The sequence below is a fragment of the Triticum urartu genome, chromosome 3A (genome assembly GCF_056163025.1).
Source record: "Triticum urartu cultivar PI428250 chromosome 3A, HENAU_Tu73, whole genome shotgun sequence".
NCBI lineage: Eukaryota > Viridiplantae > Streptophyta > Magnoliopsida > Poales > Poaceae > Triticum > Triticum urartu.
The window spans coordinates 65,887,024-66,031,202 of record NC_141875.1 but is presented as its reverse complement, the minus strand read 5'-3'; the positions used below and the strand labels follow the sequence as shown (position 1 = coordinate 66,031,202).

At 46.6% G+C, this 144,179-nt stretch overlaps 3 protein-coding genes and 1 long non-coding RNA gene across 9 annotated transcripts; 1 reads left to right on the top strand and 3 right to left on the bottom strand.

Annotated features, from left to right (window-relative positions):
- Positions 1-37,318: 37,318 nt before the first annotated feature.
- LOC147978593 (uncharacterized) lies at positions 37,319-40,375 on the bottom strand. The gene is made up of 3 exons (XR_015618200.1): positions 40,241-40,375; positions 38,915-38,982; positions 37,319-37,599 (listed from the first exon to the last, which is right to left on the bottom strand). It is a non-coding gene; the product is annotated as an uncharacterized LOC147978593 (long non-coding RNA).
- A 1,412-nt stretch (positions 40,376-41,787) lies between these two features.
- LOC125542894 (Cyclin/Brf1-like TBP-binding protein) lies at positions 41,788-52,396 on the top strand. The gene is made up of 20 exons (XM_048706119.2): positions 41,788-42,108; positions 42,947-43,098; positions 43,271-43,352; positions 43,439-43,514; positions 43,603-43,688; positions 43,764-43,840; positions 44,736-44,792; positions 44,863-44,975; positions 46,953-47,032; positions 47,106-47,192; positions 47,347-47,427; positions 48,549-48,686; positions 48,765-48,953; positions 50,552-50,636; positions 50,753-50,811; positions 50,929-51,009; positions 51,226-51,300; positions 51,391-51,474; positions 51,681-51,728; positions 51,967-52,396. The coding sequence occupies exons 2-20, from the start codon at positions 43,034-43,036 to the stop codon at positions 52,150-52,152; spliced, it is 1,749 nt and encodes a 582-aa protein (XP_048562076.1). The 5' UTR covers positions 41,788-42,108; positions 42,947-43,033; the 3' UTR covers positions 52,153-52,396.
- A 1,667-nt stretch (positions 52,397-54,063) lies between these two features.
- On the bottom strand, positions 54,064-59,055 carry LOC125542893 (Tetratricopeptide repeat (TPR)-like superfamily protein). The gene is made up of 2 exons (XM_048706118.2): positions 57,465-59,055; positions 54,064-56,897 (listed from the first exon to the last, which is right to left on the bottom strand). Exon 2 carries the CDS (start codon positions 56,854-56,856, stop codon positions 54,193-54,195), a length of 2,664 nt encoding a protein of 887 aa, XP_048562075.1. The 5' UTR covers positions 56,857-56,897; positions 57,465-59,055; the 3' UTR covers positions 54,064-54,192.
- A 136-nt stretch (positions 59,056-59,191) lies between these two features.
- LOC125542891 (Protein kinase superfamily protein) lies at positions 59,192-66,766 on the bottom strand. 6 transcript variants are annotated; one of them, XM_048706114.2, is made up of 16 exons: positions 66,319-66,766; positions 65,477-65,587; positions 65,313-65,405; positions 64,586-65,242; positions 64,376-64,441; positions 64,206-64,304; positions 63,997-64,116; positions 63,712-63,915; positions 63,550-63,633; positions 63,371-63,445; positions 63,184-63,288; positions 62,699-63,070; positions 62,221-62,487; positions 60,673-61,071; positions 60,337-60,580; positions 59,192-60,264 (listed from the first exon to the last, which is right to left on the bottom strand). In XM_048706114.2, the coding sequence occupies exons 1-16, from the start codon at positions 66,374-66,376 to the stop codon at positions 59,628-59,630; spliced, it is 3,591 nt and encodes a 1,196-aa protein (XP_048562071.2). In that variant the 5' UTR covers positions 66,377-66,766; the 3' UTR covers positions 59,192-59,627. The 6 variants fall into 6 exon arrangements, with proteins under 6 accessions (XP_048562071.2, XP_048562069.2, XP_048562072.2 ...); XM_048706112.2 differs by having other exon boundaries at positions 64,568-65,242; positions 66,319-66,765; XM_048706115.2 differs by having other exon boundaries at positions 64,206-64,301; positions 66,319-66,765.
- Positions 66,767-144,179: the final 77,413 nt, after the last annotated feature.

Below are 144,179 nucleotides of genomic sequence, written 5' to 3'. Positions count from 1 at the left end.
CCGGTGGTGTACCGGGATGTGCAACGATGCATGAGTGACTTGTATGAAAGAATTATGAACGGTGGCTTTGCCACAAATACGATGTCAACTACATGATCATGCAAGCGATATGTCAATGATGAAGCGTGTCATACTAAAGGAACGATGGAAAGTTGCATGGCAATATATCTCGGAATGGCTATGGAAATGTCATAATAGGTAGGTATGGTGGCTGTTTTGAGGAAGGTATATGGTGTGTTTATGGTACCGGCGAAAGTTGCACGATACTAGAGAGGCTAGCAATGGTGGAAGGGTGAGAGTGCGTATAATCCATGGACTCAACATTAGTCATAAAGAACTCACATACTTATTGCAAAAATATATTAGTTATCGAAATAAAGTATTACGCGCATGCTCCTAGGGGGATAGATTTGTAGGAAAAGACCATCACTCGTCCCCGACCGCCACTCATAAGGAAGACAATCAATAAATAAATCATGCTCCGACTTCATCACATAACGGTTCACCATACGTGCATGCTACGAGAATCACAAACTTCAACACAAGTATTTCTCAAATTCACAACTACTCAACTAGCATGACTCTCATATCACCATCTCCATATCTCAAAACAATTGTCAACTATCAAACTTCTCATAGTATTCAATGCACTTATATGAAAGTTTTTATTATTGCCATGTTGTTCTAAAGGACCCTCAAAGTAATATAAGTGAAGCATGAGAGAACAATAGTTTCTATAAAACAAATCCACCACCGTGCTCTAAAAGATATAAATGAAGTACTAGAGCAAAAACTATATAGCTCAAAAGATATAAGTGAAGCACATAGAGTATTCTAATAAATTTCAATTCATGTGAGTCTCTCTCAAAAGGTGTGTACAGCAAGGATGATTGTGGTAAACTAGAAATCAAGGACTCAAATCATACAAGACGCTCCAAGCAAAGAACATATCATGTGGTGAATAAAAATATAGCTCCAAGTAAGGTTACCGATAGACAAAGACGAAAGAGGGGATGCCTTCCGGGGCATCCCCAAGCTTAGGCTTTTTGATGTCCTTGGATTTAAACTTGGGGTGCCATGGGAATCCCCAAGATTAGGCTCTTTCCACTCTTTGTTCCATAATCCATCAAATCTTTACCCAAAACTTGAAAACTTCACAACACAAAACTCAAAATAGAAAATCTCGCGAGCTCCGTTAGCGAAAGAAAACAAAACACCACTTCAAGGTATTGTAATGAACTCATTATTTATTTATATTGGTGTTAAACCTACTGTATTACAACTTCTCTATGGTTTATAAACTCTTTTACTAGCCATAGATTCATCAAAATAAACAAACAACACAAGAAAAACAGAATCTGTCCAAAACATAATAGTCTGTAGTAATCTGTAGCTAACGCAAGTTCTGGAACCCCAAAAATTCTAAAATAAATTTATGGACGTGAGTAATTTATCTATTAGTCATATGCAAAAAGAATTAACTAAATATCACCTTCCAAATAAAAATGGCAGCGATTCTCGTGAGCGCTAAAGTTTCTGTTTTCTATAGTAAGATGAAAAAGACTTTCCCCAAGTCTTCCCAACGGTTCTACTTGGCACAAACACTAATTAAACACAAAAAACACAACCAAAAAAGATGCTAGAAAAATTATTTATTACTAAACATGATCAAAAATCAAAGAATAAAAATAAAATTGGGTTGCCTCCCAACAAGCGCTATCGTTTAACGCCCCTAGCTAGGCATAAAAGCGAAGATAGATCTAGGTATTGCCATCTTTGGTAGGCAATTCTTCAATGAGACACCTATAATTCTTAGGAGTTTCTTCCTTTTTATTAATTATCAAACTCCTAGGCACAAAATCAAGAAAATCATTTGTAACAAACGGTTCCTTAATGATAGCGAAAAGATTAGGATGAACACTTATTGATTTTAAATCCGCAGTTTCCTTACTAGAGGAATCACCCTTATTTTTAGGAACATAAACAAGCTTGGCAATTTTAGTAGGAGGATTTGGAGTATTTTTAACGGAATAAAAAGCGGATCCCAAGTTGGTGATAATTCCCTCAAGTTTATCGATTCTAGTAGAATCTTGATCTATTCTTTCATTAACTATGGGTTCTTTTCCCTTAAAAAATTTCAAAGTAACTCCCACCTTAGATCCATACTAGGTAATTTGGTTGTGGATATTTTTATCCAAATTTTCAATCAACTCTATAGTAGCAACTTTATTCTCAATAATTTCAAGCCTTTGCATCACATGTTCCAAAGTTAACATAGTTCCATTAACCAAAAGAGGTGGTGGGCCAAACAAATCTATCATAGCATTATAAGAATCGAAAGTATGGCTACCCAAGAAATTTCCTCCGGTAATGGTATCAAGAATATATCTATTCCAAGGTGGGATGCCTACATAAAAATTGCGGAGAAGAACGGAAGTAGATTGCTTCCTGATAGATCTATTTTGAGCATTGCAAATTCTATACCAAGCATCTTTTAGATTTTCTCCCTCCCTTTGTTTAAAATTAAGGACTTAATTCTCAGGAGACAACGGAGAAGATAAAGGACTAGCCATAATGACGAAGCAAGCGAAAAAGAGGAAAATAGAGAAAGAGAAGGGGAACGGAGAGAGAGGGCGAATAAAACGGTAAGGGTGAAGTGGGGAAGAGGAAAATGAGAGGCAAATGGCAAATAATGTAATGTGAGGGATAAGAATTTGTGATGGGTACTTGGTATGTCTTGACTTGGCTTAGATCTCCCCGGCAACGGCGCTAGAAATGGGTCGTTGTCGGGGGTCAAATCTTGACTTGACTTGGAGCGAATCTCCCCGGCAACGGCGCCAGAAATCCTTCTTGCTACCTCTTGAGCACTGCGTTGGTTTTCCCTTGAAGAGGAAAGGGTGATGCAGCAAAGTAGCGTAAGTATTTCCCTCGGTTTTTGAGAACCAAGGTATCAATCCAGTAGGAGATCACGCTCAAGTCCCATGCACCTACACAAACAAATAAGAACCTCGCAACCAACGCGATAAAGGGGTTGTCAAGCCCTTCACGGTCACTTACGAGAGTGAGATCTAATAGATATGATAAGATAATATTTTTGGTATTTTTATGATAAAGATGCAAAGTAAAATAAATGGCAAAGGAAACAACTAAGTATTGGAAGATTAATATGATGGAAGATAGACCCGGGGGCCATAGGTTTCACTAGTGGCTTCTCTCAAGAGCATAAGTATTACGGTGGGTAAATGAATTACTGTCGAGCAATTGATAGAATTGAGCATAGTTATGAGAATATCTAGGTATAATCATGTATATAGGCATCACGTCCGAGACAAGTAGACTGAAATGATTCTGCATCTACTACTATTACTCCACACATCGACCACTATCCAGCATGCATATAGAGTATTAAGTTCATAAGAACAGAGTAATGCTTTAAGGAAGATGACATGATGTAGAGGGATAAACTCATGCAATATGATATAAACCCCATCTTTTTATCCTCGATGGCAACAATACAATACGTATCGGTTCCCTTTCTGTCACTGGGATCGAACACCGCAAGTTTGAACCCAAAGTTAAGCACTTCTCCCATTACAAGAAAGATCAATCTAGTAGGCCAAACCAAACTGATAATTCGAAGAGACTTGCAAAGATAAACCAATCATACATAAAAGAATTCAGAGGAGAATCAAATACTGTTCATAGATAATCTGGATCGTAAACCCACAAATTCATCGGATCTCGACAAACACACCGCAAAAGAAGATCACACCGAATAGATCTCCAAGAAAATCGAGGAGAACTTTGTATTGAGATCCAAAGAGAGAGAAGAAGCCTTCTAGCTAATAACTATGGACCCGTAGGTCTGAAGTAAACTACTCACACATCACCGGAGAGACCATGGAGTTGATGTAGAGGCCCTCCGTGATCAATGCCCCCTCCGGCGGAGCTCCGGAAAAGGCCCCAAGATGGGATCCCTCGAGTACAGAAGGTTGCGGTGGTGGAATTAGGTTTTCATGGTGCTCCTGGATGTTTGGGGGTATGTGGATATATATAGGAGGAAGAAGTACGTCGGTGGAGCAACAGAGGGCCCACGAGGGTGGAGGGCGCGCCCATGGGGGTAGGCGCACCCCCTGCCTTGTGCGTTCCTCCCTTGTTTCTTGACGGCCACTCCAAGTCTCCTGGATCACGTTTGTTGAGAAAATCACGTTCCCGAAGGTTTCATTCCATTTGGACTCCGTTTGATATTCCTTTTCTTCGAAACCCTAAAATAGGCAAAAAAACAACAATTTGGGTTGGGCCTCCGATTAATAGGTTAGTCCCAAAAATGATATAGAAGTGTAAAATAAAGCCCATTAACATCCAAAATAGATAATATAATAGCATGGAGCAATCAAAAATTATAGATACGTTGGAGACGTATCAGACACGGTAATATTTGAACATCACACACTGTGCAGTACTGAAGTAAACAAGGCAAGGACATGCTTAATACATCAACCGTACAAATCATAGCCGTTGCAAGTGGTATTGGTAAGATTTAGCTGGTTAGATCTTACCTGTCAAGTCCTGGGGGTAGTCGCTGGGGCACTTCATCTGGGCTAGAGCCTGCACCATGTCGGCGGCAGCGGCGGAGGCGAGGTGTTCCTCCGGGTCAACGCGCACAACGACCATCGCGCCATGGACCGCCATCAGCTCCAGGTAGTGGGGATTTGGAGGTATGAGGATGTTTCGCAGGTGCCATTTAAGCAATCTGGCCAGAGCCGTGATAGAGATCGGTGGGTTACCTGACTGGATCCGAGCAGAATGTAGATGTGGTTGAAGTTGTGGTTACGGTGGCGGCGGTTTGAGATGCCGGTAGGGGGAGGCGCGAGGGGGGCATACTGAGGATGGGTATGTGGTTGGAGGAATAAATTCTAAAATTGTGTGCCTAATGAAAATTTTGCTAAGAAACTTGAAACTTGGGCAGAGGAAACACACAACATAGACGAAGCACGTAAAATACTCGTGTGCGAGAAAAAAGAAAGTTGGTGGATCCCGTCTCCAAAAAAATGTACACGTGTAGTTGATTTTTTCGGTCAATGGTACACCTGCTTTATTAGGAAACATCGCGTAGGTAACTGACTTATGGATCATCAATGCAAAAAAACATAGACGGGTACATCATAGAAACAATGTGTTTTGTGATCTTCTAATGATTAACACAAAAAAACGCACACGGGCACACATGCTAATCAACACTCAAAGCCCTCAAAGGATGCTCTTACCGACATTGTATGTTAATACTACAAACTTAAAGTACTACTGGTAATTTGCTCTAATACTACAAGCTTAAACTACTTCTCACATGCTGCCATCGGAGCATGCTGGCCAGGCGCCGGCGTTCTCCTTCCCGGCCTTGTAGGCGGCAGCCCACCGTGCTTCGATCTCCGCCAAGCTCTCCTCACCATGGCATGCGGCCTCTTTTTTCTTGCGGCGACGGGACTCTCTTTTCTTGACTGCTTTCTGCCTTTTCCACTCCTTCTGTGCGGCTTTGGCCGCCTCTAGATCCACCACCCATTCGGCCATGGCAGCCCCAAAGTCCGCCCATGTAACTGTCTGGCCACCCACGGCGATGAACTCGGTGCAGCGAGATGCCATTGCTTCCTTACCATGTGTGTGGTCGCAGGCGGCGAGGAACGCGGCGCGACAAGATGCCATTGCTTCCTTACCAGTTACTATGTGTCGTGGTGCCATGGACGACGCCTGGAGAGAGCTCTGGGACAGAGGGGCCGGGCAGCCATACAGTGCGGTGGTATTCAAGAGCTCAACGACAAACAACAACGGAAATTTGGCTTCCCTTACAATTTTGCCCATTCATTATCGCATACGATTCATCTCCGTTGCTTCCGGAAACAGTGTGCGCTGAGCCTATTATGTGTTGCGTTATGATTGGCTGGAACCCCAGCCACGCAGATCGCGCGTGTGCATCGTAGGATGCGCCGCGATCGAACGATAATCCACGTCCCTCACATCACATCCGTGCACCTGTAGTTGGATTGGATTTATATGCGCTAAATGCCTAGAAAATGCACATAATCCCCTAAATATGGTAAATGAGCCCGGAAAGTGCCAAATTTGAACACGGTGATTTCCAAGGTGTATGTTTGTCGTAGAAAAAATCCAGGGCAAAGGACGAAGAAAATTTGGATTCCCCTTCAATCTTGGTGATTTCACTCTCGAAAGCATGGAACTTCTTTGGTGATGGTTCGATTTATGAAGGGCGTGCATGATGACATAAGCCAAACCTTCTCAATTTTTTACCAGGGCATGGTGAGGTCATACCATGGCACACCATGCCAGGCGTCATGTTTTTAAGCATTTATTTCATTTTTTCTATAGTTGAAAACCCAATAAACAAACGTTTGTGGTTGACTATTGCCACACATTTCATCGAAATATCTATCCCTTCCTTGTAAAAGGCATGGGAATTTACTAAATGACACGAGTATGGTTTTCCAGGCCGTTCTTGTGCACCCTTTCATGCAACAATTGTTTGAACTTGAATTATGTGCATTAATGCCTAGGAAATGCACATAATCCCCTAAATATGGCAAATGAACCCGGAAAAATGCCAAATTTGAACACGGTGATTTGTAGGTTGTATGTTCATTGTATAAAAAAAACTCGTGGACAAAGGACAAAGGAAATTTTGATCCCCTTCAATCTTGGTGATTTCCCCCTCGAAACCATGAAACTTCCTCGACGATGGTTTGATTTATGAAAGGCGTGCATCACGACATAAGGAAAACATTCTCCAATTTTTATCAAGGCATGGTGAGGCCATACCATGGCACCACGCCAGGCATCATGTTTTCCAACCATGTGTTTTATTTTTTGTATAGTTGTTAACCCAGTAAACGACGCGTTTATGGTTGACTATTGCCATAAATTTCCTTGAAATATCTGCCCATTCCTTGTAAAAGGCATGAGCATGTACTAAATAACACGAGCATGGTTTTTCAGACCGTTCTTGTGCACCTTTTCATGCATCGATTGTTCAAATTTGAATTATGTCCATTAATGCCTAGAAAATGCACATAATCCCATAAATATGGTAAATGAGCCCGGAAAAATGTCAAATTTGAACACGTTGCATTTGAGGCGGTATGTTGATCGTTGGATAAAAAGTGAATGACAAATTAGGATGGAAATTTGGATTCCCCTTCAATCTTGGGGAATTCCCTCTCGAAAGCATGGAACTTCCTCAGTGATGGTTCGATTTATGAAGGGCGTGCATGACGACATAAGCCAAACATTCTCAAATTTTTACCAGGGCATGGTGAGGTCATACCATGGCACCATGCCAGGCGTCATGTTTTTCAAGCATTTATTTCATTTTTTCTATAGTTGAAAGCCCAACAAACAAACATTTTGGTTGACTATTGCCACACATTTCATCAAAATATATGTCAATTCCTTGTAAAAGGCATGAGAATTTACTAAATGGCACGAGCATGGTTTTCCAGGCTGTTCTTGTGCACCCTTTCATGCACCGATTGTTTAAACTTGAATTATGTGCATTAATGCCTAGGAAATGCACATAACCCCCTAAATATGGCAAATGAAGCCGGAAAAGTGCCAAATTTGAACACGGTGATTTGCAGGTTGTATGTTCATCATAGAAAAAAAACTCGTGGACAAAGGACAAAGGAAATTTGGACCCCCCCTTCAATCTTGATGATTTTCCCCTCGAAACCATGAAACTTCCTCGATGATGGTTCGATTTATGAAAGGCGTGCATGACGTCATTTTTACCAGGGCACGGTGAGGCCATACCATGGCACCACACCAGGCATCATGTTTTCCAAGCATGTATTTCATTTTTGTATAACCCAGTAAACGACGCGTTTATGGTTGGCTATTGCCACACATTTCCTTGAAATATCTGCCCATTCCTTGTAGAAGGCATGAGAATGTACTAAATAGCACGAGCATGGTTTTGCAGACCGTTCTTGTGCACCTTTTCATGCACCGATTGTTTGAATTTGAATTATGTGCATAGTTAATGCCTAGAAAATGCACATAATCCCCTAAATATGGTAAATGAGTTTAGAAAAATGTCAAATTTGAACACGTTGCATTTGAGGCGGTATGTTGATCGTTGGAAAAAAACTGAATGACAAACAAGGACGGAAATTTGGATTCCCCTTCAATCTTGGTGATTTCCCTCTCGAAAGCATTGAACTTCCTCGGTGATGGTTCGATTTATGAAGGGCGTGCATGACGACATAAATCAAACCTTCTCGTCTTTTAACCAGGGCACGATGAGGCCATACCATGGCACCATGCTAGGCGTCATATTTTTCAAGCACGTATTTCATTGTTCTATACTCGATAACCCAGTAAATGACGCGTTTGTGGTTGACTATTGCCACACATTCCATTAAAATCTTTGCCCATTCCTTGTAAAAGGCTTGAGAAATTACTAAATACCACGAGTATGGTTTTTCTAGACTGTTCTTGTGCACCTTTTCAAGCACCAATTGTTTGAATTTGAATTATGTGTATTAATGCCTATAAAATGCACATAATCCCCTAAATATTGTAAATGAATCCAGAAAAGTGTCAAATTTGAACACGGTGATTAGCAGGGTTTATGTTCATCGTAGAAAAAACTCATGGATGAAGGACAAAGAAAATTTGGATTCCCATTCAATCTCGATGATTTACTATCGCACACGATTCATCTCTGTCGCCTCTGCGAGCCATGTGTGTTCACTCACACATGCAAAAGGAAAAAAACCTCGACCACTTCGTCCCCACTCACTTGCCGCGGACTCCTCCACAACTCTGCACCCTAAGCTCGACGGCTGTTGGCGGCGGGCGTAGGTCGCACTCCAAACGGCACGGGATTTCACCCCTACCGCTTTCTGCCATCTATCTGCACCGACATTCTAGACTCTGATCGACTAGGGTTTTCTGTGGGATTGGACCGGGGATTTTTCTCATAGAGAAGATAATCAACTTAGTGAAATATTCACTCATCTCTTATCGCAGTCCGTCCGTCGCTGTTAATCAACCGGCAGAAATCGCCGTGGGATCATTTTTATTCTAGCTGATTCGTGGGTGTTCATTCATGTGTCCACAGTGCGAGCACAAATCAGCCAACTATGGTCGTGGCCAGTCGGAAACGAAGTTCTATCTCACCATTCAGGATGACTTCAGGGAGCGCTCGGTATGTTCAATCTCAACCTACCACAATCGGCATGGCCTAAATTTGTGAACATATACCGTCTGTTGCTACATTATCTATACATTTGCATCAAATCTTTGTTACATTATGTAAGTGCATCTAGTGCCACCCCTAGTTGGTTTTGGAGTATTGACGACAAACCTGGTTGAGGGACTAATGTGTTTGTGAGAATTACAGGATAACACAGGTAGTAGTCCCTCATTGATTCGGTTTATCTATCGGAGATGACCCCTAAAAATGTATGAAGACAATGGTGGTATGTGAAGATATTCACATTGAAGACTCTGACAAGAGAAGACATTGCGTGAAGACTATGGGGCGCGAAGACTTAGTTGTTTCGTTGTCTCCTTTTCTTCTTTGTTGAGTCATAGGAACCACCGTACTGTTAAGTGGGGTCCAAGTGAACAAAGTCAGAGTGACTGAAGTGATGCTCAACCAAAATCCTATGTCTTCGAGCGAAGACAATGAGAGCAAATCTTATCCAGAGCTGGATGAGTCAGCTTTGCTTGTAGCCCAAGTAAAGTTGCCGCGTGTGTTTGAAATCTGACCGTTGGAACACGTGTCAGTTCCTTAGTGACCCAGGGTCATTTCGGACAAATCAGGTCGGGTTGCCTAGTGGCTATAAATAGCCCACCCCCTACAACCATAAATGGTTGGCTGCTCAGAGTTAGTGTATGACTTTTGTCGTTTGAGAGCAACCCACCTCGAAGCCTTTGAGAGAGAATTCCTTGCGAGGATAAAGCCCTAACCACCCAGAGCCAAAGAGTGTTAGGCATCACTGAAGTCTTCCTGTCTGTGTGATCTAAAGACTTATTACACTTAAGGACTGTGAATCCTCCAGCCGGTTAGGTGTCGCATTCTGAGCATCCAAGAGTCATTGTGGATCGCCGGTGAACGAAGTCTGTGAAGGTTTGGGAGTCTACCTTGAAGACTTACCAGAGTGATTGGGCGAGGACTGGGTGTCCTTAGCTCAAGGGGAATAAGGTGAAGACGCGGTCTTCTGAGTTGAATCTCAACCTCCCTAACCAGACGTACAGTTGTTACAGCAACTGGAACTGGTCCAACAAATCATTGTCTTCAACGAGTCACTGGTTTCGTCCTTCCCATTCCTTTACTTACTGTTGGCCCTGGTGAAGTCATTGTATGATTGCATTATCTTTTGTCTTCACTGAGTAACTGATTGTTCTGATTGGCTTCACACTATCTTCCTACCTGGTCTATACTGCCTAGCTGCTATTAGTCATTGTGCTTTCACTTCATTGAATATTTGACTATGGCTTGCTTAGTGTAGTCTACCTTCCACTGCATGGTAATAGGTTTATTTCTATCGTTTGTCTTCGAAACTTCCATGTTTTGAAGACTTTCATAAAAATCGCCTATTCACCCCCCCCCCCTCTAGTCGATCACTAGCACTTTCAATTGGTATCAGAGCAAGGTACTCCCTTATTCTGTGTGATTCGGTTTAACCACCTGGAGTTTTAGCTATGTCGACTGCAGGGATAATTAAAGTCTCCGCTGCGTGCCCCGTCTTCGATGGAACTGAATATCCCTACTGGAAGAATAAGATACGCATGCATCTTGAAGCCATTGATGTCGACCTCTGGTATGTCGTCAAGAATGGCATTCCCAAGGCTGGTGAAGGTGTCACCGCTGCTGATGTCAAGAAGTTCGTTCAACTGGATTCAACTGCCAAGAACATCATCTGTGGTCATCTGACCAAAGGACGGTATGGCTGTGTGAGTGCTCTGGAAACATCCAAGCAAGTATGGGACTGGCTCTCCAAGGTCAACGAAGGTGTCTCAACCCAGAGAGATCAAAGAATCAGTGTCCTTCACAACCTCTTCAACCGCTTCAAGAGAAACGACAATGAGAATGTCCAGCTCACGTTTGACCGCCTCACTGACATCACAAATGAGCTTCGAGCTCTCGGCGCTACTGAGATCACCAAGCATGAAATCGTCAAGACACTCCTGAGATCACTTGACACCTCGTTTGACACCCTAGCCCTGATGATTCAAGAATGTCCTGACTTCAAGACACTCGATACGTCCGACATACTTGAAAAGCTCAACACACATGAGTTTCAGCTTTCTGAGAAAAGAGACATCTACGGTCCCAACTATGGGTGAACTCGCACCTTGAAGGCAAAAGCTGTTTCCTCGTCTGATGAAGAATCTGACTGCAGTTCTGATGATCCTGAAGACATTGGAAGGGAGCTTTCTATGCTTGTGAAGAAGTTCCAGAGATTCACCAAGAAGAAAGACTTCAGAAAGTCTTCACAATCCAGATCAAGAAATGATGAAGCTTCTGCTCATGACTACAAGAAGAGAACATGCCACAAGTGCAAGAAACCTAGTCACTACATCTCTGAGTGTCCGCAGTGGGACAATGAGAACAACAAGAAGAAGAAGAGCAAGGAGTATGATTCTGACGACAAGAAGAAGAAGAAATACTCAAAGTCTTCTTCCAAGTCTTCCTCAAAGTCTTCATCACACAAGAAGAGCTCATCTAGCAAGGCCCGCGCGTTTTTCGGCAAGGAAATGGATTCAGAGGACGAGTCTGCTTCTGAGGAGGCAGAGGTGGAGTCTGAGGAGGGGTCCAATTCTGGCGTTGCAAGTCTGGCTACAGCCTACGTTGCCAAGTCCATCTTCAACACTGAAGACAATGACTCCGTCACCAACGCCGATGCTAATGACAAGGACAACTCCACTCCCACCTACTGCTTCATGGCACGCGGTGCCAAGGTAAACTCACACGCCACTCACTATCAAACATCAAGTGAAGATGACTCCGATTGTGATTCCAAACCCAGCTACAAAACACTTGCTAAAATTGCAACCGAACAACAGAAAGCTATGGAACATATTCAAAAACTATTAGACAAAAGCGATGACCAGTTAGACGCTGAAATGACTCGATCTCAGTCCTTAATTGAAGACATAAAAAATCTTCATGTTAAGTATGAGGAACTTGAAAGTCGTCATGAAACGCTCTCAACAACTCATGAAAAGCTTTCCTATGATTATCTTCAAAGGAAGCAAGATCTTGAGAAATTGAGAGCGGCTCATGAAGATCTTCAAAAGGAAAACGAGTCACTTCGCGCCAAACAGATCAGTTCCACTCAGGAAGGATTTGAACCACCATGTCTTAAATGCATTGAGCATGATAACGCTACTTCTGTTGCTAAATGTTCTACTGCTGCTACTGTTGCAATATCTTCAACTGCTGATGTGGTAACTAACCCCTCTACTGAGGATGCCACTGCTATTGCTGATGAGAATGCTAGGTTGAAGACATTGCTTGAAACAGGGATGTTCAAAAGTCTCAAAGGGCATCAGACACTATGTGATGTCCTCAAAAGGCAGATCCTAAACCGAAACCCTAGGAAAGAGGGTGTTGGGTTCGAAAGGAAAATGAATGCTGATGGCTCTTACTGGAAACCTGAGCAGTACCCCAAAACCACATGGGTTGCTGCAAAGGAACCTTCAGCAGATCCATCCATCCTATCTGGCTTCACTTGTGCTAATCCCATTGTTATTGATGAATCCTTTGATGCAAACTATAAACTATTTAAGAATCAGAATGGTGAAGTGTTTGCCAGGTATATTGGTACTAACTGCAGGAATGGGCCGCCTATGAAGAAAGTTTGGGTGCCGAAAAGATGTTTGGAGAATCTTCCTGTGAATGTTGTCATGAGACCACACATGAAGAAGACAAACCCCAGACCACATGCTTCATACGGTCCAAAGGTTTCATACAGACAGAGGACTCACCTGAGTCGCACTAACGCAAATGTTTTGCAGGGAAACCTTACTCAGGCCTATGAATATGAGCGTGTTTCATCAAACCGCCATGTTCATAAGACCAAGAACTACTCTGCTTATTCTTATGAGTACTATTGTCCACCTGCAAGACTTTTTGCTAGGGCTCTAAAGCCAAAGTTCTCAGATGCTGCACTTAGACTCATTGCTTCGAAGCCACCCTTGAAGATGTGGGTGACTAAGAAAGCTCAACTCTCTTTTGCAGGGAAAGGTCTCCAGCCGAAAACCAAAATTGTCTGAAGCTATTGCTGGGGACCTTAAACATCTTGTAGGGCGCAAGATCAAATGCCCAAATGGTCTTATTATGTATTTTGTTCCTGAGTCGCTTGCTACTTGCCCTATCAGTCCTAACCTTGATCTAAGCTTTCATAATCCACTTGCTCATCAAATGTTTATGCTTCACAATTCTCTTCGTGAAGCCTATCCCCCTAACTGCACTGTAGGGTACGACACCAGCTGCTTCAGAATGGATTATTGATAGTGGGTGTACTAATCACATGACTGGCAAGCGAAGTCTTCTTATGGACTCAACCTTACGTCCATCTGACAAAAGTCACATCACATTTGCTGACACTGGTAAAAGCAAGGTATTGGGTCTAGGTAGAGTTGCAATCTCAAGGGATCAACATATGGATAAAGTCATGCTTGTTGAATCCCTTGGTTTCAACTTAATGTCTGTCTCAATGCTTTGTGATTTAAACATGATTGTGATGTTTGGAAAATATCGTTGCCTTGTTCTAATGGAATCTAACAAGTCTCTAGTTTTTGAAGGGTATCGGAAAGATGATTTGTACGTGGTAGATTTCTCAGCAGGACCACAACTTGCCGTATGTCTTCTAGCAAAAGCTTCAGAATGCTGGCTCTGGCATCGGAGGCTAGGGCATGCTGGCATGAGGAACTTGCACACTCTTGCAAGAAAGAAGCATGTCATAGGCATCGAGGGTGTCAAGTTCAAGAAGGATCACTTATGCGGTGCCTGTGAAGCAGGAAGATGACGAGGGCCAAGCATCCCTCGCAGACAATCATGATAACGACTCAACCCTTCGAACTGCTCCACATGGACCTTTTCGGTCCCACTCATTACTCAACTCTTACTACTACTGCTTGTCTCTATGGCTTTGTCATTGTTGATGATTATTCAAGATATACTTGGGTGCATATAATCCTCTACAAGACTGAACTGCAGGATGTCTTCAGACGCTTCGCCAATTGAGCCATGAACAACTATGGCATCAAGATAAAGCACATCAGAAGTGACAATGGCACTGAATTCAAGAACACTGGCCTAGATACGTATCTTGATACTTTGGGCATCACACATGAATTCTCAGCTCCGTACACGTCGTAGCAGAATGGCGTCATGGAACGCAAGAACAGAACACTTATTGAGATGGCCCGGACGATGCTTGATGAATACAAGACTCTAAGAAAATTCTATCCTAAAGCCATTGATACTGCATGCCATATAATCAACCATGTTTATCTTCACAAGCTTCTCAACAAGACATCCTATGAGCTCCTTACTGGCAAGAAGCCAAATGTCAGTTACTTCAGAGTATTTGGTGTCAGGTGCTGGATCAAGGATCCACACACACTTCAAAATTTGCACCGAAAGCACATGAAGGTTTTATGCTTGGATACGGAAAGGACTCGCACTCCTACAGAGTCTTCAACCTCTTTCACTATAAAGTGGTTGAAACTCTGGATGTGCGGTTCGATGAGACTAACGGCTCGCAAAGAGAGCACCTGCCAAATGTGCTAGATGAAGTTCCATCCAGTGAATCAATCAAACTTATGGGAACTGGAGAAATCATACCATCTGAAGCTCAGCCTGAAGAGGAACTTATCATCTCCGCACCTGATCAACCTGAAGACAATGCTCAGCCTGAAGACAATCCTTCTAACGATGACAATGATCAGCAAGAGCAAAATCTTCGTCCTGTACATCCTCGTGTTGCAAATGAAGTACAGATTGAGAGAATAATTAATAGCATCAATGCACCAGGTCCACTCACTCGTTCAAGGGCAACACAGTTAGCAAATTTCTGTGGGCACTTCGCATTCGTCTCAATATCTGAACCCAAGAAAGTTGATGAAGCCTTCATGGAACCTGAATGGATTCAAGCTATGCAAGAAGAGCTTCAACAGTTTGAGCTAAATAATGTATGGGAACTGGTTAAGCGTCCTGATCCTCGTAAGCACAATATAATAGGCACTAAATGGATATATCGCAACAAGCAAGATGAGCATGGTCAAGTTGTCAGAAACAAAGCTCGTCTCGTTGCTCAAGGATACACTCAAGTTGAAGGGATTGACTTCGATGAAACATTTGCTCCTGTGGCTAGGCTTGAAGCCATACGCATACTGCTGGCCTATGCAAATCATCATAACATTCTTCTGCATCAAATGGATGTGAAGAGCGCTTTTCTCAATGGCAAGATTGAAGAAGAAGTGTATGTTGCACAACCGCCTGGCTTTGAAGATCCAAAACATCCTGACATGGTGTACAAGCTCAACAAGGCACTGTATGGCCTCAAACAAGCCCCTCGGGCTTGGTATGACACACTCAAAGACTTCCTGAAGAGCAAAGGCTTCAAACCTGGTTCCCTCGACCCCACTCTCTTCACGAAGACATATGATGGTGAACTGTTTGTGTGCCAAATATATGTGGATGACATTATCTTCGGCTGCACGAATCAGAAATACAGTGATGAGTTTGGATACATGATGCAAGAGCAATATCAGATGTCCATGATGGGAGAGTTGAAGTTCTTCCTTGGTCTTCAAATATGTCAGCAACGCAACGGCATCTTTATATCTCAAGAGAAATACCTCAAAGATTGCCTGAAGAAATTTGGGATGCAAGATTGCAAAGGCTTCACGACGCCAATGCCAGCCAAACATCATCTGGGTCCCGACGACAATGGTAAAGAGTTTGATCAAAAGGTATACCTCTCCATGATTGGTTCCTTGCTTTATTTATGTGCATCTAGGCCAGATATCATGCTTAGTGTTTGCATGTGTGCCCGGTTCCAAGCGGCACCAAAGGAATCGCATCACTTAGCTGTGAAGCGAATTCTCAGATATTTGGCTCACACCCCAACACTAGGATTATGGTATCCAAAGGGCTCAGAGTTTGATCTAGTTGGATTCTCGGATGTTGACTATGCTGGTGACAAGGTGGATCGCAAGTCTACATTAGGCACATGTCATTTTCTGGGACGATCACTTGTATGTTGGTCTTCAAAGAAGGAGAACTGTGTATCTCTCTCCACTGCTGAATCTGAATACATTGCTGCTGGATCTTGCTGCACTCAGATTCTATGGATGAAGCAAACACTCAAAGACTATGGCATTCATCTGAAGCAAGTGTCGCTCTACTACGACAACGAAAGCGCCATCAAGATTGCCAACAACCCAGTTCAGCACTCGAAGACAAAGCACATTGAAATTCGTCATCACTTTCTCAGAGATCATGTTATGAAGGAAGATATTGATATCATACACATCAACACTGAAGAGCAATTGGCAGATATCTTCACCAAGCCCTTGGATGAGAAGAGGTTTTGCAAGTTACGGTGTGAGCTAAATATCTTGGAATCCTCAAATGTCTTGTGATTAGGCACACATCCTAACACTTAAGCATGTTGATGACATAGATGTGCAACACATGAAGTAAAGTATATCTTCAATCAATGAAGACTTACATTCTGAGTGTGAATACATTAACGTGGAATTTGACTTCGGAGTGCCACGATAATTGTGCCCCGTGTCTGGGTCTAATACTTCCTATACGGTGGGTAACGCCACCACCAAATTCTTCTGTTTGAAGTGTTTTACTCATGGCGTTACATTTGCTATGTCTTCACATTTGGTTTGTCCTCAATTACAACTTGTCTTCATGATTATCTTCACTATGTTGATTTGATTGTCTTTTGATATATACATATTAGTGTTCTGTCCTCTACAGCATTCACTTATAGCTACGTCTTCCTTTTTGAATCTTTTGAACTAAGTGAATGTGATCGGACCCTAATCTCTCTATGCTTTCTATCTCAAACTCTATCTGTCCAAATCATATGCATTCTATTGAAACTGTCGAATGTCTTCTCTGCGTCCTTGTCAGCAGAAGATACAGAGACAAACATTAAGTCTGTTTTAAATGCTCTATCCTTATTGCCTGAAATCCGGAGAAGCCGGAACGACCATCCGATAGTTCGGGCGGGCGTGGGAACGTGGGACAACTCCGAGTATGTTGCATGCTTGCCACGTGTCCCTCAGATGTGAACCGCCAGGGGCACCTGCGTAATTACGCTGTGCCACATACTTCCTTATAAATACATGTCCCATGCGGTCAAGAAAACCTTCTTCCGCCTCTCCACCTCGTCAAAACCCTAGCGCCACCGCTAGCTCTCGACGACGCTGGCGACGAATCGCTTAGCTGCCGCGACTTCACCGACGCCGTCCTCACGCCGGCCGCGGTCATCGTCCTCTCCGCCGCCGCCGTAGGTGTCCTCTGTCGCCAAGTTAGGGCACAGTGGATTGAACTGCTCGGTGTCCTACTCTTCCCATCTAGCAGTTCATCGTGTGGTAAATAAAACTATCTTTTTACCATCTTTTTGATCCTAAAAGATTCATCCTGTTTACCAAAAGTGGTTTCTGCCTACTCAATGTTAGATCTATCCTATCTGCTTCTCATATAATGCATAGTATATTCACTTAAGCTTCATAACGAGTTAGATTCCTCACTTGTACCTATTCCTAGATTCGTACAAATCGGGAACCAACTTCAAACACATAAGTGAATGTCTTCGCACCATGAGGTCAATGTCTTCAAACTGATTTATCTTCAAAGTCTTCTAAGAATGCATATGACCTCTCCCCTTCCCTCGCATCTCTAATGCTGTCACAGGTACATGTCTGCGGGAGAATCCCTTGGTTCTCATAGTCTGCATTCGTTTGCAGAATTCTTACAGCATCACATTAACTCTCCCGAAGCCAGTTCCTGTTTGACCAGCAAGCGGAAGCCTTTGAAGCCTTTGAACGTGTTGAAGCCATTCAGTTTGAAGTTCATGGCTACAGAGAAATCCGCAAGGAAGGGCGGCAGACAGCGTCGAGGGGGAACATCAAGAGATCTGCCTGATGACCTCTCAGAGCTGTACAAGACAGATCCAGAATAGGATTACAATCAGCGCAAGACACGAATCCAATGGATTCGAAGATATTGGGCCGAACAATGGTTTAAATACAAGTTTGTGACCCAGGAGTATGCTGAGAAGAATGCCATCAAGAGTCCTTGGGGTGACATTCTCTTCCGAAGCCTTCCACCCAAGACCAGATCTGAAGCTATTACTCAGGGTTTCTATCCCTGTATGGTCCGTGGACCACAGCCTGAAAATGCCGACCCATCATCACTGCTCTGGTGTCGTGACGATAATCTCTTCAAGCGCAACTTCCAGCACACAAAGGCATCGGCCAAGGAAAACAAGAAGTCATTGGGACTAGACTTCAACCCTGATCCTTCTGCTCCCCGGGCTGACGGCACATGCGATGCTGAACCCAATATCATCGAACCTTTCTACAACCTTGATGGCCTTATCACTCACATTTCTTTTCAAGGTGCCAAAGTGGATCATTCTAATGATGATGCCGACACTGATGAAGCCCCAGCTCCTACTCCAAAACCGTAGAAGCAAAAGAAGGCTAAAGCTTCAAAGTCAGCTCCTCCTCCAAAAGCTTCACGTGCGAAGCCACTAGCTACTGCACCTCTTGAAGACAGTGTGCAGTCTGAAGATCTATCACGTATCTCCAAGAAGACGGAGATGAAAAAGAATACTGATCAGGCATTGACCCCTGCTGCCATTCTGCGAGATGAACACATTGATCTGTCCAGTGATGAAGATCTTGCAGATGATGCTCTTGAGCAACTGATTAAGAGCAAGGAAGAAGCGGAAATCTTTAATGATTTTCCTCTCTTTGACGTGACAATCATCCACAACTTCATTGATGAGTGGTTTGAAACCCCCAATCTCAGCTTTGAAGATCTGCAACTTCCAATTGGCCTCAGCGTCTCTTTCACTGGCGCCATTGCTTCTGAGCTAGCTCTAGCTCAGCGCATCGTTGAACTGAAGCACAAGATCAACTATGAGAAAGCTCAGTTCAAGAAGCACATGGCAAAGCTCAGCGTGCAAGATGTCAAAAACTTCAAGGTTATGCTGCACGAGCTCAAGGAAGCTTTTCTCAAGAAACGAGAAGAAGCTAAAGGTTCTCGTGAGCGCATGAAGAGTCTGGCTGACAAGTGCGTGCAAGCCTACAATGAAGCTGAGAAGTGCAAGGCTCTTGGGCGTCCTGGCATCGACCCCAGAATGGCTGCAAAGAAGAAGAAGAAGCCATCGACTGACAAATCTGCTCCTTCAAGGCGGGAAGAACCTCGCATTGTCTTCCCAAGCAGCATGTCCGGCTCGAAGCCAAAGGTCAAGTCAACCGCTTCAGAACTGAAGAAGACAGGGCCTGCTGAGGCTGAAGCCAGAAAGAGGAAAAATCCTGAAGCTTCTGATGTCGCTCCCTCCAAGAAGAAGCGCAAAACTAAGAAAGATCGGGCTGCTCCCACAGAGCCCCTTGTTGTCAAGCCCATCTCGGTTGCTCGTCCTGACTCTTCGCATCAAGAACGACGGATGGTAGTTCGTGAGCCTGCTTCTACAGAGTCTCCTGAAGCTGAAGACATTCCAGCAGTTGACCCCACCGCTGCTGAAGACATTGGTCACCATGACAATGTTGAAGATGATGTAGTTCTTCCTCAGATCGAGCACAACTTGGTATCATCGCCTGTTCTCACGAACAGCGAACTCATCAGCATTAGTCGTCCTCTGACGCCAATTGCTCAGGATGCATCATGGGCTGATCACCCACAACAACAAGACACCCCGAGTACTCCCCAACAACAAGTCATCCCACCAGTGCAAGAAGAAGAAGATGACTTTGAGGCCCAGCCAACTCCATCTCCACAGGCGTCGCCAGCATTACGCAGGCTTCGCAAAGGACCAAGGCCCTAAGTCCCTCTTTCAAGCGTTCCAGAAGGAGAAGTGCACCACCGATCTGTTGCACATCAGGTGTTCCCAGAAGCCACTCCTACTATGAATGACTCCAAGTCTGAAGCTAAAGTTGCTGAAGACAATCCGGCTGCATCAGCCGAAGAAAAACAAGCAAAAGAATGTGTCCCTACTCCCCCATCACTGAAGAAGCTGTTCCTGAAGTGAATGTGTCGGTGCCCGACCCTCCAGCTCCTCAAGTGGAGGTTGAGAATCCTGAGGCTACCACCACTAACACCACTGAAGCCAATGACATGGTCATGGCTGAAGACAATGTGGAGCCTGCACCAAACACTGTGCCAGAAGCCAATGAAGCCAATAATGCACTTGCAACAGATGTGCAGCCTGACGCCTCTGTTGATACCACCGCTCCTGTTCCGCCACCAAGGCCACATACTATCGAGCAAGCATACAACTATGTCCAGCTTATCACTGTCAAATGGCCTCTTCTTGTTCCTCCACCTGCTGCTGATCCCCAATTTAACTATCACGTCGAGCGCAGGCCTCAGGTTCAGAAGCCAATGCCAAGGCTGCCTAGGTTTCCAGACACTGCATCTGCACCCGGATCATTCAATATCAATGGCTTTAAAGCACACAACACCTTGTTTAATAGCGCAAAGAACCCCTACTCTAAGGCAAGAATTTCTTCTGATCGGTTCTGGAGCTATCAGCAGCGCAGTTATTACTCATGCATCTTATACAATCAAGGTCGCATTTTTCCACATATGCGTCTTGACACTGAAGCCATAACTGGTCTGCCCTGTTTGGAAGAAGCGCTGGATTGCTTCAGAGAGTCTGGCTTGTTGCAGTTCGTCACTGACAAGGAGCACTGGAACGAAGAATTGCTGCTCCAATTCTATGCCACTCTCCATATTCGTGGCTACAACAGGGATCCGAACACTTGGGTCCTTGAGTGGATGACAGGCAATGTTCATCATGAAGCCAAAGCCTTTGATGTCATTGAGCTCACTGGCCTGCCCACTCCAGGTGATCTTTATGAACCTGGTTGTCAGCTTCATGGTGCTGCTATGGAAAGCATTTTTCACAAGCCTGAACCCAACATGATTCAGATGCTTAGCATGATGAAGCCTTTGCCTCCCGATGCTGAATATCCTAAGGAGTTCTTTGTTGAAGACCTTGAGTATCTGCCACGTACTATCTATCACATTATAAGGCGAACTCTCTGGCCCATCAAAGGACATTCTCCACATGCAAAGCTTGAAGGTGCAATGAAGACTTTGGTCTTCCATATTCTTCACGGCAAAAGCTTCAATGCACAAGACTTCTTCATCCGCCAACTTGCTACATCAGGATCTGATCTCTTTGGCTTGAAGTTTTACGCTCCATGGATTATGCGTCTGATTAAACTACACTTAGTTGTCACCTATCAGCCCTCTACTCGCAATCATCTGATTTTTCTGCCTGACATCGATAGGTCAGTTGAAGCCATTTATCTAGAGCCTGCCAAGGAGCCCCTTAGTCTTCAAAATGCTGATAATCAAAGCTTCTCACAACACATTGAAGGAGTCCCAGCAGTCACTCGTATTTATCCTCTGGCTGGTACTACCCGTGCACCTCATCGTGCCCTCACCGAAGCCACTGAAAGCACCATTGCACAACGGCCTAAGAAGCGATCTCGTGTTCTCAATGACCGAGAGCTTCTGGTTTCCCTTCATCAGAAACAGGATAAGCATCATGACTGGCTGAAGCGCCAAATGAAAAGCCTCTTGGTGGACGTAAACAGGATTCGCAACCTTGCCACCAAGAATGCCTTTGTCGCCCATGAAACTTGTCGGTGTACATGGAAAGGGCCGACACTTATGTGTTCTGAAGATGATCTTCAAGATGATGGCTTCTTTGAACGCTTCAAGTTTGAATCAACACCTCCGAGAAGGACTGTGCTGCGGTGTACTCCGTCTCTTGAAGACTCTGAGTTCTCCTCCTCTGCTGCAACAATGAATGCACGTGTCATTGATGATGAAGACGATGCTACTTCCCCACCTTCAGCGCGAATCGACACTGCACCAAGTTCGTCTGCACTGCCAACCAACACCGACGACCCTGCTGCTTCACCAACTCCTCATGGGAACGAGTAGGTGCTCTATGTCTTCAAACCTTTTTGGTCCTTACTGACAAAAGGGGGAGAAGCATATGAGTTTGATAGTCTTCAAGCGGGTCCATATGGGCGGTGGTTTTATATTTTGCCTAGTGTTTACAACTCTCGCTTTTTGATACATTTGGTTTTTTGAGTTGTAACACTTAAACTCAATGGTCGTCTGCTACTTATTTGCTATTCTGTTATGCGATGATAAATTCCGCATGTGCGATGATAACTTCCGCACTTAGGTCATTCTGCAGACGTCCATTTTTCATTATGCATGTCATTATCTTCACATACTTTTCATGCATGATGAATTGTCGTCATAAGTTGAAGAGGATCTCCACAAGTACAACCTGCCATGTGCATTTGCATTCCAAAAGCAAATTACTTATATGCACATCTTCAGGGGGAGCCTTTGCCACTTATGACGACAATACCTAAATCCTTTACATTTCACATACTTTTATCCCCGTTGAAAACTTCAACCAGTTTGTCATCAATCACCAAAAAGGGGGAGATTGTAAGTGCATCTAGTGCCACCCCTAGTTGGTTTTGGAGTATTGACGACAAACCTGGTTGAGGGACTAATGTGTTTGTGAGAATTACAGGATAACACAGGTAGTAGTCCCTCATTGATTCGATTTATCTATCGGAGATGACCCCTAAAAATGTATGAAGACTATGACAAGAGAAGACATTGCGTGAAGACTATGGGGCGCGAAGACTTAGTTGTTTCGTTGTCTCCTTTTCTTCTTTGTTGAGTCATAGGAACCACCGTACTGTTAAGTGGGGTCCAAGTGAACAAAGTCAGAGTGACTGAAGTGATGCTCAACCAAAATCCTATGTCTTCGAGCGAAGACAATGAGAGCAAATCTTATCCAGAGCTGGATGAGTCAGCTTTGCTTGTAGCCCAAGTAAAGTTGCCACGTGTGTTTGAAATCTGACCTTTTGAACACATGTTAGTTCCTTAGTGACCCAGGGTCATTTCGGACAAATCAGGTCGGGTTGCCTAGTGGCTATAAATAGCCCAGCCCCTACAACCATAAACGGTTGGCTGCTCAGAGTTAGTGTACGGCTTTTGTCGTTTGAGAGCAACCCACCTCGAAGCCTTTGAGAGAGAATTCCTTGTGAGGATAAAGCCCTAACCACCCAGAGCCAAACAGTGTTAGGCATCACTGAGTTCTTCCTGTCTGTGTGATCTGAAGACTTATTACACTTGAGGACTGTGAATCCTCCAGTCGGTTAGGTGTCGCGTTCTGAGCATCCAAGAGTCATTGTGGATCGCCGGTGAACGAAGTCTGTGAAGGTTTGGGAGTCTACCTTGAAGACTTACCAGAGTGATTGGGCGAGGACTGGGTGTCCTTAGCTCAAGGGGAATAAGGTGAAGACGCGGTCTTCTGAGTTGAATCTCAGCCTCCCTAACCACATGTACAGTTGTCACAGCAACTGGAACTGGTCCAACAAATCATTGTCTTCAACGAGTCACTGGTTTCGTCCTTCCCATTCCTTTACTTACTGTTGGCCCTGGTGAAGTCATTGTATGATTGCATTATCTTTTGTCTTCACTGAGTAACTGATTGTTCTGCTTGGCTTCACACTATCTTCCTACCTGATCTATACTGCCTAGCTGCTATTAGTCATTGTGCTTTCACTTCATTGAATACTTGACTATGGCTTGCTTAGTGTAATCCACCTTCCGCTGCATGGTAATAGGTTTATTTCTATCATTTGTCTTCGAAACTTCCATGTTTTGAAGACTTTCATAAAAATCGCCTATTCACCCCCCCCTCTAGTCGATCACTAGCACTTTCACATTATCTATTTTTAATTCTATATTTTTGTACTTTGCTTTCATCTATATATTGATCTGTTCTATCAGTTACTCTCATATTTGCATCTTTCTCTGTTATTTCAATATATCAAATTTACGGTCTTAATTTTCATTTCAAGCAGTACATCCCTTTCTTTGCAAGAACATGAGTAGAAGAAAATCTTGGGCTTTACTTTGTTGATGACTCCTAGGATGTCATATTGACAACGCAACATGGATTTACAATGACGGTTAGCGTAAAACTTTATAAAGATGATCACTCCTATTTTAAAGCTTAATGTGGACCTTTGGAGAAAAATGTCTAAGTGTTATGAACTGAAAGCTGGCAATAAAATTCTAGTGTGTGCACCATAGCCTAGTCTAATTAACATGGATGTTTACTTTCCCAACGTCATTAGCCGATCAAAGTCTGATCGAGGTTAGTGTCCTTTCAACTTTCTCCATGTTGTCATATTACTTAGCAAAATCGGGGTATTTGTTCTGACTAATTGTTCACTATTTAAGCAACCAATTGTGATTTCATATTCTGACTCCGTTCCTAGGCAGTAACAAATTCTATTTACCAATTTATGCGCACTATATATTCGTCTGCCATGTTCTGAATAAATAATACCTTTCCACCTTTTAAGCAGGATATGTTGGATGCATAGTGAACAATCTGTATGTTACTAAGCGTGCCAAATTTCACTAGAAGGACTTGAAGCATGTCATAAACTTTGTTGATAATATGACAGAGATAGCACAACGTATGAACGATGGATTTTGGATGGGATTAATTAGACCTATGGTGCACACACTGAACAAGACCAATTGTGTGCACAAAACGCTGGTAATTTTTTTATTTTAATGTTGATACTCATAAACTATATATATCTTCAACGATATGTTACAATTGGTTTTTATTCTACATGTCAACATAAATTACCCCTGTAGCAATTCCTGGATCGATTTCCCGGCGTGGTCGAATTACACTTGTGTCTACTAATAATGCCAAAGTGATTGCAAGGTACTGCATTTCCCGCAGAAATGGAACCATTCAAATTAACAAGTTCTCGCTTCTTGTGGCAATGCATCTATATTGGAAAATTGGAGACATTGTTCTACTCATGCTCTATCAAGGCACATGAGGGCTCTTCCTTTTCATTAACGAGATGTCGAGTCGCCATGATCAAGCTGCTTCAAGTGGATAGTTGTGGTTGTTGGTCCTCAACCTCTTAAAATATGCTAGCTGTTACTATATGTGTTAAGTATGTAGATATGGACCATATGGTTGTTGGCTCTTAGCCTCTTAAAATGTGATAGTTGTTATTATGTTAAGTATGTAGATATGGACCATATGGTTGTCAAAACCGTGTTACGAAGATCCTCCTTTTGTCGAATAGTGTAACCACTATATATATGTTACTCAAATGTTGTTACCTAAGTTCATAAATTTTCATGGAAAATATTAGTATCATACACAATTCACTGAGTTTAAGCGTGTGCCCGATGTCCAAAAGGCATTTGCATATTAATTGTCCATATTGCAAATTCACACACATGTTAACATAAGGAAACATATGTGTAACATATTAATCATCGTGCATGAGTACTCGCAGACGCATCATGTGCGATACTCCTAGCCACCACAAGCAACTAATTAGCATTTTTCAAAGTTTTTTGTACACACAGAATCGCACACGGAGTAACTGTATTGACCGTCTGTGTTGTAATTTCTCATCGCAAACAGTTCATCCGAGTCGGCTGTTTGCCACATATCACACACATCTTGTTTACACGACTCGTTTGTGTTCTTTTAGCTCATCGCAAACAGTTCATCCATGTGAACTGTATGCCGCATATCACGCACATCTTGTTAAGATGAACCGTTTTTGTTGTGTTCCCTAATCGAAAACAGTTCGTCCGAGTGAACCGTATGCCGTATATCGCACACACATTGATATGGCTGCCAGTTTCTGTTGTTCTACCTCATCGCAAACAGTTCGAATGGATTAACCGTGTGTCCTGCATCGCACACACATTGATACGGCTGCCCGTTTTTATTGTCCTTCCTCATCGCAAACAGTTTGAATGAATTAACCGTGTGCCCTGCATCGCACATGTAACTAAAATCTGAACCGTGCTTGATGGCTCTGTCATCGCAAACGTTTTGTACCTTTTTTGACAGTTTTCTACACCACCGTTTGCGATTATTGCATCACACACATTTTCGGCAAAGAAGCTCTGATCGTAGTGTTGCGTTAGCAGTATCCTGCAGTAGTGCATGGTCAAAATCACAACCGGTATTAGGTCAGAAAATAAACTGTCGGATGTGCACATGCAGTAAGGTAGCAGTCGATAACCTAGCTCCAGCTTTGAGAAAAAATGGCAAGAGGAGGATACGACACCGCTGTTGCTGACCCATGGTTGTTGTTTCCCGACCTGCTAGCACTACAGGAATCAGCTATTTTGCCGTCTGCCACGGCGGACGGCAAAGACCTTTGCCGTCAGCCGCGGACGGCAAAAGGCTCCAGCAAAGTAGGCTACGGTAAACAGCTACTTTGCCGTCTGCTTCCTGGCGGCTGACGGCAAAGGCCCTTTGCCGTCTGCGGCGGACGGCAAAGAGAGCGGACGGCAATAATTGCGCTGTCAGTCCGTTAAGTGGCTAATGGCAGGCCTTTGCCGTCCGCCACTGACGGCAAAATTTCTAGTGTCTTTGTCGTCCGCTGTATGATGTCATCTACATGTCACTACATGGCAGGTTCTTTGCCGTCTGCCACTGATGGCAAAGTCTTTGTCGTCTGCCACTGTAGGCAAACTGACCAAATGGGTCAGCTCCCAGGAAGCACAGCTGGATGCCACGTGTGAGATTCCCTTTGAATAGGCTGAGGTTGGATCCACCCTTTTTAGGCTCGTCAGCATTGTACCGAGGCTTCGGATTATGCAAATGACGATTTTTGGCTTCGTAGTGCGCTGTTATGAAGTTTGCCGCCTCCTCTGTGATGAATGCCTCAGCCAACGATGCTTCAATTCTACGTTTATTTTTACATTTTTCTCAAAGCGTCTTCTGCATCCTCTCAGTTGGGTAGCACCAACGATTTTGCACGGGCCCCCCCAATCTTGCCTCGGTCGGGAGATGCAAAATCAAATGCTCCATTGGATTAAAGAAGCCCGGTGGAAAGATCTTCTCTAACTTGCAGATCAACTCCGGCGCCAACTCTTCCATTTCTTCTAGCACGCCAGGCGATAGTTCTTTCGCACAAAGAAAACAGAAGAAATAGCTGAGTTCTGCCAGTACTAGCCATTCATCCTCAGAGATGAAGCCACGCAACATCACCGGCATTACCCGCTCAATCCATATGTGCCAATCATGACTCTTGAGACCAAATATCTTCAGTTTATCAAGATTCGCTCCCCTCTTTAGATTCGCTGCATACCCATCGGGGAACATCAACTGCTGTTTCACCCACAAGAGAATTTCCCTCATAGCTGGCCTTCCAAGATTGAACCATGCCTTTGGCTTCGTCCAGTTCTGCTTTCCTTTCGGTTCTTTCATGTTTTGTAACGACCTATCACATAGCGCCTCCAGATCGACTCTAGCCTTAGTATTATCCTTTGACTTCCCATCTATGCCGAACAATGTACCAAAAAGTGCCTCGGCGATATTCTTCTCAGTGTGCATCACGTCGATGTTGTGTGGGCAAAGGAGGTCTTTGAAGTAAGGCAGATCCCATAAGCATGTTTTGTGAGTCCATGCGTGCTTAATATTATACCCCTTGAAGTACCCTGGACGTTGTGGATCTGGCTCGAGAGCGTTTAACTGATCCAGGGTCTGTTGGCCTATCAATGCAGGTGGTGCAGAGTTTTTGACAACTCTACCCCTGATGAAGTTTTTCTTGTCTTTCCTGAACTTATGGCGAGGATCCAGGAACTGTCTATGCATGTCGAAGCAAGAAAACTTGCGACCGGCCTGAAGCCAACGAAACTCAAGAGCTCCCTTGCATGTGGGGCACGGGAACCTTCCATGCACACACCAGCCAACGAATAGCGCATACGCCGGCAAGTCATGCGTCGAGTACATGTACCAGACACGCATTATGAAGTTCCGTTTGCTAAAGGCGTCGTATGTCTTGAACCCATTATCCCAGGCTTCTTGCAATTCGTCCTTAAGCGGCTGCATGTACACATTCATATTTTTGCCCGGATAGTTGGGTCCTGGAATTATCAACGTCAGGAAAATGTTCTTTCTTTGCATAATCTGTCCGGGGGGGAGATTGAGTGGAAAGACAAATACGGGCCAACAACTGTATTGGGCTGCCGTCATACCAAACACACTGAACCCATCCGTGCTGATGCCGACTCGAGGATGCCTCGGATCTGCCGCTTTGTCAGCATGTAATTCATCAAACTTTTTCCACGCAACACCATCCGATGCGTGTACCATCATCAGATTCCCATCTGCATCTAGTTCGGTTCTTTTGCCTGTTTTGTGCCATGTCATCTGTCTGGCCGTCTCTTCGACCATGAAAAGATGTTGAAGTCTTGGTACGATTGGCATATACCGAAGAACACTAACGGGGATTTTGGTCTGTGTCTTCTCACCCATACCGTTGTCTACCACAATATACCTAGAAGACTTGCAAATGGGACAATAGTTCAAGTCCGCATAGTCAAGCCTAAATAAGGCACATCCTTTCTCACAGGCATGTATCTTCTCATAGGGCATCTTCAGTGCACGGAGGATTTTGTCCGACTGGTATAGGTTTGCAGGCATTACATGGCCTTTGGGTAGAAAGCATCCAAATACTGTCATAATTGCGTCATAGCATTCTCTGCCCAAGTTGAACTGAGCCTTCAGAGCCATTACTTGTGAGATGGCATCCAACTGACAAAGCTCAGTGTGCTCGTGGAGCGGACGTTTCGAAGACTCCAACATTTCATTGAAGGCCTTTGCAGATTCCTCCATCTCCTCGTCCGAATCCCGAGCATCATCATAGCCTTGCACCATGTTTTCCATCCCGGTACCATGCTTGTCGGTGCGACGACGATCCACCTCAGCTCGGTCACGTTGGGCAGACTCACCATGAAATGTCCACACCGTATAATCGGGCGTAAAACCACTCTTCTGCAGGTGTTTGCCCATTTCAGCCTCTGTCTTCTTTCCCAATTGCCGCACCGGAAACAGGGGCACCAGGTTTTCTTTTGGCCATTTGCAAATGCGGCTTGCACAAACCCCTTAGTTTTTGTGAACCATTCAGCGCTCCATTTGTTCTGACCAGTGTGACCGGTATACATCCAAGCACGGTCACTCATCTTGACTTTCAGAGCTACTGGACACACAACAATTATATATGTAATTCACCATGTATATATTCATTAGTTGATCTACTTTGTCAATTTTATTACGTCCATGCAACCTACACTCTAATAGGTAATGATAGGTCCTAATCCCACCCGTGTATGTGTAGATTGGGTTCATTTTCCCATGCTATGCTCCGGATCCGACGCAAAATTTCGGCAGCACCTCCCCGCTGTTCTCCTGATACACGTCTCTGCAATAAACAGAGAGGATGTGTACCCGGAGAACAACAGGGGAGGCACTGACAAAATATATGCGTCGGATCCGGAGCAAAGCATATGGGAAAACGAACCCAATCTACACATACTCGGGCTGTCCATGGATAGCGTTGGACAATTCGAAAGAATCAAGGTTATAAATATGCAAATGCATGCATATTTATAACTATGACGCTTTGAACGGGAGACACATATTGGTTACGCATACTGATGATTCAAGACACATATATAGCTAGCTATCAAGTTTCATCGGAATAGATCAAATAATTAATGGGGGAGGAGGACTTGTCATTTGTGCTCACCCACGAACGAAGGGGCAGAGCTCGTCAAACGCACGGCGAGGTCGTCGAACACCAAACCTTGCAGCGATGAAACAACTGCACATTTAAAACTACACGATCAACACAATTATATATGATGTTTTTCATAACAAAATCGCAAAATATATGACCTAACTAATAATTCACAAATATATGACCCCGTCGGCCTCTAGAAGGCCAAAGAACACCTTTTCGGGAGGTGTCGGTGGTCGGGTGTCCTGTCGGTGTCGGGGTGCTGTTTCGGGGTCGGGGGGTCGGGGTGTCGTGTCGATGTCGGGGTAGTGCCGTGTCGGTGTCGGGGTGTTGTTTCGGGGTCGGGGTGTGGTGTCAAAGTCAGGGTGTCGGGTCAGGCTCGGGGTCGGGGTGTCGGGTCAGGCTCGGGGGGTCGGGGGGTCGGGGTGTCGGGGTCGGGGTGTCAGGGTCGGGGTGTCGGGTCAGGCTCGGGGGGTCGGGGGGTCGGGGTGTCGGGGTCGGGGTGTCAGGGTCGGGGTCGGGGTCGGGGTGTCGGGGTCGGGGTCGGGGTGTCGGGTCAGGCCCGGGGTCGGGGTGTCGGGGTCGGGGTCGGGGTCTCGGGGTCGGGGTGTCGGGTCGGGGTGCCGGGTCGGGGTCGGGGTGCCGTGTCGGTGTCGGGGTCAGGGTGTCGGGTCAGGCCCGGGGTCGGGGTCTCGGGGTCGGGGTGTCGGGTTGGGTGCCGGGTCGGGGTCGGGGTCTCGGGGTCGGGGTGTCGGGTCAGGCTCGGGGTCGGGGTCTCGGGGTCGGGGTGTCTGGTCGGGGTGCCGGGTCGGGGTCGGGGTGCCGTGTCGGTGTCGGGGTAAGGGTGGGTGTGGTGTCAGGGTGTCGGTGTCGGGGTGTCGTGTCGGTGTCGGGGTCGGGGTCTCGGGGTCGGGGTGTCGGGTCGGGGTCGGGGTGCCGTGTCGATGTCGGGGTCGGGGTGTCGGGTCAGGCTCGGGGTCGGGGTGTCGGGGTCGGGGTCGGGGTTGGGGTGTCGGGGTCGGGGTCGGGGTCGGGGTTGGGGTGTCGGGGTCGGGGTCTAAGGGTCGGGGTGTCGTGTCGGGGTGCCGGGTCGGGGTGCCGTGTCGGGTCGGGGTTTTTTCCTCTTTTTTCCTTTTCTTCTTCTTCCTATTCTTCCTTTTCTTCCTTTTTTCCTTCTTCTTCTTCTTCTTCTTCCTCCTTTCCTTTTTCCTCTTCTTCTTCTCCTCCTCTCCTCTTTTTTCTTCTTCTTCTTCCTCTTCTTCTTTTTTCTTCTCCTCCTCCTCTTCTTCTTCTTCCTTTCCTTTTTCCTCTTCTTCTTCTCCTCCTCTCCTCTTTTTCTCTTCTTCTTCTTCTTTCCTCAAACTAAACTAAACCTAAAACTAAAACTAAAACTAAATCTAAACTAAACATAAACCTAAAACTAATAAAACAGAAAAAAAAAGGAAAAACTAAATCTAAACCTAAAACTAAACTAAAACTAAACCTAAAACTAAACTAAAACTAAACCTAAAACTAAAACTAAATCTAAACTAAAACTAAAAAGGAAAAAACAGAAAAAAGGAGGGGGGCTCACCTGGGGCAGGGCCGGTGGAGGAGGGGGGCGGGGCGGTGGAGGAGGCCCCCGGTGGAGGAGCTGGCCGGGGCGCGGGGGCGGCCTATGGCGGCAAGGGGCCGGGCCCGGGACGGTGGGGCGCGGGGGGGCCGGGGCGCCGGGGCAGCGGGGGGCCGGGGCGGGGGGGCGACGGGGCGGTGGGGCGGCGAGGGGCCGGGGCGGGGGGGGCGACGGGGGCGGCGGGGGCGACGGGTGGTGGGGCGACGGCGCCAGGCGGCAGTGGCGACGGGGCGGTGGGGCGGCGGGTGGTGGGGCGACCAGGAGGCGGCGAGTGGTGGGGGCGGCGGCGCGCGGCGGGAGGCGGCGGCGGTGGGGTGGGAAGTGGTGGCGGGGCGCGTCGGCGAGGAGAGAACAGAGAGTAACAGGCGGGGGGTACGGGCCGTTAGGTAGTGTCCTCTTTCCCGTCCGCCCTTTTGCCTCTTTGCTGTCTGCTGGCAAACGGCAAAGAGGTGGGCCTTAAGTTTTTTTCCAAACGGGCGGGGGGTGGGGGCCACCTCTCTCTTTGCCGTCTGCCAGCGGACGGCAAAGACGGCAAAGAGCTCGCGGACGGCAAAGAGCCTCTTTGCCGTCTGCCATTTCTTTGCCGTCTGCTTTTGGGTAGCTGATGGCAAAGAGCTTCTTTGTCGTCCGCTAGCTGACGGCAAAGAGCTGGCAGATGGCAAAGTAGCTGATTCCAGTAGTGTAGCCGCACTGCTCCGGCTCCACGACCGCCGTTTATGTCTTTGTGACGCCCCCAATTTGACCGTACACTAATCATACACACAACTCTACAAATAAAATAAGTCATACAAGCATCATATTACAAGCCAGGGGCCTCGAGAGCTCAAATACAAGAGCTCGATCATAGACGAGTCAGCGAAAGCAACAATATCTGAGTACAAACATAAGTTAAACAAGTTTGCCTTAAGAAGGCTAGCACAAACTGGGATACAGATCGAAAGAGGCGCAGGCCTCCTGCCTGGGATCCTCTTAAACTACTCCTGGTCATCGTCAGCGGGCTGCACGTAGTAGTAGCCACCTCCGGTGTAGTAGGAGTCGTCGGCAACGGTGGCGTCTGGATCCTGGGCTCCAACATCTGGTTGCGACAACCAGGTAGAAGGGAAAGGGGGGAAAGAGGGAGAAAAGCAACCATGAGTACTCATTCAAAGTACTCGCAAGCAATGAGCTACACTACATATGTATGCATTGGTATCAAATGGAATAAGGGTATCATATGTGGACTGAACTGCAGAATGCCGGAATAAGAGGGGGATAGCTAATCCTTTCGAAGAATACGCTTCTGGTAACCTCCATCTTGCAGCAAGAGAAGAGAGTAGATGGTAAGTTCACCAAGTAGCATCGTGTAGCATAATCCTAACTGATGATCCTCCCCTCGTCGCCCTGTGAGAGAGTGATCACCGGTTGTATCTGGCACTTGGAAGGGTGTGTTTCATTAAGTATCCGGTTCTAGTTGTCATAAGGTCAAGGTACAACTCCGGGTCGTCCTTTTACCGAGGGACGCAGCTATTCGAATAGATCAACTTCCCTGCAGGGGTGCACCACATTTCCCAACACGCTCGATCCCCTTTGTCCGAACACACTTTTCTGGGTCATGCCCGGCCTCGGAAGATCAACACGTCGCAGCCCTACCTAGGCACAACAGAGAGGTCAGCACGCCGGTCTAAATCCTATGGCGCAGGGGTCTGGGCCCATCGCCCATTGCACACCTGCACGTTGCGTACGCGGCCGGTGAGCAGACCTAGCAACCTCCATTACAAAGGAAGTTGCGTTACGCGGTCCAACCCGGCGCGCGCCGCTCAGTCGCTGACGTCATGAAGGCTTCGGTTGATACCACGACGTCGAGTGCCCATAACTGTCCCCGCGTAGATGGTTAGTGCGTATAAGCCAGTGGCCAGACTCAGATCAAATACCAAGATCTCATTAAGCATGTTTAAGTATCCGCGAACGCCGACCAGGGCCAGGCCCACCTCTCTCCTAGGTGGTCTCAACCTGCCATGTCGCTCCGCCACAAAGTAGCAGTCGGGGGCCGTCGGGAACTCAGGCCCACCACTACCTGGATGGAGCCACCTGCCCCTTCAGCCCCCATCTCCGAACAGTACCACAGGTAATGTAACAGTGTAAAGTATATAGTATATGCCCGTGATCACCTCCCGAAGTGATCACGGCCCAGTAGTATAGCTTGGCAGACGGACAAGAGTGTAGGGCCACTGATGGAACACTAGCATCCTATACTAAGTAGTAGGATAGCAGATAAAGGTAACAACAGTAGTAGCAAGGACATGCTATGCAGCAGTATAGGATTAACTAAAAGCAGTAACATGCTACACTAATCTAATGCAAGCAGTATAGAGAAGAATAGGCGATATCTGGTGATCAAGGGGGGGGCTTGCCTGGTTGCTCTGGCAAGAAGGAAGGGTCGTCAACTCCGTAGTCGAACTGGGGGTCGCCGGCAGTCTCGGGGTCTACCGAAAAGAAGTAACGGAGGGGAAACACAATAAATAACAGAGCAATCAAAGCATCACAAAGTGTAACATGGCATTAGCGGTGTTAGAGGTGACCTAACATAGTAGTAGGTGCTACTGACGAAGGGGGAAAACATCCGGGAAAGTATTACCGATGTTTGACGTTTTTGGGCAGATGAAACGGAGGTGGATTGTTGCATGTTCGCTATGCTAGGGATGTGTGGTGAACGAACAGACTGCATATTCGGATTCGTCTCGTCGTTCTGAACAACTTTCATGTATAAAGTTTTTCCATCCGAGTTACGGATTATTTTATATTAATTTTAAAGTTTTTTAAAACATTTTCTAAATATTCTGGAATTTATATTAATTTCGAAATTTAAAAGGAAAATTGTTAGATGCACCCGGTGCAGTGCACCCGGCAGTGCATAGTCAGCAGTTGACTGGTCCACGTTGACCAGTCAAAGGGGCGTCGGGGCCCACCTGTCATAGACTGCTAGTTAATAGCTTTTAGTTAAAAGGATTTAATTAACAGGGGGGTCCCACATGTCATACCCAGTGACTAAACTGACATGGTTATTTATTTTAATTAAACACGTGGGGCCCGTATGTGAGTGGGGGTTAGTAGGTGGGTTAGGGCCTTAATGGCCAATTAGGCCGGTGGGTTAACTCCGGTGGCCAGAGGCCACGGCGGAGGGCGGAAGTGGCAAAGGGGGGGGCGCTGGCGGCCTCCGCTTGAGCCAATAGCAGCGGCGGGGCAGTGGCGGCCCGGGTGGGCACCGCCGGCCGGAGGCGGATGCCGCCGCAAGCGGTGGGGCGCGGCTGGGGGCGATAGGAGGAGCGGGCGGAGGTGGGACGCAGGGTGCCAGCGGAAGCGACGGCAGTGGGTGCGGGAGGGGTGAGCACGGCCACGGCGCCAGCGGCGCGTGCAAGGAGCAAGCTCCGGGTGCGGGAAGTAGCTAGGGGAGTTGGTCGATGGTGCGACCAACGACGCGCTGGGCGCTGGCAGGCATGACAAGCTGTAGGCGACGGCGGCGGCTAAAGCAGCAGTGCAGCAGAAGCAACTAGAGGCAAGGCGGAGCACGAGCACGCGGGTGGCGCACGGTCGGGCGCGCACGGGGCTAGTGTAGATGGCTCCAGGGTTTGGCTGCAGGTGGCTGGGCCACGCGGGCGCGGACGCATAGCTTCGGCCATGGCGGAAACAGCGTGGGGAGCGAGTGTTGGAAATATGCCCTTGAGGCAATAATAAAAGGATTATTATTATATTTCCTTGTTCATGATAATTGTCTTTTATTCATGCTATAATTGTGTTATCCGGAAATCGTAATACATGTGTGAATACTTAGACACCAACATGTCCCTAGTAAGCCTCTAGTTGACTAGCTCGTTGATCAACAGATAGTCATGGTTTCCTGACTATGGACATTGGGTGTCATTGATAACGAGATCACATCATTAGGAGAATGATGTGATGGACAAGACCCAATCCTAAACATAGCACAAGATCGTATAGTTCGTTTGCTAGAGTTTTCCAATGTCAAGTATCTTTTCCTTAGACCATGAGATCGTGTAACTCCCGGATACCGTAGGAGTGCTCTGGGTGTACCAAACGTCACAACGTAACTGGGTGACTATAAAGGTATACTACGGGTATCTTTGAAAGTGTCTGTTGGGTTGACACGGATCAAGACTGGGATTTGTCACTCCGTATGACGGAGAGGTATCTCTGGGCCCACTCGGTAATGCATCATCACAATGAGCTCAAAGTGACCAAGTGTCTGGTCACGGGATCATGCATTACGGTACGAGTAAAGTGACTTGCCGGTAACGAGATTGAACGAGGTATTGGGATACCGACGATCGAATCTCGGGCAAGTAACGTACCGATTGACAAAGGGAATTCTATACGGGGTTGCTTGAATCCTTGACATCGTGGTTCATCCGATGAGATCATCGAGGAGCATGTGGGAGCCAACATGGGTATCTAGATCCCGCTGTTGGTTATTGACCGGAGAGCCTTCTCGGTCATGTCTACATGTCTCCCAAACCCATAGGGTCTACACACTTAAGGTTCGGTGACGCTAGGGTTGTTAGGAAGACTTGTATGTGATTACCTAATGTTGTTCGGAGTCCCGGATGAGATCCCGGACGTCACGAGGAGTTCTGGAATGGTCCGTAGGTAAAGATTTATATATGGGAAGTTGTCATACGATCGCCGGAAAGGTTCGGGGGCATATCGGTATTGTACTGGGGCCACCGGAGGGGTTCCGGGGGTCCACCGGGAGGGGCCACCTCTTCCGGGGGGCCTTATGGGCTGTATGGAGAAGGGAACCAGCCCAAGTGGGCTGGGGCGCCACACCCCCTAGGGCCCATGCGCCTAGGGTTGGGGGGGGGGGAAACCCTAAGGGGGGCGCCCCCTTGCTTGGGGGGCAAGCCCTCCTCCCCTTGGCCGCCGCCCCCCTAGGAGATTGCATCTCCTAGGGCCGACGCCCCCCTAGGCCCCCTATATATAGTGGGGGAGGAAGGGCTTCACACCCCATGCCTTTGGTGCCTCCCTCTCCCTCTCCAACACCTCCTCCTCCTCCATAGAGCTTGGCGAAGCCCTGTCAGAGTACTGCAGCTCCACCACCACCACGCCGTCGTGCTGCTGCTGGAGCCATCTTCCTCAACCTCTCCTTCCCCCTTGCTGGATCAAGGAGGAGACGTCACACTGACCGTACGTGTGTTGAACGCGGAGGTGCCGTCCGTTCGGCGCTAGGATCTCCGGTGATTTGGATCACGTCGAGTACGACTTCCTCATCCCCGTTCTTTGAACGCTTCCGCGCGTGATCTACAAAGGTATGTAGATGCAATCCAATCACTCGTTGCTAGATGAACTCATAGATGGATCTTGGTGAAACCGTAGGAAATTTTTTGTTTTCTGCAACGTTCCCCAACACATCTATGATAAGGGGCTCTCCGGGAGAAGTAGGTACGAGAACCTAGAGTCAGATTTAGTAAATCATTTAACCCGAATAGAAGAGAGATCAGAGTCCTAGAGTATAGATGAGGAGTAAAAGATCCCAATACCACCCAGATGGCGACATGGGCCCGTAAGGCACACAACCATGTTAGTAAAAAGTTTTGTAATGTCTAGACTCGACTTCAGCCAAGGAGTGTGGAAGGCGGATTCCTACAGGCAGCCGGCTCTGATACCAACTTGTGACGCCCCCAATTTGACCGTACACTAATCATACACGCAAACGTGTACGATCAAGATCAGGGACTCACGGGAAGATATCACAACACAACTCTACAAATAAAATAAGTCATACAAGGATCATATTACAAGCCAGGGGCCTCGAGGGCTCGAATACAAGAGCTCGATCATAGACGAGTCAGCGAAAGCAACAATATCTGAGTACAGACATAAGTTAAAAAAGTTTGCCTTAAGAAGGCTAGCACAAACTGGGATACAGATCGAAAGAGGCGCAGGCCTCCTGCCTGGGATCCTCTTAAACTACTCCTGGCCGTCGTCAGCGGGCTGCACGTAGTAGTAGGCACCTCCGGTGTAGTAGGAGTCGTCGGCAACGGTGGCGTCTGGATCCTGGGCTCCAACATCTGGTTGCGACAACCAGGTAGAAGGGAAAGGGGGGAAAGAGGGAGAAAAGCAATTGTGAGTACTCATCCAAAGTACTCGCAAGCAATGAGCTACACTACATATGTATGCATTGGTATCAAATGGAATAAGGGTATCATATGTGGACCGAACTGCAGAATGCCGGAATAAGAGGGGGATAGCTAATCCTTTCGAAGACTACGCTTCTGGTAACCTCCATCTTGCAGCAGGAGAAGAGAGTAGATGGTAAGTTCACCAAGTAGCATCGTGTAGCATAATCCTAACCGATGATCCTCCCCTCGTCGCCCTATGAGAGAGCGATCACCGGGTGTATCTGGCACTTGGAAGGGTGTGTTTTATTAAGTATCCAGTTCTAGTTGTCATAAGGTCAAGGTACAACTCCGGGTCGTCCTTTTACCGAGGGACACGGCTATTCAAATAGATCAACTTCCCTCCGGGGGTGCACCACATTTCCCAACACGCTCGATCCCCTTTGTCCGGACACACTTTTCTGGGTCATGCCCGGCCTCGGAAGATCAACACGTCGCAGCCCTACCTAGGCACAACAGAGAGGTCAGCATGCCGGTCTAAATCCTATGGCGCAGGGGTCTGGGCCCATCGCCCATTGCACACCTGCACGTTGCGTACGCGGCCGGTGAGCAGACCTAGCAACCTCCATTACAAAGGAAGTTGCGTTACGCGGTCCAACCCGGCGCGCGCCGCTCAGTCGCTGACGTCATGAAGGCTTCGGTTGATACCACGACGTCGAGTGCCCATAACTGTCCCCGCGTAGATGGTTAGTGCGTATAAGCCAGTGGCCAGACTCAGATCAAATACCAAGATCTCATTAAGCATGTTTAAGTATCCGCGAACGCCGACCAGGGCCAGGCCCACCTCTCTCCTAGGTGGTCTCAACCTGCCATGTCGCTCCGCCACAAACTAGCAGTCTGGGGCCGTCGGGAACTCAGGCCCACCACTACCTAGATGGAGCCATCTGCCCCTTCAGCCCCCATCTCCGAACAGTACCACAGGTAATGTAACAGTGTAAAGTATATATTATATGCCCGTGATCCCCTCCCGAAGTGATCACGGCCCAGTAGTATAGCTTGGCAGACAGACAAGAGTGTAGGGCCACTGATGGAACACTAGCATCCTATACTAAGTAGTAGGATAGCAGGTAAAGGTAACAACAGTAGTAGTAAGGACAGGCTATGCAGCAGTATAGGATTAACTGGAAGCAGTAACATGCTACACTAATCTAATGCAAGCAGTATAGAGAAGAATAGGCGATATCTGGTGATCAAGGGGGGGGCTTGCCTGGTTGCTCTGGCAAGAAGGGTCATCAACTCCGTAGTCGAACTGGGGGTCGCCGGCAGTCTCGGGGTCTACCGGAAAGAAGTAACGGAGGGGGAACACAATAAATAACAGAGCAATCAAAGCATCACAAAGTGTAACATGGCATTAGCGGTGTTAGAGGTGACCTAACATAGTAGTAGGTGCTACTGACGAAGGGGGAAAACATCCGGGAAAGTATTACCGATGTTTGACGTTTTTGGGCAGATGAAACGGAGGTGGATTGTTGCATGTTCGCTATGCTAGGGATGTGTGGTGAACGAACAGACTGCATATTCGGATTCGTCTCGTCGTTCTGAACAACTTTCATGTATAAAGTTTTTCCATCCGAGTTACGGATTATTTTATATTAATTTTAAAGTTTTTTAAAACATTTTCTAAATATTCTGGAATTTATATTAATTTCGAAATTTAAAAGGAAAATTGTTAGATGCACCCGGTGCAGTGCACCCGGCAGTGCATAGTCAGCAGTTGACTGGTCCACGTTGACCAGTCAAAGGGGCGTCGGGGCCCACCTGTCATAGACTGCTAGTTAATAGCTTTTAGTTAAAAGGATTTAATTAACAGGGGGGTCCCACATGTCATACCCAGTGACTAAACTGACATGGTTATTTATTTTAATTAAACACGTGGGGCCCGTATGTGAGTGGGGGTTAGTAGGTGGGTTAGGGCCTTAATGGCCAATTAGGCCGGTGGGTTAACTCCGGTGGCCAGAGGCCACGGCGGAGGGCGGAAGTGGCAAAGGGGGGGGGCGCTGGCGGCCTCCGCTTGAGCCAATAGCAGTGGCGGGGCAGTGGCGGCCCGGGTGGGCACCGCCGGCCGGAGGCGGATGCCGCCGCAAGCGGTGGGGCGCGGCTACGGGCAACCGGAGGAGCGGGCGGAGGTGGGACGCAGGGTGCCGGCGGAAGCGACGGAAGTGGGTGCGGGAGGGGTGAGCACGGCCACGGCGCCAGCGGCGCGCGCAAGGAGCAAGCTCCGGGTGCGGGAAGTAGCTAGGGGAGTTGGTCGATGGTGCGACCAACGACGCGCTGGGCGCTGGCAGACACGACAAGCTGTAGGCGACGGCGGCGGCTAAAGCAGCAGTGCAGCAGAAGCAACTAGAGGCAAGGCGGAGCGCGAGCACGCGGGCGGCGCACGGTCGGGCGTGCACGGGGCTCGTGTAGATGGCTCCAGGTGGCTGGGCCACGCGGGCGCGGACGCAGAGCTTCGGCCATGGCGGAAACAGCGTGGGGAGCGAGCTACGAGGAAGAAGGAGAGGCGCGAGGAGAGGGGAAAGTAGCCGGAGCTCACGGGGAAGGCACAAGGAGGCCCGGCGTGGGCTTAGGAGCAGCAGAGGCACCGGAATCGTCGGGGATCGCCGGCGGCCGTCGAGGAAGAAGACGGTCGGATCCGGCGTGGTGGTGGTCCCCGACTCCGATGGCTTGGCGTAGAGGACGTAGTCGAGGGCAGCGCGTCTCCTGGGCATAGCTTTGCGGTGCACGGTGGCCGGAGACCACATGGACGACGACGTTCATGGCAGCGACAACGGCGGGTGGCTGCGCGTGGAAGAAAACGGCGCGAGGAGGAAGAAGTGGAGAGGCTAGGGTTCGCAGGGCATCGAGGGGAGTCAAGTAGGAGGCCAAGGGCGCTGGATGCATGCCGCGTGGCGATCCCCAACCATGGACGAGCTCTTTGTGTCCACGAGGTGCGGTGAACAGAGAGGTAAGGGATGAAGGGCATTGATGGGCTGGTCCGGCTCCTGTAGTCGCGGGCCGTAAGTGCTAGTAGTTTTCTCTTTTACTTTTTTTACCTTTTCTTTTATGTATTTTCCTACTGTTTTGTATTTATTTGAGCGAGCAAACGAATTTTGTTACAGATGAAACTTGGCACATAAATACAAGACATTGCTATGAGCTGGCACAACAAGTTTTAATTTATTTTGAAAAGTGAAAATATTTATTTAATTGAAATTGGATCAATTAAAAGTTGTTGGTACAATTTTAAATAGGTTAAGGGCGTTTTAATAATTCAAATAATATTTGGTTTGTTCATGAAAATTTGTTAGTGAATTCTTACAACCCAATGGACATTTTTAATTTTTTTTATGAAACTATAATTTGAATTTGTATTTGAACTTACTTTGAAGCAAGTGAGGTTTAGCGAATTTTTAATTACGATGACCTGGCATCATTAACACGGGTTTACTGTAGCTTAACTATCGGGGTGTCACAGTCTTGCTCCAGATCGAGGACGAGCTCCTTTCCCCCTTCTGTGTCCATTCTTCCTCCGGCCGCTCCCCTACATTCACGCATAGACATCACGGCGGCCACTGCTCCCTCCCCCCTCGTCTGTACAGAGCTCCCTTCGCCCTCCACCCAGCCTCAATAGGTCCGGCGTGGGTGGGTACGCCGGACACCAGATTCGGTATATACGCGAGCTGCAGCGCCCCGATCCAGCCGAGTGGCATGGCACACGTCCCCAACTTGCAGCGCCGACATGAGAAGGGCGGAGCCGCAGAGGTGGCCGGCGCGAGGTGTAGTGGAAGCGGCGGACACAAAGGGGATATGGATGAAATGCGTGGAAGGGGTAGATAGCGACAAACGCCAATAGTTTTGCGATTGAGACTCCCCGACCAGATGGTACCAGGTCCACGCGTGCGGTGATTCGCGGCGGGATCGAGCGGCCAGGAGCTGACCGCTCGTTCCGTCTAAATAGTGCGTATGCACTTTTTAGATTTCAGGTTGTTTAAATTAAGGGTAATTTTTTGCAAAAACTGCCACCGCTGATCTGGATCTAACGGCTCTGGTGGCGTTCGGCGGGATCACATCCCAGCGAACGTTCGCCGGATAGCATTTCCCAAAACCAAAGCTGAGCTCTCGTAGAAACCTCGATGAACCCTCGGCCCTCGCCGCTCCACCATTCCGTGTTCCTCCTCCCTTGCCCCGGCCTGGCGGCCGCTCCTGCCTCTCTCCACACCTCCGTGCTGCCGCCCGGCGCTCCTCCCCGCCTCCCGCTTCTGCCCAACCTCCCGTCCGACGCGCCACTTCCCTGGAGTTGTGCTGCCGCCGATCCCAACCCTAGACGCCCCCCTCCACTGAAGCAGCGCCGCCGCCGCCGCCCACGCCCCTGACGCCGCCCTCTACCTGCTGCGCCGCCACGCAGCCTCCACACCGAGGCGTGTAAGGATATTCTCATTCTTACTTTTTGGCCGCTCTAAGATTGGATGTGTTGTGTGTAAAGAATACAATTTGGTTGGTTCTTTTGCTTTTCACTAACTGGACTGTGTTTGCCGATCTTGGAATTAGAGAGATTTAAAATTTAATTAGTGGTGTGTGTTAGAATGCAACTAGCACTACTTTATTGGATTCAAATGCCTTGCATCATGTTGTCAACCATAGATGTGTCCTCTAATTCTGCTGATGCATCCACATTTTGAGTTGACGAGGCTGCTCTTGCTCTGGTGCCATTGCTCCTGAGCCACCACGACTTGTGGGGGACAAGCCAATAAAGCTGCTCGATGCTGTCCTAAGAAGTGTTACTACACATACTACTACTGCGTTGGGACTAGGGGATTCACGCGGACCATTGGTCAGGACGCTGTTGCCAGCGGTGTAACTATGTGCTTTCAAAGATCTCAACACTTTTTTTGAGTTGAAAGTTTAGTTTAGTTTCATTGTTGTAACTTCATGGTCGATTTTGAATAGGGAGTTAAACTTCAGTGTGTTGAATTTTAGTCTTCCCACACTGAACATTTAATCCTAGAAATCAAAAGTAGTGCTTGAATGTTTTGATATTTGTTCGGACTGGAATACAGCCTGTCCTGCTCCCGTGTTTGACCTCCAGAGTAAGTGCACACACAGTTCAGAAGCAGGTCGCCCCTCGCATGCTAGTTGTAATGCTCCAACTGTAAAATGTGTTGTTAGATTGGAACTGGATAGAAAAATAATCCAAATCGAAGTATGCTATTCCTTGTATTTACTTCACAATCTGAATAGATTCCTTTTTTTGCTTTTGAAGGTTGAAGACCACATTCCTTGTAATCCTCTTATTTGAAGGCTAATTGGAGTTGGATCATTCTCCTAGGTCCACTACTTCTGTTCACCAATGGTTTACTGTACTCACTGTGCTGATTATTGCCCATACATAAAGGATCCTGACAAAGGATATATGTGAGATCCTCTTTCCTGTTCTTTCTTTGTTATTCTTATTGCATCTGAAATCAGGCCGTATAATTGTTTGTGTACATGATTTTGTTGATCAGCCTGTTACTTTCTTGCTTAATAGATTTCTATTAAGCAGCTTCAGCGGTTGTTCATGTGTCTTGTCATGTTTGATGGTCAGATGTTGTGGGACATGTGGAAAGGTTCTTGATCAGGAGATTTACACCGATGAGCCTACTTTTGTCAAGGACAGTTCCGGAGCGGTTGGTCTTATTATTGTGCTTCTCATTATTCACTTCCTTAATTTATCTGTGTAGTTTGTGAGGTTGACTTTCTTGGATGTGTACAGAGCAGGCTGGCTGGAAACATACTGAGCAGCATCGAAAGTGGGAGTTCACTATCCCATGAAAGGACTTTAATGAAAGGTATGGCTTTTAGGGCACTCCTTTGTTGTATTGAACTATTGATTGTTCTTCCCACTTTGTGAATTAAGCCTGTGATTTATTTCCGTAGGGAGAGACGAGATTTGGCAGATTGTCACTAGCTTACATGTTGGTGGTGGAGATACTATCATTGATATGGCTCATAAATTTTATACAGTATGGATTTTTGTTATCACTCAGTAATAGTTATGAAAAATTATGAGAATGATATTTCTTTTTGTTGAAGTGTAGCTAGCTGTGGACCATAATTTTACAAGGGGCCGTCGAACAACTCATGTTGCAGCAGCTTGTCTTTACATTGCCTGCCGGTACGCTATCACCTAATTAACAGTTTGTCTCTTGTTGCTTTATTGTAAGCCTTCCTATCCATTTTGCCCTTTTTCATATATGACCCTGTCCTCCCCCATTTTTGGTGGGGCTAGGAATCTTCCTTAGTTTATTAGTCATTGATTGCTTCATGACGCAAGTCTAATTTCCTCTAAAAAACTGCAAAACCATCTTTACTATATGGTTTTTAAAAATCGCAATACAGTATTGGCGCATTATGTTTTACTTTCATTCTATATCTCTGGTTTCTTACTAGAAAATTAGATGCTTGATCTAGATAAACTTCTGTCCTGGTGAGTTCGTAAAACAACAAGCGAGAAAACCAAGAGACAAGCGCCTAAGCTGTATGAACCTATGGGACAACCAAGCTTCTTCTATAGACATGCACGGCGAACCCATGCCTCTCAGATATACATTCTATATAGTAAGGAGTGGTCTACTATCAAGACTGTTTCCTAAATTCTTGAGTTCAGAGCTCTTCTGAGTAGCCCAGTGATGTTAGTTTTTGTTTGTTTACTATTCTTAAAATACTTCCTGCAAATGGAAATACCTATCCTCAAATACGTGCTAGTAATAAATTAACTTGGTCATCTATCTATGTATAAAAAAAGGGCATCTACAGCGTCCACATGAAACGGATATTACTACTTACTAGACTAGGTATATTCTGTGGGTGTATAAATGGACTTATTATATGTGCAGCAAGCACTATCACTACACGTCATGATTTATTGCTGTGCTGAAAAAGTCTTGTTTCCCTTTTATGTTCTTTGTGGTTCACCGAAATCTGCTCTCTTTAAGCCAATGATTGTCACTTGGTTTCAGCAAACTATATGGTTAGTACTTACATCCATGCTTAATTGCTTCTCTTGTCAGGCAAAGTAAAAAGGCTTATCTCCTTATCGATTTCTCGGACTATTTGAAGATTAGCGTGTAAGTGAACCATTCTCTTGCCATTTATCTTGTAATCTGTAGTAAAAAGGCTCATCTATTTTTTTTTCAGTTATGTCCTAGGTGCTGTTTTTCTGCAACTTTGCCAAGTTTTGCTACTTGCAGAACATCCAATTGTTCAGAAACTCATAGATCCTAGCCTTTTCATCCATCGTTTTACAGAACGTAAGTTAATCATATATTTCTATGTACCTCTTTATTTAGTTGAGATTTTTTCTTTTGTTCCATAGATGTACACTCTTGTTCTACACATGAATTCATTTTTTCGTCTTTCTCAAGCCTGCCTGCCTCTCCATGTTTCTGCTAACTACCCCAATACTGGTCTGGTTTTTGTTGGTTCAGTTTTTGCATGAATTCTAATTCCAAACAACATAATCTCATGAGTACTTGACAAATCATATCAAAAAGTCTAAAAATGAGTTCCCCCTTCTATTGTAACTGTGCTATTTCTTTTTAGTATCTTAGACTAAATTATATTGTTCCTAGATTCCGAATCATACTTCAACCCTTGTTTTTAAAGATATGTTTCTCCTTTGAGCTTTCCTCCGGGATCTCATTCATCTTCCAACTCTTCTTCTAGGCACAATAAACTTGCTGGAACTGTGGCCCTTGCTTCTTCCTTCCTTTCACTAATAGTCCGACTCAAATCTCCTGACCACTAGATTACCGTTGCTTCCGCTGCACCCTCTCGATATGACTGGCTTCGTATAAATGGGCGCAGTGACTCTCCTGCCGTCGAGATCTGCCCCTGATTTGGGGGTTTGGATTTGCATGTGAGAGCCTAATTGATGCAGAAAAGTTATGTTCTTTTGTTGCAAGATCACTTCGATTTCGTATGAATGAGGCATCACCCTGTCTTGATTCCAGTGCAGTAGTTTGTTGGGAAATGCCTCAATTGAGAGTTTCTTGGACTTGTGGAGTTCCTTACCTGAATTTTCTAATTGTCATCCTATGATCCATCTAAGCTCCTAGCAGCACCGTGGCCACAACTTTCACAGTGACATGGAAGCATGCGGGAGTAGGTGGCTACAGGAGCGGGGCATCTACTGTATATCCAATGCCGGAACAACAATTAGACGCTGGCTCTGCAGTAGCAGTTAAAAGAAGAGAAGGGGGGTAAAACTAGCATATTATTTAGTAAGGATATATATATTTAGTGCGGAACGAGATTGTCTTAGTTAGGAAGACAAATATATGGTCTGTTAGGGAAGTTGAGATTTTATTCATTATATTCTGAGGCGTCAAGTTGAGTCTACTATATATAAGGGACACAATCGCCATGTACCAAGGAATGTGAATAAACCAGTAAAGATCTAATCCACATCCGACGTACTCTCCCTCTCATCTCCAGCGCCATGGCCGCACAACCCTTAGTCGTTTGATCCATGCCCGCAGCGTACGGATGAACCTCTGTCCTGGACTCTCCCAGTCATTGGACCGCTATCCACTATAATACTGAGAAAACTCATGACATGGGGTCTAGTGGAAGGCCGGCGGGGCCAGTGGCACCTCTGTTTAGATGGTGACAGCAAGAGATCTGTGGGAAATGAAGATCTGTGTAAGAGGAAATGTTTTTGTCACTGAAATGTGCGGCCCATTGCACAGTACATGGGATACGCTTACAAGGATCCCGTGAGCGCCATGTTAGACTGCAGCCAGGGTGCTTTAGGGCAAGGGATAAACGGTACTGAGGCTTAGAAGGGGCCAAAGACTCTTCATGGATAGTTGAGGGGCAAAACTAGACTTTTGCTACTTAATACTGCATGGCTTACTGGTCAATTGTTCAGTTGTACCGTATGCCATTGCATGAAAAGAAGAAATTTACTGCATCTTATGGTGTGAAGAGAAAAGGCTACACAAAATAAGAGCTAGTGACATGCTAATGACAGAGAATATCTGTCCTCGGCTGTATATGTAGATTTAATGTTAATAGGCTACAGAGGCTATGAAGTATGTGTAATCAAAAGTTGGTCAAATGCGAGCTAATACGGCTCTTGAATGAGCTTTTCCTTGCCCACATGGGTGTTTTTGCTTGTAAGCACGATTAGATGGACAACTGCACCTCTTGGCAAGAAAATTAACCATGTTTTTATTTATTTGTTTGTTTATGTTTTTGTTCTAATTAACTGGTTTTGTCTGCAGGTTTACTTGGGAAAAGGGACAATGCTGTCTCAGACACAGCTTTACGCATCGTAGCTAGCATGAAGCGAGACTGGATGCAGGTTAGCATCTTCTCCCTTTTAGTTTTGTTTAAGGTTCCTTTGTAAGATTGTAATAGTTTGTCACGTGTTGCAGACTGGGAGGAAGCCAAGTGGATTATGTGGTGCAGCATTATATATTGCTGCACTTTCACATGGCTATAATTATACCAAGTCAAATATTGTAAGCTCAGATGCTCAGGACAGATCTACTTATTCGAGAATTGTGTTCTAAATGGCTTCCTTTTTGTTAATCAGCATTTATTGTGTAAATCCATTACTTTTATGCACAATGTGGGCTTGAATATGATTTGACACATTTGTGCTATGTTTGTCAGGTTGCGGTTGTGCATGTATGTGAGGCAACACTAACTAAGCGCTTGATAGAGTTTGAAAATACAGATTCTGGCAGCTTAACGGTATGTATATGCTTTTCTTGAAGTTGACTAATGGGGCTGTGTATTCATCCGATGACTTCAGTTTCACTAGATATTAGTCACTTCTCCCAAGTCCACACCCTTTGGCAAAGATCAATCCAATTAGGTCGCTCCCCTCACTTCTATAAAACCATGTTCCACAGAATACAAAGAGAAAAAACATACATCTAAGCTGGATAAAAAAATTCTAAACTTTACAAGAAAAACAAGTACCTAGGTTAACCCCTAAAAAACACTGAAACAAATAGAACTAAAAATTGCATTAAATGTTCACAGAAAGTGCATATTACTTGCGCACTGCAATTTAGGCTTAGTACTATGAAGTTAACAAAAATTAGGCAACTGAAAAGTGAAATTTAGCAAAATTGTTATTTGATGTTGCTACACTGAATGGTCAGCGATCAGTCGGTGCAAATTGTTTGGTTATCACTATCTTGTGGAAGTCGTTATTAAGCTGTCCATTCTGAAGCATACCAAGTGATTATCATCCAGCAGTGAGTGGGGCAAGAATTGGACTGTGTGTGATATCACTAAAGCAAATAATCTTTACTTTTTAGCCTTTCAGACAGCAAATTATAGGTGATAATATTTTTACTTCCTTTGTTCCAAAATATAAGGTGTATTAATTTTTCAAAAGTCAAACATCTCTCTGTTTGACCAAGATTGTAGAAAACTATATCAAAATTTTCAATACCAAATAGATAAGCTATGAAAATATGTTTCACGATGAATCTAATGATACTGATTTGGTATTCTAGGTATCAATATTTTTCTCTCTTTTTTTGTGATGAGATATTGATATTTTTCTCAATGAACTTCCTCAAACACAGATAAGTTTGACTTCTCAAAATATCAACACACCTTATGTTTGGAATGGAGGGAGTATCTGCTAGAGCATTGGGGCATGCCATTTCATGTCGCTACCTTCTCTTGTCACATCTACTACAAATGTATCATTATCTGTCTTGACCTTGGATATCATGCCAAGATAAATTATGCTATACTGTAAATGAAAATGGCCCCTGAGGATTGGGGCAGGAACTGCTCACTTTTTTTTTAACATACAACATATTCATAAGCACTTCTTCACGCCCCTTTGCTAGATTGAAGATTTTTTGGCAAAGGCTGATGAAGAGCCTGTTTCAAAATTTTCACCCATATCTGGAGAAGTCCTCTGCAAGCACAAGGATAAAGCTGTTGAGCATTTTGCTCATGGACTTTGTGAGAAGTGCTACAACAAAGTAATACACATTTACTATGCTTATAATGCATTGGTTTTGATACTCCATTCGCCATTGACACATGACTTGATTGTTCAGTTTACTAAACTGTCGGGTGGACTGGAGGGTGGTGCTGACCCTCCAGCTTTCCAACGAGCTGAAAAACAAAGACTGGAAGCTGCTAAGAAGGCTGAGGAAGCTGCTGCTAATAAGGAAGCAATGTTAGGAGAGTCAATTTGTGAGATACAGAATTCTGATGCTGAACATAACATCACGAGCACTACAGAGGTAATAATCTGTCCTGAACTTACTCAAACTTGTGCTTCATACCCTATGTACTCAACAAATCAAGAGGCGCTACTACAGTGCACCTTCTCTGCCTTCACTCATCTGGGACATCACTGATGAGGCAGCCCGTCCTTTGGGAGATGGACTTTAGGTGAGAAGAAGATGGTGCTGTTTCTTAGTGGGGTGGAAGAAAGCATCACTGGTACTGGATTCTTGCAAGATGAGGAAGATCTGTAGTGGCGTTGACCTCTCCTTGTTCCCCTGCTTCTTCATCGGCTCATTCTGCTTGCCAAACAGCCCGGGTTCCAGTCTGGCTTAGACCTAACCCCATTTGGGTTGGCCACACACGACAGACAACTAACCATTTCCATTTTTCTGAACTCAACTCATGCAAAATGGTTAACCCATGGCTTGCCTTGGAACCCTTGGCTTACATGTTAGTGGTACTCTAGTTCTCTAAGCAATGTAGGACTATTCTCCCAAATGTGCTCATGCATGCACGCATCACTAGTAGGCTGCATCTGGGCCCTTATTCCAACTGGGGCAGGTTGTAACACAAAGCTCACAAGATAGGGGCAAATAGTCTACTTATCCGAACAGACTCATGACATGCGGCCTAGAAGAAGCCAGTAGTTTTATATTGAATCAGGGGAAATAAGAAACTTTGGTAGTGGCTTTGTCCCCACCATTTTTATGTCACCCATGTTGCTAGTCAAGAGGGAGCTACGCCCGCTGCGGCCCCGAGATCCCACTATCCCAGTGAGGATCGTATCTAAGAACTGCTGCTGCTGTTGGGATCAGGTTGACAGGCTGACATCGGTTTGTGGCTGCTACATGGCAAAACAACTATGCAACCAGGGTAGTTTTAGGACACGGGTTATTTGTATTGGTTTTGAAGTTGATTGTGTTAGTTAGTCAGTTGTATAGTTGTGGGTGAAACTTATACTTATGTGATAATTCAGGGGTTTAAAATGCACTGATTCCATTTATCCAATATTTTGTTGTGTAGCTGTAATGCGTAACTACATATGGAATTGTTATACTATCCGTTTTATAATAATTTTGCAACATTGCTGCATGGTTATTTCCAAGGTTCTTAAAACTTCCAAGTTCCATCTTTATTTTATTAGTCTAGTTTTTATAGTACACTCCTCATTTCAGATTGGGTGTCCACAGCGAGGTGTTAAATTACTCTCAGATTTTTCCTTGCATCTGGTATCACAAGTTTGCAATAACACTGTTTTCTGCAAGTGTTCTGATATGTAGTGCCAATTTAGCTTCTCTTATTTTTTCAACAAAGTTACATGCTGCCTCATCTGTTGCACTTGAAGGACGTGAAAGACAAAAATATACTCGTTAATTCTGTTGGGCACGGTACCAGACTACCAATCATGCTGTGATATCTTCTGATGGAATATTTGAACTGCAAAATGTACCTGTATTGCTTATAGTTTTATTGCATTGTGATGTATGCCTATACCATGTATATTACCTCTTCACCGCATCTGCGTTAGCTCTTTCTTTTATTATCCACTATGTGTGTTGTGTGCCCTATATATACTTGTTTTTGAAAATTCAGTTTGCCTTGTTTCAAGCAGGATTCAGTTGGAGATAAATCTGCAACAATTGGTTCTGGGGAAATTGGAAAGGATTATGTAGCTTCAAAAGATCCTGAAGTTGGAGGTTTGTTAGTTGTAACATGCAATAGTAATTTCAGTTCAGTACCAGGCCACTTTTGGGTTCATATTGTCAAGTTGATTGTTGCTGATCAACTTCCGAATGCTCCTTGGCATCCTTAGGTGAAAATGGTAAAGCTGATGCTGATCCAGAAAGTTTTTCTGATATTGATGATTTGGAGGTACCTTTATCCATCCATCTGTTCAGCACACTTTCAGACTAATTTGTTGGGATCTCTGAGCCTGAAAGATGGCCAGATATGTTATTTGTGATACCTAATTCTCCATTAATTTGATAGGTTGACGGGTATCTTCACAATGAGGAAGAGACGCAGTACAAAAAGATAATTTGGGAGGAAATGAACAAAGAATACCTAGAGGTAGGTATTGTAACTCTAGCAACATTAGGCGGTTCTTAGGGAGTATTCGGTTCCTCTCCGCTCCTCTAACTCCGCTCCCAGAGCGGACCAGACTTAGCTAACTTTGACGGAGCTGCCAAAACGGAGCTCCACAACTCCGCGGAGTGGAGACATTCCAAACAGGGCTTTATTCTCACATGGGGTGCAAGTGTAACTGTCTGCTGCTTTATTTGGCAGGAACAAGCCGCAAAGGAAGCTTTAGCAGCTGAACTGGCAGCTAGAGGTGTGGGCGTGGGAGAGGGACAACAGAAAGTATGAAATCTTACTAGTGTAACACAAGCCTCCTATGTATGCTTAACATTTTCGATTGGGTTCATGATTGCCCATGCATTTTTCATGTAGAAACGGAGACGTAATGATGACTCGAAGAACTCAACACCTGCTGAAACACCAGCGGAAGCAACATACAATATGTTAAAACGAAAGGTAATGAACATATTGTTCAGCCATAGCCGCCCAAAACTTGCTTGTCCTGTGAACGTTGTAATACTCCCTCCATTCCAAATTACTCGTCGTGGTTTTAGTTCAAATTTGAACTAAAACCACGACGAGTAATTTGGAACGGAGGGAGTACATGTTAAGCTAAGCATGCAAACAAACTGGCATTTAATATATAACGTTGTTTCTTGCAGGGACTTGGGTCAAAAATCAACGTCGAAGCAGTTGGTGGATTGTATAATGTATGTTTTATGAGTTTATGTTACTGAATTTATGGTTTTCTTTGGTTCTGTGAGGTTAATTGATTATATATTTACAAATTACGCTTAGAATATCACCTGCATGAAATTAAAATTGCTACTCATATACTCCCTCCGTTCCAAATTACTCGTTGTGGTTTTAGTTCAAGAGGGGAGTATTTTTTTTTAATCTGGTCTAATTTGTTATGTTTCCTGCGACCCAAATGCTTACTGCGAGCAGACTAAAGATGAAGCTAGTGAAGCAAATGAAAAAGGAGACATGGGCTTTGATGGAGAATATGCACATGACACTGGTGATGGTGAAACAATAGAAGGTGGCTATGACTATGCTGATTACAATAACGATGGCTATGCTGATGGTGGTGATGCTGGAGCCTACGAGGATTACGATGGGATTGATTACTAATATAGTACCAAAATTCTGAGAAAACAGCTCAACAAAATAAGTCTTGGTCAACTGGAAGGGGTTTATATGTATTATACTACCTCCGTACCAAAATATTAGCTGTTTTTTTAGGCGAGTTTTGTAGCATAAAGTTCCAATTAATGATATACCGAGGCACTGCACAGTGAAGTATATCGCTAACTTCAAATCTTGCACTATGGTCTGGTGAATATGGCAATGTTCAATTATGTTTTTCTCCCTTAAATCGAAGACATACCTTCAGTCTAGTGGACGCCGCACAACAAGATTAGTGTTGTGGTCTGGTGAATTTGTTAATATTGGATGTTCATATTACTGAAAGAAATATAACTATGGGGGCTCTGAGTTGACCAAACAAAATTTTTAGGATGACTAGGAAAACACTTCTTTGGATTCTTATATCGAAGGAGAGATTGGGAGAATTATATTGAACGCTAAGTGGTGAAGAGTTTAATCATATGTAATACCTTAACCATCCCACTGAATAAGCAGATGATTCATTAGACCGTGAAATGTTATCTTGCCAACGTCAGCTGAGAAGGGACAAAAAAATAGCGTAGACAAAAGATTGGGCCAAATCATGTGAATCTCCCTTTCATAATCTAAAGGTTTGTCGTTCCCAACGGTACAGATCTATAACTGAGACATAGAGCTTTTTTTTTTGATAATGAGACAGCTTATTATATGCAAGTATAATCAGAAGTTCTTGGTTTTCAAAAATGGGATGTCTAACTTTATCCAACTGAGCGACTAATCGACTATAGTGCAGCAGAATGAGCTTTGGATGAACTGAACTATTGTTGGAAAATCTTATTGGGACTAATAACGGCTTTCCTGAATATCCAAAGCAAGTTTTGAATACATGTTTTCTCTCTCTCGTTTGCTGTTTTGTGAACAGAGGTAGATGTTTCTTCCTCAACCAGTTGAGAGGCCACCCCATCTCCATGCCCGGTGTATCTAATCTGACCACTAACCTGACCACTAATAGTTGAGAGGCCACTAATCGAAACATCTAATTTGACCGAAACAGCCATATTTGATGTTCTCATCGAATTGGAAGTGAATGAAAACCCTGAGAATGAAATGTGGGATGACCTTTCTGAAATTGTGTCAATCTTCTGTTTCAGATTCTTTTATCAGTGCTTCCTGATTTGTTAAGAAACTTCTCCGCTCAAAACACAAGAGATGAAATCACTGTGTTAAGGCAAAAACTTGATAAGGTCAGAACCAGACTGGAGCACATCGGGGCGCTGAACGACAACCGAGCTCAGGCAAGGTGAAACATGAACAACCAGAAAAAAAAATACAATGTAGTGTGAGATGGATTTTGCTATAGTACTTGTGTCGCAACCTGAGATTTTGTATTATTAGCACAATAAAATTGTAACATTCTTTTTTCCAACAGTTATCTAATGAGAATCATGAGAACTCCAGTAGAACACTGTAACACCTCCTATGATGAGCAAAATCCATCTGGAACAGAAACTTAGGAACAATGGAATGGTACGCAGTAACTTATTTTCATGATTTTGATAGGCACGGCAGTCAAGCATTCCACCAATGATGATTAATTTGCCTTTTAATGACCAAATATAAACCTCTAAAATGTACTCCCTCCGTTCCTAAATATAAGTCAAATGCATCTATATACATCCGTATGTAGTCCATAGTGGAATGTCTACAAAGACTTATATTTAGGAATGGAGGGAGTATCAGATAATTTAAATAACTTGGTCTGACAAAAACAACGTTTGAAGTACTGACAGACAAAAACACATTTCTCAAGAAATATGTATATTTCCATAATATTTTTAATGAAATCAGCATAATAAATGAAGACTCCAGGTGATACCTCTTAAGAGAACTGTGAAATATTTGTAAAGAAAATTGCAATGGAGGGGAGAAACTATTCAGCTCTTCATTGGCTAATCAGTAGCAAAGAATGGTAAGTACATTAGTACATTCTGTGTACAAAAACCAATTGGAATGCACTTTCAGTTCATGCTTCAGCCTCAGAAGCCATCACCAATAGTCACCACAAGAGCACACACCATTCTTAAAATGATGAAAGCGACTGGAGTCCCGCACAATGATCTCATGGTCAACAATCTTTGAGATGTAGGTGAAAGCACTGTGGCAATCACCGCAAACGCGCAGGTTCTTTGTGATCCTTATTGGACAACCAGGGGAAGTTGTGAGGAGGCCATATGCGAGAGCAAGCTTCTCGCTGTGCTCAGCAAGCAGGTTATTTTTCTCCTCATCATCAACATCGTGGAGTGCAAAATTTGTCTCAGGGACATAACCCATAGATTTGATGCGATCAATCAGTCTCTCCAGAAGGGCATAAATCTGAGGGGATAGAGAATGCGATCGATCTCCAACAAAGAAAGACGCAGTTCCTTTCTTACCCTGGACCCAACTACAACCGGGCCTCTTCTTAATCCCGGAGTTCTTCATCAGGTTTCTGATTCTGGCTACATCCTTCCAACGCCTTGCATTAGCATATATGTTGGAGATGAGCGTGTAAGATCCATCATTCTCTGCATTCATCTCAACTAGCTTGTTAAGAGCATATTCAGCAAGTTCTACATTTGAATGTACTCTACACGCACTAAGCAATGCAACCCAGACTACTGCAGTAGGCTCCATTGGCATGTCTTTGACCATATTCCATGCCCTATCTATCTGCCCGGAGCGGGCCAGCAAGTCAATGACACAAGCATAATGCTCTGCACCGGCAGCCACACCGTAATCTCTGCTCATGCTGTCAAAGTAATCCAGGCCTCGATCAATCATTCTAGAATGGCTGCAAGCATATAGAACAACCAGGAATGATATATCATCAGGAACAAAGCCTGCCATTTGCATCTTGTCAAATATTTCCAGGGCCTCATTGCCACGACCATGCATCCCATATCCTGCCATCATTGATGTCCATGAAATATCATTCCTTTGTGACATGCCATCAAATACATACCTAGCTGTATCGACATCACCACACTTTGAGTACATGTCAATAAGACAGTTTGCCACAAAGTATGTAGATGCTTCATATTGATGTTGACGAACCACATAAGCATGGATTTGCTTACCCACACGCAGGGCTGACAGATGCGCACAGGCCATCAGAATGCAGGAAACCGTAAATGCATTCGGGGCAACTGCGTGTGGTTTCGAGAGCATCTGTGAGAAAAGCTCGAGGGCATCATTAGAGTCCCCATATTGTGCATACCCACCTATCATCACAGTCCAAGTCACCACATTACGTTCCTTTCGGGGTATAGAGTCAAATATAGAACGTGCAGCTTTGAAGATTCTGCACTTTGAGTACATATCTATTAAAGCATTGTGCACCATGAGATCCTCCTCATCGCCAGTACCACCAAAATGGTTATCCAAAGATAGAAGACGATTCTTCAGAGAGTAGGCATGAGTTTCCATACCCTGAGAATATGCTCCCAAGGAAGCACAAGCAGACAGCACAGAGATGATTGTGATAGAATTTGGCTCTGAACCAGAAAAGAGCATTTGTCGGAAAACATTGAGTGCCTCTTGGCCACATCCTCTCTGAGCATACCCGGCAATTACAGCAGTCCAGGTCACTACATCTGCTGAGATGTTTTCCTTGCGCATATTCTTAAAAATCTCAAAGGCTGCCTCAAAGTTCCCACTTTGGGAGTAGCCAGTCACGATTGCATTCCAAGAAACAACATCTTTGATTTCCATCATATTGAAAACCTTTACCGCATTCTTCATTGAACCACATTTTGCATAAGTATCAACCAGAGCATTGCCTACAAAAACATCTGGAAATGTACCATTCCGAATGGTATTTCCATGAATTTCTCTAGTTCGAGGTAGTGCCTTTAGAGAAGCACATGCAGGAAGAATGTTCACAATGCTAATGATGTCAGACCTATCATTTGTAGCCTTCTCGTGGACAATCATTGCCATTTTCGAGAACATATCCAACGCGGTCCATGGACTATTGTGTTTAACATGGGCTGCAACAATTGAATTCCATGATATGACATCATCAATTCCCCTCTGAGCTATTTCCTCGAACACCTGGCTGGCTTCCTTCAGTGAACCACAGCGGGCATACATCGCCACCAATGCATTGCATACAAAGACGTTTGACTCAAAGCCATTGCAGCATATAAGTCCATGTAATGTGATACCACAACGGTACGAGGGTAGCTCTCCACAGGCCTTTAGTATATGCGGCAGAGTAAAATGGTCCGGTCTGGTTCCAGCACGCAGCATCCGGCAAGATACTGCAATGGCATGGTCAAGGTGGCCCTCTTTGATGTGTTCTCGGATGAGTAGATTCCACCAGACAGCTGGAGACGGCACAACATGCTCCAATGCTGTGAGAGCCTCATCTTTGGAACCACACGCAAGATAAGCAGCTACGACACCAGTACCCAAAGATCTTGGTGATAAATATGGCTGAGATGGCAAAGGTGGAAACGACACTTCCAACAACGATGCTGGATAAGAAAGAAGACCCGAAGAAATGAGCTTCTGGTGAACTTGATGGACTGCATTCACCGACCTGCATTCCTTTAACAGGGTGGCGAACTGAACAGGAGAAATATCTCGACCAAAGCCTGCTGCATTTGCAACTGAGATGAACCACCGTACAGCAATTGGTGTTGTGACTCTTGGCAAGTTGAAAAGCATAATATTGTGCAGACTAATCCCTCAAAGCAGTCATCGCATCACTGTACAATGAAAGAGAACAAAATGAGAAGAAGGTGTCATACACATAGTATTTCAATCAATACAAATTGATGTAAGGAGCAGAAAAGAAGAGTAGGCAAAGATCAAGAAAATAAGTGCACATGCACTCGAGCCTTACTGTGGCAGAGCTACACTAAAATGCCAGCAGGCGCAAAGTCCGGATCATAACCTGTCTTTGCGTGCGTAAAACTAGCTCACAGGCAATCTAGTTGTCCTTTCGTTCGGAAGCTTGTTAATTTAGACTGTCCTGGGTTTAGCATTCATACTGTCCAATGTATCTGAGCTCAGTTTGAAATGAAATTCGGCGCACTGTGCACCACCCCCTTGTTAAAAAAAAAGAAGCTACTCCACACTGCATTTCTCTTGTTCACATTGCTTACAAAATACTACTCCTACATGCTTGAGCTGAACATACTACGAATTTAGTGCTTAATTCTATTATACACTGGAATTAAATTCAAGACTGGCACGCATCCATCTCAGACATGACACATGGGACTGACGGACATCACAAGTGGGCAGGGAGAGGCGAGGAGACAGGAAATTACCAGCAGGGAGCGAGGGAATCGCTGAATCACACGCACGCACGCCGCCGCTTCCAGCGCTTGCTGATCGATTGGTTTTTGCTCCGGTTGCTAACAAAGTTCTGTTCTTCAGAGGCAGCGAGTGGTTTGAGGTTCCGGCGGCAGCCGCACCGCCCCCGCCTCGTCCCTTGGCTTGGCGGTGGCGGCGACGACTGGGAAAGGGAACGGCCGCGCGAAGCTCTGCTGGTCGGTCGCCGGTCGAGGTTCGAGCGCTGGTTGGAGCTGGCGCCCGGGCCGGAGTGCCAGCGGCGCGTGAGGGTGCGGCCGTGCGGCGCCGTGCTAGGGTGGAGGGTGAGCAGAAAGAACGAAGCTGCGGGGAGCGCGCTGGAGCGAGCGGGGCCTGAGGGAATCCAGCACTCGTTTGCGTTGCTGCCTTGGGCCTTGGTTGGGCCGGGCTCTAGATGAGCGGGGTGGACGGAAGCAGACGCGTTGTGGGCTGAGCCCAGCTCCGGCTCGGGCGGAGGTCGGACTCACCTCCGCCGTCGCCGTCGCCGTCGCCGGCTCGATTCGGCCGGTCGCCGCCGTCTCCGGCTCCTTTTGGTCCTCCCGCAGGCTCCAACACTTGATCCATCGCTAGCCCGCAGTTCCCCTCGGCCTCTCCACGCTGAAACCCCAAATCCAACAAACCTTACACACACATACACATCGCCATCGCAGAGCGTTAACCGCGACCTCAACGAGAGAGCAGAACAAACTACTAGTATCAGGTAAGCAGTGAGCTCATGCATCTTGGATTCCTGACAGCTGCAAAGAAAATCTGTGGGATCCTTTTTAAAACGTACTCCATGTGTGATTAACAACGACTCCTGACAGCGAGTGTCATCAGATTCGGACCCTAGCTGTAGCTAATGGCTGGGCATTTCAGTGCCGGTCTCTTTCTGGCTTTGTCACCCCCCGTTTGCCCTCGCCTCATCTCTTCCCAGGGAGCTTCTACCTGCAGCCAGTCGCCACCTAGAACAGCCTTCTTTTTAGACCATACACCTAGAACTGCATCATTATCACTCTTATATAATTTTCTGATTATCTTCTCTCTTTTTTGAACACTTCTGATTATCTTTTCATGTCCCTTTCACGGCAAGATCCAGGTTTTGATTCCCCAGGTCTTTAGCTCTGCTACTTCTAACCGTCTGTGCTAGTATCACTCTGTTTAATCAAGGACTAAATAAACATTATGATTCAGTAATCACAATGTGATGACAGCAGTTTCACACCACGCAGAAAAGGGGAAATGGAGAACAAAAAAAAACTGTGATGGGAAATGAACAAAAGGTGTTAGGAAACTTGCAACATCGAGCTGAAACTTTTGATCCCCAACTAGAAAATGAGGTTAAACTTTTCAGGAAAAAGAAGGTGCCCTATTCAAAAGAATAAAAATGAAGTGAGAGCTGAAACTTTTGATCCCCAACTAGAAAATGAAGTGAAATTTTTCAGGAAAAGAAGGTGCCCTTAGAGCTAACTCATGCATTCTGAAGGGTGTGTCCTGGAATGTTGCAGAATTTTTTAGATGCACAGATCCAAGATTCCTAATCAAAATACATCAGCTCTTAACAAGTTCCACAGCAAAAATTACCATATAGAGTATATCCAATCTGACTAGAGGAGAGAAAGAAGACCTGACAGAGTTAGACTGCATAGTTTCTTCAGAAAAGAATTTCACTGGTAAAACAAGTTGTGAATTGTGAAGAAGCAAATAATCACAACACTGACAAGCTATCATCTTCATTGCAGCAAATGCTAGTGTACGTGCATGGAGCTGAAATTCACATGGCAAAATGTAGTCCGAAACTCCAAATCTATACATTAACAATTCCTACCAAACAGCTAACCAAACAAAAGGGAAAACAAACTAACTCAAACTGACATGCCGAAAAAAGAGAAACATTACAAATCGGAAGGCAGGCGTATCTGTGTATGGCCACATAGCAGTACGGCAGAACCCGTTAAATCAAACCAAATGTAGAGCCAAATCTGAGCAGATCTTGTACAGGTACTCTGATAATCCTGAACTATATATATAGCCTTTTATCTCCACATGCATAATGTACACAAACTAGGTCTTCAAACTCTTTATGTCCAGTCATCTGAATATCCATGTCGAGACTGGAAGCTGGACAGAAGAAGAAAAACTCACCTATTGCTACACTGTGAGTGTGTCTCAAAATCTGGCGAGGCGCCATGCTCGCTCATACTACCTCTCGACAAGTTTCGCACCCTCTGCCAGAACTTCTTGTTCTTGCCTGTCATCAGGGGGCCAGAGCTGGACTGCATGCGGAAAGAACCTGAATCGTCAGCTGGAGTGAAGACAGGCGTTGAACCAAACATCTCAGATAATAGCACCCTCTCCGCTTCCATGCCAGTTACATCGTAAGCCGCTGTCGTACGAGCCGCCAATTCCTGGCTGAAACTTCCCGAACCAAGACCCTCATCACCCTCGCTGCAGACAAGCTTCAAGGCCTGCACAACTTCGCTCATGCTCGGTCGGTGTGCAACCTCAGGCTGTACACACATGGATGCGATGGCAGCTGCTTTTGCCACGTTGTCCAGTGGCACATTAGGGCCAAGAAGTGGATCAACAGCTTGACGCAAGCCCACCACATTTGTCAGATATGGGCGAGCCCATGCGACTAGGCTTTCTTGGCCTGCAGGCTGAGACATGTCCACAGGCTTCCTACCTGTGAGAAGTTCAAGTAATACGACTCCATAGCTGTATACATCACTCTTGACAAGAAGATGGCCCGTCATGGCGTACTCCGGTGCAACATAACTGAGAAGAAAGACAGAATATCATACCATGTTTAAAACTATACCAAGACGTTGAGGAGGAGATAGTCCTTACCCGAATGTTCCCATGACGCGGGTGGAGATGTGCTGGTTCCCCTCCCCCCTCGCAGTCCTGGCCAGTCCAAAGTCTGAAACTTTTGGTGTGAAATCATGCTCTAGCAGTATGTTGCTTGACTTGAAATCACGATGAATCACACAAGGGCTTGAGTCTTCATGTAGATATGCTAGTGCCCGCCCTGCCCCCAGGGCTATCTTCATACGTGCATTCCAATCAAGTGGAGCTATCTCGCGGTCGGCTCCTACAATGTGCCAACACATTAAGTAATTAGTTTCAATCAACTGTTGACACTTCTATATGCTGGCAGAGTAAAATCTGCAATAACATACTTACCATGCAAATGGGACTCAACGCTGCCATTTGGAATAAGTTCATATACCAGACACCGTGCATTCTCCTCCACGCATATGCCTAACAACTTGACCAAATTTCGGTGATGCAAGCGTCCCAGCATCTCAACCTCTGCCAAGAACTCTCGTTCACCTTGGCCATCAAATCTTTTCAGAACCTTTACTGCAACTGTGGTTCCATCTTCAAGTGTCCCTTGGTACACACATCCGAAGCCACCTTCCCCAAGTATCGACGAATCGTCAAAGCCATTTGTAGCCTTTTCTATCTCAGCAAATTTGAATGTCTTTGCCTGCCCTGCGTATGCTGCCATACTTGACCCCAGTGAACTTGATGGACCTGATTGAGTACTACAGCGACCAGCTAAAAGTGTGTTACATGTCCCTGCAATCATGAGGTGTTTCAGGATGGAAACTTGTTGCTGGTAAAAATGGACATATATTACTTTAACAACAAAATGATACAGGACGTTCAGAAGTGAAAACGCCTCATCTGAAATGCTACCATAAACGCTGTGGGTTAGCATTTGAAATGTGGACTATCTTTTACTAAAAGTTGGCTGTGTGCATCACAATGATGCAGAGGCTGGGCTTATCCCCTTTTCGACCTTTTGAGAAAAATAATAAAATTGATTTTTCCATTCTGACCTATTATTATCTGAAAAATATGCTTGGCATATACAGATTTGATATTTGTCACTCGCCTGAGTAATTGTTATTTCTGGGTCAACCAAGTTGCACATCATCAAGTCTACGATAGCACAAAAACGTTTGTGCAACTTTGTGTCTAGAAATGTTTGAGCGACCAGCTGCACATCTCTAAACCTATTTTCTAACATTTTCAGCTACTGAATTAACCATTAGATTAAGAATCAACTTTCAAAATCATCCACATGGAAGTAACACTTTCTCAGTGAGCTGAGAGACAGATGCTCCGTTATAAATTTAGCAATGATCCCATAAGTAAACACTTGAGAATAGCGCTCGAATTTAGAGGCAGTGGCTAATTTAATCCTCACAACATTAATAATTTCCAGTTCAATAAGATAGACATTTCATGAAGGATGGTGCCAAGGTCGGGGATAATGAGTCTTCCATTTTCTATAAAGACAGATCCAGTGCTAGAAGCTCCCACATCAGGTGAGGTCTGAAAGGATTATACGAGGATAACATCGTGGCTTTACATGTCTATTTTATAGGTACAAATTAGTGTATACGACCAGGACAAAATATTGAAAATATAACTATGGGGTGCAGTTTTTCCGTATGGGATGTTCGAAAGCATGTGCTGCATCGGAGGCCAAGGCTGTATCTCATGTGGCACAATAAAATATGCCAACTATACGGTATTCCCTCCCAAAGGGCATTACTGGAGATATTTGCCTATAGGACACGCTGAATTCAATAGCCAGTTGGAACTGGAGACACTTGGCTGAAAATGTGCAGCTATTGTTCTGCTGTCAATCGAACAGCTAAGGCAAGTAACATCACAATATAATATGATTATAGATATTAGAAGGACATGTACACATACCGGAAGACCTGGAAATTTTTGGAATTGCACTATGTGGATATCCTTGAGCCATGTCATCTGAATCCCTGAATCTGAGTATCAGCAACCATGCAGCCACAGTGCAAATAATCAATGCTATAACAGTGGATAGAACAGCAATAGCAATTACGCTCCCATTCACTTTTCTTTTGGGTCTTCCTACATCAACCCCCAGGGGCTTCATTGCCCTTGCATTTCTGCTGTTGCCGAATGCACCAGCTGGTGCTGAAGGCGGAGAAGGAGGAAGCCCTGAACAAAATACAAATCTTTGGTGAAACTCTTAGTGCAGAAGTTCAAAATGCTTAACAATGAGATATGATGAGCATGACGCACTGAATCCACTGATGTTTATGAGATCAATCAAATGACTACAGTATACTGAAAATAGCTGGTAGCATTGACCAACTACAAATAACCAAATAAGAAAGTCCAAGAACACAAGCAAAGAATGCACGCATACCTGGATAGACAACATAGAGAATCTCATAGTCCCCGAAAACTGACGGTTTGAGAGAAATCTTTTTGCTCCACAAGCTTTGAAATGTCGACAAGGCAGTAGCTTTATCAAAATTCACATGCATTGGTACCAGATGCACAAGAACTACTGTCTTGTCAGGTTGATCGCCAGCCACATTTGCACCCATAACACGAACCTGCCGCCGTGCCATGTTTACCCCAGATCCCACTTCGTCAGCAAAATCCGAAACTAACGGAAAGAATGAATAAAGGTCCACACTTAAACGGATTCCAACTTTAATTGGTAGAACACAAGCACATGGAGCTCCCGCGGGTGGATCCGTTAGAGGCTCTGGGCACACTAACGATTTGCAATCTGCATTTTAACGCTTCACTAGGTAAGAATCATCAGTATTACCCAATATGCACAGATTCAGCATGTAAAGTTTGAAAGGACAAAGATATTAGAATACATAAAGAAAAATGTACCTAAATTAGGTGGTGGTGGGGGCAATGCCCAAATAGGATGAGTTGATGGTGCTCTGGGATCTGTTTCAGGAGGAATTGGTGGAAGAGTAGGAGAAACACGAGGTCCTGAAAATGATTGAAGTTTCAAATATCTGTACTGAAATCAGGAGACGAATACCAAACAAGGCAAAGTAAGAAGGCTAAGTACCTTTGCTGCCATTAGAGGGGCCCTTTGGTGACACTGGTGGAGGAGATGGAGGATGCACATGGAGGTTTGGATGGCCTGGACAGGAAAAACAATGAAAGTCTTAGTACTATGAAATGAAACCAATGTTTTTTTGTTAGAAAATGAAACCAATGTTTTATAGAAGGAATAACTACCATTACCTTGAATCATCGGTGGAGGTGCATGATGATTTTGCCTTTTAGCCCCAACCTGCTGTGGAGGTTGAGCTCGCGAGACATCGGGACCTATAACACTGAACTTTTGAGAATCTTAACACTCACAATAGATAATAGCTAGGTTTTTCAAGAGGCATTATGCTGAACCTTGAGCATGGGGTGGTGGGTAAGATGGGGAAAATGATGGGCGTTCTCCTTTCGTTGGTGTCGGAGGATGAGATCTGCCAGTGGGTGCTGGCTTAGGAGCTACACCTAACGATGGGGGTTGAGCATGTGGAACCGTTGATGCATTCCTCGGGAGTGTAGGCATATTTGTGTTGTGGGGCAGAGGACTTGCTGCAGGCGCAAACCCTGAAATCAGGAATTTCAGTAGTCAAGATACATTGTCTTTCACAAACAAGCTGCCAATTTTATTTAATTTTTTGAGATTACCTCTAGTTGGTGATTTGTGAACCGGTGCAGTACTAGGTTCCTTTGGTGGAGATGCACGTTGAATGTCATGGTTCTTACCACTTGCAGGAGGGGAAGTATTTGCTGGGGGTGCCGTGTTTCCTACAATAAACATGAAGTTCAATATCTAAGAACAAATGAATATAAGAACATTGGCAAAGAAATACCAGCAGATTTTTTTTAATACTCACTATTGTTATGCTCAGCATTTGGAGCTTGTGCTTGTTGTTGAGGTGCATGTGCGATAATAGGTGGTGAAATTGGAGGTTTCACATGTTGCGGAGGAACTACTAAGAAGAACGGTAAACGGTAAAACATATGCAACCTGTCAAATTTGATCTATCCTATGGAAATGATTTACCTGAAGCGGAAGGAGGAACTGCTGGGAAAATGCCTTCAGGTGGTGGATACGGAGGGACATCATTACCTAGAGAGGGAGAATACAGGAGTGAATAATGAGGGAAGGAACATATTTGCACGATTTTTATGAACTTTTGGCACATCAAGAATTCGGGAACCTAAGCTTATAAATCGTTGCCAGCAGAATATATACCTGATCCAATTGGTGTACCTGGTTGATTGTTCACAGAAGGCGGAGGCGCTAGTGGCACATTAGGCTTCACAGCCACAGATGGAGCAGGAGCTTGAACTGAAGATAGTGAAGGAGGAGGCACTAGTGGCACATTAGGCTTCACAGCCACAGATGGAGTTGGAGCCTGAACTGAAGGTAGTGAAGCAGGAGGCACTAGTGGCACATTAGGCTTCACAGCCACAGATGGAGTAGGAGCCTGAGTTGAAGGTAGTGAAGGAGGAGGTGCCAGTGGCACATTAGGCTTCACAGCCACAGATGGAGTCGGAGCCTGAACTGAAGGTAGCGAAGCAGGCGGTGGTAGTGGCAGATTAGGCTTCACAGCCACAGATGGAGTAGGAGCCTGAACTGAAGGTAGCAATGCAGGTGACCCAGGAAGTATTGGTGTGGGGTTTCCAGCTGCAGCTTGCGGCGGAGGAGCTGCTGCCGGGGGCACCTCCTCAGTGACAGCAGGAGGAGGAGCAGGCTCAACCGGAGGAGGCACAGACACAACCGGAGGAGGCGCAGACTCAGCTGGAGGAGACGTGGACACTACTGGAGGCAACGCAGACTCAACCGGAGGAGGTGCAGACTCAGCTGGAGGAGACGTGGACACTACTGGAGGCGACGCAGACTCAATCGGAGGAGGCGCGTTGTAACCTACATAAGATTCAGTTAGTGATGCACATATCAGGATTGGAAATGCCATATCTGACTGAATGTGAGCTACCTTTAGGGGGGACTACCGGAGCCGGTGTGGCCTGCGGCTCAGCCGGAACTGCCCCCTTCTGGAGGGGAGGGCTTGCTGATGAAGTAGGGGGTGCTGCAACAGATCAATGTAAGGAAGGGCCTGCACATGAATGTCCCTGATGATCTTTGAAAATTCAGAGCTACCTGCTGGAAGAGTTACTGGACCGAGTGCGAATGAAGGTCCGGGAGGACTGGAAGCTTGTCCTTGATCGACAGGCGAACTACCAACCCCGGGAGCAGGCGCCAGATCAGTACCTAGAGTGGAGTGAAGAACACAGGTTCAGGTAACAGGTAAAGTATGTAGTGTACATTACTAACTGTGTAATGACTAAGCTATGAGTTTAGTATCGGACAATCTACATGTTGCTATGGGAGGCAAATCTTGAGTGTCTTTTCAGCACAAAAGTTGCAAAGCAAGAGCAATTATTGAAAGCTTGCAACATGAAAATGGCACATAGTGATGCATCATCCGACGCATGTGGCCAAAAATTATTAATTGTTCTTGCGATATCAAGGCCAAAAAACACAGGTAGATGAGGCAGCAAGCACATGCGACGCAATTAAAGTGGCTCGCAGTTGCGGTGACAGCCAAAGACAGGGGAACGCGAAATGCCAAGACGCCGACATTGCGCCGCCCCTCTTGATGAAAATTCAGAAGCAAGGAGCACATGCGCTTCAGAAAGCTCTCCTGTGGTTTGCTCAAATCCTGAATAAAAAACTGTGAACCGCGGTTTCCTGGCAGCAGATCAGCTGGCCAGCCTGCGCATTTGGAAGAAAAATTGTTGAATCCGCAGGTTTCCGCCTCAAATTGCTCAACCGAGGGGGGAAAGGGGTGGAAATATCATGGAGAAACAAGCAAGCATTCGCATTGCCCAGCAGCCAGACATGAGCTGATCCCCAATTTCCCACCCAAACAAACCACGCCATGGAACCTGGGGTAAGAGGAGAAGAAAGCCGAAGCTTGCGCAATGCTGAACTTTGCTCACCTGTGGATCCAAGAAGGGAAGCGAGAAGCAGCGCCACCGCGCAAGCAAGACGCCGCATCTCGCCGTCGCCTGAAGCCACGCGCGCGCACAAGCTCCTAGCCAGAGCTGCCGCAGAAGCAAGGGGATCACAGCCACCTCGGTTCAGCAGTCGCGGAGCCGCACCCGCAAGAAGCCCCTAGAGCGGCTGAAAAGGAGGGAGCCTGACCGCCATTCGGGTAGCACGCCATGAGCAACCGCGGGCCCATGTGGGGAGGGACAGGGAGGGAGGGTGTAGGGAAGAGCAGCGCGAGGGAGGAGGAGGAGAAGGAGGGGAAGGTGGCCACTGCCCAGGAGAGGAGGCGGCCAAGGCAGGCACCAAACACCACTAGTACCAGTACAGTATAGTACCAGTACTTGTACAAGTAGCAGCAGGGACAGGTAAATGTAAATCACGCACCCTAAAAAGAGAGCCCACCCTAGCAGCAGAATTTATTATCTAAAGGCGAAAGCGGCGGTGATCCAGGCAGCACGAAACCGATGCGGATGCCGGTGCCAGGCCCGGGTCGAGGAGCCAGCAACAGATCGACTGGTGAACAAAACATTCGTTGCTTCCTGCCCGTGCCCTCGCCCACGCACGAGGCCGAAAGAATCTCGTGATCTTGGCCTCTGGTTTAGTTTAACCATGGACGCTAGTACCACGAACTAGTAGCAGCAGTGGTACCGCCGCGAGACGCAAATGCAAATGCAGATCTTTGGCGATGCAATTAATCCAGCTAGCCCGTAGTCCGTAGTCCGTCCGTCCCTCTCGCTGTGGGGCTTTGGTAATCCCTCGTCCTCCCGCCAGCCTGGTCTGGTCCGGGAAAATTACCGGCTCCGGCCGCCCCGGCTTGTCGCTTTACCACTGTGTGCAATGTAGCAGTGGCCGGGGCTTTGCGTTTGGATGGGAGCGGCACGAGCCCCTGAAATTGAGCGCCGGGTTCTCCTCTCCTGCCCGTGCGCGCGCGCGCGCGGGCGGTGCCACGGACACGGACGCGGACACTGTGCCGGTCGATCACGGGGCCATGCCGCCGTGAACGAGCGGGCGGGCATCGGATGCTGCGTGACCTGGGCAGAGCACACGCGGTCTGGTGCATGCGACGGGAGGCTATGTACTGTATGTTTGATGGGGTAATCCTGATCCTGACACGGGGATTTGTCGCTGTTTGCTCTGCCGCGACGTGCGTCGGTACGCTAGCAGCCCGTTCGTTTTCGGGAATCGAGGCGCTGTGGAGTCGCCGTCGCCGACGGAGACCGCCAAACCGGCGGCGATCTCGCGTGTCAGCCGAGATAGCTGGCCATCTGCTGTACGTTTCTTCCTCTTTTCCTTCTTTTTTCTTTGAAGAAAATGGGATAAATGTGTCAGGCTCCCGAGTTGGACCAGGCTCAACTCATCTTGTACTAACATTCGAGCGAGCTCAAACTCAAGGTCAAGATGCAGAAAGTGCCTTGTGCTAGCTTAATAAGATGTTTTGTTTTAATAATCTAAGGTAATATTTTGAATAAGATTGCCACAACACAATATAAGAAACCATTATAACATATTATTCCGATCAAAACGATGATAATATAAAATTCAAGGTAGTTTGACTTATTCTCTCTCACTTGAGACTAGTACTTGATAGCAAAAGATTGTCTGATTGTGGATGGATTAGCAAGAGAAGAAAGAATGCGTGTATGCTCTTAAATTTTGACCCAAAAAAAACTTTGGCCGCATACCAGATGAAATCGTACTACACAACATACATGGTGCTAAATTAACCTTTTTTTACTTTTAATATATATCAGGATTTTTCATAGAATTATATTATATCAAGCTAAAATCGAGCGAAACAGTATTGGCTCAAAATTAGCACGTTTTTCTATCAAGCTACATAAAATGTTTATACTCAGCTCATTTCTCCTTGAGTTGATCTCGAGTCGAGGCAAAATACAAGTCAATATTGAGCGGCACACAAACCTGGAGCTTTTCTTGTAGCCCTAATCCTAGCAGCGTTTGGTCCAATTAATCGATGCCTACAAATGCTTCAAGAATCACGCTGATAAAACCTATATTTTGTGTGGTACGAGAACCCACGCACCCTAGCCACCGCCTTCTCGTCCTCCAAAACAAAGCTAGGGTTCATGCCTCTCGCCAGCGCCACCGCGGGTCTGCCTTATCTCCAGTGGCCCTAGGGCCACGGAGGGCGTGGTGGATCCTGCCAAGGGCTGGTGAGAGGGCTTCGTTGTTAGTCGTTTCTTCGAGTTTGTTAGGATTTGTATCCTATTCAGGAAGACGAGATAGCAACGGCTCACTGGAGATGGAATAAAGGTCTCCCCGCCTAGCCCCCGTTCTGGTTGTGCGTCTAGCATCATTGATGGGCGTGTGGAGGTGTGTCTCTGGCGGATCTATCCTCGGTGGATTTGCTCGGGTCTGGTTGGTGTTCGTCTATGTTCGTATATCCTCGGGTTGGATCCTTTCGATATACGTTGTTCTTCATCGGCGGCGGTTGTTGTTTTGGTGCACTGGTCTTATGGGGTCTTAGCACGATGACTTCCCGACTGTCTAGTACAATAAGTTTGTGCCCGACTCTGACGAGGGAGGGGCAATAACTGCGCGTGCCTTCGGCTCGCTTTAGTGCCGGTAGTCGTCGCTAGATGATCTACGGATCTGAATGTAATTTATATAATTTCTGGTGTTCGTTCAACTGCCATGATTGAATATGAATGAATCGGAAGTTTTATTTACAAAAAATCACACGGATAAAAAATAATCGGGCGGATCGGTATAAGGAGTGGCGCTATCCTACTCATACAGTGATCGTGCTTGTGATCACGGAAAACGGGCATGGAGTTGATAGGCGCCACGGGCGGCTAGGTCCCTGCCAAGAACCAAACATAAACTGTCGCTGCTGGCGAGCTGTGAAGCACCACAGCATAAATCATGCAGCTGGCGACGTACAATAATCAGTCACTCAATGCGCAGAATGATAGGATCCGTTAATTAAGCCCAAACAGCTACTATGCTCCTGGCATCGCCTCAATGTTGGTAGTAGACGACAGTGCTGTCTACGAACAAATTAAGCATGCTTCCCGAGTTGATAATGTTTGGACGTACGTATTGTACACATGCACAGTAGTGTCGAGCAGCAACTGATTGATTGAAGCAACAAAAAGGAACAAACATGTGTGCGCACGTGTCCACGTGCCGCGGTCGCTTGACCTACCACGACGACCGCTTTGGCTTTTTGGCGCGACGTACAGATACTGAGATTGCGTGACATGCAAAGCTCAAAGTTACCGGCTGGCTGGCCGGACACATGCCACCTTTGCTTGCCGAGCAACCATGCGTCCACATGGCGAACCTGCGTGGACACAACACTTCTGTTTATTTTGTTTAGGATATTTACAACGCCGATCCGCAAACTTCCTTGCAACGACCGTGTTGTTTGGACCGTAAAAACCATCCAATGTCGAGCTGTATTGGTCTGTGTGACAGTTCGGACGTGATTTGCCGCAAATCAAAGACAAAAATGGGGGAAATTTATAGGAGTCCAGATCGACCCCAAGCCCACTTCTAACGCCCTAGGTCACCAAAAAAAACCTTCCGCGCGCATCCCCGGCGCCAGCTGCCCGCATTCATGTCGCTCCGCATTGAGGGCAGCTCGGGGCGGACGCCCGGCTGAACACGCCTCCTCGCTGCATCCATACGCCTTCATTAATCCCACGTGGAAGCCAAGAAACCTACTTCGTTCACATGTTCGTTCATTAGCGGGTCGGCATTAAACGCAACGCCAGCCGAGCTCCTCTCGTCTACCCTCTATTTAAATAAGGTCACACATCGGGCAAGAACCACACCCCTCCGCCGCTCCCTCCATCTTCTTCTTTACCACTCTTTCGATGGCTTCTGAAGAGCATTTCTCCAGCATACAAGCCAGCTGGGTGGCCCGTCGAGCCGGCCGAATACAAGCGAGGCAGCTCGCTGTTCCACCTCCTGCGCCTGACCCGACGGAGCAAGTTGCCGCCCTACGCCGCCGCGTGGTTCAGCAACTCGCCGCTCCAGGCCCACCCGATGAGGAATGGCGAGTTGCTCCACACCGGCACGGGCGTCATCGCTGCCGTCGACAGCGCCGCGCCGCCCGTGCCTGCGACCGTGCCATGCAGGCGGAGAGCGACGAGTCGGTGGTCGGCGCCTCCGCATCCGCCGCCACCATCGAAGAGAAGTAGAACACGGGAGTCCGCTGCCGCTTGGGTCCCATGAAGGCCACCACCTAGGCAACATCGGCGTACATAGTCGGTATCTTGCCCGGTTCTTCTCTTCGAGGACCTACGTTGATCCCACATGGGCTCCACGGAAGCGGAGGCGCCGCCTTCCCCTCCCGCTGAAGCATCAGCCGGGGGGTTCCACTACATGAGTAGTGGGGAAGCGAGCCATCCTTTGCGCTGAAGCATATACCTGCGGGGCTCTCGACAGTTCGGTGATCGAGCTGCCGAAAATGAGGAAGGCAAAGGGATCCGCGGCAGCGATTTAGATTAGGTATTATCCTTCAGAGCCGGACTAGCATCGCTTATTGATGTAAATGTAATGAAATCCGTAATGTTTATATAAAAATCTGGCATTTTTATATAAAATCCATCATATTTATATGAATTTCGATCGTGTTTGCATGAATTTTGTTCGATTGGTTTGAGTTGTTGTGAAAATGTATGCGGCTATGGTTGAATGGCTGCCTCCCGCATCCGTGTCCATGGACAGGACCCCTCCTATCCGTAAACGGATGCGGGCGTTGCCATTGGAGATGCCCTTAGCTCCCCGTTTTCCAAAGTTTTCTAATTCCCATGTGGGTTCTTATAATCATATACTTATTACATACTTTAGACAGACATTGATGGTTTGTTTCGAAGAATGAAATTCTCAGTGTATTTTTGTTGCTGTTGAAATTTTAGGTATAAGTAGTGCTCTGCCGGTATGCCCTACTCAAGACGGTGCAACCAATTAGTGGTTGTTTCCAGTGGCGGAGCCAAGAAAGTCGAGCGATGCTAAAACACATTGGTGATGGCCAAACCTTAGAAAAAACGAGCTTTTTACAGTAAATAAGCAATAATCATGTACCGTTCATAAGCAAATTAGCATGTAATCCCTGTTGTTAGGGGGCCCAGGGCCCTTGCTGGTCCCTCTGCCTCCGCCACTGGTTGTTTCGAGAGCATAGGGCGGTCCACGTATGCATGTGTGCAACAAGCATAAGCAACAGACCCTTTCTTGCTCACGCGTGTGTGATTTGCCATGGACATCAAAATCAGCATGAGCTATCCAGAACACCAGCTACTGCCTAGTAGTAAAGCCGTAGATCTTGGCTATGGTTAGCGTGCAAGGAGGAAGAAACTCGTGTACAGCAACACAGGGACGTTCTACCGGCCCGTTGAATTAATACTGCTGCAAATTAGAGCAGTTGTACCCGGGAAGAAACCCCGTGGTGTTGCTTGCACCTCAAAATTACCTAGATACGCTCTGAGGTACACTTTTGCTTAAGCTACATCCATCAGTCTGGTGGACGGAACTACGTATACGTGCATGCCATGCACCGGTGTATATGCATTGCGTCCTTCTTGTCCTCGCATTTGCAATACCTGTTCTAAAATGAGTTTTGCTAGCACATGCTTGCTTAGAATCTCCTAGATTCCTGGCGACTGCCCACCGTCCGGTTTGCGTCGTGATTTATCCGGTTCTTGCAATCCGGCCTACTCAAAGTGGCAAGATGAAGCTACCATTGTGTGCCAAGCATCTACAGTCGGAACCCCTAAACCCGTCTCAAACAACCGGACTACGTCCTGGCCAGTGACCAGTCATAAAAAAGCGACTCGGACGGATGCCTCAAACGTCTGGGCTAACCGGCACCCCTTATATCCAACCCAAATCTGGGACGGATATATGGATACTCAGGCGCGTCCGTCACGTCGGACTGACGGTGGCCACAAAAAAACACTCCGAAACCCGGCGGTCCGAAGCTCGTCTCCCCCGTCGGACCGATGGTGTCATGCGGCCCCACTCCGGCAGGCCGCGTAATGCCTAGCCCGACTATTTAAGCCGATTGCCGGCACGGAAACCCTACACATCCACATTTCCCCCCTCCTGCCCGCCGCCGCCGCACTTCCCAATTGTTATCCGCCATCACTAGTAGCCATGCCCCCACGCCGCCGGATAAGGAGCCACCCATATCTAACGCCGGAGCGCCGTCAGCAGATCCAGGCAAGGCGCGAAGCCCGGATCGCCGCAGGGCTACCTCCAGACGCGGTGGATCCGAAGGAGGACTTGAAGGTGGAGGAGGAGGAGGTTGACGTGGAGGAGAAGGTTGAGATGGAGGAGGAGGAGGATGTGGGGGACGCTGGTGTTGGAAATATGCCCTAGAGGCAATAATAAAAGGATTATTATTATATTTCCTTGTTCATGATAATTGTCTTTTATTCATGCTATAATTGTGTTATCTGGAAATCATAATACATGTGTGAATACATAGACACCAACATGTCCCTAGTAAGCCTCTAGTTGACTAGCTCGTTGATCAACAGATAGTCATGGTTTCCTGACTATGGACATTGGATGTCATTGATAACGAGATCACATCATTAGGAGAATAATGTGATGGACAAGACCCAATCCTAAACATAGCACAAGATCGTATAGTTCGTTTGCTAGAGTTTTTCCAATGTCAAGTATCTTTTCCTTAGACCATGAGATCGCGTAACTCACGGATGCCGTAGGAGTGCTTTGGCTGTACCAAACGTCACAACGTAACTGGGTGACTATAAAGGTATACTACGGGTATCTCCGAAAGTGTCTGTTGGGTTGACACGGATCAAGACTGAGATTTGTCACTCCGTATAACGGAGAGGTATCTCTGGGCCCACTCGGTAATGCATCATCATAATGAGCTCAAAGTGACTAAGTGTCTGGTCACGGGATCATGCATTATGGTACGAGTAAAGTGACTTGCCGATAATGAGATTGAACGAGGTATTGGGATACCGACGATCGAATCTCGGGCAAGTAACGTACCGATTGACAAAGGGAATTGTATACGGGGTTGCTTGAATCCTCGACATCGTGGTTCATCCGATGAGATCATCGAGGAGCATGTGGGAGCCAACATGGGTATCCAGATCCCGCTGTTGGTTATTGACCGGAGAGCCATCTCGGTCATGTCTACATGTCTCCCGAACCCGTAGGGTCTACACACTTAAGGTTCGGTGACGCTAGGGTTGTAGAGATATAATATGCAGTAACCCGAAAGTTGTTCGGAGTCCCGGATGAGATCCCGGACGTCACGAGGAGTTCCGGAATGGTCCGGAGGTGAAGAATTATATATAGAAAGTGCAGTTTCGGCCATCGGGAGAGTTTTGGGGGTCACCGGTATTGTACCGGGACCACCGGAAGGGTCCCGGGGGTCCACCGGGTGGGGCCACCCATCCCGGAGGGCCCCATGGGCCAAAGTGGGGAGGGGAATCAGCCCATAGTGGGCTGGTGCGCCCCCCTTGGCCCACCCCATGCGCCTAGGGTTGGGAACCCTAGGGTGGGGGGCGCCCCACCTGGCTTGGGGGGCACTCCACCCCTTGGCCGGCGCCCCCCCTAGGAGATCCCATCTCCTAGGGCCGGCGCCCCCCCTAGGGGAGCCTATATAAAGGGGGGGAGGGAGGGGCAGCCGCACCCTTGAGTCTTGGTGCCTCCCTCTCCCCTGCTACACCTCTCCCTCTCGCAGTAGAACGGCGAAGCCCTGCTGCGGTGACCCCTGCATCCATCACCACACCGTCGTGCTGCTGGATCTTCATCAACCTCTCCTCCCCCCTTGCTGGATCAAGAAGGAGGAGACGTCACGCTGACCGTACATGTGTTGAACGCGGAGGTGCCGTCCGTTCGGCGCTAGGATCTCCGGTGATTTGGATCACGTCGAGTACGACTTCCTCATCCCCGTTCTTTGAACGCTTCCGCGCGTGATCTACAAAGGTATGTAGATGCAATCCGATAAATCGTTGCTAGATGAACTCATAGATGGATCTTGGTGAAACCGTAGGAAAAAATTTTGTTTTCTGCAACGTTCCCCAACAGTGGCATCATGAGCTAGGTCTATGCGTAGTTCCTTTTGCACGAGTAGAACACAATTTGTTGTGGGCGTAGATGTTGTCAACTTTCTTGCCGCTACTAGTCTTATTTTGCTTCAGCAGTATTGTGGGATGAAGTGGCCCGGACCAACCTTACACGTACGCTTACGTGAGACCGGTTCCACCGACTGACATGCACTAGTTGCATAAGGTGGCCGGCGGGTGTCTGTCTCTCCCACTTTAGTTGGAGCGGATTCGATGAAAAGGGTCCTTATGAAGGGTAAATAGAAGTTGACAAATCACGTTGTGGCTTTCACGTAGGTAAGGAAACGTTCTTGCTAGAACCCTATTGCAGCCATGTAAAACTTGCAACAACAATTAGAGGACGTCTAACTTGTTTTTGCAGCAAGTGTTTTGTGATGTGATATGGCCAAAGTTGTGATGAATGATGAATGATATATATGTGATGTATGAGATGTTCATGCTATTGTAATAGGAATCACGACTTGCATGTCGATGAGTATGACAACTGGCAGGAGCCATAGGAGTTGTCTTTATTTTTTGTATGACCTGCGTGTCATTGAGAAACGCCATGTAAATTACTTTACTTTATTGCTAAACGTGTTAGCCATAGTAGTAGAAGTAATAGTTGGCGAGCAACTTCATGGAGACACGATGATGGAGATCATGATGATGGAGATCATGGTGTCATGCCGGTGACAAGATGATCATGGAGCCCCAAGATGGAGATCAAAGGAGCTATGTGATATTGGCCATATCATGTCACTATTATTATTTGATTGCATGTGATGTTTATCATGTTTTTGCATCTTGTTTACTTAGAACAACGGTAGTAAATAAGATGATCCCTCATAATAATTTCAAGAAAGTGTTCCCCCTAACTGTGCACCGTTGCGACAGTTCGTTGTTTTGAAGCACCACGTGATGATCGGGTGTGATAGATTCCAACATTCACATACAACGGGTGTAAGACAGATTTACACATGCAAACACTTAGGTTGACTTGACGAGCCTAGCATGTACAGACATGGCCTCGGAACACAGAAGACCGAAAGGTCGAGCATGAGTCGTATAGAAGATACGATCAACATGAAGATGTTCACCGATGTTGACTAGTCCATCTCACGTGATGATCGGACACGGCCTAGTTAACTCGGATCATGTTATACTTAGATGACTGGGGGATGTCTATCTAAGTGGGAGTTCATTGAATAATTTGATTAGATGAACTTAATTATCATGAACTTAGTCTAAAATCTTTACAACATGTATTGTAGATCAAATGGCCAACATTGTCCTCAACTTCAACGTGTTCCTAGAGAAAACCAAGCTGAAAGACGATGGCAGCAACTATACGGACTGGGTCCGGAACCTGAGGATCATCCTCATAGCTGCCAAGAAAGATTATGTCCTACAAGCACCGCTAGGTGAAGCACCTGTTCTCCTGCAGAACAAGACGTTATGAACGCTTGGCAGACATGTACCGATGATTACTCCCTCGTTCAGTGCGGCATGCTTTACAGCTTAGAGCCGGGGCTCCAAAAGCGTTTTGAGAGACACGGAGCATATGAGATGTTCGAAGAGCTGAAAATGGTTTTTCAAGCTCATGCCCGGGTCGAGAGATATGAAGTCTCTGACAAGTTCTTCAGCTGTAAGATGGAGGAAAATAGTTCTGTCAGTGAGCACATACTCACTATGTCTGGGTTACATAACCGCTTGACTCAGCTGGGAGTTAATCTCCCGGATGACGCGGTCATTGACAGAATCCTTCAGTCGCTTCCACCGAGCTACAAGAGCTTTGTGATGAACTTCAATATGCAGGGGATGGAAAAGACTATTCCTGAAGTATTTGCAATGCTGAAATCAGCAGAGGTAGAAGTCAAAAAGGAACATCAAGTGTTGATGGTGAATAAAACCACTAAGTTCAAGAAAGGCAAGGGTAAGAAAACCTTCAAGAAGGACGGCAAGGGAGTTGCCGCGCCCGGCAAGCAAGCTGCCGGGAAGAAGCCAAAGAATGGACCCAAGCCCGAGACTGAGTACTTTTATTGCAAGGAAAGTGGTCACTGGAAGCGGAACTGCCCCAAATACTTAGCAGACAAGAAGGCCGGCAAAACGAAAGGTATATGTGATATACATGTAATTGATGTGTACCTTACCAGTACTCGTAGTAGCTCCTGGGTATTTGATACCGGTGCAGTTGCTCACATTTGTAACTCAAAGCAGGAGCTGCGGAATAAGCGGAGACTGGCGAAGGACGAGGTGACGATGCGCGTCGGGAATGGTTCTAAGGTCGATGTGATCGCCGTCGGCACGCTACCTCTACATTTACCTACGGGATTAGTTTTGAACCTCAATAATTGTTATTTAGTGCCAAGTTTGAGCATGAACATTGTATCAGGATCTCGTTTAATACGAGATGGCTACTCATTTAAATCCGAGAATAATGGTTGTTCTATTTATATGAGAGATATGTTTTATGGTGATGCTCCGATGGTGAATGGTTTATTCTTAATGAATCTCGAGCGTAATGCTACACATATTCATAGTGTGAGTACCAAAAGATGTAAGGTTGATAATGATAGTCCCACATACTTGTGACACTGCCGCCTTGGTCACATAGGTGTCAAACGCATGAAGAAGCTCCATGCAGATGGACTTTTAGAGTCTCTTGATTACGAATCATTTGACACATGTGAACCATGCCTCATGGGTAAAATGACCAAGACTCCGTTCTCAGGAACAATGGAGCGAGCAACCAACTTGTTGGAAATCATACATACTGATGTGTGCGGTCCAATGAGTGTTGAGGCTAGCGGTGGTTATCGTTATGTTCTCACCCTCACCGATGACTTGAGTAGATATGGGTATGTCTACTTAATGAAACACAAGTCTGAGACCTTTGAAAGGTTCAAGGAATTTCAGAGTGAGGTTGAGAATCAACGTGACAGGAAAATCAAGTTCCTGCGATCAGATCGTGAAGGAGAATACTTGAGTCACGAATTTGGCACACACACTTAAGAAAATGTGGAATAGTTTCACAACTCACGCCACCTGGAACACCTCAGCGTAATGGTGTGTCCGAACGTCGTAATCGCACTCTATTAGATATGGTGCGATCTATGATGTCTCTTACCGATTTACCGCTATCTTTTTGGGGCTATGCTTTAGAGACTGGCGCATTCACTTTAAATAGGGCTCCGTCAAAATCCGTTGAGACGACACCGTATGAGTTATGGTTTGGGAAGAAACCTAAGCTGTCGTTTCTAAAAGTTTGGGGATGCGATGCTTACGTCAAGAAACTTCAACCTGAAAGCTCGAACCCAAGTCAGAAAAATGTGTCTTCATAGGATACCCTAAAGAAACTATTGGGTATACCTTCTACCTCAGATCCAAAGGCAAGATCTTTGTTGCCAAGAATGGATCCTTTGTAGAGAAGGAGTTTCTCTCGAAAGAAGTAAGTGGGAAGAAAGTAGAACTTGATGAAGTATTACCTCTTGAACCGGAAAATGGCGCAACTCAAGAAAATGTTCGTGAGGTGCCTGCACCGACTAGAGAGGAAGTTAGTGATGATGATCATGAAACTTCAGATCAAGTTGCTACTGAACTTCGTAGGTCCACAAGGACACGTTCCGCACTAGAGTGGTACGGCAACCCTGTCTTGGAAATCATGTTGTTAGACAACGGTGAACCTTCGAACTATGAAGAAGCGATGGTGGGCCCGGATTCCGACAAATGGCTGGAAGCCATGAAATCCGAGATAGGATCCATGTATGAAAACGAAGTATGGACTTTGACTGACTTGCCCGTTGAGCGGCGATCCATAGAAAATAAATGGATCTTTAAGAAGAAGACAGACGCAGATGGTAATGTGACCATCTATAAAGCTCGGCTTGTCACTAAGGGTTATCGACAAGTTCAAGGGGTTGACTACGATGAGACTTTCTCACCGGTAGCGAAGCTGAAGTCCGTCCGAATCATGTTAGCAATTGCCGCATTCTATGATTATGAGATATGGCAAATGGACGTCAAAACGGCATTCCTTAATGGTTTCCTTAAGGAAGAATTGTATATGATGCAGCCGGAAGGTTTTGTCGATCCTAAGAATGCTGACAAGGTGTGCAAGCTCCAACGCTCGATTTATGGGCTGGTGCAAGCATCTCGGAGTTGGAACATTCGCTTTGATGAGATGATCAAAGCGTTTGGGTTTATGCAGACTTATGGAGAAGCCTGCGTTTACAAGAAAGTGAGTGGGAGCTCTGTAGTATTTCTCATATTATATGTAGATGACATACTTTTGACGGGAAATGATATAGAGCTTTTGGACAGCATTAAGGCCTACTTGAATAAGAGTTTTTCAATGAAGGACCTTGGAGAAGCTGCTTATATATTAGGCATCAAGATCTATAGAGATAGATCAAGACGCCTCATAGGTCTTTCACAAAGCACATACCTTGATAAGATATTGAAGAAGTTCAATATGGATCAGTCTAAGAAGGTATTCTTGCCTGTGTTGCAAGGTGTGAAATTGAACTCAGCTCAATGTCCGACCACGGCAGAAGATATAGAAGAGATGAGTGTCATCCCCTATGCCTCAGCCATAGGTTCTATTATGTATGCCATGCTGTGTACCAGACCTGATGTAAACCTTGCCGTAAGTTTGGTAGGTAGGTACCAAAGTAATCCCAGCAAGGAACACTGGACAGCGGTCAAGAATATCCTGAAGTACCTGAAAAGGACTAAGGAAATGTTTCTCGTTTATGGAGGTGACGAAGAGCTCGTCGTAAAGGGTTACGTCGACGCTAGCTTCGACACAGATCTGGATGAATCTAAGTCACAAACCGGATACGTGTATATTTCAAATGATGGGGCAGTAAGCTGGTGCAGTTGCAAGCAGAGCGTAGTGGCGGGATCTACATGTGAAGCGGAGTACATGGCAGCCTCGGAGGCAGCGCATGAAGCAATTTGGGTGAAGGAGTTCATCACCGACCTAGGAGTCATACCCAATGCGTCGGGGCCGATCAAACTCTTCTGTGACAACACTGGAGCTATTACACTTGCCAAGGAGCCCAGGTTTCACAAGAAGACCAGGCACATCAAGTGTCGCTTCAACTCCATTCGTGAAAATGTTCAAGATGGAGACATAGATATTTGTAAAGTACATACGGACCTGAATGTAGCAGATCCGTTGACTAAACCTCTCCCTAGAGCAAAACATGATCAACACCAGAATTCCATGGGTGTTCGATTCATCACAATGTAACTAGATTATTGACTCTAGTGCAAGTGGGAGACTGTTGGAAATATGCCCTAGAGGCAACAATAAAAGGATTATTATTATATTTCCTTGTTCATGATAATTGTCTTTTATTCATGTTATAATTGTGTTATCCGGAAATCATAATACATGTGTGAATACATAGACACCAACATGTCCCTAGTAAGCCTCTAGTTGACTAGCTCGTTGATCAACAGATAGTCATGGTTTCCTGACTATGGACATTGGATGTCATTGATAACGAGATCACATCATTAGGAGAATGATGTGATGGACAAGACCCAATCCTAAACATAGCACAAGATCGTATAGTTCGTTTGCTAGAGTTTTTCCAATGTCAAGTATCTTTTCCTTAGACCATGAGATCGTGTAACTCACGGATGCCGTAGGAGTGCTTTGGGTGTACCAAACGTCACAACGTAACTGGGTGACTATAAAGGTATACTACGGGTATCTCCGAAAGTGTCTGTTGGGTTGACACGCATCAAGACTGGGATTTGTCACTCCGTATAACGGAGAGGTATCTCTAGGCCCACTCGGTAATGCATCATCATAATGAGCTCAAAGTGACCAAGTGTCTGGTCACGGGATCATGCATTACGGTACGAGTAAAGTGACTTGCCGGTAACGAGATTGAACGAGGTATTGGGATACCGACGATCGAATCTCGGGCAAGTAACGTACCGATTGGCAAAGGGAATTGTATACGGGGTTGCTTGAATCCTCGACATCGTGGTTCATCCAATGAGATCATCGAGGAGCATGTGGGAGCCAACATGGGTATCCAGATCCCGCTGTTAGTTATTGACCGGAGAGCTATCTCGGTCATGTCTACATGTCTCCCAAACCCGTAGGGTCTACACACTTAAGGTTCGGTGACGCTAGGGTTGTAGAGATATAATATGCAGTAACCCGAAAGTTGTTCGGAGTCCCGGATGAGATCCCGGACATCATGAGGAGTTCCGGAATGGTCCGGAGGTGAAGAATTATATATAGGAAGTGCAGTTTCGGCCATCAGGAGAGTTTCGGGGGTCACCGGTATTGTACCGGGACCACCGGAAGGGTCCCGGGGGTCCACCGGGTGGGGCCACCCATCCCGGAGGGCCCCATGGGCCAAAGTGGGGAGGGGAACCAGCCCATAGTGGGCTGGTGCGCCCCCCTTGGCCCATCCCATGCGCCTAGGGTTGGGAACCCTAGGGTGGAGGAGCGCCCCACCTGGCTTGGGGGGCACTCCACCCCTTGGCCGGCGCCCCCCCTAGGAGATCCCATCTCCTAGGGCCGGCGCCCCCTAGGGGAGCCTATATAAAGGGGGGAGGGAGGGGCAGCCGCACCCTTGAGTCTTGGCGCCTTCCTCTCCCCTGCTACACCTCTCCCTCTCGCAGTAGAATGGCGAAGCCCTGCTGCGGTGACCCCTGCATCCATCACCACACCGTCGTGCTGCTGGATCTTCATCAACCTCTCCTCCCCCCTTGCTGGATCAAGAAGGAGGAGACGTCACGCTGACCGTACGTGTGTTGAACGCGGAGGTGCCGTCCGTTCGGCGCTAGGATCTCCGGTGATTTGGATCACGTCGAGTACGACTTCCTCATCCCCGTTCTTTGAACGCTTCCGCGTGTGATCTACAAAGGTATGTAGATGCAATCCGATCACTCATTGCTAGATGAACTCATAGATGGATCTTGGTGAAACCGTAGGAAAAATTTTGTTTTCTGCAACGTTCCCCAACAGCTGGGGATGCGGATCTGCAAGTGGCCCTCGAATACCTCCGGACGAAACTGGAGGCGGAGGCCTGCCGTCGTCAGCAGGAGGCGGAGCACGCTGTGGAAGTTTACGAGATGCTCGTGTTTATGGATGAGAAGGAGGAGGAGCTGGAGCCCTCCTATGTGCCCACCTACCCGGCGCCCGATGTCGTGGTTCTAAGTCTGATAGTAAAGTAGGGGTAGGAATGTAGAGGCAAGATCTTAGCTATGGTGAGATTGTGCACGCAAGATGTACGAGTTCAGGCCCTTCGCGGTGGAAGTAATAGCCCTACGTCTCGATGCCCGGAGGCTCGGTCGATTGGATTATGCGTGAAGTTACAGGGGGTGCGAAACCTTGTGCCAGAGGAGGGGGTGGTTTATATAGAGTGCGCCAGGACCCCAACCAGCCCACATTACAAGGGTTCAATGTACATAAAGAGAGGACGTTACTGGTAACATCAGCATTAAAGTGATATAAATGACCCTTAAGACTACGGAGTGAACGCCTGACTGTTGCCATCCTGAGTGGCCTTTGATCTTCTGCGCTCTGAGTGGTTTGTGATATGATTGAATGGAATTGGATTATCCGAGTGGAACTCATCGTCGAGTGGGTTGTACCTTGAAGTAATTCCAGTCGGTAGAATTTGTTGTCCTTTGGATGTCTTTGACTATAGGGAAGTGTCCTTGGGGAGGGTACTTAGATCATGTCTATTGCCCTACCCTAGGTACACGACACCGTCATTAGCCCCCGAATGGTTCTGGGTTCGAGTGGAAATTGAAGTTGACAATGGTTCCGACCCAACCCTGATGCTACGGAAGCATATGACCGGATTGGAGAACCATGCAACAGCTTCAACTTCGTTTTCAGTCGCCTTGAGCCATTCAGAAGTTTGTTGAGTGAAGTTTCTGCTGATGAGTTTCGACTGCTAGTGTTGTATAAAATCTTTGGTATGATCGACTACCCTGCTGTTCCCGAATCTGTCGGGATTCGAAATTTGGGAAAGCGCATGGGGCGGAGAGGACCGTGGTAATCAGAGCAGATTAGGCAGGGGCGCCTCGATCCCCGCGCCACCTTTTTCGCCACGTACTGTGCGTGCCTGTTGCGGGATTTGACATGATCGCCTGGGTCCATGATAATCCCAAAGTGCAGGGAATCATCGTAGTAATTTCCAAAGGTGGAAGTGATAAGTATGGAGTGTTGAACCCACAAGGAGCTAAAGGTAAGATCAATATTCTCTCAAGCCTTATCAGCCACTGATATGACTCTGCGTACACCGAACGTTTGCTTCCAACTAGCAACGAGAAATAAAACTATGTTGTGGGTATGAAGTGGATAACTTTGCATGATATCAGAGAGCTAAAATATGAAAGTAGGTGTTGTTATCATAAAGTTAGAATATATTACTAAATATTATAAATAGCGAGTGTGGAATAATGGTGGATCGGTGTGCGGAATTGTCCTAGGCAATTGTTAACAAGACCGATAGTCGTCATTGCATTTTCATATAAGGGAGAGGAATAAGCTAACATACTTTCTCTTCTTGGATCATATGCACTTATGATTGGAACTCTAGCAAGCATCTGCAACTACTAAAGATCATTAAGGTAAAACCCAACCATAGCATTAAAGCATCAAGTCCTCTTTATCCCATACGCAACAACCCCCTTACTCAGGTTTGTGTTTCAGTCACTCACGCAACCCACTATAAGCGAATCATAAACGTATTGCAACACCCTACAACGGGAATCCCTCACACTTGCGCGACACGGAGGGCACCATAAGACAGCACCAAAATAAAACATACAACTCGTACCAATCTAGATCATCAATCAACCCAAAGACAAAGGATATCTACTCAAAACATCATAGGATGGCAACACATCATTGGATCATAATATGTGGCATAAATCACCATGTTCAAGTAGGGATTACAGCGGGGTGCGGGAGAGTGGACCGCGTAAAAAAGACAAGGATGGTGATGTTGATGAAGACAATCACCGCGGCGACGATTCCCCTCTCGATGGCACTCCGGTGCCACCAAGAGAGAGGAGGAGAGGTTCTCCCCCTTGTGCTTCCTCCTCCATGGCCTCCCCACTGGATGGGGAGAGGTTCCCCCTCTGGTCCTTGGCCTTCATGATGATAATGGCCCCTCGGGGATCCTCCTCCATGCCCTCCGGTGATGATGGCCCCCTCCGGCAGGGTGCCGGAGAGGGCCTAGATTGGTTTTCGGTGGCTACAGAGGCTTCTGGCAGCGGAACTCCCAATCTAGGTTTCTTTCTAGAAGTTTTGGTTTATATATGAGGTGTTGGAGTCGGGAACAAGGCAGGGGGGGCTCCGGGCTGTCCACGAGGCAGGGGGGCGCACCCACGCCCAGGGGGGTGGGCGCGCCCCCACCCTCGTGGGCAGCCTGAGACTCTTCTGGCCTAGTTCTTTTACATCCTGGCCTTTTTCTGGTCCAAAAATAAGCTCGTCAAGTTTCAGGTCAATTGGACTCTGTTTGGTTTTCCTTTTCTGCGATACTAAAAAACAACGAAAAAAACAAAAACTGGCACTGGCTCTAGGTTAATAGGTTAGTCCCAAAAATCATATAAAATAGCATATAAATGCATATAAAACATCCTAGATGGATAATATAATAGCATGAATACTTCATAAATTATAGATACGTTGGAGACATATCAGCATCTCCAAGCTTAATTCATGCTCGTCCTCGAGTAGGTAAATGATAAAAGAAATAATTTATGAAGTGTGAATGCTAGCAAGTGCATAAGTTTCATCAATGATAGTTCCAATCACTTTTTCTAGCATCATTATGTATCATAACAGTAGCTCATTTTCATAAAACTTTTCATGATCAAGTAACAAGATATTCACATGTTAAAGTATAGGTCATAAACTCTCTTGAAAACTAACAAACTATATTCTCAGTCATCAAACAATTGCAATTCATCTTATTTTCAGGAAGGGTCTATGTCAGAGCTTTGATCTAGCAAACTCCACATACTCAACTATCATTTAGTCTTTCACAATTACTAACACTCACGTGATATTTATGGGTAAAGTTTTAATCGGACACAGAGAAAGATAGGGGCTTATAGATTCGCCTCCCAACCTTTCACCTCAAGGGTAATGGCAACAATAATAGTTCATGATAACTTACATCCAATTGGATATATATATATATATATATATATATATATATATATATATCAGGATCTTTCCAACACAATGTGCTTGCCAAAGGATAAAATGTAAAAAGGAAAGGTGAAGATCACCAAGACTCTTTCATAAGGGTAGAAGATAAAAGTAAAAGATAGGCCCTTCGCAGAGTGAAGCAGAGGTTGTCATGCGCTTTTATGGTTGGATGCACAAAATCTTAATGCAAAAGAACGTCACTTTATATTGCCACTTGTGATATGGACCTTTATTATGCAGTCCGTCGCTTTTATTTCTTCCACATCACAAGATCGTATAAAGCTTATTTTCTCCACATTAATAGATCATACATATTTAGAGGGCAATTTTTATTGCATGCACCGATGACAACTTACTTGAAGGGTCTTACTCAATCCATAGGTAGGTATGGTGGACTCTCATGGCAAAACTGGTTTAAGGAATGTTTGGAAGCACAAGTAGTATCTCTACTTGGTGCAAAGAATTTGGCTAGCATGAGGGGGAAAAACAAGCTCAACATGTTGGATGATCCAAGACAATATACTTTATTTCGGATATAAGAAAACATAACCCATTACGTTGTCTTCCTTGTCCGACATCAACCTTTTAGCATGTCATATTTTAATGAGTGCTCACAATTACAAAAGATGTCCAAGATAGTATATTTATATGTGAAATCTCTCTTCCTTCAATATTTTTTCATGAATTGTTCAAGTGACCAATTCTACGTTTGCTAACTTTCAATAAGTTTACTACCTATACTTATTCTATGTGAAGTCATTACTCCCCATGGTATAAGCATATGAAACATATATAAATTCAGATTTATGATATTCAATTATTCAACCATTCACTCATACGATATACGTGAAGCACGTGAGTAAATGACAAACTACTCCAAAAGATAATAGTGAAGTACACTGAGTAGTCAAATAATTAACTAGCCATGGGAGGATTCTTTTTCATTTAATAATTCAGATCCAATGATTTTATTCAAACAACAAGTAAAATCAAAAATATGCTCCAAGCAAAACACATATCATGTGACGAATAAAAATATAGCTCCGAGTAAGGTATACCGTTAGTTTTGAAGACGAAAAGAGGGGATGCCTTCTGGGGCATCCCCAAGCTTAGGCGCTTGAGTCTTCCTTGAATATTACCTTAGGGTGCCTTGGGCATCCCCAAGCTTAGGGTCTTTTCACTCCTTATTCTCCTCATATCGATATCTCACCCAAAGCTTGAAAACTTCAATCACACAAAACTTAATGGAACTTCATGGGATATGTTAGTATGATAAAGAGTAAACCATTCACTTTGGTACTATCAAAGACAAGGTTCATAATTGTTCTCACACAATACCTACTGTACCATATCATTTCTACAATTTATATTGAGAAATATAAGCCATAGAAACTAGAAAACAAGCGAACTATGCTATGAAAACAGAATCTGTCAGAAACAGAACAGTCTGTAATGATCTGAACACCAACCATACTTCTGCTACTCATACAATTATGAAATAAATTGGTGGACGTGAGGCATTTATCTATTAATCTTCTGCAAAAAGAATCAGCACCAAAGCACTCTTCTGTAAAAAAAATGGCAGCTAATCTCATGAGCGCAAAGTTTCTATTTTTTACAGCAAGATCACATTAACTTTCACCCAAGTCTTCCCAAAGGTCTTACTTGGCACTTTATTGAAACAAAAGCTATAAAACATGATTACTACAGTAGCTTAATCATGAGAACACACAAAAATAATAAGGATAAATATTGGGTTGTCTCCCAACAAGCGCTTTTCTTTAATGCCTTTTAGCTAGGATGATGATTTCAATGATACTCACATAAAAGATAAGAATTGAAACCTAAAGAGAGCATCATGAAAAATATGAATAGCATATCTAAATCTAACCCACTTCCTATGCCTAGGAATTTTGTGAGCACATAATTTATAGGAACAAGAATCAACTAGCATAGGAAGGCAAAGCAAGTATAACTTCAAAACTTTAAGCACATAGAGAGGAAACTTGATATTATTGCAACTCCTACAAGCATTTATTCCTTCCTCATAATAATTTTAAGTAGCATCGTGAATGAATTCAACAACATAACCATCACCTAAAGCATTCTTTTCATGATCTACAAGCATAGAGATTTTTCTACTCTCCACATAAGCAAAATTCTTCTCATTCGGAATAGCGGGATCACTAGTTCCTAAAGTTGACACTCTTCCAAACCCGCTTTAGATGATAGTGTTATTCATACTCCAAAATATATAAGTGAAGTTCATGGAGCATTCTACAATTAATATAAACTAACCCATATCCAAGCTCAAAATATATAAGTGAAGCACACGAAGCTTTCTATAAAACCATACTCAAAAGATTTAAGTGAAGCACAAAGAGGAATTCTCTAGGATCATACTTAAAAGATATAAGTGAAGCACATGAAGAATTCTATAAACCAATGAAGGGCTATCTCATACTAGCATGGTTCTTAAAGAAAAATAAAAACACAAAGGAAACAAATCATGTGAACAAAACAAAAACATGGGTGTACCGATAATTTGTTGAGGAAGAAAGATGGGATGCCAACCGGGGCATCCCCAAGCTTAGATGCTTGAGTATCCTTAGAATATTTACTTGAAGGCATCTCCAAGCTTGAGCTCTTGCCTCTTGTGGGAGTCCTGGATTTGGGGGTCTCCGGACTGCCGGACTATATCCTTTGGCCGGACTGTTGGACTATGAAGATACGAGATTGAAGACTTCGTCCCGTGTCCGGATGGGTTTCTACTTGGCGTGGAAGGCAAGCTAGGCAATACGGATGTGCATATCTCCTCCTTTGTAACCGACCTTGTGTAACCCTAGCCTCCTCCGGTGTCTATATAAACCGGAGGGCTTTAGTCCGTAGGACAACAGACAATCATACCATAGGCTAGCTTCTAGGGTTTAGCCTCTCCGATCTTGTGGTAGATTGTAACGCCCTCGATGCGGCTACATCTCCCACGTGTCGAAGCACGACTTAGAGGCATAACCGCATTGAAAGCAATGTCGCAAGTGAGGTAATCTTCACACAACCCATGTAATACATAAGGGAAAGAGATACATAGTTGGCTTACAATCGCCACTTCACACAATTACATGAATAAAGCATTACATCATCCAAATACCAACAAGGTCCGACTATGGAACCAAAATAAAAGAAGACTACCCAAATGCTACACAGATCCCCGATCGTCCCGACTGGGCTCCACTACTGATCAACTGGAAACGAAACAACATAAAGGACAAGATCTTCATTGAGCTCCTCCTTGAGCTTGGTTGCGTCACCTGCTCGGTAACATCGGCACCTGCAAGCTGGTTTTGGAAGTATCTGTGAGTCACGGGGACTCAGCAATCTTACACCCTCGCGATCAAGACTATTTAAGCTTATGGGTAAGGTAAAGGTATGCGGTGGAGCTGCAATAAGCGACTAGCATATATGGTGGCTAACATATTCGCAAAAGAGAGCGAGAAGTGAAGGCAAAAGCACGGTCAATGAACTATGATCAAGAAGTGATCCTAAAACAACCTACGTCAAGCATAACTCCAACACCGTGTTCACTTCCCGGACTTCGCTAAGAAGAGACCATCACGGTAACACACACGATTGATGTATTTTAATTAAGGTCAACTTTAGGTTTTCTACAACCGGACATCAACAAATTCCCATCTGCCCATAACCGCGGGCACGGCTTTCGAAAGTTCAAAACCCTGCAGGGGTGTCCCAACTTAGCCCATCACAAGCTCTCACGGTCAACGAAGGATATTCCTTCTCCCAAGACAATCCGATCAGGCTCGGCATCCAGGTTACAAGACATCCTCGACAATGGTAAAACAAGTCCAGCAAAGCCGCCCGATGCGCCGACATCCTGAAAGGAGCTGCACATATCTCGTTCTCAGGGCAACACCAGATGAGACATCCTACGAGTAAAACCAGCCCTCAAGTTTCCCCGAGGTGGCCCCGCAGTCTACTCAGTTCGGACCAACACTTAGACAAGCACTGGTCCCGGGGGGTTAAAAATAAAGATGACCCTTGGGCTGGCCTAACCCAAGGGAAAAAAGGCTAGGTGGCGAGTGGTAAAACCAAGGTTGGGCCTTGCTGGAGGAGTTTTATTCAAAGCGAACTGTCAAGGGGTTCCCATTATACCCAACCGCGTAAGGAACGCAAAATCCGGGAACATAACACCGATAGGACGGAAACTAGGGCGGCAAGAGTGGAACAAAACACCCGGCATAAGGCCGAGCCTTCCACCCTTTACCAAGTATATAGATGCATTAGTTAAATAGGAGATATTGTGATATCCCAACAAGTAAACATGTTCCAACAAGGAACAACATCTCCATGTTCCAACAAGGAACAAACTTCAATCTTCACTTGCAACTAACAACGCTATAAGAGGGGCTGAGCAAAGCGGTAACATAGCCAAACAACGGTTTGCTAGGACAAGGTGGGTTAGAGGCTTGGTTCAACAATATGGGAGGCATGATAAGCAAGTGGTAGGTGTCGCAGCATAGGCATAGCAAAAGAGCGAGCAACTAGCAAGCAAAGATAGAAGTGATTTCTAGGGTATGGTCATCTTGCCTGAGATCTCGCAAGGAAGAAGAACGAGTCCGTGAAGAAGACAAACGGACGTAGTCGAACGGATCCTCACACACACGACGTTATCGAAACCAACCCGAAGAAGCAACACCGGAAAGAAGCAAACAACATTTTAAACATGGATGAAAGTTGCATACTGTTAAATGACATGAAAATATGAACAAAAAGCATATATGACATGTTTTAAATGGATGCATGGATCTTTAGTTTTCAACAAAGCAAAACTAGTGGCATTTTCTGTAAATATGGATGCACTTGGAATTAGACAAATCGCAGCGAACATAAAGAAAGGATGCGGGCCGAATGTGCGCGTGGCGCACTGTGGAAGCCCAGCAGCAAATCTGGACCGAAGCGGATGAGTGTGTGTGAGCAGAAAAAAAGGAAACGGAGCAAAAATATGGGGCGGCTAGGATTTGATCCCACAACCTCTTGGATAGAGGAGCAGTGTGAAGACCACTGCGCTGCTGCTGCATGTTTGGCATGGTAGTAGGAAAACATAATAAGATCATCCGAAAGGGCCGACCTTGGCCCTCCATGGCCGCACGGAGATCACCGGCGACGATGGCGACCAAAGCAGTGGCGGTTGAGGCTAGAGAGCGCCAGCGGGGGTGCGGGACTTGGTGGGGTTGCGGTTCCTGCAAGCAGGGCTGCTACGGAATGTGCACGCGCGGGGCTGCTCGAGCACGAGCTTGAGCTCGTCTCAGGCATGGCGATGGGCTATGGCTGAGTGCATGAGCGCGTGCATCATGCGGGTGTGCGCGTGTGTGGATGCGAGCGGTGGGTGCTGGGCATGGATCCGAGAGTGCTCGTGCTTGCGTGTGTGCGCGAGCGCGTGGGAACAAGGGCGACGACCTCGTGGTCAGGGCGCCTGCTCTGGGTGTGGATGAAGAAACAACGGCGAGAAGGCCCTCCAGTACGCGTGGAAACGGCAATGACGACGACGGAATATGACGGAGAAGGAGATGGGAAGGAGAAGCGGCTCCCCACGGGCTCGAGTGGCTCGACGAGGACGTTGGGAGGTGAAGGAGAGGGCGACGAGGCGCTGAAGACGGCGATGGAGCACGCTGTCCGTGAAGAAGAAGCAGGGGAGGTGGACGACGTGGTCGACGGCGTGAAGGCGAGATGGCGTCTGATCCGTGACGTAGAGGAAGTAGTCGACGTCGGGGTACTCCTGGTGACCTTGGCTGCAGCTGTACTTGTCGGAGACCACGCTGGCGACGGGCACATGCTCGTGTGCTCTCTTGGTCTCTCACAAGGAAGGAGGAGGAAGGCAGGGGAGATGCCCTTGGGTGGCGGCGGAGATGGGGAAAAGGAGGAAGGAGAAACCCTAGGGGGATCCGCGAGAGGGTTTTATATGAGGCCAGGGGATGTGGATGGTGCTGGCCTCGCCACGGCGGCCGTGTGTGCTCGAGTGAGCTGGAGTTACTGTGAGAGGGAAGGGGTGCGTGAGGTGGAAGAAAAAGAAGGGAGAAAAGAGAATGACAGGTGGGTCCGAGGAAGGGGTAAACAGCGACCGCGTGCGAACCTTACCAGGGGATGGAATTGGGCTGCGGCTCGGGTGTTGGGCTGCTGAAGCTACTGGTCGCTGGGCTGCGCTGCTGCTCTTTTTCTATTTCTTCAAACAGAAATAGAAGAGCAAAATCACAGAGGAATTAGAGAGGGTTGTGAGAGATATGAACATATCCATGGAGTCCAGGATTTTTGCAGAATTTGACTAAATTTCTTTGGGCATTTTTAGAGGTAGAAAAATAATCTACGTTTGAATTAAATTCAAATTTGAGCCATTTTTGAACCCAACCAAAACAAGTCCAAAAGGAGCTGATTTTTTGGCAGAGAGGTTGAAGGCATGGTAGAGAATTTATAGGAAAAGAATGAACATTAAATTGGTGCAGGAAATAGAATACCACAATTTAAATGGATTAACGAAGGAGAAGAAGATGATCAAGCAAGGTTGTGGGTGTAGAAGAAGATGAAGTTGAGAAAGAGACAATGCAGGGGGTTGATGCACTATGCAAAGAGACTCTGGTTTAGGCAAGAGGGAAAACGAAGAACAAGGTTGGTCTCCGAACGGTCAACAAAAGCAAGGGGGACGCGGCAACTACGAGTGGAAGAAAGTTTTAAAAACAATGACGGCAAAGAGTGCCGATGCAATGCAAATGATGACATGATGAATGCAAACAAACAAATAAATAACACAGCTGACACGCAAGACATGGAAGGCATCTGGAGCATCGGTCTCAGGGCGTCACATAGATCAACTCTTGTACTAGTCATATTATCAAGAATAAATCAAGTAGGACGTAGGGTTTTACCTCCACCAAGAGGGTCCGAACCTGGGTAAAACATCATGTCCTCTGCCTCCTGTTACCATACGCCTTAGACGCACAGTTCGGGACCCCCTACCCAAGATCCGCCAGTTTTGACACCGACATTGGTGCTTTCATTGAGAGTTCCTCTGTGTCGTCATCATTAGGCTTGATGGCTCCTTCAATCATCGATAGCGATGCAGTCCAGGGTGAGACTTTTCTCCCTGAACAGATCTCTGTATTTTGGCAGCTCCGCACTGCGGGCCAACTCGCTTGTCCATCTGGAGCAGATCGAGACCTACGCCCCTGGCTATCAGGTCAGATTTGGAAACTTAAACTACACGGCCGACATCTGCGGAGACTTGATCTTCGACGGATTCGAGCCCCTGCCGAGTGCGCCGCACGGTCATGAGGAGCATGATTTAGCTCTACCATCGAACAGTGTTCAGGAGACCGCATCGGCAACCGCTCCGACCCTCAATTCGGAGCCAATTGCACCATCCAGGGACGGGTGGATAGACTCTGCCACGGAGGCCGTATTCTCAGCGGCAATCGAGCCGAGTATCGACCTTACCCTTCACTAGAGCCGTGACGCCGAACTACCGGATTCTTCCCCGGCCACGGACTCCGAACCGCCTGCGCCCGTGCCTATCGAATCCGACTGGGCGCCGATCATGGAGTTCACCTCCGCGGATATCTTTCAGCACTCGCCCTTCGGCGACGTATTGAATTCATTAAAGTCTCTCTCGTTGTGAGGAGAGTCCTGGCCGAACTATGTCCGGCAGGATTGGGATGCGGATGACGAAGAAATTCGCCGCCCACCCACCACCCACTTAGTAGCCACTGTCGATGATTTGACCGACATGCTCGACTTCGACTCCGAAGACATCGACGGTATGGACGAAGACACAGGAGACGAACAGGAACCACTGCCCACAGGGCACTGGATGCCCACTTCATCATATGATGTATACATGGTGGACACACCCAAAGAAAACGATGACGAGGAACGGAAGGACGCAGCGAAGGGTTGTTTCCTCGAGAAGCAGTCAAAGCGGCGGCGTAAGCGCCGCTCCAAATCCCACCTCGGCAGAAACATCGATCATATAGACCCAGCGATAGAGCAGGGTGAACCATCGCCGGACCACAGCAACACGGAGAATCAAACCGAACAACCCGACTCCGTCGAAGATAACAGTCCGGACGACATCACACCGGACAGGCACCCGGAGCAACAGAATGCCCATCAAAGGCTTGTTGCCATCGCGAGGAGTCTGAAAAAGCAGAAGCAAAGGCTCAGGGCTGCACAAGACACACTCAGAATCAGATGGAGTTATGTACTCAACAGTGCAGCGAAGTACGGCGGTAATCGCCACACCAAGAGCTACCCGAAGCGAAAGTTGCTACCTGAATTCGATGAGGAGGCCTTAGATCCCCTGCAACCAAAAAACAAAACAGCCATCCGGTCGGATAGACAACCTCGTGGCCAACATAGAGCGGCAAACGACGCCGCACATAAGCCAGTACGCGATCCACGTGAGGGCTCGCATCAAAAGGACGGCGCAACCAGATCCATCTACGGGCCATGCAAGCGCGCTCCAGCATGCAATGCAACAGAACAAACATCCCAACACCACGGTACACCCAAATACAGGGGTGCCGCACACCCCCTATGTTTCACCGATGAGGTGCTGGACCATGAATTTCCAAAGGGATTCAAACCCGTAAACATAGAGGCGTACGACGGAACGACAGACCCAGGGGTCTGGATCGAGGACTACATCCTCCATATCCATATGGCTCGAGGAGACGATCTCCACGCCATCAAGTACTTACCCCTCAAGCTCAAAGGGCCAGCTCGGCACTAGCTTAAAAGCCTCCCCGAAAACTCCATTGGAAGCTGGGAAGAGCTCGAAGACGCCTTTCGGGCAAATTTTCAAGGGACCTATGTCCAACCACCGGATGCAGACGATTTAAGTCATATAACTCAACAGCCCGGAGAGTCAGCCCGAAAGCTTTGGAACAGGTTCCTCACTAAAAAGAACCAAATAGTCGACTGTCGGACGCTGAAGCCTTAGCAGCTTTCAAGCACAGCGTTCGAGACGAATGGCTTGCCAGACACCTCGGCCAAGAAAAGCCGAGGACAATGGCAGCATTAACAAGCCTCATGACCCGCTTTTGCGCGGGCGAGGACAACTGGTTAGCCCGATGCAGCACCAGCGACCCAAGTACATCCGAAGTCAGGGACGGAAACGGGAAATCACGACGCAGCAAAAACAAGCGCCGGAATAAAGAAGACAGCCCGAAGAGCATGGCGGTAAATGCCGGATTCAGAAGCTCTCGGCCAGGTCAGCAAAAGCTGCCCTCCAAAGGCAACAGCGACGAACTGTCCAGCCTAAACAAGATTCTGGACCAAATATGTCAGATCCATAGCACCCCCGATAAACCTGCAAATCATATCCATAGAGAATGTTGGGTCTTCAAGCAGTCCGACAAGCTCAACGCCGAACATAAGGGGCAGTATACACCAAGCGAAGACGAGGACGAGCCTCGCAAGCAAAGCACTGGGGAACAGAAGAAGTTCCCACCAGAAGTCAAAACAGTAAACGTATTACACGTGACAAAGGGGAGAAACAAAGCGGCACTCCTAGAGACACATGCCCCAGGGCCTATCACCGCGGAGTTCTGCCACTGGTCGTCCCAACCGATCACCATCGACCATCGAGATTACTCGGCAAGTATCCGGCGTGCAGGATGGGCTACCTTGGTATTAGACCCAATAACTGACGGATACCACTTCACACGAGTCCTGATGGACGGCGGCAGCAGTTTAAACCCGATATACCAGGACACAGTCCGGAAAATGGGGATAGACCCAACAAAAATTAGCCACAGCAATACTACCTTAGAAGGAGTAACACCAGGCCCAGAGGCCCATTGCACGGGCTCCCTGCTACTAGAGGTTATATTCGGCTTTCCCGATAACTTCCGCAGCGAAAATTTAACGTTCCACATTGCTCCGTTCCAAAGTGGCTATCAAGCACTACTCGGACGTGAAGCTTTCGCTCGCTTTAACGCAATACCGCATTACGCTTCTCTCATGCTTAAGATGCCCGGTCCACGTGGCATCATTACAGTAAATGGAAATTGATCTCTCCTTGTGCGCGGAAGACCGTACGGCTGCCTTGGCAGCCGCACACTAAACGGCCTCACCAACTAAAACATCTGACATGTCGTTAAGACCACGAACGCGGTTGGACGAGTCCCGCGCAGCTATATGTAATTAATATAGATTTGATGGCTATACCCCTATTACAATACAAGGGGCTCAACGCGCGCAAACAAGTGACAATTAGGCTCAAATTTACTCATTTCGAACTGTACATGGTTTATTTAGTATAACCTACCTTTTGCACAACAAATTTTCAATTAAGTTCCTTTCTTTTCAGATGACCATCGTGCTACACCCGTCCAGAATACGGCACAACAGAGACACAGGCGCAAACATGCAACAGGGACCCATTCCAAGGATTCTTTTTAGATTAAGACCCTGCGTAAACCTTTTTTACTGTCTCTTATTGATACACATCCCTTGGATTCTCAGTACAATTGAGAAGGATGCTGACGTATTGGCATGTGGCCACGTCAGAATATTGCACGTACCTGGACACCAGGGGCTTATTACAAAGGGCACTGTTTAGGCCCGTTTTACATCATAAAGACCGAATACCTTAGGGAGTGTTCGGCGTCGCGAGTTTGGCCTTATATGCATTAGCTCCGAATCATGTCTTTGGTCAAATGTTGGGTTTGCCCGGCTCCTGTGTTTTGCTGCTTTACGTTCCGCTCTATCGGCTAAAGCGGCACCAGGAGAACTACTGTGATTGTGCCCTGGTTCATCCGGACGAGCACCTCAGTAGAGAAAGCCGAAAACTGACTGTCATGATATAGCATGAGACTGGTCAACCACTCGATGACCTAGCGGAATCTTCGGGATTCCTCCGCCTTAACGAAGGGCCATTTCCCAGCCAGGCATGTACGCGCCCCGAATCCGGATGAGCGCGGAGCCACCAGGGGCTATATAGTAGCCCCACTGTCAAACTCCTCTGGCTAAGTGAAAGTGTTAAAAGCATTATAGTTCGGTTGCCTAGTTCATTGCGCTATCACCTCCTTAATGGACCAAGACGTTGGATCAAGTGTGAACACGCGTCTTCCGCGAACACCCCCGCATTATATGCGTGGGGGCTGAAGCCGACGACTGCCATCTTTCAGGTTCTATACATATATACATAAACAGCCGCACAGGAGGCATCATAGCACTTTCGGGCAAAAGTATAAATACAACCTTGTTAAATTCAATAAAACATTGTTTTTTACAATGGGAATACATGTCACTCAAACATGATATTCTTCGAGCACAGAGCATCTATCGAACGAGCGCCTTCAAGGACTTCTTCAAAGTAGTGCTCGGCAGCCACTCGGCCTATGGCCAAACCCTGTGCCGCAACAGTGGTGGCCTCCATCTCCGCCCAGTATGTTTTGACACAGGCAAGGGCCATCCACTCACCTTCTATGCACGCTGATCTCTTTACAGCATTGATGCATGGCACGGCTTCAAGGAATTGTTGCACTAAGCTAAAGTAGCTACTCGGCCTTGGCCCTCCCCGCCACAGGTGATCCACAACGGACCTCATGGCAAGTCCGGACAACCTATGGAGCTCGGCCCAACCGGTCAACCGCTCATTCAGCAGCAGCGGACGAACTAGAGCGTGAAACTGTGACCAGAACAGCTTTTCCACTTCGGGACCTTTCTGATCCTTGAAGTACTCGGCTGCATCAGCAGCACTTGCAGCCAAATCCATGTACGCGTCCGCAGAACTCCATAGCCGGTCCAGAGGAGCATACTTCGGATCTCTGAACTTAGTCCGCAACAAGAAGGGCTTCCCAGACACAATATCTGCAGCTTGATTCAGTTCCTCCTTCGTCGCTCTAATTTTGGAGCGGGCTTCCTTGGCAGCCACCCGTGCCTTCTCCAGGTCCGTCGCCTTCGCCCAGTTTTCCTCTTCAAGAAGCCGGTAATGGTCAACAACATCTTTTAACTCCACGGCCATCTTGGCAATTTTTTCTTTGCTCTCGCAATGTGTGGCCTATTCGGCCCTTAACTCTTCGGTCGCCTGTAAAGCGGCCCCATTGCTACTCCTTGCTTGCTCCTTGGCTCGGGCAAACTTCGCCCGAAGGGTCTCCACGGTGGCAGCTCCATCTGCAGTCACAACATATTAAATATACTGGCATCATGCTGCTCTTATTACGTGACAATCACCAGAGAAATCACCTACCCTATGCCTCGTCAAACCGCTTGTTGACAAGCACGATGTCGGCATCTGCCGCATCTAGCTGCCGCTTTAGTTAGGCAAACCCATCAGTCCGGCTAGCCACCGGAGCCTCAGCCACCTGCACATAAAGGCGGTCTGGTTATTACCTGGGACTATGATCCTCTATTTGCAACTGTTCTCGACGACAACCAGAGTCTCAGGGGCTACTATCTACATGGGCATACCTAACGTATGCGGTACTATTAAAGGCATACATTATTTTACGTACCTCGAAGCCTTTCAGCAGACTCATAAAAGCTTCATGCAAACCGCTTTCAGTGGATGAAATCCTTTCAATTACCGTACCCATTAGCGTACGATGCGCTTCCGAGACGACAGCTTTCCCCAGAAGATCCTTCAGCGCGTCCGACCGCACACAGTACGGACCCTTGCTGTCACTCTCCTCAGGAGCCGGATACTGGGGATGCCGGGCAGCCAAAGGGTTATCCTCTAGCGATATTGGATCCGGAGATACCCTTCGCGACGACACTTCAAGGTCGCCCGCTTCTTGAGCTGGGGAGTCCGGGGGAGGCGTTTCGCTCTCCATCATCTCCGGAAGAAGATCCTCCGAAGATGAACTCTGTCGAGAAGGGCTGCGATCCGGACTACAATTTACAAGCATCGGTTATTGTCTTCGGAAGTAAGGTAGAATATCTTCACTATTAAGTAATTTTTGATTACTTACAGCTCGGTAGAGGGCTGATCCCCGCGCGGACATTGTGCGGCAAGAATACCCTCCGAGGCAGGACCCTCTCACGGAGATTTCTTCTCCCATTTGGAAACCTTAGTTTCCGGATCTTCACAGGTAGTCCTCTTCCTTCCCCGGGGAGAGAGAATGTCAGATTCTTCCCCTCGGTTATCCTTCCTCGTGGAGGCGCTCATTCCCTCGATTGGAATAGGTAGCGATGGAGGCCCGCTTTCGCCCTCTTTATTCCCCCTTCATCTTCCTTTGAGGGCACTAGACAAGGTGCTGGCTCGAGCATCTTTTCCAGCACCGGATTGTCCAAGTCTTCAGGAAGGGGGCCGAACACTGGATCATCTTCGCCTTTGTTATCCAGTCCTGGTCAAAGCGTGATTCTTCAGAATTATGTCATTATAAATAAAAGGACAGTGTGTTCGGCCATGGGATTACTTACCTGGGCAGCGGGGCGGTTGCATCTTAGGCCCACGTCCTCGGAAGTGTCCAGACACTCTATTTGGGGTCCGAAGAACAATTTGTACATCTCCTCGTGCGTCATGTCGAGGAAATTCTGAATAGTGCGCGGTCCTTCCGGGTTGAATTCCCACATGCGGAGGGGCCGGCGTTTGCAAGGCTGGACTCGACGAACCAGCATAACTTGCGTTACCATAACCAGACTGAAATCTCCCTCGAAGAGATCTCGGATACGGTTCTACAGTATTGGCACGTCCTTGGCTGGACCCCAGCTCAGCCCCCTGCTGATCCATGACATCAGTTGTGGTGGAGGGCCCGAGCGAAAGGTGGGGGCAGCTACCCACTTGGCACTTCGGGGAGCTGTGATGTAAAACCACTCCCATTGCCACAATCCGGACACCTCTGAAAAGGAACCATTTGGCCATGGAGCGTCAGCAATTTTGCTTATTAGAGCACCTCCGCACGCTGCGTACCGCCCCTCGACCATCTTCGGCTTCACATCAAAGGTCTTGAGCCACAGGCCGAAGTGAGGGGTAATGCAGAGGAAGGCCTCACAAACGACAATAAATGACGAGATGTGAAGAAGGGAATCCGGGGCCAGATCGTGAAAATCCAGCCCGTAATAGAACATAAGACCCCTAACGAAGGGATCCAGAGCGAGGCCTAGTCCTCGGAGGAAGTGGGAGACGAACACAACGCTCTCGTTGGGTTCGGGAGTAGGGACGACCTGCCCTCGGGCGGGCAGCCTATGCGAAATTTCGGCGGTCAGATATCTGGCCTCCCTCAACTTATTGATGTCCTCCTCCGTGACGGAGGAAGGCATCCACCGGCCTTGAAGGCTAGATCCGGACATGATTGAAGGTCCGAAGCACCTATCCTGGGCTTTGGGTGTTAGAACTCGAGGCGGGGGAAGGATTCGATTGAGCACGAGAGGGAAAAAAGAAAAAGCCTTGTCCCTTTATGAAGGGGATGAATATCAGGCGTCCTCCTCGTGGCCGTTCGAGACTTACCTAAGATCTAGGAGTCATACCAACAGGCACGGTTGGGTTACCCATGTTTGTATTGATGAGAATCCCGTGATAAGGGGAACACGATCTCTACTTTGACAAGACGTGTCAAGAAACCGCCTCGCGTTATGTGCGGGGCTGGTTAAAGAAAAACGGTTCAAATAATTACCGGGCTGTGGCGTGATGTCATGCTGCCAAAACGTGTCAGCAGATTAGATTTGTGGAAATATTATTCTCTCTACGGTGGTATGTGGAACTTATTATGCAGGGTCGGACACTATCCTTGTATTCAAACTCTTCCGTGGTGTATTCGGAGGAAGAACCCGCCTTGCAATGCCGAAGACAATACTGCATGTCGGACTCATCGTCATTGAAGCCTGGTTCAGGGGCTACTGTGGGAGTCCTGGATTTGGGGGTCTTCGGACTGCCGGACTATATCCTTTGGCTGGACTGTTGGACTATGAAGATACGAGATTGAAGACTTCGTCCCGTGTCCGGATGGGACTCTACTTGGCGTGGAAGGCAAGCTAGGCAATACGGATATGCATATCTCCTCCTTTGTAACCGACCTTGTGTAACCCTAGCCTCCTCCGGTGTCTATATAAACCGGAGGGCTTTAGTCCGTAGGACAACAGACAATCATACCATAGGCTAGCTTCTAGGTTTTAGCCTCTCCGATCTCATGGTAGATCAACTCTTGTACTACTCATATTATCAAGAATAAATCAAGCAGGACGTAGGGTTTTACCTCCATCAAGAGGGCTCGAACCTGGGTAAAACATCGTGTCCCCTGCCTCCTGTTACCATCCTCCTTAGACGCACAGTTCGGGACCCCCTACCCGAGATCCGCCGGTTTTGACACCGACACCTCTCTTTATTCTTCTCACATCGGTAACTCCTTGTTCTTCGAACACTTCATCCACACAAAACTTTAACAATTTTTTTGTGAGATCCGTTAGTATAATAAATTAAATCACTACCTTTAGGTACTGTTGTGAACTCATTCTAAATTCATATTGGTGTAATATATATTGTATTCCAACTCATCCATGGTTCATACCCTCCGATACTACTCATAGATTCATCAAAATAAGCAAACAACACATAGAAAATAGAATCTGTCTAAAACATGACAGTCTGTAGTAATCTGGAGGTTTAGTAGACTTCTGTAACTCCAAAAATTATGAAATAAATTTTGAAATTTGAAAATTTTGTACAGAAGTAATGTGCAAAAAGTTTCAGACCCATTTGACTTCCCAGTAAAAAAATGTAAAATCACGCGCTACAGTCAAAGTTTCTGTTTTTGTTCTGCACATAGTAAACAAGCAATCTAATCATCCTAAAACCAAGGCTTGGCACATTATTTTTATAATACAATGGATATATATAAGGGGATAATTATTTACAGAGAAACTTCCATGAAAAATTCTACATTGTTTCCGTGAGCATGAACACGAGTGCTCAAGGTCGACCCTCACTTCTTCAATGCATAACTTTCCAATCACTTCTCTTTTTGAAAAAAAATTAGGTATGAGAGGCAAGTAAATTTTTTGTATTTTCATTATTTTAAATTTTTTGTATGTTTCACCCACAACTAAACAGAAGCAAAAAAGGAAAAACAAAATCTACTTAGTGAAGGAAAGCGAACAAGCACACACAAGAATATCAACCCCACGCTATTGCTCCCTGGCAACGGCGCTAGAAAAGAGCTTGATAATCCCCAAGTGCAAGGAATCATCGTAGCAATTTCCAAAGGTGGAAGTCATAAATATGGAGTGTCTAACCCACAAGGAGCTAAAGATAAGATCAATATTCTCTCAAGCCCTATCTGCCAATGATATGACTCTACGTACACCGAACGTTTGCTTCCAACTAGCAATGAGAAATAAAACTATGTTGTGGGTATGAAGTGGATAACTTTGCATGATATCGGAGAGCTAAAATATGAAAGTAGGTGTTGTTATCATAAAGTTAGAATATATTACCAAATATTATAAATAGCGAGTGTGGAATAATGGTGGATCGGTGTGCGGAATTGTCCTAGGCAATTGTTAAAAAGACCGATAGTCGTCATTGCAATTTCATATGAGGGAGAGGCATAAGCTAACATACTTTCTCTTCTTGGATCATATGCACTTATGATCGGAACTCTAGCAAGCATCCACAACTACTAAAGATCATTAAGGTAAAACCCAACCATAGCATTAAAGCATCAAGTCCTCTTTATCCCATACGCAACAACCCCCTTACTCGGGTTTGTGTTTTAGTCACTCACGCAACCCACTAAGGGAATCATAAACGTATTGCAACACCCTACAGCGGGAATCCCTCACGCCTGCGCGACAAGGAGGGCACCATAGGACAGCACCAAAATAAAACATACAACTCGTACCAATCTAGATCATCAATCAACCCAAAGATAAAGGATATCTACTCAAAACATCATAGGATGGCAACACATCATTGGATCATAATATGTGGCATAAAACAACATGTTCAAGTAGGGATTACAACGGAGTGCGGGAGAGTGGACTGCGTAAAAAAGATGAGGATGGTGATGATGATGGAGATGTTGATGAAGACGATCACCGCGGCGATGATTCCCCTCTCGATGGCACTCCGGTGCCACCAAGAGAGAGGAGGGGAGGTTCTCCCCCTTGTGCTTCCTCCTCCATGGCCTCCCCCCCGGATGGGGAGAGGTTCCCCCTCTGGTCCTTGGCCTTCATGATGATAACGGCCCCTCCGGGATCCTCTTCCATGCCCTCCGATGATGATGGGCCCCTCCGGCAGGGTGCCGAAGAGGGCCTAGATTGGTTTTCGGTGGCTATGGAGGCTTCTGGCGGCGGAACTCCCGATCTAGGTTTCTTTCTGGAAGTTTTGGTTTATATATGAGGTGTTGGAGTCGGGAACACGGCAAGGGGGTCTCCGGGCCGTCCACGAGGCAGGGGGCGCGCCCACAGGGGTGGGCGCGCCCCCCATCCTCGTGGGCAGCCCGAGACTCTTCTGGCCCAGTTCTTTTACTTCCTGGCCTTCTTCTGGTCCAAAAATAAGATCCGTCAAGTTTCAGGTCAATTGGACTCCGTTTGGTTTTCCTTTTCTGCGATACTCAAAAACAACAAAAAAACAGAAACTGGCACTGGGCTCTAGGTTAATAGGTTAGTCCCAAAAATCATATAAAATAGCATAAAATGCATACAAAACATCCTAGATGGATAACATAATAGCATGAATACTTCATAAATTATAGATACGTTGGAGACGTATCAGTCCACCGGTGAGCTACTCGGGAAACGGGGCCATATAAGGCGCTGAGGCCGCCGCGTTCGCACTATGCGCCCCATTCTTCTCCTCCTTCCTCCGCTCCCCACTGCTTCGGCCTCCGCTCTTGGCGCCACCGCCCGGCCCGAGCCCGTTCCACCGCAATGGGGAAGGACAAGACCACCGCTCTGGAGCACACGAAGAAGGCGACGGCGAAGGCGAAGGGGAAGAAGACGAGCCGGGGTGGGTCGTCGTCAAGATCCGCTCTGTCGCACGGCTGGATCCTGGGTGACTGGATCCGGTCGACCATCATGAAAGAGGACATGGAAGATCTGGTTGACGGAGGGCTGATTGCCCATGAGTCTTGGCGGCTTCCGGGGGACGAGACTGAGCCGCGACCACAAGAGGGTGAGTGTGTCCTACTCGCGACCAACGTCGATCGTGGTTTTTCTTTGCCCCCCATCCTTTCTTCCGGGGTTTTTTGAATTTCTTCGGAGCTCAACTTCATCACTTCTCCCCCAACACTATCACATACCTCGCTGCCTATGTGTCCATGTGCGAGAATTTTCTGGGTTGTCGACCACACTGGGGACTTTTCAAACATATTTTCACCTGCCGCTCTCAGTCGGTAAAAAAGGCCAATCCGAGTGACGAGAGAACACACGTGATTCCGATGTGTGGGGGTTTAGGGATCTAGATGAGGAACAAGAGCACTTTCCCTGCCATGATTCTTCCCGACTCCGTCAGGGGGTGGCAGCCGACCTGGTTCTACTGTAAGGATGAACCGACCCCGGGTCAGTTGACTGGTCTTCCTCCATATTCCACTAAGCGAGTAGAGAAGCCTTCTTCATTGAGAGTGACTCCGGAGGAGAAAGAGGAGGTTGCTATGCTGGTCGAGCGAGTGGTCCAACTTGTTCGCGGTGGCGTGACTGGTATGGATTTGCTAGAAGCCTTTCCGAGTCAACGCATTTAGCCGCTCCAAGCTCGTGACCACCCAATGTGGTTATACTTGGGCGTTGAGGACAACACTCGGATCCACCCGGTGGAAGTCAGTGAAGAAACGGTGGAGCTGTGGTTACAAGGCATCACTGGGAATAAGGACAACCCAGGGGGTCCAGAAGGGTTCCTCCACTCGACAACACCACTGAGCCTCACAAGGTTTGATTCTTTCCTTCCGAGTGTATTTTGCTCTAATATGTGTTAGCTTATGAATTTGACGAATATCCACTCTACTCTATCCTTTGCATACCTTCACTGAACTGTACTCGATGCCCAACGGAGAGCAAGAGCAGGAGGGAGAGGAGAGCGGGGGTGACAGCGGTGACTGGCACTCGGACGGAGGAGGGTACAAGGAGAGTGAGGACTCGAGCAGTGGCGAGGAGGTCGACTCTCCGCCTCGCACAGAGAGGCGCTCCAAATAGAGGCAGGATCCAGCAAGCATTCGGGGCAAAACGACTCCTCCGACGGGACATCCTTTAAAGCGTACTCGGACTTCTTCTCCTGTGTTGACTGAAAAAGCTCCCAAGCAGCCCAAAGTCGTGACATCAAAACCTCGAAAGGCCCTACCCAAGATCAAAGTGTCTGTCCCCATCGCTTCTGGGTAATTATTGAGCCCAGCTCTTTAGTTTTCGCATGATTCAAACTTTGGTCGACTCACTCTCTTGTTCTGACCGAGTGAATTCTGACTTTTGCAGTGTTGCCTCTGGGATTTCTATTTACCAAGATGACGAAGATGAAGAGATGGAGGACGCGGTCACTTCTCATGCAGGTAAAACTCTTTGCCCTTCTGTCATTATTTAATCTGCTTTTTTGACGGTCGAGTGAACTCTCGTAAGCGATTGCTTTGCAACTCCGCCCAATGTCATTGAGCTTTCGGATGATGATGAAGACGTGCTACAGAGGACCATGGGAAGGAGGGGCAAGGCTTCGAGTAAGAAGGCAACTGCTGGCCAAATGTCTCAGTCGGTGCCAATGACGGAGCCAGTGGTTCAACAATCTGAAGATGTGAACCAGACCTCTATCACTTTTGCAGTTCCGGTGTCGACTGAACGCCCTTCATCATCGACCGTGCCTGTCCCTGCTTCATCTGTTCAGCGTCATGCCTCAGATTTTCAGGCTGCTCCAACTGAGCCGGCAACTCCGTTCTTCACCACCCATCATGTCCCGGAGGATCAGGCAAGCGTCGCAACAGAAGCTATACGCCAAGCGGGCCTGATGATGGAGCGGGTGAAGACTGTGCACGAGAATAGTCAAGCTGCTTATGATGCCAGTGCAGCCCTCTGAGCCAATGTCCAGGTAAGTTGGTTTTCGACTGAACTACTATGTTGTCGGTTGTTCCGTTAGGATATGCTACCCGGAAAAAATCTTCTTTGTGCGTCCGTCTGTCAGTCTGTTCTTCGCATTTGCACACCCACTGGGTGTTTTAATTTATGTCGAACATTTTTCGCAGTTGAGTCGACTAGGTTGTGTCGATTGTAGTTTTCGGACTAGTGGGGGCACGCAAAGTGCACCCACTGGGTGTATTCCCCGAGGCCGCCGTCGAATGTCTGATTCGGCGGGGGCCTTGATAAAAACATCTTCTCCTTGCGTTCTTCCACTAGGTCTGGGCAGACCATGTCGAGTGGAACTTAAACCAGTGGGTGCACGCAGAGTGCACCCACTGGGTGTAGTCCCCGAGACCACGATCGACTGCGGGCTGTTCGTTGGGGTCTGAGAATGCTTCTCTCTCTCTTATTTATTCTTCTTCTACTCAGTCTGGTCGGGCCATGTCAAGTGGAATCTAAACCAGTGGGGGCACACTAACTGCACCCACTGGGTGTAGTCCCCGAGACTACTATTGAATGTTTGATTCTGCAATAGTCTTAGAGTTCTTTTCACTCGGTAGCGAATGATATTTGATCCTGTCCATTGATATATCTTTTTGCTGACTGCAGAAATCTTGTGAGCTTATCTCCAAGTTCGTCGATTTCGAGGAAAAGCAGAGACAGCTCAACCTTGACTTGGAGCTGGCCAATCAGAATTTGAAAAAGGCTAAAGACGAAGTAGCTGGTACGGAAGGTAACGACCTATCGACTGTCTATCTTGACCATCTCTCAAGTTATCTCTTCGTTCTTCTCTCTGACCCGAGTGCACATTCTTCAGAGAAAATGAAGCAAGCCCTGGCACAGAAGGACCTTGACCTTGCAGTTGCACAGAAGGAGGCTCAGGAGAAGACTGCACTCGTCGACAAGAAGCTGGCTTTAGTCGGGGCGCTGGAGGAAGACAACGCCAAGCTAAAGGCATCCCTCACCGAGGCCAACAAAGAAGTGACCCGTCTGAAGAAAGACAAAGTTGCTTTGAACGAGAAGATTGAAGGCATTTCTCATAAGAGAAATGACCTGGAGGCATATCTAGGGGCACTCGCCAAGAAGTTGTTCCTTATGCTCGAAGGTATTTTTCCTTGTCCGGTTGTTTAGCCATCGTTGACTCATCATAAAATCATCGACTCATTATCACATCGGTATCTCTTTGTGTTTGTAGAATTCTGTCAGAACTTTGAGGAAGAAACTAGGTGGATCGAGACAGGCCTAGACCCCATCCTTTCCCTTGTCGGTGACGAAGCTTCCATGAACGTGCTCTGACTGGAATCCCGCATTGCCAGTGTTACAAACTACCTTGCACGTCTGAAGGTTGCGGTGTCGCGGATTGACTCAGCACTTTGGCCACGAGAGACGCTCCAGAATGACCTCGAGTCCTTGATGACTCGACTCAATGAGGTCCCTGGCCGAGTGCAGGAGTGGAAGAAGTCATCTTCTCGCTGCGGTGATGACCTAGCTCTATCGCTAGTTCAAGTCCACTGCAAGGAGGCCAAAGAGGAAAAGCTAGCAGCAATCAAGGTTGCAAATACCAGGAGACACGAGTTCCGGTCCTTCATGGAGACCTTCATTGCCGCCGCACTCGAATTGCAGACGGGATCGACCTGGACGAGTTCGTCGACCCTGCCAGTCCTTCACCCGCGGAGTGAACAAACTTTTATAATCTGATTAAATTTGCCTCAGTATGCCGAGTGGTCTTGTAGCCGTTTAAAACTCTTTCGGGCCTGATGCTTGAGTCCTTTGAACTGTGGTCTGGAACCTCTTTAGGTTTTATCTGAACTTGGTTGCGTTTGAATCCCTTGGCTTTGACTCTTCAATCTGTGTTGCTACTGACTTTGTGGTGTAGCTCAGTCGAGTGGATCACAGACAAGGGCATTTGATGCCGTCAATGACCTGCTCGTCACCTTTTTGCAGGTAAGGATGGAGCGAACGTTGTATTTGTGTCGAAGCTCCGAGGACAGGTCGTGGTCGACCTGCACCTCATCGTTCTTGCGGATAAGGATGGAGCGGACGTTGTATTTGTGTCGAAGCTCCGAGGATAAGGTTGTGGTCGACCTGCACCTCATCGTCCTTGCAGATAAGGATGGAGCGGACGTTGTATTTGTGTCAAAGCTCCGAGGATAAGGTTGTGGTCGACCTGCACCTCATCGTCCTTGCGGATAAGGATGGAGCGGTCATTGTATTAAAACTTAGGCAAGTACGAGACTGCAGCTAAGCCCTCGAGTGGGAGGGTTCCTCACCAGTCGATAGGATTTTTTTAAACTTAGGTGAGTACTGGACTGCAGCTAAGCCCCCGAGTGGGAGGGTTGCTCACCACTCGGTAGGATTTTTTAAACTTAGGCGAGTACTGGACTGCAGCTAAGCCCTCGAGTGGGAGGGTTGCTCACCACTCGGTAGGATTTTTTTAAACTTAGGAGAGTACTGGACTACAGCTAAGCCCCCCGAGTGGGAGGGTTGCTCACCACTCGGTAGGATTTTTTAAACTTAGGCAAGTACTGGACTACAGCTAAGCCCCCGAGTGGGAGGGTTGCTTACCACTCGGTAGGATATTTTTAAACTTAGGCGAGTACTGGACTGCAGCTAAGCCCCCCAGTGGGAGGGTTGCTCACCACTCGGTAGGATTTTCTAAACTTAGGCAAGTACTGGATTGCAGCTAAGCCCCCGAGTGGGAGGGTTGCTCACCACTCGGTAGGATTTTTTAAACTTAGGCGAGTACTGGACTGTAGCTAAGCCTCCGAGTGGGAGGGTTGCTCACCACTCGGTAGGATTTTTTAAACTTAGGCGAGTACTGGACTGCAGCTAAGCCCCCGAGTGAGAGGGTTGCTCACCACTCGGAAGGGTTTTTTAAACTTAGGCGAGTACTGGACTGCAGCTAAGCCCCCGAGTGGGAGGGTTGCTCACCACCCGGTAGGATTTTTTAAACTTAGGCGAGTACTTGACTGCAGCTAAGCCCCCGAGTGGGAGGGTTGCTCGCCACTCGGTAGGATTTTGTTTTTTTGAAACTTAGGCGAATCAGATTCGCGGCTAAGCCACCCACTAGGGGATTTTGGACACATGTATAAGTAATAACAATCATTTAGGAGACTGCAAAACCATGTCTTTGATAAACAAACTGAAAGGTACTTCTTATTACATCTCAACAGTCTGAATGCTTGAGTGTTAAAGTGGCGGAGAAGCTCCGCATTCCAGGCGCGTGGCTCATCTTTCTTGTGTTCCACATCGTATAGGTGATATGCACCGTTGTGGAGCACTTTGGTGATGATGAAGGGGCCTTCCTAGGCAGGAGCGAGCTTGTGTGGATGTTGCTAGTCCACTCGGAGAACCAGGTCTCCTTCCTGAAATGCTCGACCCCTGACGTTTCTGGCGTGAAAACGCCACAGATCTTGTTGATAGATGGTCGACCGGATCAGCGCCATCTCTCTTTCCTCTTCTAGAAGGTCAGCAGCATCTTGACGGGCTTGTTCTGCTTTGGCTTCTGAGAAGAGTTCCACTCATGGAGCATTATGAAGCAAATCAGTCGGTAGCGCGGCCTCGGCTCCATAAACCAGGAAGAAGGGAGTATGGCCAGTCGACCAATTTGGCATTGTCCTCAGGCCCCACAGTCCAGATGGTAACTCATCTACCCAGGGGCCACCCGCATGCTTGAGGTCTCACATTAACCTAGGCTTCAACCCTTGGAGGATCAAACCATTTGCTCTTTCTGCTTGTCCGTTCGACTACGGGTGAGCGACTGAAGCATAATCGACCCGAGTGCCTTGGAAAGCACAGAAAGCTCTGAACTCATCTGAATCAAAGTTTGAACCATTGTCTGTGATGATGTTGTGCAGGACTCCAAACCTGAATGTTAACCCCCTGACGAAGTTGACAGCAGTGCTTGAATCGAGGCTTTTGATGGGCTTGGCTTCAATCCATTTAGTGAACTTGTCGACTGCAACAAGTAGGTGAGTGAAACCACTTCTGCTAGTCCTCAAGGGTCCAACCATATCCAACCCCCAAACGGCAAATGGCCAGACGAGTGGAATGGTCTTCAAGACTGAAGCGGGCTTGTGAGACATGTAGGAGTAGAATTGGAAACCCTCACATTTGTCGACTATTTCCTCTGCCATTTCATTTGCTCGCGGCCAGTAAAAACCTGCTCGGTATGCTTTGGCCACTATTATCCGTGAGGACGCATGGTGACCACAGGTCCCTGTGTGGATATCATTGAGAATCATTCGACCTTCTTCTGGGGTAATGCATCGCTGAGCAACTCCAGTCACACTTTCTTTGTACAGTCGACCGCTTATCACGGTGAAGGCTTTGGATCGACGAACGATCTGTCGCGCTTCATCTTCGTCTTCTGGCAGTTCTTTCCTGAGAATATATGCGATGTACTGTACAGTCCAATCAGGAATGACGGCCAAAACTTCCATGACTAGGTCGACCACAGCTGGGATTTCAACTTCAGTCGGATCGGTGGAACTCTTAGGTTGCGGGAGCTCTTCTGTGAAGGGATCCTCCTGGACTGATGGCATGTGAAGATGCTCCAAGAACACATTGCTGGGAATAGGCTCTCGCTTGGAACCTATCTTAGCCAGGTCATCCGCTGCCTGGTTCTTTAGTCGGGGAATATGGTGGAGCTCTAGACCTTCAAACTTCTTTTCTAACTTCCTTACTGCATTGCAATAGCCAGTCATGGCTGGGCTTCTAACATCACACTCTTTCATCACTTGATTGACGGACACCGAGTGAAATGGCCATTCGCAACCCGTATAGCAATGCTTCATATTCAGCTTCATTGTTGGAGGAATCAAAGTGAATCTGAAGGACATAACTGAGTTTATCGCCTTGCGGGGATACCAAAACTACTCCAGCACCAGAACCATTCAACATCTTGGATCCATCAAAAAACATAGTCCAATGTTCCGAATGGAGTTGAGTCGGTTGTTGTTGTTCGATCCATTCGACAAGAAAATCTGCTATTGCTTGGGACTTGATTGCTTTCTTTGCCTCAAACTTCATATCAAATGGAAGGATTTCAATCGCCCATTTTGCCACTCGACCAGTCACGTCTCTGTCGTTCAGAATTTCTGATAATGGAGCATCGCTGACGACTGTGATGGAGTGATCTGAGAAATAATGTGCCACCTTCTTCAAAGTCAAGTAAATTCCATATACAAGCTTCTGATAATGCGGATATCTCTGCTTGGACGGAGTTAAGACTTCGGAAATATAGTACATTGGGTGTTGAACTTTGTAGGCTTTACCTTCTTCTTCCCACTCGACTGTGAGTACTGTACTGGCAACTTGTCCAGTGGCTGCAATATAAAGCAGTAAAGGCTTTTTGCTGATTGGAGCAGCGAGCACCGGCTGGGTGGAAAGCAGGGTGTTGAGCTCTACAAACGTTGCGTTAGCTTCAGGAGTCCACTCGAACTTGTCAGATTTCTTCATCAGTCAGTAAAGAGGCATTGCCTTTTCACCGAGACGAGAGATGAATCATCTCAAGGCGGCCAAACAACCAGTAAGCTTCTGCATGTCATGTATGCGCACAGGGCTTTTCATTCGGAGTATTGCACCAACCTTCTCTGGGTTAGCATCGATCCCACGTTCGGAAACGAGGAAACCGAGCAACTTTCCGCCTGGAACTCCAAATGTACACTTTGATGGGTTAAGCTTGATATCATACCTTCTCAGGTTGGCAAATGTTTCAGCAAGGTCAGTCAGCAGGTCGGAACCTTTTCGCGACTTAACCACGATGTCATCCATGTAAGCTTCCACATTCCGACTGATTTGAGTGAGCGGGCACTTCTGAATCATATGCATGAATGTGGCGCCAGCATTCTTGGGACCAAAGGGCATGGAAACATAGCAAAAGCACCCGAACGAGGTGATGAAAGCTGTTTTTATTTCATCGGGTCCATACAGTCGGATCTGATGGTACCCAGAATATGCGTCCAGAAAGGACAGTCGTTCACATCCCGCGGTCAAGTCAACTATTTGATTGATGCGAGGAAGAGGGAAGTGATCTTTCGGGCAGGCCCGATTGATATGCTTGAAATCGATACACATATGGAGTGAATCATCCTTCTTGGGAACCATAACTACATTGGCGAGCCACTCGGAGTGGTAAATTTCTCGGATGAACTCAGCTGCCAGAAGCCAAGCCACTTCCTTGCCAATTGCCTTTCTTTTCTCCACGGCGGACCGTCGGAGATGTTCTTTGATAGGTCTTGCTTTTGGGTCGACTCGTAAATGGTGCTCAGCCAGTTCTCTGGGTACACCTGGCATGTCAGAAGGTTTCCATGCAAAGATGTCCTAGTTCTCACAAAGGAACTGGATGAGCGTTTCTTCCTATTTGCTGTCGAGTGTTGTCGATATGTGAGTCAGAGCAGCATTGGGGTCATTCGGGTGAATATGAACTGTCTTTGTTTCACCAGACGACTTAAATGCAGACTCTGAAGTAGGCTTCTTAGCACTCAACAAATCACTCGGATCTGCTGCCTTCTTTTATTCCTCCATTTCTATAGCTGCCATCTGTTCATCGGCAATCTTTGAGCCCTTCTGAAAGCACTCTTCTGCTCGTTGCCGATTACCAGTGACTGTAATCACGCCCCTAGGACCAGGCATCTTGAGCTTGAGATACACATAGCAAGGTCGAGCGATGAAACACGCATACGCAGTCCTGCCCAGGGTAGCATGATAGGCACTGTGAAAAATCCATGACTTCAAATGTCAATTTTTCCTTCCGGTAATTCTTTGAATCGCCGAAAGCCACGTCAAGGGTGATCTGGCCGAGTGAATAGGCTTTTTTCCCTGGTATTACTCCATGAAACCGCATGTTACTCTCACTGAGCTTGGACATCGGAATGCCCATCCCTCGGAGGGTCTCAGCATACAAGATGTTCAATCCACTGCCACCATCCATCAAAACTTTGGTCAGTCGGCTGCCTCCAATGACCGGGTCAACCACCAACGCTTGCCTCTCAGGGGTGGCAACGTGCGGCGGGTGGTCTGACTGGTCGAACATGATAGGAGTCTTTGACCATTTCAGATACGTTGGTGTTGCCGGAGAAACCATGTTCACTTCCCTGTTGATGACTTTCAGTCCACTTTTGCTTTCAACATCAGCAAAAATCACCAAAGTGGAATTGATATTGGGAAAACCATCATCATCCTCTTCCTTGTCCTCATCTTTATCAGATTCTTTTTCCTTCTCACTGGGTTGCTTTTCTCTGAACTGCTGTATAAGGACTCGGCACTGTCGAGTGGTATGCTTAGGATAGATGAGATTTCCCTCTTCATCCTTCTTGATGTGAATGTGACATGGTAAATCCAACACTTCATTCCCGGCTGCATCTTTCACCTTCTTAGGGGTCCAGGGCCCTTTAGGTTTTCCTTTCGTTTTTCCTTGGGTTGCGACTGCAACCTCTCCAGGTACCACAGGTTCTGCTTTGCGCTTATGCTTCTGATTGGAATTACCTCCTCCGGTGTCCTGGCCAACTGGTTTACTCTTGCCACTGCGGAGTCGGTCTTCTTCTTCTTCGCCATTGGCGTACCGAGTGGCTATCTCCATCATCCGAGTCAAAGACATGTATCCTATCCGACTGAATTTCAGGTTGAGATCCCGGTACCGAACGCCCTCCTTGAAGGCGCAAACTGCTTGATGATGAGACACATTCTCTACAGTGTGGTGTAAAGTGGTCCACCTCTGGATGTAATCCCTCAAAGTTTCATTCGGCTTTTGCACGCTGTCGGTGTCCAAACCGGCGGATCTCGGGTAGGGGATCCCGAACTATGCGTCTAGGGCGGATGGTAACAGGAGGCAGGGGACACGATGTTTTACCCAGGTTCGGGCCCTCTTGATGGAGGTAAAACCCTACGTCCTGCTTGATTAATATTGATGATATGGGTAGTACAAGAGTAGATCTACCACGAGATCAGAGAGGCTAAACCCTAGAAGCTAGCCTATGGTATGATTGTATTTTATTGTGTCCTACGGACTAAAACCCTCCGGTTTATATAGACACTGGAGGGGCTAGGGTTACACAAGGTCGGTTACAAAGGAGGGGATATCCATATCCGTACTGCCTAGCTTGCCTTCCACGCCAAGTACATTCCCATCCGGACATGAGACGAAGTCTTCAATCTTGTATCTTCATAGTCCAACAGTCCGGCCAAAGGATATAATCCGGCTGTCCGGAGACCCCTAATCCCGGACTCCCTCAGTAGCCCCTGAACCAGGCTTCAATGACGATGAGTCTGGCATGCAGTGTTGTCTTCGGCATTGCAAGGCGGGTTCCTCCTCTGAACATATCACAGAAGAGTTTGAATACCAGGATAGTGTCCGACCCTACAAAATAAATTCCACATACCACCGTAGAGAGAATAATATTTCCACAAATCTTAATCTGCTGGCACGCTTTGGCAACATGACGTTAGGCCATGGCTCGGTGATTATTCGAACCATTTTTCTTCAACCAGCTCCACACATAATGCGAGGCGGTTTCTTGACACGCCTTGTCAAAGCAGAGATCGTGTTCCCCTAATTACGGGATTCTCATCAATACGGTCGTGGGTAACCCAGCCGTGCCTAGGACTCCTAGATTTTAGGCAAGTCCCAAACGGCCACTAGGAGGACGCTTGATATTCACCCTCTATAAAGGGACAAGGCTTTTTCTTTTTTCCGTCCCGTGCTCAATCGAATCCTTCCCCCGCCTCGAGTTCTAACACCCAAAGCCCAGGTTAGGTGCTTCGGACCTTCAATCATGTCCGGATCTAGCCTTCAAGGCCGGTGGATGCCCTCCTCCGTTACGGAAGAGGATATCAAGAAGTTGAGGGAGGCCAGATACCTGACCGCCGAGGTTTCGCATCGGCTGCCTGCCCGAGGGCAGGTCGTCCCTACTCCCGAACCCAACGAGAATGTTGTGTTCATCTCCCACTTCCTCCGAGGCCTAGGCCTCAACCTGGATCCCTTTGTTAGGGGTTTGATGTTCTATTACGGGCTAGATTTCCACGATCTAGCCCCGGACTCCTTTCTCCACATCTCGGCATTTATTGTTGTATGTGAGGCCTTCCTCCGCATTACCCCTCACTTCGGCCTGTGGCTCAAGACCTTTGACGTGAAGCCGAAGATGGTCGAGGGGCAGCACGTAGCGTGCGGAGGCGCATTAATAAGTAAAATCTCTGGAGCTCCATGGCCAAAGGGTTCCTTTCCAGAGGTGTCCGTATTATGGCAGCGGGAGTGGTTCTACATCACAGCTCCCAGAAGTGCCAAGTGGGTGGCCGCCCCTGCTTTCCGCTCGGGCCCTCCACCACAACTGATGTCATGGATTAGCAGAGGGCTGAGCTGGGGTCCAGCCAAGGACGTGCCTATACTGCAAAGCCGCATTCAAGATCTCTTCGACGAAGATTTCAGTCTGGTTACGGTGGTGCAAGTCATGCTGGTTCGTCGAGTCCAGCCTTGCAAACGCCGGCCCCTCCATATGTGGGAGTTCAACCCAGAAGGGCCGTGCACTATTCAGAATTTCCTGGGCCTGACGCACGAGGAGATGTACAAATCATTCTTTGGACCCCAAATAGAGTGTCCGGATACTACCGAGGACGTGGGCCTGAACAGCAACCGTACCGCCGACCAAGTAAGTAATCCTCTAGCCGAACACACCGTCTTTCATTTACCATGACGTCATTCTAAGAAATCGCTCTTTGACCAGGACTTGCTAACAAAGGCGAAGATGATTCGGTGTTCGGCCCCCCTTCCTGAGGGTTTGGAGAATCCGGTACTGGAAAAGATGCTCGAGCTAGCACCTTGCCCGGAGCCCTCAAAGGAAGATAAAGGGGGGAATAAAGAGGTCGAAAGCGGGCACCCATCGCTACCAATTCCAACCGATGGAATGAGGGAAGAATCTGACCTTCTCTCGCTTCGGGGAAGGAAGAGGACTGCCTCTGAAGATCCGGAAACCAAGGCTTCCAAACGGGAGAAGAACTCTCCACCGGAGGGTCCTGCCTCGGAGGGTGCTTTTGCCGCACAAAGTCCGCGCGGGGATCAGCCCTCTAATGAGCCATAAGTGATCAAAAAATACTTAATAGTAAAAATATTCTACCTTACTTCCGAGGAAAATAACCGAAACATTTATCTCGCAGTTCGGATCTTAGCCCTTCTCAACGGAGCTCGTCTACAGGAGACCTTCTTCCGGAGATGATGGAGAGCGAAACGCCTCCCCCGGACTCCACGCCTCAAGAAGCGAGTGACCTTGAAGTGTCGGCACGGAGGGCCTCTCCGGATCCAGTGAGGCCAGAAGATAATCCTATAGTCACCCGAAGTCCCCAGCATCCGGCTCTTGAAGAGAGAAAACAAAAGAGTCCGGCGCCGTCTGGTATGTGGTCGGACGCACTGAGGGATCTGCTAAGGCGGGCGACCATCTCGGAAGAACACCGTACATTAATGGGTACGGTGATGGAAAGGATTTCATCTGCCGAAAGCGGGTTGCATGATGCCTTTATGAGTCTACTGACGGGCTTTGAGGTACGTAAAATGATGTACATTTGTGATGGTACCGCACATTTTTAGGTGTGCCCTGTGTAGATAGTAGCCCCTGAGACTCTGGTTGTCGCCGAAAATGGTGGCAAACAGAGGATCGTAGTCCCAGGTAATAACCATACCGCTTTATGTGCAGGTGATGGAAGCTCCGGTGGCTGGCCGGACTAATGAGTTTGCCGAACTAAAGCGGCAACTGGATGCGGCAGATGCCGACATCGAGCTTATTAACAAGCGGCTTGACGAGGCACAGGGTAAGTAATGTTTTTCCGGTCAATGTCACATAGTAAGAGCAGCGTGATGCCAGTATCTTTAATATATTGTGACTGCAGATGGAGCTGCCGCCGTGGAGACCCTTCGGGCGGAACTTGCCCGAGCCAACGAACAAACAAGGATTAGTAATGCGGCCGCTTTAAAGGTGGTCGAAGAGTTAAGAGCCGAGAAGGCCGTGCATTGCGAGAGCAAAGAAAAGATGGCCAAGATGGCTGTAAAGTTAAAAGACACTGCCGACCGTTGCCGGTTCCTTGAAGAAGAAAACCGAGCGAAGGCGACGGACCTCGAAAAGGCCATGATGGCGGCCAAAGACACCCGCTCTGCCATGAGGGCAAAGAAGGAAGAGCTGCGTGAAGCTGGTGATATTGTGGCTGGGAAGCCCTTTTTGCTGCGGAGGAAGTTCGGAGATCCGCGGTATGCCCCTCTGGATCGGCTGTGGAGTTCGGCAGATGCATATCTGGATTTAACGGCGAGTGCTGTCGATGCAGCCGAATACTTCCGAGATCAAACAGATCGTGAAGTGGACAAGCTATTCTGGTCGCAGTTTAACGTTCTAGAGCGTCCTCTTCCACTAACTGATCAACTTGACGAATGGGCCGAACTCAATAGATTGTCCGGACTCGCCATGAGGTCCGTCGTAGATCATCTCTGGCCGGAAAAGCCGAAGCTGAACAGCTATTTCAGCTTAGTGCAGCAGTTCCTTGGTGCGGTGCCGCGCATCAATGCGATGAAGAGGTCAGCGTGCATAGAAGGCTCGCGGATGGCCCTTGCCCGTGTCAAAGCATACTGGGCGGAGATGGATGCTACCACTGTTGCGGCGCAGGGTTCGGCCATAGGCCGAGTGGCTGCCGAGCACTATTTTGAAGAAGTTCTTGAGGGTGCTCGTTTGATAGAGGCCCAGTGCTCGAAGAATATTATGTTTGAGTGACATGTATTCCCATTGTAAAAACAATGTTTATCAAATTTATTAAGGCTGTATTTATACTTTTGCCTGAAAGTAATATGATGCCTCCTGTGCGGCTGTTTATGTATATATGTATATAACGTGAAAGATTGCAGTCGTCGGCGTCAACCCCCACGCATATAATGCGGGGGTGTTCGCAGAAGACGGTTCACACTTAATCCAACGTCTTGGTCCTATTAAGGAGGTGATAATGCAGTGAACAAGGCAACTGGACTATAATGCTTTAACACTTTCACTTAGCCATAGGAGTTTGACGGTGGGGCTACTATATAGCCCCTGGTGGCTCCGCACTCTCCCGAATTCGGGGTGCGGACATGCCTGGCCGGGAAACGGCCCTTCGTTAAGGGGGAGGAATTCTAACTTTCCGATAGGTCATCGAGTGGTTGACCAGTCTCATGCTATATCATGACAGTCAGTTTTCGGCTTTCTCTATTGAGGTGCTCATCCGGATGACCCGGGGCACAACCGCAGTAGTTCTCCTGGTGCCGCCTTAGCCGATAGAGCGAAACGTAAGGCAGCAAAACACAGGAGCCGTGCAAACCCAACATTTGACCAAAGACATGATTCGGAGCTGATGCATATAAGGCCAAACTCGCGACGCCGAACACTCCCTAAGGTATTCGGTCTTTATGGTATAAACCGGGCCTAAACAGTGCCCTTTGTAAGAAGCCCCTGGTATCCAGGTACGTGCTTTATTCTGACGTGGCCACATGCCAAGATGCTAGCATCCTTCTCAATAGTACTGAGAATCCGAGGGATGTGTATCAACAAGAGACAGTAAGAAAGGTTTACGCAGGGTCTTAATCTAAAAAGAATCCTTGGAACGGGTCCCTGCTGCACGTCTGCGCCTGTGTCTCCGTTGTGCCGTATCCTGGATGGGTGTAGCACGATGGTCATCTGTAAAAGAGAGAAACTTAGGTGATAAGTTGTCGTGCAAAAAGGTAGGTTTAAAGAAACCATGTATAATTCAAGATGAGTAAAAATTGCCACTTGTCTGCGCGCGTTGTGCCCCTTGTATTTGTAATAGGGGTGTGGCCATCAAACCTGTATGAATTACATATAGATGCTTCGGACTCGTCTAACCGTGTCCGTAGTCTTGACGACCTATCGAATGCTTTAGTTGGTGAGGTTGTTTTAGTGTGCGGCTGCCGAGGCAGCCGCACTCTCTTCGGCGCGCAGGGATCGCTCGGTATTTCCATTTAATGTAATGATGCCATGTGGACCGGGCATCTTAAGCGTGAGGGAAGCGTAATGCGGTATTGCATTAAAGCGAGCGAAAGCTTCGCGTCCAAGTAGTGCTTGATAGCCACTTTGGAACGGAGCAATGTGGAAGGTTAAATTTTCGCTACGGAAGTTATCGGGGAAGCCGAATATAACCTCTAGTAGCAGGGAGCCCGTGCAATGAGCCCCTGGTCCTGGCGTTACTCCTTTAAAGGTAGTATTGTTGTGGCAAATTTTCGTTGGGTCTATCCCCATTTTGCGGATTGTATCCTGATATATCAGGTTTAGACTGCTGCCACCGTCCATCAGGACTCGTGTGAAGTGGTATCCGTCAATTATTGGATCTAATACCAAGGCAGCCCATCCTGCGCGCCGGATACTTGCTGAGTAATCCCGATGGTCGAAAGTGATCGGTTGGGATGGCCAGTGGCAGGACTCCGCGGTGATAGGCCCTTGGGCATATTTCTCTGGGAGTGCCGCTTTGTTTCTCCCCTTGATCACGTGTAACACGTGTACTGTTTTGACTTCTGGTGGAAATTTCTTTTGTTCCCCAGTGTCTTGCTTGAGAGGCTCATCCTCGTCTTCGCTTGGTGTATCCTGCCCCTTGTGTACGGCGTTGAGCTTGCTGGACTGCTTGAAGACCCAACATTCTCTGTGGGTATGATTTGCAGGTTTATCGGGGGTGCTATGGATCTGACATATTTGGTCCAGAATTTTGTTTAGGCTAGACAGTTCATCTCTGGCGCCTTTAGAGGGCGGCTTTTGCTGACCTGACCGAGAGCTTTTGAATCCGGCGTTTACCGCCGTGCTCTTCGGGCTGTCTTCTTTATGCTGACGCTTATTATTTTTGTTGCGTCATGATTTCCCGTTTCCATCTCCAACTTCGGATGTACTTGGGTCGCTGGTGCTGCATCGAGCTAGCCAGCTGTCCTCGCCCGCGCAAAAGCGGGTGATGAGGCTTGTTAATGCTGCCATTGTTCTTGGCTTTTCTTGGCCGAGGTGTTTAGCAAGCCATTCGTCTCGGATGTTGTGTTTAAAAGCTTCCAAGGCTTCGGCGTCCAGACAATCGACTATTTGGTTCTTTTTAGTAAGAAACCTGTTCCAAAGCTTTCGGGCTGACTCTCCGGGCTGTTGAGTTATATGACTTAAATCGTCCGCATCTGGAGGTCGGACATAAGTCCCTTGAAAATTTGCCCGAAAAGCATCTTCGAGCTCTTCCCAGCTTCCAATGGAGCTTTCGGGGAGGCTGTTGAGCCAGTGCCGAGCTGGCCCTTTGAGCTTGAGGGGTAAGTACTTGATGGCATGGAGATCACCTCCTCAAGCCATATGGATATGGAGGATATAGTCCTCAATCCAGACCCCAGGGTCTGTTGTTCCGTCGTATGCCTCTATGTTTACGGGTTTGAATCCCTCTGGAAATTCATGGTCCAGCACCTCGTTGGTGAAACATCGGGGGTGTGCAGCACCCCTGTATCTGGGTGTACCGTGATGTTCGGATGTTTGTTGTGTTGCATCGTATGCTGGAGCGCACTTGCGTGGTCCATAGACGGATCTGGTTGCGCCGTCCTTTTGATGCGAGCCCTCGCGTGGATCGCGTATTGGCTTATGTGCGGCATTGTTTGCCGCTCTATGTTGGCCGTGAGGTCGTCTATCCGGCCAGATGGCCGTTTTAATTTTTGGCTGCGGGGGATCTAAGGCCTCCTTATTGAATTCAGGTAGCAACTTCCGCTTCGGATAGCTCTTTGTGGGGCGATTACCGCCGTACTTCGCTGCTGTGTTGAGTACTTTACTCCATCTGATTCTCAATGTGTCTTGCGCAGCCTTGAGCCTTTGCTTCTGCTTTTTTAGACTCCTCGCAGTGGCAACAAGCCTTTGACGGGCATTCTGTTGCTCCGGGTGTCTGTCAGGTGTGATGTCGTCCGGACTATTATCTTTGACAGAGTCGGGTTGTTCGGTTTGATTCTCCGTGTTGCCGTGGTTCGGCGATTGTTCACCCTGCTCTAAGGCTGGGTCTATATGATCGTTGTTTCTGCCGAGGCGGGATTTGGGGCGGCGCTTACGCCGCCGCTTTGACTGCTTCTCGAGGGGACAACCCTCTGTTGCGTCCTTCCGTTCCTCATCGTCGTCTTCTTTTGGTGTGTCCACCATGTATACGTCATGTGATGAAGTGGGCGTCCAGTGCCCTGTGGGCAGTGGTTCCTGTTCGCCTCCTGCATCGTCGTCCATACCGTCGATGTCTTCGGAGTCGAAGTCGAGCATGTCAGTTAAGTCATCGACAGTGGCTACTAAGTGGGTGGTGGGTGGGCGGCGAATTTCTTCGTCATCCGCATCCCAATCCTGCCGGACATAGTTCGGCCAGGACTCTCCTGACAACGAGAGAGACTTTAATGAATTCAATACGTCGCCGAAGGGCGAGTGCTGAAAGATATCCGCGGAGGTGAACTCCATGATTGGCGCCCAGTCGGATTTGATAGGCACGGGCGTAGGCGGTTCGGAGTCCGTGGCCGGGGAAGGATCCGACAGTTTGGCAACACGGCTCTCGTGAAGGGTAAGGTCGATATTCGGCTCGATCTCCGCAGAGGGTAAGGCCTCCGTGGCGGGGTCCATCCACCCGTCTATGGACGGTGCAACTGGCTCCGAATTGAGGGTCGGAGCGGCTGCCGGTGCGATCTTCTGAACACTATCTGATGGTAGAGCTAAATCGTACTCATCGTGACCGCGCGACGCACAAGGCAGAGGCTCGAATCCGTCGAAGATCATGTCTCCGTGGATATCGACCGTGTAGTTTAAGCTTCCAAACCTGACCTGGTGGCCAGGGGCGTAACTTTCGATCTGCTCCAGATGGCCAAGCGAGTTGGCCCGCAGTGCGAAGCCGCCGAATACAAAAATCTGTCCGGGGAGAAAAGTCTCACCCTGGACTGCATCGCTAACGATGATCGAAGGAGCCATCAAGCCTAACGGCGACGACACAGAGGAACTCTCAATGAAAGCACCAATGTCGGTGTCAAAACCGGCGGATCTCGGGTAGGGGGTCCCGAACTGTGCGTCTAAGGCGGATGGTAACAGGAGGCGGGGGACACGATGTTTTACCCAGGTTCGGGCCCTCTTGATGGAGGTAAAACTCTACGTCCTACTTGATTATTCTTGATAATATGAGTAGTACAAGAGTTGATCTACCACGAGATCGGAGAGGCTAAACCCTAGAAGCTAGCCTATGGTATGATTGTATGTTGTCCTACGGACTAAAACCCTCCGGTTTATATAGACACCGGAGGGGGCCAGGGTTACACAAGGTCGGTTACAAAGGAGGGGATATCCATATCCGTACTGCCTAGCTTGCCTTCCACGCCAAGTAGAGTCCCATCCGGACACGAGACGAAGTCTTCAATCTTGTATCTTCATAGTCCAACAGTCCGGCCAAAGGATATAATCCGGCAGTCCGGAGACCCCTAATCCCGGACTCCCTCACACGCAGTGCTGCAATTCTATCAATCCTGCTGGCCGTTTGCACGTGCCCTCAAATGTTCTGACAAACACTCGGGCCAACTCTTCCCAGCTGAAAATACTTCCTGGGGTCAACTGATTCAACCAAGCTCTAGCTGACCCTTCAAGCATCAGGGGGAGATGCTTCATGGTAACTTCATCATTTCCTCCACCGATCTGCACAACCACTCGGTAATCTTCAAGCCAGGTGTCAGGCTTTGATTCACCAGTGAACTTACTGACCCCAGTCACCAACCTGAAGTTGGGAGGGATCTCAGCAGCCCTAATGGCTCTGGTAAAACACTCGGGACCAGATACATGCACCCTGCTTCCAATCGGGCGATCTCTGTCTTGCCCTTCCCTTTGTGCTCGATTCTTATCCACTAGACCTTGCACCAAAATGGACCTTGCATCAAACCCTGGCTCTCTTGGGTCAGCCGGCCTTCTCCGCTCTTCGCTATACGGGCGCCTATCATCATAGTGCCGGGGCACGTATCATTCGCCCCTCGGAGGGGCTGTAGGCACTCGACGGCGGTCATCACGGTCAAACCGATGATCTTGCTACTCATGGTTCCGACCCAAATACTGCCCTTGACGATGCCCACGTCCCTCACGCCGCGGAGGCGATCTCGGGCTATGAGCCGACTGAACGGTATCAGCCACCATAGATCTGCTATGGATCCTGTTGCGCAACTGAGACACTGCAGTGTTCTGCTCTCCCGCTGCTCGGAGCAGCGCTCTGATCTGCATTAAACCTCTACCACTTTCCGACTGGGACGGCTGAATGGATTCTGCCATATGGGCCGCAGCAGTAAGATTCTGAATCGGAGTGCGGTATACATGTGGTTCCGGTGGAAACAACTGTCGTAGCCGTCGACTGGACTCGGGAATCTGTCGGCGAGCGCGGTCGTCGAGTGCACGCTGAAGGTTCTCTGATCGGGTGCGCTCAGCCAAAGTGGCCAGACGCACCGTCTCCAAGGCCCAAGCCTCGGAGGATGATACGTCTCCAACGTATCTATAATTTTTTATTGCTCCATGCTATATTATCTACTATTTTGGACATTATTGGGCTTTATTATCCACTTTTATATTATTTTTGGGACTAACCTATTAACCGGAGGCCCAGCCCAGAATTGCTATTTTTTGCCTATTTCAGAGTTTCGCAGAAAAGAAATATCAAACGGAGTCCAAACGGAATGAAACCTTCGGGAACGTGATTTTCTCACCGAACATGATCCAGGAGACTTGGACCCTACATCAAGAAATAAAGGAGGAAGCCACGAGGTAGGGGGCGCGCCTACCCCCCCAGGCGCGCCCTCCACCCTCATGGGCCCCTTGTTGCTCCACCGACGTACTCCTTCCTCCTATATATACCTACGTACCCCAAACAATCAAAGACGGAGCCAAAACCCTAATTCCACCGCCGTAACTTTCTGTATCCACGAGATCCCATCTTGGGGCCTGTTCCGGAGCTTCGCCGGAGGGGGCATCCATCACGGAGGGCTTCTACATCAACACCATAGCCTCTCCGATGAAGTGTGAGTAGTTTACCTCAGACCTTCGGGTCCATAGTTATTAGCTAGATGGCTTCTTCTCTCTTTTTGGATCTCAATACAATGTTCTCCCCCTCTCTTGTGGAGATCTATTCGATGTAATCTTCTTTTTGCGGTGTGTTTGTTGAGACTGATGAATTGTGGGTTTATGATCAAGATTATCTATGAACAATATTTGAATCTTCTCTGAATTCTTTTATGTATGATTGGTTATCTTTGCAAGTCTCTTCGAATTATCAGTTTGGTTTGGCCTACTAGATTGATCTTTCTTGCAATGGAAGAAGTGCTTAGCTTTGGGTTCAATCTTGCGGTGTCCTTTCCCAGTGACAGTAGGGGCAGCAAGGCACGTATTGTATTGTTGCCATCGAGGATAACAGGATGAGGTTTCTATCATATTGCATGAATTTATCCCTCTACATCATGTCATCTTGCTTAAGGCGTTACTCTATTTTCATGAACTTAATACTCTAGATGCATGCTCGATAGCGGTCGATGAGTGGAGTAATAGTAGTAGATGCAGGCAGGAGTCGGTCTACTTGTCTCGGACGTGATGCCTATATACATGATCATACCTAGATATTCTCATAACTATGCTCAATTCTGTCAATTGCTCAACAGTAATTCGTTCACCCACCGTAAAATACTTATGCTCTTGAGAGAAGCCACTAGTGAAACCTATGGCCCCCGGGTTTATCTTCATCATATTAATCTTCCAATACTTAGTTATATCCTTTGCTTTTTTCCTTTGCTTTTATTTTACTTTGCATCTTTATCACAAAAATACCAAAAATATTATCCTATCATATCTATCAGATCTCACTCTCGTAAGTGACCGTGAAGGGATTGACAACCCCTTATCGCATTGGTTGCGAGGAGTTATTTGTTTTGTGCAGGTACGAGGGACTCGCGCGTAGCCTCCTACTGGATTGATACCTTGGTTCTCAAAAACTGAGGGAAATACTTACGCTACTTTCCTGCATCATCCTTTCCTCTTCAAGGAAATCCAACGCAGTGCTCAGGAGGTAGCAAGAAGATTGCTGGCGCCGTTGCCGAGGAGTCTACGCAAAAAGTCAACATACCAAGTACCCGTCACAACCCTTATCTCCCGCATTACATTATTTGCCATTTGCCTCTCGTTTTCCTCTCCCCCACTTCACCCTTGCCGTTTTATTCGCCCTCTCTCTCTATCCTCCCTCTCTTTCTCTATTTTCCTCTTTTTGCCCGCTTGCTTTTTGTTTGCTTGTGTGTTGGATTGCTTGCTTGTCTCGATGGCTCAAGATAACACTAAATTGTGTGACTTTACCAATACCAACAACAATGATTTTATTAGCACTCCGATTGCTCCTCTTACCGATGCTGAATCTTGTGAAATTAATGCCGCTTTGCTGAATCTTGTCATGAAAGATCCGTTTTCCGGCCTTCCTAGTGAAGATGCCGCTACCCATCTAAATAGCTTCGTTGATTTGTGTGATATGCAAAAGAAGAAAGATGTGGACAACGATATTGTTAAGTTGAAGCTATTTCCTTTTTCGCTTAGAGATCGTGCTAAAGCTTGGTTTTCGTCTTTGCCTAAAAATAGTATTGATTCTTGGAACAAGTGCAAAGAAGCTTTTATCTCTAAGTATTTTCCTCTCGTTAAGATCATCTCCCTTAGAAATGATATTATGAATTTTAAGCAACTTGATCATGAACATGTTGCACAAGCTTGGGAGAGGATGAAATTAATGATACGTAATTGCCCTACTCATGGTTTGAATTTGTGGATGATTATACAAAAAATTTATGCCGGATTGAATTTTGCTTCTAGAAATCTTTTAGATTCGGCCGCGGGAGGCACTTTTATGGAAATTACTTTAGGAGAAGCTACTAAACTCCTAGATAATATTATGGTTAATTATTCTCAATGGCATACTGAAAGATCTACTAATAAAAAGGTGCATGCGATAGAAGAAATTAATGCTTTGAGTGGAAAGATGGATGAACTTATGAAATTATTTGCTACTAAGAGTGTTTCTTCTGATCCTAATGATATGCCCTTGTCTACTTTGATTGAGAATAATAATGAATCTATGGACGTGAATTTTGTTGGTAGGAACAATTTTGGTAACAACGCGTATACATGAAATTTTAATCCTAGGTCTTATCCTAGTAATCCCTCTAATAATTATGGTAATTCTTACAACAATTCTTATGGAAATTATAATAAGATGCCCTATGACTTTGAATCTAATATTAAAGAATTTATTACTTCGCAAAAGAATTTCAATGCTTTGATTGAAGAAAATTGCTTAAGATTGATGATTTGGCTAGGAACGTTGATAGAATTTCTCTTGATGTTGATTCTTTAAAGCTTAGATCTATTCCTCCTAAGCATGATATCTATGAGTCTCTCAAAGCCATGAGAATTTCCATTGATGAGTGCAAAGAAAGAACCGCTAGGATGCGTGCTAAGAAAGATGCCTTTATAAGAGCGTCTTCTTCTAGTTCCTATGAAAATAAAGATGAAGATCTAAAAGTTATTGATGTGTCCCCTATTAAATCTTTGTTTTGCAATATGAATCTTGATAATGATGGGACTGAATATGATCCACCTTTACCTAGAAGGCGTTCCAAAAATTCGGAGTTTTTAGATCTTGATGCTAAATTTGATGAAAGTGGGATTGGAGAAATTAAAACCCTAGATGTTGCTAATCCCACTATTTTGGATTTCAAGGAATTTAATTATGAAAATTGCTCTTTGATTGATTGTATTTCCTTATTGCAATCCATGCTAAATTCTCCTCATGCTTATAGTCAAAATAAAGCGTTTACTAAACATATCGTTGATGCCTTGATGCAATCTTATGAAGAAAAACTTGAGTTGGAAGTTTCTATACCTAGAAAACTTTATGATGAGTGGGAACCAACTATTAAGATTTAGATTAAAGATCATGAGTTCTATGCTTTATGTGATTTGGGTGCTAGTGTTTCCACGATTCCAAAGACTTTGTGTGATTTGTTAGGTTTTCGTGATTTTGATGATTGCTCTTTAAACTTGCACCTTGCGGATTCCACTATTAAGAAACCAATGGGAAGAATCAATGATGTTCTTATTGTCGCAAATAGGAATTATGTGCCCGTAGATTTTATTGTTCTTGACATAGATTGCAATCCATCATGTCCTATTATCGTTGGTAGACCTTTCCTTAGAACGATTGGGGCAATTATTGATATGAAGGAAGGAAATATTAGATTCCAATTTCCGTTAAGGAAATGCATGGAACACTTTCCTAGAAAGAAAATTAAATTACCTTATGAATCTATTATGAGACCCACTTATGGATTGCCTACCAAAGATGGCAATACCTAGATCTATCCTTGCTTTTTATGCCTAGCTAGGGGCGTTAAACGATAGCGCTTGTTGGGAGGCAACCAAATTTTATTTTTATTCCTTGCTTTTTGCTCCTGTTTAGTAATAAATAATTTACCTAGTCTCTGTTTTGGTTGTGTTTTTTGTGTTTAATTAGTGTTTGTGCCAAGTAGAACCGTTGGGAAGACTTGCGGAAAGTCTTGATATCTTGCTGTAAAAAACAGAAACTTTAGCGCTCACGAGAACTGCTGCCATTTTTATTTGGAAAGTTCTATTTAGTTAATTCCTTTTGCAGATGATTAACAGATAAATTCCACACGTCCAGCAATTTATTTTAGAATTTTTGGGGTTCCAGATCTTGCGCTAGTTACAGATTACTACAGATTTTTCTGTTTTTGATAGATTCTGTTTTTCGTGTGTTGTTTGCTTATTTTGATGAATATATGGCTAGTAAAATAGTTTATAAACCATACAGAAGTTGGAATACAGTAGGTTTAACACCAATATAAATAAAGAATGAGTTCATTACAGTACCTTGAAGTGGTCTTTTGTTTTCTTTCGCTAAAGGAGCTCACGAGATTTTCTACTTTGAGTTTTGTGTTGTGAAGTTTTCAAGTTTTGGGTAAAGATTTGATGGATTATGGAACAAGGAGTGGCAAGAGCCTAAGCTTGGGGATGCCCATGGCACCCCCAAGATAATCTAAGGACACTTAAAATCCAAAGCTTGGGGATGCCCCGGAAGGCATCCGCTCTTTCGTCTACTTCTATCGGTAACTTTACTTGGAGCTATATTTTTATTCATCACATGATATGTGTTTTGCTTGGAGCGTCTTGTATGATTTGAGTCTTTGATTTTTAATTTACCACAATCATCCTTGCTGTACACACCTTTTTAGAGAGCCATACATGATTTGGAATTTGTTAGAATACTCTATGTACTTCACTTATATCTTTTGAGTTATATAGTTTTGCTCTAGTACTTCACTTATATCTTTTAGAGCACGGTGGTGGATTTGTTTTATAGAAACTATTGATCTCTCATGCTTCACTTAGATTATTTTGAGAGTCTTAAATAGCATGGTAATTTGCTTAAATAATCCTAATATGCTAGGTATTCAAGAGTAAAAATTTTCTTATGAGTGTTTTGAATACTAAGAGAAGTTTGATGCTTGATGATTGTTTTGAGATATGGAGGTAATAATATCAAAGTCGTGCTAGTTGAGTAGTTGTGAATTTGAGAAATGCTTGTGTTGAAGTTTGCAAGTACCGTAGCATGCACGTATGGTAAACGTTACGTAACAAATTTGAAACATGAGGTGTTCTTTGATTGTCCTCCTTATGAATGGCGGTCGGGGACGAGCGATGGTCTTTTCCTACCAATCTATCCCCCTAGGAGCATGCGCGTAGTGCTTGGTTTTTGATGACTTGTAGATTTTTGCAATAAGTATGTGAGTTCTTTATGACTAATGTTGAGTCCATGGATTATACGCACTCTCACCCTTTCATCATTGCTAGCCTCTTCGGTACCGTGCATTGCCCTTTCTCACATTGAGAGTTGGTGCAAACTTCGCCGGTGCATCCAAACCCCGTGATATGATACGCTCTTTCACACATAAACCTCCTTATATCTTCCTCAAAACAGCCACCATACTTACCTATTATGGCATTTCCATAGCCATTCCGAGATATATTGCCATGCAACTTTCCACCATTCCGTTTATCATGACACATTCATCATTGTCATATTGCTTAGCATGATCATGTAGTTGACATAGTATTTCTGGCAAAGCCACCGTTCATAATTCTTTCATACATGTCACTCTTGGTTCATTGCATATCCCGGTACACCGCCGGAGGCATTCATATAGAGTCATCTTTTGTTCTAGTATCGAGTTGTAATCATTGAGTTGTAAATAAATACAAGTGTGATGATCATCACTTTCTAGAGCATTGTCCCAAGTGAGGAATATAAAAAAGAGAGAGAAAGGCCATAAAAAAGGCCCAAAAAATGAGAGAAAAAGAGAGAAGGGACAATGCTACTATCCTTTGCCACACTTGTGCTTCAAAGTAGCACCATAATATTCATGATAGAGAGTCTCTTGTTTTGTCACTTTCATATACTAGTGGGAAATTTTCATTATAGAACTGGGCTTGTATATTCCAACAATGGGCCTCCTCAAGTTCCCTAGGTCTTCGTGAGCAAGCAAGTTGGATGCACACCCACTTAGTTTCTTTTGTTGAGCTTTCATACATTTATAGCTCTAGTGCATCCGTTGCATGGCAATTCCTACTCCTTGCATTAACATCAAACGATGGGCATCTCCATAGCCCATTGATTAGCCTCGTTGATGTGAGACTTTCTCTTTTTTTGTCTTCTCCACATAATCCTCATCATCATATTCTATTCCACCCATAGTGCTATGTCCATGGCTCGCGCTCATATATTGCGTGAAAGTTTATAGGTTTGAGATTAGTAAAGTATGAAACAATTGCTTGGCTTGTCATCAGGGTTGTGCATGATGAGAGCATTCTTGTGTGATGAAAATGGAGCATGACTAAACTATATGATTTTGTAGGGATGAACTTTCTTTGGCCATGTTATTTTGAGAAGACATAATTGCTTAGTTAGTATGCTTGAAGTATTATTATTTTTATGTCAATATGAACTTTTATCTTGAATCTTTCGGATCTTAATATTCATACCACAATTAAGAAGAATTACATTAAAATTATGCCAAGTAGCACTCCGCATCAAAAATTCTGTTTTTATCATTTACCTACTCGAGGACGAGCAGGAATTAAGCTTGGGGATGCTTGATACGTCTCCAACGTATCTATAATTTTGGATTGCTCCATGCTATATTATCTACTGTTTTGGACATTATTGGGCTTTATTATCCACTTTTATATTATTTTTGGGACTAACCTATTAACCGGAGGCCCGGCCCAGAATTGTTGTTTTTTGCCTATTTCAGAGTTTCGCAGAAAAGGAATATCAAACGGAGTCCAAACAGAATGAAACCTTCGGGAACGTGATTTTCTCACCGAACATGATCCAGGAGACTTGGACCCTACGTTAAGAAATAAAGGAGGTAGCCACGAGGTAGGGGGTGCGCCTACCCCCCCGGGCGCGCCCTCCACCCTCGTGGGCCCCCTGTTGCTCCACCGACGTACTCTTTCCTCCTATATATACCTACGTACCCCCAAACGATCAAAGACGGAGCCAAAACCCTAATTCCACCGCTGTAACTTTCTGTATCCACAAGATCCCATCTTGGGGCCTGCTCCGGAGCTCCGCCGGAGGGGGCATCCATCACGGAGGGCTTCTACATCAACACCATAGCCTCTCCGATGAAGTGTGAGTAGTTTACCTCAGACCTTCGGGTCCATAGTTATTAGCTAGATGGCTTCTTCTCTCTTTTTGGATCTCAATACAATATTCTTCCCCTCTCTTATGGAGATCTATTCGATGTAATCTTCTTTTTGCGGTGTGTTTGTTGACCGCTGAATTGTGGGTTTATGATCAAGATTATCTATGAACAATATTTGAATCTTCTCTGAATTGTTTTATGTATGATTGGTTATCTTTGCAAGTCTCTTCGAATTATCAGTTTGGTTTGGCCTACTAGATTGATCTTTCTTGCAATGGGAGAAGTGCTTAGCTTTGGGTTCAATCTTGCGGCGTCCTTTCCCAGTGGCACTAGGGGCAACAAGGCACGTATTGTATGTTGCCATCGAGGATAACAAGATGGGGTTTTAATCATATTGCATGAATTTATCCCTCTACATCATATCATCTTGCTTAAGGCGTTACTCTATTTTCATGAACTTAATACTCTAGATGCATGATGGATAGCGGTCGATGAGTGGAGTAATAGTAGTAAATGCAGGCAGGAGTCGGTCTACTTGTCTCGGACGTGATGCCTATATACATGATCATACCAAGATATTCTCATAACTATGCTCAATTCTGTCAATTGCTCAACAGTAATTCGTTCACCCACCGTAAAATACTTATGCTCTTGAGAGAAGCCACTAGTGAAACCTATGGCCCCGGGGTCTATCTTCATTATATTAATCTTCCAATACTTAGTTATTTCATTTGCTTTTTCATTTGCTTTTATTTTACTTTGCATCTTTATCACAAAAATACCAAAAATATTATCCTATCATATCTATCAGATCTCACTCTCGTAAGTGACCGTGAAGGGATTGACAACCCCTTATCGCGTTGGTTGCGAGGAGTTATTTGTTTTGTGCAAATACGAGGGACTCGCGCGTAGCCTCCTACTGGATTGATACCTTGGTTCTCAAAAACTGAGGAAAATACTTACGCTACTTTGCTGCATCATCCTTTCCTCTTCAAGGAAATCCAACGCGGTGATCAAGAGGTAGCAGAGGACTTGCCGACAACGGGCGTGTGGAGGGCCTCCATATTGTGGCGCTGAAGTTCCTCCCTCTGCTGAGAAGAGAGAGTTTCGGGGTGGTACTCTTCATGAACGCGTGACGGATCACCACCGCCGTCGTCGCCGCCGTTGCGACGCATGCCAGGCGGGCTGCGAGGTGTGTCGACCATCAGGACCTCCGCACGGGGTCGCTGCTGTCGCACTCGGACAGGGTCTCGACGGAGCCGGTCGAATAGGCCGTAGAGAGATTCATCGGGCTCGAGTGCCGCGACTTGAGGGGTGGCCGACTGACGCCCCACAGTGTGCTTCACCCACCGCTGAAGCCGTGACTGATCGGATCGTTTGTGACGGGGAGCGGCGGGGAGCGAAGACGCTGCGGGGGCCGACCGATACTGAGTCGACGGCTGCCACAGAAGGACGCCGCGAACGCACGCGCGAAAGTGTGTCGCCTCGCAGACGGGGAGCGCCTCGACGTCGAGAGGAGCTTCCTGAAGCCAAGCGGAGTCGTCGGCGATGAAAACGAGCGTGCCGAGACGGATCTCGCGGCCTTCCGCCAAACCTCCGCCGGAAACCATGATGAAAGGACTCGAAGAAATCGCAACCTCACCGAAAAGTCGCTAAGACACCTGCCCCACGGTGGGCGCCAACTGTCGTGGTTCTAAGTCTAACAGTAAAGTAGGGGGTAGGAATGTAGGGGCAAGATCCTAGCTACGGTGTGATTGTGCACGCAAGAAGTACGAGTTCAGGCCCTTCGCGGTGGAAGTAATAGCCCTACATCTCGGTGCCCGGAGGTTCGGTCGATTGGATTATGCGTGAAGTTACAGGGGGTGCGAACCCTTGTGTCAGAGGAGGGGGTGGCTTATATAGAGTGCGTCAGGACCCCAGCCAACCCACGTTACAAGGGTTCAATGTGCATAAAGAGAGGACGTTACTGGTAATGTGAGCATTAAAGTGATATAAATGACCCTTAAGACTACGGAGTGAACGCCTGACCGTTGCCATCCTGAGTGGCCTTTGATTTTCTGCGCTTCGAGTGGTTTGTGATATGGTCGAATGATTATATTATGGTCGAATGGAATTGGATTATCCGAGTGGAATTCATCGTCGAGTGGGTTGTACCTTGAAGTAATTTTAGTCGGTAGAATTTGATGTCCTTTGGATGTCTTTGACTATAGGGCAGTGTCCTTGGGAAGGGTACTTAGATCAGATCTATTGCCCTACCCTAGGTACACGGCACCGTCACCCGGCACCGACGTGGTGGACATCTCCGACGATTCGTAGAAATATAAAAGACTCAGATGCATAGCACCAAATTGGGGCCTGATCGGTCACTGTCCGCGACCGTGCCGTGGGCATTTGAGGGATCGAATTTGCACAAGTCCGGCCCTAATGTTGTTAGGTAGAGATCTTGTCGGAGAGGTTAGGGGTAGGAGATTATGGTTAGCATACTTGTTAGGGAAAACTTGTCCTCAGCACAAACTTCCTTCTTGTGCTTATTTAGTTAAAAATTATGCATGGAGTACATACAGATACTACTAGCACTAGTTGACAGGATAATTCCCATACCGACTCATAGCGCGTGGCAGTTGGCAAGTGGCATCAACTGTCAGTCTAATTAGAGGCTGCCATGAGGCATTATCGATCAATCAATCTTGTAGGCAAAGAGGGACGTACCGCAGCTATGATTCTGATTACACTATTATTATTAGTGTTAGTACTAAATCATAAGCCCAAAAGCCACCTTGATGGTCGATTAATTCCGTACTGCTAGTTAGATCTTGGTGATGATGTGGTATATATTCCTATCTAAATCCGTACGCGGTCGAATACTGCCAAGTCCAGAATATATACGTCAGGTGCTCCGTCGCACTTTTTGTTTTAGTCCCAAAAAACCCATCTGCATTAGTATCTCCATGCATCATTGCTTCATAATCTGTGCATGTGACACGCGAACCGCATCAAATTATTCATGTGCTCTTCGCCAACTCTTCCTCATTTTTCAGTCGGCGAAGCGCAATGTAGGCAGCATATATATTCTCGTGATTGGAGTTGCTATCCGTAGTAATGCATGATTGGGTTGGGCGACACTCATGGCCGATTTGACTCGTAGAAAAAGGGAGGGGGATTAGCGGAAAGGTGGTTTTGGAACTCGGTCGACAAGAATGGTACGGTGATTAGCACCGGGCGTGGCCACCCCCACTGTTGCTTTGGCGCTGTAAAGCGGGTCACTTGCCTGCACGTGCAGAGATCACGAGCCAGCTGTGGCGCAAAAACCCAAAGCCGGTGGCTTGCTAAATTCTTTCACAGATGGGATTAGTCCTGGCCATCTCAGGCCCGGCCCTGTCGGCCCACCCAGGCCCGGCCCTAAAATCCAGGGCCTAGACCCGATGGGCTTGACCGTGGGCCGGGCTTGGGCCTGAGTTTTGAGCCCACTAGCAGGGCCTGGGCAGGCTTGGGCTTAGCATATTGACATTTTAAGGAAGAGGCCCAGCCCACGACCCTAAGCCCTAAGGGCTTTTCAGGGCTTTTTATCAGATGTGCCGGGCTTGTGCTTGAAAAGTAGGCCCGATGGTAGGGCCTAGGAGGGCCTGGGCCTCAGTTTTCTGCCATGGGCTTTTTTAGGCCCGGCCCGGCCCGGCCCATGGCCAGATATAGATGGGATCAATCGCAGGCCTATCCGGACCCGAAGATGGCACACGCCGGCATCGCCATGATCTGCTCCGGAATGGATCGATCGATAACGAAAGATCATAACCATATAGCCATCGCTGCTCGTGCTTAATTGGCGTATAGCCCGGCGGCCACAGGAAAAGTGCACGAATCCAGCGGAGCGCAGCGCAGGGCAGGTGCAAATGCAGCCCTAGCAATGGCAGTGGGAGGCAGGCAGGCAGGCATGTGAAGAGCAAGGAGGAGGAGGGAACGCACGCACGTCGCTTTGCCTCGAGCAATCAGCGCGCAAGGCCGCGGCAACTTTTCCTTTTTGTCCGCTCCATCCAAGGGCGAGAGGGCATACCGCAATGATCACCGTCTCAATGCCTTGCGTCGCAATTCTACCACGCATGATCGACGCATCACGGTGCTGGCTATACTGGCTAGTGCGAGTAGCAGACAGGCGATCCTGAACCCAAGGGGCTTGGCCGGCAAGCTTCGCTTCTCCATTCGCAGGGGGAAAAGGAGCGACCGAGGAAAACAAGAAGCAAAGAGACCTGCCATGATAAGTAAGGCTTGCCTTTGATGAAAGAAAGGTGTGATAGATCGATCCATCTTGCGCTTATCTATATTATCCTCCGCCTTTGCTCTTTCGTGGCACTGATGACCTCTCTCATCTCATCTGCTGGACCCAAAGTGTGAGACACCTTAAACCCATTGGTGTCTTTTGGTTGATAGCGGCAGCCTAAGCTAGATTCAGACGGAACATTATCAGAAAAGAAGAAGAAGACATTAACGAAAGGTCACCGGGACTGCGAGCGGCTTTCTTCGGCTGCACTCTTTATCTTGCACTTTAAAGTGTCAGGTGGTGGTGTCCATTTCTCTTGTTCCGGCTGCACAACAACAGAAAAATTGGGGAGGTGTTACAGGGAAAAAAAGGATATGGAGCCGGCAAATGGACCTGGTCGCCCTTTCGCACGAGGAATAGTGGGCCAATTGCAAACAAAAGTATAGTGGGCCATGTAAAAAAAAAGGAGCACACTGGGCCCAGACAGCGATGAACGGGCCATAGCGCCTGAAGAGTCTCCACATGGGCCTCATTTGGCGCGGCCCGTGAACAGGTACTATTTTTTTAAACACTTTGTTCACAAGACTCGAAAATTTGATTATATTTTTATAATCATTCCTAAATCGGTTTAAAGATATTAAAAGGCTTACCTGTTGCAAAAATTGATTCTCGCATATATCAAAATAAATAACTTGACAGAACCTCTGGCCCAGAATATAAGGTGTATTGTTTTTTGAAAAAATCAAATTACTTTATGTTTGACCAATTCAATTAAAAAGTACGAACATCTGTAATACAAAGAAATTAAAATATAAAATATATTTATTGATGAATCTAATTATACAGATTTGTTATTGTGGTTGTTGATATTTCTCTATAAGTTAGGTGAAACATAGAAAAGGTTGACATAAAAAAACACCTTATATTTTGAAACGGGGAGAGAATTTTTTTAAAGATATTCATGTGTTGAAAAAATATATTAAGGGAAATGTCATTAATCATTTATTGGAATTAAAAACAAAAAGAAAAACAAATTTCTCAAAGAAGACAATGGGGAAACCTTCATGTATACTCCCTCCGTCCCAAAATAAGCGTCTCAACTTATTTTGGAACAGAGGCGGTATGTAGGAAACATTTATATATTGCCTGACAAGCTAAACAGGAAAATGATAAAAATTAAAATTAACAAGTTAGTGAATGAAGGTACATATAAAAGGAAAATAAAACTGCTCCCTTCGATCCATATTAATTGACGTTGGTTCAGTACAAAGTTAGCGCAAAACCAACACCAGTTAATATGGATCAACTTTGTACTAAACCAGCATTGGTAAGTATAGATCGGAGGGAGTAGAAAAGATAGCGAAAGAAGAAAAAACACAAAAGAAACAGAAAGAGGAAGAAAAAAAGAAAAAACATCAGAATGAAAACAAAAGGAATAAAGCTCCGGCTTTGCTGGGCCGGCCCACCCGTGGGGGTAGGCTCCCTCTTTGCCGCGACGATCTGTCTATATGATGATTCCCTACGGCTCAAGAAAAATGATGATTCCCAGAAAGAAAGAGAAAAATGTGTGTCTATGTGTTGGTCAGCTTCTACTCAAAAACAAAAGTCTTGGTCTGCTGATAGGTAACGTACTGGCCCGTGAACCGAAGAAAGAAGCAGCACTGACTCGTGATGGATGCTTGTGTTCGGGTTTGGATCCATATATACATTTATTTTTATATATAGTTTTTCTCCTTGGCGCGAGGACAAGCCTCACTGTTGCTGACAGTTAAAGGAAGCAATATAGTAGTACACGCACGGCATCAGACGGACTGTTGGTTCCAGTACGAAGATGTCACGTATCAATGCATCTACCCAACGCCCACAGTGGCGATACTCTCACGGTCTCACCCCTACCCTGGCCTCTCTCTAGGGAGGTGGCCTGCCGGACAGGAGAGGGCACTGCCGCACTGGAGCTACTACACCGCACAGACGCGTGCATTGATCGAACGAACGAACTGGCCACATGCACGGTGAAGCCAGGCCAAACCACCCGGCGCCGGCTGCATTATCACGATCCACGAGCGTACGTACGTATTTGTTGCAGGTATGTATGTATCTAAATATATTTTAATTTTAGATACATCCGTTTCTGCGACGAGTAATTTGGAACAGAGGGAGTACGTACGTATCGGCCGGACAAAACTGTAGAATTGATTATGTGCATCGATATTCTCTTTGATCGTGCACTAGACACAATAGATACAAGGGGTGTGATCGGTGTCTTGTCTTCCAAGATACAAGTAAATATAGAGGGAGAGAGACACTACAGGTGCGGCATACAAAATCCGGACCTACATACGTATACACATGTTCAACACCCCCCTCCCCCGCAGTCGAAGCGTCGCCGGTGACGCAAAGACTGGACCGAAAGCCCTCGAAAGTCGAGGTGGGTAGTCCCTTCGTCATAACATCGGCGAACTGTTGATCGGTGAACACATACAAAACTCGAACACGACCAAGCGCGACATGCTCCCGAACGAAGTGAAGGTCGAGCTCAATATGCTTCGTCGGGCGATGATGGACAGGGTTGGCAGCGAGGTAGACCGCGAAGACGTTGTCACAGTAGACAAGCGTGGCCTTGGGAACCTCACATAGCAACTCATGAAGGAGCTGTCGTAGCCAGGAGCACTCCGCGACGGCGTTGGCCACAGCCCTGTACTCGGTCTCGGCGCTCGATCGTGAGACTATGGGTTGTCGTTTATGTTGGAAATATGCCCTAGAGGCAATAATAAAATGGTTTTATTACATTTTCTTGTTCATGATAATTGTCTATTGTTCATGCTATAATTGTGTTATTCGAAAATCGTAATACATGTGTGAATACATAGACCACAACATGTCTCTAGTGAGCCTCTAGTTGACTAGCTCGTTGATCAATAGGTGGTTACGGTTTCCTGACCATGGACATTGGATGTCATTGATAACGGGATCACATCATTAGGAGAATGATGTGATGGACAAGACCCAATCCTAAGCATAGCACAAGATCGTGTAGTTCGTCTGCTAAAGCTTTTCTAATGTCAAGTATCATTTCCTTAGACCATGAGATTGTGCAACTCCTGAATACCGTAGGGATACTTTGGGTGTGTCAAACGTCACAACGTAACTGGGTGGCTATAAAGGTGCACTACGGGTATCTCCGAAAGTGTCTGTTGGGTTGGTACGAATCGAGACTGGGATTTGTCGCTCCGTGTGACGGAGAGGTATCTCTGGGCCCACTCGGTAGGACATCATCATAATGAGCTCAATGTGATCAAGGAGTTGATCACGGGATGATGTGTTACGGATCAAGAAAAAGAGACTTGCCGGTAACGAGATTAAACAAGGTATGGGAATACCGACGATCGAATCTCGGGCAAGTATCATACCGGTAGACGAAGGGAATTGTATACGCGATTGATTGAATCCTCGACATCGTGGTTCATCTGATAAGATTATCGTGGAACATGTAGGAGCCAACATGGGTATCTAGATCCCGCTGTTGGTTATTGACCAGAGAGATGTCTCGGTTATGTCTGCATGCCTCCCGAACCCGTAGGGTCTACACACTTAAGGTTTGATGACGCTAGGGTTATAGGGAAAATTTGTACGTGGTTACCGAATGTTGTTCGGAGTCCCGGATGAGATCCCGGACGTCATGACGAGTTCCGGAATGGTCCGGGGGTAAAGAATGATATATAGGAAGTGAGGTTTTGACCACCGAAAGTGTCTCGGACGTCACCGGTAATGTACCGGGACCACCGGAGGATTCCGGGGGTCCACCAGGAGGGGCCACCAGCCCCGGAGGCTTGCATGGTCCAAGAGTGGGAAGGGACCAGCCCCTGACTGGGCTGGTGCGCCTCCCACCAGGGCCCAAGGCGCAGCTAGGAGCGGAAAGGGGAAACCCTAGGCGCAGATGGGCCTAAGGCCCACCCTAGGGCACGCCCCCTCTCTCCCCCTCTTGGCCGCCCCCCTCCATCCCATCTAGGGCTGCCGCACCCCTAGGGGTGGCAACCCTAGAGGGGGCGCACCCTCCTACCCTCCTCCTATAAATAGTGGGGGTTTTGGGGCTGCCAAAGACACGAGTCTCTCTCTCTCTCTCGGCGCAGCCCTACCTCTCCACATCCTTGTTCTCCGTAGTGCTTGGCGAAGCCCTGCTGGAAACCACGCAACTCCACCACCACCACACCGTCGTGCTGCTGCTGGAGTTTTCTTCCCCAACCTCTCCCTCCTTGCTGGATCAAGGCGCGGGAGACGTCACCAGGCTGCACGTGTGTTGAACGCGAAGACGCCGTTGTTCGGCGCTTAGATCAAAATCGACCGCGATCTGAATCATTGCGTGTACGACTCCTCCAACCGCGTTCTTGCAACGCTTCCGCATCGTGATCTTCAAGGGTATGAAGATGCACTCCCCTCTCTCTCTCGTTGCTAGTCTCTCCATAGATTGATATTGGTGACGTGTAGAATTTTTTTAATTTCTGCAATGATCACCAACAGTGGCATCATGAGCTAGGTCTATGCGTAGTTTCTATGCACGAGTAGAACACAAGATGTTGTGGGTGTCGATTTTGTCAATTTACTTGCCGTTACTAGTCTTATCTTGATTCGGCGGCATCATGGGATGAAGCGGCCCGGACCAACCTTACACGTACGCTTACGTGAGACTGGTTCCACCGACTGACATGCACTAGTTGCATAAGGTGGCTAGCGGGTGTCTGTCTCTCCCACTTTAATCGGATCGGATTCGATGAAAGGGTCCTTATGAAGGGTAAATAGAAATTGACATATCACGTTGTGGTTTTGGCGTAGGTAAGAAACGTTCTTGCTAGAAACCTATAGCAGTCACGTAAAAAAAACTTGCAACCACAATTAGAGGACGTCTAACTTGTTCTTGCAGCATATGTCGTGTGATGTGATATGGCCAAAAGGATGTGATGAATGATATATGTGCTGTATGAGATTGATCATGTTCTTGTAATAGGAATCATGACTTGCATGTCGATGAGTATAACAACCAGCAGGAGCCATAGGAGTTGTCTTAATTTATTATATGACATGTGTGTCAATGAGAACGCCATGTAATTACTTTGCTTTATTGCTAACCGTTAGCCATAGTAGTAGAAGTAATTGTTGGCGAGGCAACTTCATGAAGACACGATGATGGAGATCATGGTGTCATGCCGGTGACGATGATCAAAAGGAGCAAAATGATATTGGCCATATCATATCACTATTTGATTGCATGTGATGTTTATCATGTTTTTACATCTTATTTGCTTAGAACGACAGTAGCTTAAATAGGATGATCCCTCGCTATAATTTCAAGAAAGTGCTCCCCCTAACTGTGCACCATTGCAAAGGTTTGTTGTTTCGAAGCACCACGTGATGATCAGGTGTGATAGATTATAACGTACGCATATAACGGGTGTAAGCCAGATTTACACACGCAATACACTTAGGTCGACTTGACGAGCCTAGCATGTACAGACATGGCCTCGGAACACGGAAGACCGAAAGGTCGAGCATGAGTCGTATAGAAGATACGATCAACATGAAGATGTTCACTGATGATGACTAGTCCGTCTCACGTGATGATCGGACGCGGCCTAGTTGACTCGGATCATGTATCACTTAGATGACTAGAGGGATGTCTATCTGAGTGGGAGTTCATTGAGTAATTTGATTAGATGAACTTAATTATCATGAACTTAGTCTAAAATGTTTACAATATGTCTTGCAGATCAAATGGCCCACGCTAATGTTGCCCTCAACTTCAACGCGTTCCTAGAGAAAACCAAGCTGAAAGACAATGGCAGCAACTACATGGACTGGGTCCGTAACCTGAGGATTATCCTCATAGCTGCCAATAAAGCATATGTCCTTGAAGCACGCTAGGTGACGCACCTATTTTCCCAGCAACTCAAGACGTTATGAACGCCTGGCAGTCACGTAGTGATGATTACTCCCTGGTTCAGTGCGGCATGCTTTACAGCTTAGAACCGGGGCTCCAAAAGCGTTTTGAGCAACACGGAGCATATGAGATGTTCCAAGAGCTGAAAATGGTTTTCCAAGCTCATGCCCGAGTCGAGAGATATGACGTCCCCGACATGTTCTACAATTGTAAGATGGAGGAGAACTGTTCTGTCAGCGAGCACATACTCAAAATGTCTGGGTTGCACAACCGCTTGTCTCAACTGGGAGTCAATCTCCCGGATGACGCGGTCGTTGACAGAATCCTTCAGTCGCTTCCACCTAGCTACAAGAGCTTTGTGATGAACTTCAATATGCAGGGGATGGAAAAGACCATTCCTGAGGTATATTCAATGCTGAAATCAGCGGAGGTGGAGATCAAAAAGCAACATCAAGTGTTGATGGTGAATAAAACCACTAAGTTCAAGAAAGGGAAGGGTAAAAAGAACTTCAAGAAGGACGACAAGGGAGTTGCCGCACCCGGTAAACAAGCTGCCAGGAAGAAGCCAAAGAATGGACCTAAGCCTGGGACTGAGTGCTTTTATTGCAAGGAAAACGGGCGCCGGAAGCGGAACTGTCCCAAGTATTTAGCGGATAAGAAGGCCGGCAATACCAAAGGTATATGTGATATACATGTTATTGATGTGTACCTAACCAACGCTCGTAGTAGCTCCTGGGTATTTGATACCGGTGCGGTTGCTCATATTTGTAACTCAAAACAGGAGCTGCGGAATAAGCGGAGTGTAACGCCCTCGATGCGGCTATATCTCCCACGTGTCGAAGCACGACTTAGAGGCATAACCGCATTGAAAGCAATGTCGCAAGTGAGGTAATCTTCACAACAACCCATGTAAATAAATAAAGGGGAAAGGTACATAGTTGGCTTACACTCGCCACGTCACACAAATACATAAATAAGTCATTACATTCATCGAATACACTCAAGGTCCGATTACAGAACCAAAATAAAGATCAACCCCCACATGCGACAAAGTCCCCGATCGCCCCAACTGGGCACCACTACTGATCATCTGGTAAAGACACGTAGTATCGTCCTGAGTCCTCATCGAACTGCCACTTGAGCTCAGTTGAATCACCTGGAGTGGTATCATCGGTCCCTGCATCTGGTTTTGGAAGGAATCTATGAGTCATGGGGACTCAGCAATCTCACACCCTCGCGATCAAGACTATTTAAGCTTATAGGTAAGGTAAAGGTATGATGTGGAGCTGCAGCAAGCGACTAGCATATATGGTGGCTAACATACGCAAATGAGAGCGAGAAGAGAAGGCAAAGGCACGGTCGAACAACTATGATCAAGAAGTGATCCTAGAACAACCTACGTCAAGCATTACTCCAACACCATGCTCGCTTCCCGGACTCCGCCGAGAAGAGACCATCACGGTTACACACACAGTTGGTGCATTTTAATTAAGTTAAGTTTCAGGTTATCTACAACCGGACATTAACAAATTCCCATCTGCCCATAACCGCGGACACGGCTTTCGAAAGTTCAAATCCCTGCAGGGGAGTCCCAACTTAGCCCATCACAAGCTCTCATGGTCAACGAAGGACATTCCTTCTCCCAAGACAATCCGATCAGACTCGGCATCCCGGTTACAAGACATCCTCGACAATGGTAAAACAAGTCCAGCAACACCGCCCGAATGTGCCGAAAAATCCCGATAGGAGCTGCACATATCTTGTTCTCAGGGCACACTCAGATAGGTCAAGCTACGAGTAAAACCAGCCCTCGAGTTTCCCCGAGGTGGCCCCGCAGGCTGCCCATTTCGGACCAACACTCAGAGGAGCACTGGCCCAGGGGGGTTTAATAAAGATGACCCTTGGGCTCCGGAAACCCAAGGGAAAAGAGGCTAGGTGGCAAATGGTAAAACCAAGGTTGGGCATTGCTGGAGGAGTTTTATTCAAGGCGAACTGTCAAGGGGTTCCCATTATAACCAAACCATGTAAGGAACGCAAAATCCGGGAACATAACACCGATATGACAGAAACTAGGGCGGCAAGAGTGGAACAAAACACCAGACATAAGGCCGAGCCTTCCATCCTTTACCAAGTATATAGGTGCATTAAGATAAACAAGGCAATATGGTGATATCCCATTAATAAACAAGTTCCAACAAGGAACGATCTCCAATCTTCACCTGCAACTAGCAACGCTATAAGAGGGGCTGAGCAAAGCGGTAACATAGCCAAACAACGGTTTGCTAGGACAAGGTGGTTAGAGGTTTGACATGGCAATATGGGAGGCATGATAAGAAAGTGTTAGGTATCGTAGCATAGGCATAGCAAAAGAGCGAGCATCTAGCAAGCAAAGATAGAAGTGATTTCGAGGGTATGGTCATCTTGCCTGCAAAGTTCTCAGAGTTGTCTTGATCCATGTAAGCATACTCAACGGGCTCCTCAATCACGTACTCGTCTCCCGGCTCTACCCAAGCAAGAACAACAAGCAAAAGGAACACAATCAACCACGTGCAATGTTCAAGCAACATGATGCAAACATGGTATGATATGCGGGATGTGATATGTGATGCATATGCGTGATTTGGAAAGGAATGATTGAACCTGGCCTCAACTTGGAAAACCAAGAGTGCCATTGGAAAGGTGAGTTGATTTCGGTCGAAATCAATATAAAGATCACCGGAATCGGATGCACGGTTTGGAAATGGCAAGCAAGACAAATATGGCACCGGTCTGCGATAATCTGCACGAGGCCATCTAAATGCATCAAGATAAATAAGCTACTGCACTCAAACATGGCAAGAAAATACATGGCAGGGACCCACTCATGATGCTTGATAAAAGATGAACACTGAGCTATGGATAATTCACTCATTAACAGGTTCAAACAAGCATGGCAAAAGAGCAAAAGATAATAGGTTTCAGACTTAGTGAAATTAACAGCATGTCAGGAATTTATCACCACGAAGCAATGTTTAGAGCACGATAACTACATGCTACAGGAACATATCATGGCAAAGCAAGGCATGGCATGAGGCTACTCAAAGCATACAACAAAAGTCCCTTAGTGACCATAAGCCAAAATGGATCAGAAAATACAATTGCAAGCATGTGAACATAGCAAAAACATAAACAGATTCAGACTAGTGAAAAACTGGAGCACGGCAAAACAGATAACGAGTAGGCATGTTTACGAGCTCGATGCACTCACTACAAAGCATGGCATGATAACCTAAGCATACACCCAGAAAGTAGACATGGCATAGAAGCTAGACATGGGAAGAACAACAAAATAGCATGCACGGATCAACAACAACAAGCTTGGCAAAATCGCTAAACATGTTAACAATCTACCAGGAACATTTTATAGCAAAAGTAGAGCTCGATTGACTCAAGCTAGGGTGCTCCATAATTGCAAACAAAGACATGGATGGATAGAGCACAACATTATCTACAAAACATCCTTACTGATCATGCTCAAAAGAGGCACGAATCTCTAGGAATCAACATGAACATATGGCATAAAAATAATGACAGGGCAAGGACTTAGTGAAATTCTAAGTCCCTGAAATCAGCATCATTGAGTAAGCTACGTTGCATGCTTGTGCTAGTCACCACAAAGATCATAAAAATACATGTCATACACCCCTGTAAATATGGCATGGCATTTTTCGAAACACATGTAGAGCTCAGGATCATAGCATGCACACATTAATCATGGCAAAAATGACAAAAGTGCATTTGCTGAAACAGATCTGAAACTATCATCACATAGCCCTCTTCCAACAGCATTTCAGGCATCAAGATCAGCTCAAATGGAAATGATGCAATGAGATGAAATGATGTACTCATTGAGACAAACATTTTGATATGCTATATGCACGAATCGAAGCTACGATGAGGAAGTTATGATGCGTCAAAGTATGCAAAAAGTTAGGGTCTCGGGGGAAAAAAGTCAACCGAGATGAACTAGATCCAGATCTGGCCCGATTTGCACGTGGTTCGAGGTCTCGCCGGAGCTTCGCCAGAACAGGGACGTAGTGGTGGCCGGGGTCGCGAGGGAGAGGAAGCCGGGGCGGCGCAGCGGACTTGGGGTGGCGAGGTGCGGCCGGTGGAGGGACGGCGTCGCCGGCGCGGGGCGGTCGCCGGTGATGGAGCGCGGTGGCGCCGGGCGGCTCGGGCGGCCAGACGCGAGGAGGACGGTGGCGGGCTCGCGGGCGTGAGGCAGCATGAATGCATGAGACGAACACGTATGCAAATGCAATGCACATGATGACATGATATGAGATGCATGACAAAGACAAAACAACACGAAGACAAAAACCCGACAACGATGAAGTAGAATAACTTAGTGCCGGAAAAGGCAAGAGTTGGAATATAAATAAGGTAAATTACATCCGGGGTGTTACAACACTCCACTACGAAAGGATCTCGTCCCAAGATCTAGGACTGGAAAAACTCCGGGTACTCAGAACGGAGGTGATCCTCGCGTTCCTAGGTGGCTTCACGGTCGGAATGATGTGACCAC

What these genes read in the sequence shown, in the direction of transcription:
- LOC125542894 (XM_048706119.2), top strand. Translation starts at nt 43,034, where the DNA reads ATGGTTTACTGTACTCACTGTGCTGATTATTGCCCATACATAAAGGAT. An exon ending in TGGCTCATAAATTTTATACA is followed by an intron (nt 43,689 to 43,763) that starts GTATGGATTTTT and finishes GTTGAAGTGTAG; the next exon opens with CTAGCTGTGGACCATAATTT. An exon ending in CTGATATTGATGATTTGGAG is followed by an intron (nt 50,812 to 50,928) that starts GTACCTTTATCC and finishes TTAATTTGATAG; the next exon opens with GTTGACGGGTATCTTCACAA.
- LOC125542893 (XM_048706118.2), bottom strand. Translation starts at nt 56,856, where the DNA reads ATGCTTTTCAACTTGCCAAGAGTCACAACACCAATTGCTGTACGGTGG.
- LOC125542891 (XM_048706112.2), bottom strand. Translation starts at nt 66,376, where the DNA reads ATGCGGCGTCTTGCTTGCGCGGTGGCGCTGCTTCTCGCTTCCCTTCTT. An exon ending in TTCCCTTCTTGGATCCACAG is followed by an intron (nt 65,588 to 66,318) that starts GTGAGCAAAGTT and finishes ACTCCACTCTAG; the next exon opens with GTACTGATCTGGCGCCTGCT. An exon ending in CCCACCACCCCATGCTCAAG is followed by an intron (nt 63,634 to 63,711) that starts GTTCAGCATAAT and finishes TCAGTGTTATAG; the next exon opens with GTCCCGATGTCTCGCGAGCT.